Raw genomic sequence first — 144,179 nt, 5'->3', positions numbered from 1 at the left:
TTTCTTTCTTCTTTCTTTCTTCTTTCTTTCTTTCTTCTTTCTCTTTCCTTTCTTTTTCTTCTTTTTCTTTCTTTCTCTTTTTCTTTCTTTTCTTTTCTTTCTCTTCTTTTCCCTATAGACTTACCGATACAGTTAAAAAAAAAAAAAACTACCTAGAATAATTTCAGATTTGAAAGATCGTTTCTTTTCTTTTCCTTTTTCTTTTCTTTTCTCTTTCTTTTCTTCTCTTCCTTTCTCTCCCTTTCTTTTTCTTTCCTTTTCTTCCCTTCTCTTTATTCTCACCTTTTCAACCAAACTTCTCTTGTGAGGAGTAGTAGAGCTATAGAATGAGAGGAGGATTTATTTGAGCAGTAAAGAACATTAATTGCTTAGGGTAAAAGACTTATATGAATAGTCCAGGCAATTTCTCATGTGAAGCAGAGCTCCCAGGGGTGAGGGCCAATTTAACTTCCTTCCTATCTCAGACAATTGACATAGGGCATGTTATAAGAGAAGGCACTGAACAAATATCATATTGTTCTCTAGGGTAGTCCCAACTGGTAGTCCTGTAAAATCATAGTGTTTGCTGAAAACTGACTTTTCACAATACCAGAGCTCTTTATGAAATTCAAAAGGTAACTGAGTTGCATCATTGACCCTCTTCATTCTTAAACGTTTACTTTTATTAGATTCATTTAAAAAACAGTAATGTACCATATTATGCTTTGCATGGAGGAATGGAAGTTGAAGCTAGCATTTCAAATATTAAGGCCTACAGAGAATAAATACTTGGAGGAGGAGAGAGGAGGGTCATATTAGGCTCATTTAACAGTATTCATTCAAGCATGTTCTACTTTACCTCAGGGCATGCTTGTAAAGATGGTCCCTGCTGAGTTTAGGTCTACACATCACTTGTTATATCTAGAGGGAGAGACAGTTAATGATTTTACATACCCCTTGCTGTGCACAGAATCATATGTCTTCTCAATCAAATGATACAGATAATTAGTAATTCTAATAAAGACTTAAGCTTGACAAATTTTACAGAATTGATTTTAATTTGTTTGCAGCATGTTTAAAATTCTTAAAGATCTATGGCAAACTTTATCAATACAAAGTCTAATGAAGAACACACTTGACCTTGCTGTTGTAAAATAGATATTAATAAATTAATCCAGGAGCTACTCCCTCTCATCTTTGGAATCAGATTTTAGATCTTTAACAGAGTTTAACTTTTTGTTTTCTAGTTTTCTTATCTATGATATAGAAGTATTTTGTCAGTAGAATAAAGATTAGTAATTAATATAGCAAAAATATTTAAAAAATTAAAAATATAAGAAATTTGTAGCTATTTTATTATATTCTAAAAATCTCATTGTTTTATTTTATAAAGTGGGATAAATGACAACTATGTGGAATCAAGTTTAATTAGTTTTTATTAATGTAAAATTTGGGAAAAAGAGTACAGATATAACTTTATTGAAGATAGTCCTTAAATCACTTAGAATGTAGGATAACATTAAAGATACGGCATACGAATTAAAATTCGTCAGGCTAGCATTCTAGTATTTAATGAACTCTAAGAGTGTTTTCTGCTTTATTTTATTTTGTTTTCCAATGGATTTCTAAACAAATGAATTACAGAAACATAAAGCATTGCCTTGGATAATTCAGTAACAATAAAGATTTTAAGCATCTAAGTATGAATCCTTGTAACATTATACATGGGTTTACCTTTGTTTAAATCAGAATTTCCAAAACTTGTTTCAGTATAGTATATATTTATTTATTTAAATTATGTACAATACTCCTTTAGCAGGACGTAGACTGGCAAACAGAGAGAAAAATATCATTGCTTCTTTGATTTATTTTAAAGAGAATACTATGGTGATTATTATTGAAAACTTTTACTTTCTTTTATCATGAAGGGAGAAAATGGAAGCATAATTGTTGTAGATATTTGACCACGTTTTTTAACACAAGAAAGATTTGCTTCATTATTTTCCATGTACTTTATGGATTACTTTTGATTCTTATTTCTGTTTAGTTTCATTCTTACTTATGATATTTTTCAAAACACAACACGATAAAAATTTAAAGCACAATATAAAATCACTATACCACTGCCACCACTAAATTTGTATTAATAATTTAAAGTCACTGTCAGTGACTGTATCTTGGTTCCTTATATGGCTAATTTTTAATTATTTTGGATTTATGAAAAGAAATCAAACATAGAATGAATAGTGGGGCAAGCACATAATTTATATGATGTGTTTCAGCCTATGCTATTTCTATATTATCCTGGATTATTCCTCTGGAAATTCACATCTTTTATTTTGCATATGTCATTTAGCCATTGTATGTACTGAATTCTCAAAATAAGTTTTGTTAGATTTTTCTTTCATTGCTGATTTGTTGATAGACTATGAAGAAGCTGTCCAAACTATTCTAGAGGAAGAAAAATAGATCATAAAGGAATGAACATATTTATCCTTTCTTCCAAAGAAATAGAACAGGATATTTTCAAATGCATACTAAACATATTGGTGATGCTAAAGCCTAGGGTTTCATTCTATGATCATTAACTCTTCTGGTCATATGCCCATTATACATGATTTTTAAAAAGCAGATTTAGGGCTTTTGATGATAAGGGATAGTGAAACATGTATAGAAATCAAAAGTAAAAGTGGTTGGGAGTGGAAGTTGACCCTAAATCTAGGACTTTCCCATAGCAGTTCAGCAGTCTGGAAAAGGCCAATTTACCATAAGAAAGAATCCATGAGGTGGCATTTTATAAATTGAGTGTAGACAATGACTTCTTAAGAACAGTGGTAACAGAAATGATCGCCTGACTGTAGTTCTTGCACTCAGATGTCCTCAGTACTCCAGGACATTCATATCATTGACTCCTTACTGGAATGTGGAGAAACTTTTATCTCTAATTTGATGTCATCCTATGGCATATTTGTGCATCCTGAGCTAAACAGATAACACATTGAACACACTTATCATTTGATATTTTCAAGTTTTAAAGCTCAGCTCCACACATTTTTAGATTGATGTAATCTTATTAATGTGTAAAATAAATTATAATTCATGCATGCTTTGTTTCTCTTTGATATTTTAATTTTGTACTCCTTTGTTTAAATTACTTTATTATGACCTTTTCTGAATGACAAGGTCAAAAGTTCAGAGAATCGTTTGTGCTCTAAAGAGAAGTAGATAACACAAGTGTAACTATTTCAGATTGTTGACATTTTAATAATTCAGAACTGAATTTTAAATTAAAAATAAACAAGAGTTGTCAGATTCAGCCAGTTATGCTGGGGCATATAGATCTATGGAAGCATCCAGCTACAAATCCATACTCTTGATTTCTAATAAAATGAACAGATATTTAGACACTTTTCTAGATTTCCTGGCTAAAGATAATTTTGAATTAAAATAAGAGGAAATAGGGGCAGCCCCGGTGGCTGAAGCGCAGCCTTCAGCCCAGGGTGTGATGCTGGAGACTCAGGATCGAGTCCCACATCAGGCTCCCAGCATGGAGCCTGCTTCTCTCTCTGTATCTCTAATAAATATAAAGTATTAAATAATAAAATAATAAATAAATAAATAAATGGAAATAAAGAAAGGCAAAATCATGTAATGCCATGAACAATAAAAGAAATGACAAAGGGTGGTTTTAGTAACAACTCGAAATGTAAATCAGCGTTGAGTAGCAAACAGGAACTACGGTAAATGCTGAGAAACAGCATAGTGTACTAGAAAAACAAGGAATAGATCTTAGTGATAATCACAGAAAAACAAAATGTTTACTACACCAAGATATACTGAAAAGGGTAAAATAGAATGAAAGGGAAATAATCCAGTGAAGCGAAGAAAGGAAATTATTCTTTAATTATTCCGATTATTTTAAAACTCGCATCTGATCACTATTGCTTCAGAACTTTCTCATCAAAATGCTCTATAGCATTTCTCTATCTTATGAATAGAAATATATTTAACCCATTTGGTTATATTAAAATTGTCTGCTTTTATAAACAATGATGCAATCAACATATTGTATGAGCATGTCATATAGTTATTAAGCTCTTTGTTTGGGATGAATTCCTAGAACTAGAATTGTCAATGCTTAGGCATTCTTTATATAACTTTACGCGTATTTACCAAGTGCCTTCCAAAAATTTTATGCCACATTCTCTCTTTCAGCTCGCTGGTTACCTTTTTCTTAATCACCTCAACAGTGGAAGTATATATATATATATATATATATAATCTGTCATTTTTCATGATTTTTTCTCAAGGTTTTATAAGAATTCTGTATATGATAGACATGAATCCTCTCTTTACCACTTATATTGCAAATATTTTTTTCTTATATTTCTGCTTTTGTTTTGTTTTTGTTTTCTATCCTTTCGTTTCAATGAATTTTTTATTGTGTTCAGAAGCTGTTTAGGTTTTACATCATTACATTATTAGTCAATTCTTTTATTATAATTGTTTTGGTATTATGCTTAGGATGGCTTTCCTGAATTCCTAAATTAGATACACAATCAGAAGCCATAAAGACTTATATTAAACAAAACACTTATTTACATAACACAAGATAACATGAACAAAGAAAATGTGATAGAGAGGGATATTTTTAGCAGTATGTATAAGAAATGATGAGTAACTATAAGATTTTAAAAATCTTTGAAAACACAAGTATTAAAAACATTTTTCTAAAAATAGTAGATTATTGTCAGATAAACTGCATACGAAAAACAAATGGTTGATATATGATATATGATATATGATATATGATATATGATATACATATCTATATGTATAGATATATATACATATGCACGTATGTATATGTATATACATGTAGAGATATAGATATATATACATATGCGCACGGTAGGCTGTGCTAGCCATTACTAATCTCTCATTTATTCATCACATCATGAAAATAAAAAAATTGGTTACATTCAGTGTTGGCAAAAAAGCATTTGAAAAGGAATTTGCTTTTATTTGATGTAAGGTTAAATTAAAAGAAAAAAAGAATGGAACAATTTGATTGTACTTATCAAAATTGAAACTATAAATTTGACTCAAATAAGCAACTTCTAACTATTTTTTTCACAAATAAAAATACGCAAGTGTACAATTATATGGACACATGCATTCAATTTTGTATTGATATGATAATAAATTATATATACAGAGAGAGAGCTCTCAATACTTACTGATTTTGGTAGCAATGATACAACATAATTCAAATAAAACTAAGAAAAAAAGAATATATCCTACATGCAATATAAATATCCAGAGATAGATCTGGTTGTAGTCAAAGAGAGGATCCAGGGAGTCCAGCAACATACTCAAGTCACAGTGTCATTTTCTGTGTTTTGAATAACTTATTATTTGTGTTGCTTCTAGGCTGGCTTTCACTAATTAGTGGCAACATAGCTGCCATTAACTTCAGGCTGTACTCAATCCAGCAGAAATATATATCTTTCCACTAATAATATAAGAAAACTCTTCAATTCGTGTTACACTGTACAAATCAGATCAATTGCCTATCCCTAAACCAGACACTGTGCCCAGGAAGATTCCATAACCTATTTACTCAGGCTTGAGTCAAGTGACTACACCTGGGTCTAGGGCTGGAGTTGGTACACCCAATCCACTTGGACTGAGGTGATGGCTTAGAAACATGAGTTCTGCTAAAAGAATGGGAGAAATGAATGCTGGAAGCCAGCCCAATGATAAAATGATTGTAAATGTAACGGATAAATGTATTGTTAGGGGAGAACAACACAATTCATAGGATGATATAAATTACATACTTTTTTATAAAACATAAATAGTAAGCAAAGATTTCCTTAAAACCTACACATGTAAAAGCAGATATAAAAAGTACTTAGGTGGCTAATGGTTTATCTATCTTATTAATTCTTTCAAAGAACCAACTCCTGGTTTTGTTGATCTGTTCCACAGTTCTTCTGGTCTCGATTTCGTTGAGTTCTGCTCGAATCTTTATTAACTCCCTTCTTCTCTTGGGTGTAGGATCTATTTGCTGTTTTTTCTAGACCACTCTCTTTCACCATACACAAAGATAAACTCAAAATGGATGAAAGATCTAAATGTGAGACAAGATTCCATCAAAATCCTAGAGAAGAACACAGGCAACACCCTTTTTGAACTCGGCCATAGTAACTTCTTCAAGATACATCCACGAAGGCAAAAGAAACAAAAGCAAAAATGAACTATTGGGACTTCATCAAGATAGGAAGCTTTTGCACAGCAAAGGATACAGTCAACAAAACTCAAAGACAACCTACAGAATGGGAGAAGATATTTGCAAATGACATATCAGATAAAGGGCTAGGTTCCAAGAACTATAAAGAACTTATCAAACTCAACACCAAAGAAACAAACAATCCAATCATGAAATGGGCAAAAGACATGAACAGAAATCTCACAGAGGAAGACACAGACATGGCCAACATGCACATGAGAAAATGTTCTGCATCACTTGCCATCAGGGAAATACAAATCAAAACCACAATGAGATACCACCTCACACCAGTGAGAATGGGGAAAATTAACAAGGCAGGAAACCACAAATGTTGGAGAGGATGCAGAGAAAAGGGAACCCTCATACACTGTTGGTGGGAATGTGAACTGGTGCAGCCACTCTGGAAAACTGCGTGGAGGTTCCTCAAACAGTTAAAAATAGACCTGCCCTACGACCCAGAAATTGCACTGTTGGGGATTTACCCCAAAGATACAAATGCAATGAAACGCCGGGACACCTGCACCCCGATGTTTATAGCAGCAATGGCCACGATAGCCAAACTGTGGAAGGAGCCTCGGTGTCCATCCAAAGATGAATGGATAAAGAAGATGTGGTTTATGTATACAATGGAATATTACTCAGCTATTAGAAATGACAAATACCCACCATTTGCTTCAACGTGGATGGAACTGGAGGGTATCATGCTGAGTGAAGTAAGTCAGTCGGAGAAGGACAAACATTATATGTTCTCATTCATTTGGGGAATATAAATAATAGTGAAAGGGAATATAAGGGAAGGGGGAAGAAATGTGTGGGAAATATCAGAAAGGGAGACAGAACGTAAAGACTGCTAACTCTGGGAAACGAACTAGGGGTGTTGGAAGGGGAGGAGGCCGGGGGGTGGGAGTGAATGGGTGACGGGCACTGGGGGTTATTCTGTATGTTAGTAAATTGAACACCAATAAAAAATAAATTAAAAAAAAAAGTACTTAGGTGTATATACAATTGTCAATTGCTAGCTATAACAAAGGGCTGGAATTTGAATGAGGTCTTTTTTATTACTTAACATATTTCTGAATGTATAAAATTTTACAATACTGGTTAATAGGTAATGTTTATTGAGATTTTACTATATTTCAAACTCTGTTAACTTATGTTACATGTATAATTTCATTTAATTATAACAAACATTTCAAGAGGCAAATGTTATTTTGATAATGATTTCCAGATGAGAAAAATGAATAACAGAGACTTAGTAATTGCTCAAAATGTCACTCCAGAGTCTTTATTTTTTAACTATGTGTGTAACTATGTGTGTATATACATAAATATGTCTATAGTTATATGCATATATTTATATGCATATTCACATATGTATACATATAAGTAATCATATATTGATACATATATGAAAATCAGCATATTATTTTGAATCGCATTGCTATGTATTATGCTATATTATTATGAATTATATACATATATACAAAAATAATAAAATATATTTTGTTCATAGTCTCATTTGATATTAAAAACATTATCTTTTCCCTATTTATGTATTAAAATAGTGACCTATGTATCTTCAAGGACTTCTAACACTTGCAGCGTTTCATTTAAAATTTTAATCCACATAGAAATGTTGTATAAAATATTAATATAGCCTTACTATTTTCTTTTTTTTTAAATTTTTTATTTTTATTTATGATAGTCACACAGAGAGAGAGAGAGAGAGGCAGAGACACAGGCAGAGGGAGAAGCAGGCTCCATGCACTGGGAGCCCAACGTGGGACTCGATCCCAGGTCTCCAGGATCACGCCCTGGGCCAAAGGCAGGCACCAAACCGCTGCGCCACCCAGGGATCCCGCCTTACTATTTTCTAAATTGTTAGTAAGTTGTCCCACAAAGTTTGTTCAATAATTCCATTTTACCATTAATATAAGTACTTTATTGTTATAATAAACAACTTAAATATAAGAATCTGTGAAATACATATTCTGCACCATTAGTCTATCCATTATGAACCCAGAACTACTTACATTTTTAAAAAGTCTTTCTAGAATCAATTTTATATAAATCCATGTGATAGAAGAAATTATGTAAAGCCTAAAACTTCTCAAACCCATCAATACTGTATTTTGATATATTTATACATTTTAAGATTTTTTTAAATATTGACTGCTTACGTAAATGAAAATGGTCTCTCTCTCTTTTTAAAATAGCTCCTTATATCTTTCAATTAGTTTCAAAATTTTCTTCACACAGTATTTTTCATCACAGTATTAATATCCCAAGACATTTTATATATTTTAAAGCTATTGTGTATCCAACAAAATTTACACTACCCATTTCTAAGTGGTTATTATTGAAATATAGGATAGCTAGTGATTTTTAATTCTTTTTGTAATATTAATTCACTGAGTTATTATATTTTTAAGTGTTATTGAAATATACTTCATTTACCATAGTTACCTCAACCTAAAGTGATTTTTAGTTTATTCACATGTATAACTATCACCATCATCTAATTATATGTGTCTGGCTTCTTTTGCTTAAAATGTTTTCAAGGTTCAGGGGTGCCTGGGTGCCTCATCAGATTTAGCTAAGGTCATGATCTCACGGTTGTAAGATGGAGCCCAGCCTCCGGTTCCTTGCTGGGTATGGAACCTGCCTGTTTTTCTCCTTACCATCTCCTTCCTCTCCCACCTCCTCACCCCCCGCACGCCCCAACCCTCACTTCTGGTCCTTCTTTCTCTCTTTAAGATAGATAGATAGATAGATAGATAGATAGATAGATAGATAGATTGATATAGATCAATCGATCGATCTTTAGAAAAATGTTTTCAAAGTCCATCCACGTCGTAACATGGATCATTAATTACTTCGTTATTTTTATTGCTGAATAATATATCATTGTATGGATGTACAACATTTGTTTATCCACTCTTAGGAGATGAACATTTGAATTGTTTCTACTTTTTGATTATTATGAAGTTAAAGAGACTGGATCTGGGTATTGTATTAACTATGTATTTTATTTTCTATAGTTCCAAGTTTTGATATTTGGGGCTTTGCTGACCCTAGAGGGCCTGCCTTTTCCAGTGTTACCCAATTTCTAGAGACAGTGAACAATTTTAAAATGAGCATGCTTTTCAAAGAAAAAGTAAGGGTCTAATACCTAGTCACCTATTTTCACAGTCTAGTTATTTCACTACAGCATTCCAAAAAAATATATTTTGCAAAAATTTATACATCTTCATGTTCAAAAATTTAATTATAGTTGACATGGGATAATTTTTTTGTTATGTAAACCAATTTCTCCCTTGACCTAATATTAGATGAAAAAATCAAACTCTAATGATTTGTTTTTGTTCAAATAATGTTTACAAATATTGGGACAAGGAGGTGGACTTCAAAAATTTTTAAATAACATTTGGATGTATAAATTTTAGGACTAGATGGGGCATAAATATAATTGAGTTTTTCCTCTCCCTAAAATGGTTCTATGAATAATGAGATTGGTATTTGTGGTTTTCTCATGGCCAGGGGGTTATAAAAATGGGCCATAGTGATTCAGATAGATTTAATCTTTTGACCAGGCTCAATTAGGCCACACACATATGAATATTTCCAATGTTAGAAGCTATTGACATTCTTATGAATTACTGTGTTGACTACCCATTAATGTGATAGCTATAATAGGCTATTCTAAAACACCCGTTGAACTTTAATTTAGTCTGATTGAAATTGAGATTATAGTTAAGATCTGTTGACTTGTTCTCAGTACAACAAGTCTATTTCAATGGTTTCCTTTAATATATCAAAGCAAAATCTTAATGCGATTCTTGTGTAATAAAGAATTTGGCTGGGTAGCTCAGTGATTGAATGTCTGCCTTGGGTTTAGGGAATGATCCCAGGGTACTGGGATCGAGTCCCTCATCAGGCTCCCCATGGAAAGCCTGCTTCTCTTTCTGCTTATGTCTCTGCCCCTCTCTCTCTCTCTGTGTGTCTCTCATGAATAAATAAATAAAATCTTAAAAAAAAAAAAAGAATTTGGCTGGTCTTTGTCCCCACTTCCTGGGATGGAACCTCTAAAGCCTAGGCATTGACCCATTTTGGGGGACTGTATTTATTATTCCTCATGGTCCCTCCAAGACCACACCTGAGATTATGCTAATGAGGTGACTTAGATGGACACTAATTGCTTTAGGTTGGGGGCTAGTCATAACCAGAAAAGCCAGCCATATGATTAGAGGATGGTTTTTGTGTCACAAACATCAGATCAATCCTGTGGGATCAAGTGAGGGCTAGAGGTTCAGTTCAATCACATAATTCAATCAATTATGCCTACTTAATAAACCCAATAAAAATTGTTGACACTCAAAGCTTGGGTACACTTCCAGGTCAGTTATACACTTAATATGCCAACAGGTTGACTCATCCTGATTCCAAAGAGAATGGACTTAGAAAGTTATCATTTGGGATCCTCTCAGACCTTGTCCTATAGGTCTTTTGGTTTGCCCTGATTTTTAGTTTTTCGACAGAACCATAGTCATAGGTATAGTACTTTCCTAAGTTCTGGGAGTTGTTTCGGTGAATTATCAACCCTGAAGGAATAGTTAGAACACCAAATTTGTAGTCAGTTGGTCAGAAGTGTGTGTGGCCTGGAAATTTGCAGCTAGTGTCTAATTTTAGGGCATTTTGTTGTACCTTAACCTGGGAAGTTTTACCTAACTCCTAGTATTTAGCAAATCACAATTGGATTACAATAATGTAAAAATATTTTGATTATAATATGAACTACTTAATGAGAATAGGTTACTTAAAGTTTATTTTTTTCTTTGTTTTTGTTTTTGTATATTTTTTATTGAAGTTCGATTTGCCAGCATATAGTATAACACCCAGTGCTCATCCCGTCAAGTGCCCCCCTCAGTGCCCATCGCCCAGTCACCCCATCCCCTAAAGTTTCTGTAGCCACAAGAAAAAATACTGAATAATCCATAACAGGATGAATATTTTTTAAGATATAATAGCTCAGTGATAAAGACATTATGAACAATACATTTTTTCAAACTGAGTAGCATTCTGAATAAACTAAAATATTAAGAGATGCCATATTTGAAATAGGCATAAAGAACATTCCAAGCATCACACAATTTTTGAATAAAGTTAGTCAAAGCGAGAAAGTATACTGGAAATCTCTGAGGAAAATCAGGTAAGAGAATATGGCAACAAATAGCTGGGTAGAGTAGTAATAAAATACACAGAACTCTATTGAGCCATGATGTCTGATATATTGGTATATATGGGTATATATGTAGTAATAGATTTTCCTCTGTGTATGTGTGCATTTGTGCATTAATTGCCTGAGAAATTGTACAGATAAAATATATAGACAGAAGTGTAAATTATAGTATTCAAAAGATTGAGAAATTACTCAAGTTCATATTATATCTCAAAGCTATCATGTGGGTCTGAGTTACTGGAGTGAATACTGTCTTTCCTTGACACTAGCAGCAGTGGCGAAAAGTTGATTGATCTAGTGAATCAAACCAAACTTACCTATGTGCTCTGGTGTTAAGAAGGTAAAACTTGGGGATCCCTGGGTGGCTCAGCGGTTTAGCGCCTGCCTTCGGCTCAGAGCGTGATCCTGGAGTCCTGGGATCAAGTCCCACGTCAGGCTCCCTGCATGGAGCCTGTTTCTCTCTCTGCCTGTGTCTCTGCCTCTTTCTCCCTCTCTCTGTGTCTCTCATGAATAAATACATAAAATCTTAAAAAAAAAAAGGTAAAACTCATAGGCAAAACAGTGTTAGTGATGTCATTCTGCAGTCAATTTCATAATGCCCCCATGTGCCTTATTATTGGAAATATAAGGTATAGTTTCTGAACAAAAATAACTAAAGAACAATAAACATAAGAAACACAAAGAATGCTTTCCTCAGGCTAGTGTAGTCTAATTGGCTATATCTTTCAAGGACATGTGTTTTTTCTCCTAGTTGCTTTGATAAATATATACCATGCCTCTTGAATTGGGAAGTAAATTTTTCATTGCCTCTTTTCTCATACATGTATCATGGTTCACATAAATAGATGAACATATTTGGAAAAAAGAGGGCTAATGGATATAAGCATATCTGACAACTTTTTTCAATTTATTTTTTAACTTATTTTTTCAGTAAAACTTTTTTAGACAATATGTTTCAGGAACTTTGTAAAATGCAGAAATATGCCTTCAAGGAAATTTCTCAGGGCTAGAGATAGAAGTGCAAAAATAAAATAAAATAAAATAAAATTGGCAAGTAGTACCCCCAAGACCCCAAGATAGATTGGTATAGAAAAAAGAAATTTTGTTTTAGTTTCAAGCAAATATTTGTCTCAGTTTTCACTATATTTGGAAAAGAGATAAATTAACGACTTAAGACGGCCATGAGTGTCTTTGTGAATGTATGTAAGAAAATATAACTTTCAGATTGTTTTATATATATATATATATATATATATATATATATATAATTTTTTTCAGATTGAGAAACTGTATGTCAATTTTGCAGCTCAAGTTTTTTTAAGGTTTTATTTACTTATTCATGAGAGACACAGAGAGAGAGAGAGAGAGAGAGAGAGAGAAAGAGAGAGAGAGAGAGAGAGAGAGAGAGGCAGAGACACAGGCAGAAGGAGAAGCAGAGGGAGAAGCAGGCTCCATGCATGGAGCCTGATGTGGGACTCGATTCTGGGTCTCCAGGATCAGGCCCTGGGCTGAAGGTGGCGCTAAACCACTGAGCCACCCTGCTGCCCAACAACTTCAAGTTTTTAAAGTAAATCTTATCTATTATTATTTTTGCTTTGAATTTCTCTAGAAACATACATCAGAGTATATTCAGAGCGTACTCAAGGAAAATTATGGTGTGATAGTAATATTTAGGTTGAGTTTTAGTGATTTGTAAATTCTTCTTTGGAGAATATGTGGTTGGCATTTAAAGCAGAGCAAAGGAGGGGTAGTACTTAAGCCATAGGTAAAGATGGAACAATATGATTTCAATATAAGTGTTCATTGTGTTTAGGGGAATGGTGTGGTTAAAGGATAGTACATATAAATAGATTGGATATGGGTTTCAAGACAAGGATAACATCTCTTACAGGTCCTCAAAGATAGTATAACTGTAGCATTCGCATCAGTTTTTTACATCACTAAACCACTGAGCCACCCGGGCTGTCCTGAAACTGTACTTTTCTACTTGAATTGATTTTTCTTGAAAATAGGAGGAAAGAGATGCCAATGTCCATCTTGATATGTTTCTCACTTCTGAATTCAATCATCTGACTGGTTCAACTTGAGAAACTAGAACAATATTTTATTTTTTATGTAAATGTAATGGAAAGAAATTGGAATCTGCTTAGGTATTAAGTTCACTGGACAAAGTATGATGAAAGCCCAGGATTTTAAAATTTGGCAGGATAATTTGAAAGGCCCTTGGGGAGAAAAACCGTAAGAGACTAGCTTTGACAACTGACACCAACAAAAAGGAATAAAGAAGGAAAAAAAAAAAAAAACGGAAGGAAGGAAGGAAGGAGGAAAGGAAATAAGAAAGAATAAAAGGGAAGAAAAATGGATAGAAGACAGAGTTTTCTGTATAAAAATTGTAAAGATACATATATTTGTTTAGGTATCATCATTTGTATAAAACTTAATACATATTTTAATGAAGTCAGTACATAAATGCTAATGTATTTGCTTAGTATATGAAATATATGGCATCTTAAAATATGGCGAATAAAGCTCATAAAATGTACTTTTGGAAAAATGGTATTTTCTTAAATAATAAGGTTATATCCCTATATCCCTACTTTTACTGAGAATGATTCCAAATAGATTAAACATTAAAATATAGAAAATAAAACTGGAGTGAGGACCTTATACACAACACTGACATAATCATGCATATGCACTCTCTCTTCCTCTCTCTCACAGACACACACACACACACACACACACACATCATAAAGCAAATAATCCACTATATTCAAATAAACATTTTTGAGTGACAGTGTTATATGAAAAAAACAAAAGCTGAAAATATACTTTAAAATGATAGTTCAATAAAAGAAAGAGATGCACTCCCTACCTTACTAATAAGTAAATTCACATTTTAACTATTATATTGATAAATTTTTAAATAATTAAATCTAGTCATGCCAAAGTTATAATGGCACAGAAACTCTCATTGATTTTACTTTGTAATGCCAAAAATGCAAAAAAAACTTTTTTGAAGAGCAATATTTCTTTATTATTTGCCTTAAAAATGTGTGTACATTTTAACCAACACTTAAAATTTAAGAATTTAGTGCATACAAGAAGCATATAAAATTTTGCAAATGATTCACGTGTACATAAAGACTCACTGTACCATTCTGTCTTATTCAAATACAGGAACGTTACAAAATATTATGTATATACTGTGTGATTTACACATAAATTGACCTAATAATAAAGACTCATATGCATTAATATTGAAAGATATCATTGATATGTTAATAAGTAAATGAATAGTTTCTAAAACAATATGTATAACAAACTCATTTACTCACATATGACTCTAGTATAAAGATCAGAAGACTAAAACATCAAAAAAAAGTATATGTACAATAATTTGTTTATGGATGCACAAAATAAAAAGATATAAGGTGTGACATAAAAAACATAAAATGTAGGAAGAGAGAATAAAAATACAGACCTATTGAATGTGATCAAATTGTTATCAGCTGAAAATAGACTATTTTAAGGTGTTTTAAGAAAACCTCATGTCATTACAAAACAAAAACCTCAAGTAGATATACAATAGACAAATAGAAACAAATTAAAGCAGAAAATCATAAAATCACATATAGAGAGTCATGAAGAGAAGAAAAAAGCAGCCAAAAACTTACAAATCTTTATCTGTAGTCTCTCAGATTTGAAAATTGTGTCTTTAAATGTGGTTTTCCTCTGGATAGCTTCCAGAAACAGAGGAAAATATATTCTCACCCTACATATATTGTACAGTCTAGAAGTTTAAATGACAAAGAGATAAATCTACAGTTAATTTTATTTAGAATACTTAAGAGGTAGTTGCAATGAATTTGTGATAGTTTTTTAATCACTACTCATAAACATACATTCATTTTACTTGTTCTTATTCTGGCCAAAACACAAGTGTATCAGTGAAATTACTTGCAAAGTAAAGATAATTCATCTCAAATTATAGTGAAGATCCAAAAGGAAAATATGGGAGAAAAGTTTCTGGCTCAATGAAAACAGGGGTACCAGAACAAACTTGGAAAATATCAAAGTTGACAGAGAAGGCAGGGTTTGTTGAAGGAAGGAAATCGGTGTTGAGATATTCTTAAAAAAGAATATGAATATTAACTTTCAAAGCATTACAATAAGTTATGAAAAATGTATAGGCCAAAGATTAATGTACTCATCAAAACTGCTAATAAACTCATTTCAGTTTTTTTCTTGAATTTCTCTTATTTACTCCTTTCAATGACTATATTTGTCCAGCACATGTATTTGTACTTTTTCTCTATTATTCACAGACTTACCTTCTCTATACTCTTGTGGTTACATTACATAGATTTGACAGTCCATCAGATTGTGTAGTTAGCAAAAAAAAAATCCACTATTTTCTGTGCCAGGTATATTGTAACTTAGAAAATTACATATATATATGTAATTATAAATTTATATTACAAATTCATATATATATGAAATTATAAATTTAGTGAAGTCAGCCTTAAAAGACATCAAAAAAATGTGTTGTTGACTTTGAAATGAGAATAAATTATGGTTTGATATTTTGGATTTTAGTATTACAGCCACTATCTCTTAATGCCCTTTGATTTTTGAAATTACTATTTGGGGCACCTGGGGGCTCACTTGGTTAAGCATCTGACTTTGGATCATATCATGAACTCACGGTTTTGGGACCTAGCCCCCAGTCAGGCTTCCCACTCAGCGGGGAGTCTGCTTGTCCCTTTCCCTCTTCCTCCACCAAACCCCCTGCTTGGGCTCTGTCTCTCGCTCAAATAAATAAAAAAAATCTTTTAAAAAATAAAATTACTTATTTTACTTTGTTTTTCAATCTAAATAGCTTCTCTTCTGAATTCAGCAACACACTCTTTAGCTCACAAAATGTTAAAGTGGAAATGATTCACTTATTTTACTTGCTTCAGACTATTTAGACATAACTCATGGAGAATGATTGTGTTAGAGAGAAATGAAAGACTTTTAGTTAATCACAGCCAAGTCTGATTAATCCAAGTGTAATTTATCTGTTTCTCAGGGTGGTTGCAGAAAATGAGCTGTGATCAACCTAGAAGGAGCAACTAGTGAGCTAACAATTCTATTGATATTATCTCAGGAAGAATTTCAAATTAATTAGCATGTCCACAGATCACCACTCAATCTTCTTTCTCATACTATGTCTACTATGAAGGTTCAGATGACCTGAAAGTGTTAATGCCTTTTTGTGTTTCTGTTTCCCTATGAAGTTTGAAGTACTGAAGATGTACCAACAGTTAATTCTATCTTTTCCTATAACACTCATTTTATGTGGAAATGCTTTGTACACTGTAAATATCAAGGTATTAGAATAATAACAGTGAAATCAGTCTACAAAGCAAAACAATCAGAGAATATAGATTTCCAATAATTAGTACAAATAGCAAATTGAATTTTAAAGCTTATTTGCCTCAAAAATAGTTTAGGCCAGCAGATATCACAGCCTAGGAATTTAAATTCATAATGATTTGAATTAATGTTATTCAAAATAATTTAAATATCAATATTGTGATTTTCTTGTTTTACTATGTTTTGCTCACCTCCTGTAAATGTTTTCAAATCTAGACAAAATTTGATATTTTCAATGAATATTCACATATAATTTACCTATATATATTTTTAAGTGTCATTTTTTTTGTCACATATGCTTTAGCTCTCTCTGGTTTTGCTATACTGTTTTTTTAAGATTTCATTTATCTATTAATGAGAGACACACACACACACACAGAAGCAGAGACATAGGCAGAGGGAGAAGCAGGGTCCATGCAGGGACCCCGATGTGGGACTCGATCCCAGAACTCCAGGATCACGCCCTGTGGCAAAGGCAGGCACTCAACTGCTGAGCCACCCAGGAGTCCCTTGCTATACTATTTTAAAGTAAGTTGATGAGTTCATGCTAATTTCTCCCTAAATATTTCAGCAGAAATCTTGTATTTTTTCTTAAATTTACATAATTAAAATAATGTGAATCTCATTTACTTAGGAGAGGTTGAGACAAAGTTTGTGTAATTGATATATATACCATAGTAAAATGTCAGAATTATATTTTGAATTGAGAAATAATTTCTCTTCAAATCTGTTCCCTGATATGTCAGTTCTGCTCTAAATCCTGTGATCCTTTGAAAATAAAGCTTCTTGTCTGAAACTTGGGCCAGTTGAAGAGACTTCTATTGTTAGTATTTTGGGTCACCTGATTAATTTGTCAATATACCTAAACATGTCATATAATACTTCTCAAATACAAAAGGATATCCTCCATTTTGGAGGAGCTATCCCAAAATGTACAGGACTCTCTTTTTCCTTAGATGTTTACTGAGGGACAAACTTCTGCATATTATAGGATATACCTCTCACCCTTGAAGGAATATTGGTTATCTATAATTTCTAATTTTGTTTTATCAATATAATATATTTAATTTATAGGTCAATATGAAGGTTTATGAAATGAGAAGATGATTAAAATCTTTACAGTCCAAATTATGGCACAGGATTTAAGAATTTACTTAATCTGAAGGAAAAAAATGGGAAATATGTACTAATATCTCGGACAGATGAAAACTATTTCTATAATCATTTTTATTTAATGAGGCAGGGAAAATAAGGGCCTTTCTTGAGCAACAGCTGGACACCAGGTGCCTTTACCACTCCAGATCTGGTACCAATATATAGTATTCTGAGTTCTCCTAGTTGCAAACAATAAAAACTGATTATTATTTAGTTAAATGGAAATTAAATGTATTTGCCATGAAAATACTGGGATGACTGAAGAACTGGGCTGTAGAAACAGACAGAAACATAAGAAGGCTATTTGTGTATCCAGACTCATAGTAAAAATCTCACCATGGGATTGTTCTATTTAGAATACTATTGCAGCAACCAGTAAACACCAGATACAACAATTTGCTATAAAAATACCACTCTTTTATGTAGTTCTGCCATAAAAGACCAATGGATGCTGCCTCTGCTATCACTGTACTTCTTTTTATAGAGGATAGGTAACGCTTTCTTCACTTCTGCCAACACAAGTGTGACTTGGTATCTTCAGCTTCCAATTCAAAATCCACAGTAGATAGGTCTAACATCTCAGATGTAAGTTGCTACTGTGTTTTCACTGCATGGAAAATGTAAGGTATGAATATCAGATCTTTTTGCCTTTAATAGTGGGAGACAACTTCTGCTGTCCCTGAGATTCAGAGGTTTCTGATGTTGAACCAAAAAGTAAATAACAAGATGTCTACCACAAGTAGGTAAAGTTTTTAGAAATGATAAATAAGGGGACGCCTGGGTGGCTCAGTGGTTGAGTGTCTGCCTTCGGTCCAGGCATGATCCTGGAGTCCTGGGATAAGTCCCACATTGGGCTTCCTGCATGGAGCCTGCTTCTCTCTCTGCCTGTGTCTCTGCCTCTCTCACTGTGTCTCTCATGAATAAATAAATAAAATCTTTAAAAAAATGATAAATAGGGAGAAGGGTTTCCAGGGAGAGAGAAGAGAAAGTAAATAAATTTAGAGACATGAGTGAAACACAGATTTGAGACATCTCATAGAACACTTTAGATGTTTCTTGTGCTTATATTGAGTATATTTGACTATTAATACTGAGTATATGATGCTTATTGAGAAATAAGGCAAGAATAATTCTTTGGAACCAAATTTAGGCTGGTACTGAGTGATGAGAAATTTTTTAAAAAATTTGTTTTTTTCATGATTTTTTTAAAGATTTCATTTATTTATTCATCAGATAGAAAGAGAGAGAGAGAGAGAGGCAGAGGCAGAGACGCAGGCAGAAGGAGAAGCAGGCTCCATGCATGGAGCCAGATGCGAGACTCAATGGGCTGAAGGCGGCGCTAAACGCTGAGCCACCCAGACTGCCCCATTTTTTCATGGTTTTTCTAATCTTGTTTGGAAGTACAAAGCTCAGCCGTCCAGGAAACAGTAGTAATGGCCCAAGTTTTATGAACAACGGAACAGACTAATACAAACAGGCAAGTATCAAAATTCTGTTGATAATGGGATTCATAGAAACCTATTTAGTACTATGGTTCTGTATATAATGTAACATAAGTATTTAAACTGTAGGCCAATTTTGTGACACTTCTTATGTCATGATTCAGTTCTTACTTTGAAGACCAAGAAAAAGTACACAGTCTCTAGAACCTGGGCAGTGATAAAATAAAAGTTACAATACTTTCCACTCTTTTTTTTTTTTTTTTTTTAGTATGTGCTAAGTAACATTCTAGTTACAATCCTGAACTTAAAGGTTTTATTTTGATTTATTTGAGAAAATGCCACCATTCTGTAGAGAAACAGATCTAATATAGAAAAATAATGTAACATCTTAAATGACAATACAATTAAACATTTATGAAAACATAGACTTTTGATGATTACTGCTTAAAATGAAATAAATATTATTATTGATTAAATTCACAATGTGGCATATGACAGATTAGTTTGTTTCTTTTATAACCTTAATTGAGCAATACAAGGAAAATTATATCCTCATTCTAATAAGTATAGAGTTGAAAGTAATGACATCATGAAGATCAGAAATTTTCTTGAAATTAGAATGTTATTGGATAGGTTGCATTTCACAGTGACTTTTACAGTGTGCATTGCCAAAGCTTAGAGTCTGTACAGCTCAGTTTCTCTTAAGGTAAATGGATTTTTAAATAGGAAGTTAGAATTAGAAAACATATTCAAATATATTAATTTTGTGATACTGGTCCATGGGCATCAAAAAAATATGTTTGGTAATCATAGTAAGCTCCCAATAAGAAATACAATAAAAGTAATTCCTATACTTTATAATTACTTAAATGACTACTACACAAAATATTGTATATATAAAATACATAAATATATAGGTTTATATTTATATTTATGAAGGAATTGCCTTCCAACAAAAACTTTTTATCTGAAAATCATTAACCTTGCAAATTGGAATATCTTGCAGAAATATATTAAATATCAGCCTCCTTTTGAAGAATTTAAAGATCAGGAAAAATGAATCCAAATACTCACACATATAAAAAGTCAATTAAAACACAGAAGTGGAGGGAAAATGTCCCCTCCTATACGCAGTACATTCTCTTTGTCACATTCCCAGCCATACCTCCCTCCATTCAAACACCAAACCTAGGGATTAATGGCCATTTACTGTTTGCCCCACATTGCTTTGCCACAACCCCACCTGCCTGGCCCTGTAGGCACAGGTGTCTTTGATCCACACAATACTGGATAAGGGGGCAGTAAGTACCATGCCCTCCTCCAATCTCCCCGAGGTGGCAAGGTGCACTAGCTCTGGCTGAGAAGAATTTATTCCTATCAGAAAGTATTTTCGGGACAAGACATGAGAGTCTGCCAGAAAGAGAGATTTAAGCTTTTGGAACTAAGTAAAGAAAAAGTACAATCCCTGATGTTCTGGTGAAGAAAGAAGCTGAATGCTTCTAAGGTACTCCAAGCTGTGCATGAAAGGTTCCAAGTGACCTGGAGGATGGTATTGTTAAGGTGTTGTGAATGAGAGCCCTCCAGAATCTTCCTTATCAATTTCCCTTTAAACACTTCCTTCTTTCTTGCCTCAGTATGAAGTGTCAATTCTGGTATTTTTAGAATTTTTTTCTTCCCTTGAATGGTTACCCCAACAGGCTCTCTTGAAAAAAAAAATAGCACATTTAAAAGTTTTATGTAATTACAACCTGAGGTCCACTAGCACTGAGAGGAGCTTTATAGTTAGAATGACTTGCTGTTTGCACAGAAAAACCCTGTGGCTCACTGCTTGTCTGATACTTCAATTATTTAGCTGTAATCACATACTAAAGCAGATATTGATTTCCTAGGTATTCAAATTACACCCCTAACTGCAAGCGCCAGTAAAAGGGTATTTTATCATTTTAAATGATATACAATTTGGTGTAATGGGCTTGTTCTCATGTAAGGGTGTATATTCATGTATTTTAAAGCTATATTATAAAAGCCTATCTTAGGGATAACTTTTAAGACATATTTAGACTTTTTCATGTGGGAGGTGTTCTTTTCATGGCTATATAAAAGGAAAGGTACATTATGATTATAAGATTGGGACATTCATGAAAGTAAATAGTTATTATTTTCTGCTCTTATGATATAAGCAGTCCATATATATTTATTTTTATTTCTGTAATTTATAAAAGGTATGTGATTATAGAATCTTCAGGCAAATAAAAAATATAAAAATAATGAGTATTAGCAAATGAATAGAAGTTTGCCTTTCCAATTTTGTTATTGAATTTTTTTCTTTTTCAATGCACCATGGACGTTTCAGGGAAAGATACATAATTCTGTGCTTATTTAAAAATGATCGATTATTTTACTTTGATTTCATAGCTAGTGTTTGAATACTCCTATAAATAATCCATCCCTAGCAATAAACAAAAATCTGACTAGTCATTCACAAAGTCAGCCCTGATTTTTTCCATCTAAGAAACTATATTACTTTCCTATATGCTTGAAAAGCTGAGGGACAGAAATCATGCATATAAAGGAAACATTTTCTAGTTCTACAGGTTGGGGTCTGATCTGAATTGTAACACACAAGTTACACCACAGAATAATGGGACTAGTGCATCCCAATATGTTCAAGCCAACAAGTCAGAACATCTTAAAATGGGCCATTTGTCTCAACTGGGAAGAGTCTTGGTTGAATCTGGCACATTTATGTTACTGTCTTGCCCAGAAATAACAGTCTCTTATCTTTTTGCTCTCCTCCAAGTAAATGAAACACTCACTGTAAGTAACCAGCGATTAGTGATTAAAAATTTGCCTTACTTTTTTGATTGGCTATAGTCTTAAAAGATAAGACCATTACAGAGTTGAATATTTAATAATCATATCTGTGTCAGTTTTTTTAAGGATTTGCTCAATCCATTAGAACTATTTATAGATGCAATCACCATCTTCATCTTGATATGCCTTCTCATATTTCCATTGATATATTTTTTAAATATTTTATTTATTTATTCATGAGAGGCAGAGACATAGGCAGAGGGAGAAGCAGATTCTTCACAGGGAGCCTGATGCGGGACTTGATCCCACGACCCTGGGATCATGCCCTGAGAAAAGACAGATGCTCAACAGCTGAGCCCCCCAGGTGTCCCATATTTCCATTTATTAAGCAATAATAAAAATCAGGGTTATATTTTTATTCCTTTTATGAGTCTTCCATTAAATATTTCATACATAATCGATTTAAATAATAGTTTACACTATAAGGATACTGAATATCAAATTGAATACATTGTCTTGACTTTACAAAAAAAAATACTTGAAATTTATCATCCCAAAAGAAATTTATTGACTACCATATAGCTTGACAGGTAGAAATAATCTTGTTGGTATCTGTTATCTTAACATTTTCTAATTATATGAAGCAATGATATGCATTTATAGAAAATGTTAATTCTAAGGAGTAATTATTGAAAAATAATTCTATGATTATATTTTGTTCATTTTTTAAATCCACTGAAAACATCAAGAAAATTAAACCACTTACACATCTGCTTACAGCATGGGCCTTTGAACAATGATAAACACTGAGTATACAATATAGCAGTATCTTACTGACCAAGCCGAATTATAACTCAATCTCTCTCTTTCTTTAATTAGTTTGTAAATTTTTATTTTGAAAATGTTCTAAACAATAATAACTACACAGAATTTGGCAGCAGAACTATGAACTGTGATAGAATCCAGTTCCAATTTACCTATGGTATTACTCTTAATGAATACACAACTTTTTGAATAGCTGAGTTTCATTTTCAATAAAATTGGTAATCATTAAGTACACAGCCTAGTAGTTTTCAACATTTGTTTACTGACATGAGAGAGCTCCCACCAGTATAACCTTTAGTGTCTTTCATTTTATAACCTTAAGAATTTTAAATTATCTTCAAAACAGTACCTGGTATGGTGACTAGACTATTAAAAGGTACTCAGTAAATATTTGTGTAAAGACCAAAATAATGTTTTAAAATAATCATTGTATTGTGGTTAATTCTGTCCTTTCCTTCCCTCTCCAAAAACAAAAACAAAAACAAAAACAAAAACAACACACACACACACACACACACACAAAAAAAACATGATCAAGCTGTAACCCCCTAGTATCTGTGAATGTCGACCTTATTTAGAAATAGGGTTTTGCTGATATAATCAAGTTAAGATGAAGTCATATCAGGTTGTGTGTGTATTGGAGTTTAAATCAAATATGACTAGTGTCATGTTTGTAAAGGGAGTGCACAGAAACACAGGAGAGACACACAGAAAGAATACCACCTGAAGACAGAGACAGAGATTGGATTCATCAGTCTTATAAGCAAAAGAACACTAAGAACTGCCAGCAACAAATAGAAACAAGGGAGAGGCAAGAAAAGGTCTCCTAGAGCTTTCAAAGAGAGTATGATCTTATTGACATCCTGATTTTGGACTTCTAGTCTCCAAAACACTAACAGAATAAATTTCTATTATTGTATGCCATCTGGTTTATGGTACTTTGTTAGGTTAGCCCTACCAAACAAATATAATTTGACATACTTCATTTCAATAAGTTATTTTAAACTCATAAAATAAAAAAAAATATTGCTTATATTGTGCCAGGTGTCATTCAGGTAGATATAATTTTCTTTGGTAATTTACTTATGAATATATAATTATTTATCTTATATATGTTAGTATTGACATTATAATTTATGTAAAATTTCACACATTAACTCACTTAAATCTCAGAAACTATGAAATATATACATATTTCTATTTTTAAAGATTTATTTATTTTAGAGAAAGAGAATGAGCAAGGGCTTGAGTGGAGGGAGGGGCAGAGAGAGATGGAGAGAGAATCCTCAAGCAGACTCCCTGCTGAGCATGGAGCCCAATATGGAGCTTGATCCTAAGACTAAGAGAGCATGACTTGAGCCAAAACCAAGAGTTGGCCTCTTAACTAACTGAGCCACCCAGGCACCCCTGTACATATCTCTATTTTACAGTTGAATTAACTGAGGCACCAAAAGGTTAAGTAATTTGTATACAGCCTTAGAACCAAAATACCAGGGCACAGGGTAGCATCCGCTTATAAAATTTAAGAAGAAAAAAAAGAAGTTGTTATTACTGTCTCAACAAGGGATGCAAACATACTAGAGTCATACTGAAATAGTTATACTGGATCTCTTTAATTGTTCAGAAGTTAAATTGTACTTTAAGCCTCCTTGACCTATGTTTTATTTGTGTATATTCCCCCCAGGAATACAGTTTCACAATCCTCTATCCTTCGGCATTTCCTCTTCAATAGGTAAGAAAACCATATGATAACATGAGAGCTGATATTATTAGTCAGGCCATCCATTACTATCCAAGCTGAAGAAGCTGCACATAATCCTGTAAAGTACACTCGCTGTCATGACTCACTTAATTTTATTTAATTTGGCAAACACAGTAATACCAAAAAAAATAAGTATAGTTAAGTCATAGCCAGCAGGGCCTAGGGTGGTATCTGTGCTAAAGAAACCTACATTTCCTATTTCTTTCCTTAGGATTATTTTCCAAATGTTTGTTTTTGTTTATTTGTTATTTAGATTTACTAGGGTATATTTTAATAAAGAAAATAGAAGTACTAACAATCTTTTGTCTCTGTGTATCTGATATATACAATCTATATATGGAGAGGACATGTCAAATCTTCCACATGTGGATGCTAATTTCATCAATATCCTTGGCAGTGAGATATGCGGAGCAACCAGAAACATCTGGGAATTGTTAGGGCTAGTAGAGTTCTTCATTCCACATGAGCATTCAATTACATTGTAATTATCATTATTTGTACAGTGCTTAGTACAGTGCCTGGAACATACCTGGCACTTGGTACTCTTTTGTCAAGTGACTGAAGAGATTTGACAAGTGGAAATATGCTACAAATCTATAAGAAGTAAGATGTTTAATGAGATTCCTGAGAGTTAGAACAACTGCAAATTAGAGGAATGCATCTCATTCCTCTTACTTGGTCATTCTCACCTGTCCATCTTCATAATACTCACTAATTACTATGATATTGGTTGTGCTGATGCTAGGAGAAACAAATGGAAAAGGAAAGGAAAAATGGAAACTATGGAAAAGGCTTATCTAATATTTTTCTATATATTTTAACAAATATTTCTGTGTTAAATCCATTAAATATGAGTTGTCACATCACCTATTTTAATTCTAGGTTGCTCCTATTAAAAGAAATGTTAAGAATCTGTGTATTCCTTTGTCTTCTTCAGGTTAATACAAAAACTCTATAAGTTATGACTAGTGGAGTGGCGATATGGTGGAACAACAGCATACTTTCTCAAAAGATTTCCTTTGGTAGAGAATTGTTTGTTGAGACTTGAAAGTTTTTTTAGTTCAATTAAAAAAACGATTTTTCTGATTATGCCATGGTACTAAACCTGCCTGTGACTAATATCAAGAGTTTATTTTATTGCTTAATAAGACTAGCAAAGCAGATGTGTCTTCAGAGCTTACTGGATTTAGCAATGAATAATTGACATTTCAGTTCTGATACATAATGAGGGTGACTGCTACTTTCAGCTGCACGGAAGCAGTTAAGATGTGTAGTACACAGAGCAGTAAAGAGTTTCTAAAACTGATTAGATGTCAAAGATAAACATTAGTTTTGTCAGTTAATCAAACTTAAATGATATTTATTGCAAATATATTATAAGGCACCTGAGATCATTGCTCAACTAATACAATATGTAGGAGTAAAATTTAGGAGAGTTGGGCCATACAGCTCTAAATGGGAACTGCCATGGCTCATACATGGAAGTTATTCCTGAATGAGTATAAGCTGATCCATAAAGCCATGAAAGTCCAAAATCAGTTACATGCCAGAGATACAAAACTTTACTTATTACTTGTGTTCTGCTGTTCATTTTATTTTGTCACTAAGAGAAATCAAATTGCAACTTGTTCTTAAGTGAAGTCTTAGATGCTTAATAAATCACTAGTGAGTTTGAATAACTACCCAATCATTAAATAGCAAATATTTGAAAATATTTTTTAAAAACTTTAAATGCAAGTTTTATTTCCACATACCTCTGACTTGTTTAATGTGATCTAAGGAAGCAGGATTTTTAAAAATATTGTGTGATTATTATTATTATTATTACTTAAATTTAAAACAAAACAAAATACTATAATGAACTGATCAGAAGGATTCACAACAGAATCTAATAATGGATGTACTTGTACTCTGGAGTTTAGGATAATTATTTTCTACTCTTCGCCTGCCAATCCCCACCAACCTTTTCTAGAGGAACATCATATATATTTGTGTTAAGTGAATAATGCTTTACTCTGGGCTAAACTAGGAAGCAATATATTCTCTCTTCCATAATATATAGTATTATTCCCTATTTACTTCTCAGTAATACAAAAGTAAAATAGTTTTATATTAATTTTCATCAATATTTTAAGTAAATATTTTTGTTTCTCATATAGAAACAACCTAAAAAAAAAAACTTTAAACCTTTATTTATAATCCCAGATATACTATATTATGGCTTCAAATCACCCATAAGACAACTATTTTTAATAAACATTTTATATTTGCATAGTTTTACATTTATAGAAAGTTGCAAAGATGGTATCAAGAGTTCACACACACAAGAATTCACACAGCCAGCACCAAGTTTCTTCGATTATTAAGCCTTGCATTATTGTGGTATACCTGTTTTGTGTAAGGAAATATACCAAATGCACTGACTACCAGATAATTCTCTTTAAGAATCAAAATTCCTACATTGTGGAAAAATACATTCTTGAATTTTTAAGATATGCTGTCTTTTATGGCTAGATGCTTTTCAGTTAAAAAAAATAAAAAGTACTCCAAGTTAAATTACTAATATGTTACTCATTGGAATATGACAAATATAATAGGAAAGCCCACATTTTGGGAAATAGCAAGGCCGGCATCCAAAATGTAAAGTTATGGCATCCCTAGCATCGTCTAGATGAACTATTTGATGTCAGTAATCAAAAACAAACCAGATTACCCGTTTAAAAGAGAAATATCTGTAACAGAGAACATAAGCAGTCTAGACTTAGAAATTCAATTAGGCAGACCATCAACTTGTTATCATCTTAAGTTGTCTGTGCCCGGAAATGGAGCCCTGGTTCCCTACATGGAGTTCTGAGCCCTGACTTTGTAAAGGTATCGATTCACTTTTACAAAATTATGTAGAATGACTTTCTGCTTTTGGAAATGTTGGACATAAAAGATATGATTGGATGAAATTTAGACTGTCATATTGTAAACATAATAATGAAAACATTCTAAAGCATAAAACAAAATGAGCAAAACTTGACCTAATTAACCTTATTTTCTAATGCTATTATCTTTCAGACCAATATATCTCTCTATTTTACATTGTAAAAGTTCTAGCATAATAGGCTTAAGGAAATTTTTATATATTTCATTCCAAAGTTTTGCATTTATTTCAAGTTTATTTTTATACCATTCCAAAATATTTAATTCCCTCTGGTGTTCATTTAGTGATTTATGTAGAAGGCATGCTGTGCAGACAAAGCAAGTTGTATTACAATTTTCATTTCTCTCCAATTAATTTTAAAACCTGAGACAGCAGCAAATTCATCAATCATGATGTTGGAATCATTTATCGGGTTTACATAGGCACATAAGGATATCATTATGGAGGTTTGAATCATTTCTGTTCAATAAAAACAAATAAAACAAACAAACAGGGGCGCTGGATATCTCTGTCCCTTAAGCATCTGCTTTCAGCTCAGGTCATGATCTCCAGTCCTGGGATGGAGCCCTGGATGAAGCTCCCTGGTCAGTAGGGAGCCTTCTTCTCCTTCTCCCTCGGCCCCTCCTAGCACATGATCTCTCTTGCTCTCTCTCAAATAAATAAACAAAACCCTTTAAAAAACTAATACAAATGGTGGTTTGCCATACTTTCAGATAGAGTTAGACAAGGACCAAAGTATCAAAAGTTAGAAATGTTTACTTCTATTTTTGTCTGCTTTAAAAATTCTTATTTTTTATTATATTCCTTTACTAGGTAAACTAGATTCAAATTAATTAATACATTAATGATACATACACCTAATAGATGAGAGGGGGTGTGAGTGTTTATTGGTGTTACCCTTGGAGAAAAGTAGAAGTTTAATTCTTGGGGAGATTCCTGGCACACAATACCTTCTTTATAAAGAATCGTAACCCCATTTTTATGCCATTATCTAATGTTCTCCTCCAACTCTTGCTGAATTGCTCTCAGAGTGTGGGACAGGAAGTTTCTATTCTGACTGAATAAGAAATATACAATCCACTAGACTTATCAATTTCTTTCATTCATAAAATTTTCAGGTAATGTAATCTATAATGGAATTTTCATCTTAAAGCTATGGAGAACTACGCTTGAGATGCAAAGAGTTAAGAGTGAAATCAATCCAAAGACAGTGCAGAGACAAGTAGAGGCAAAAGTATGTTCTCAGGTAAAGTGAACTGGACTGATTTCTTTCTTTTTTTATTTTTATTTTTTATTTTTGGACTGATTTCTTAATTGCTTTGAAAGCTTTAGATTTTCTTACTGTGTCTGTGTTCTGTGAGATGGCTTTATCACCTTCCAATTCATTTATTTTTTACTTAAAAATATTTAAGTATTTTTATAAGAAAGTAAACCCTGTATAAATATGAATTATTCTAATTAAATAATTATTGACCAATTAATTAAGATCCTGTCAGATATTTCTGCTCAATTTTTTTTTGTCTTATAAAATAAGGTGGTTTAGGATTACAGGGATCTTTCTTTGCTAACATTTCAAAGGGATGCAGAAATTATTCTTTGGTCATGGAATCACATTAAAAGTAGAGCATGAAGATACAGACCTGTAGTTACCTATTGCTAAGATCAATAGAGTCATCTCATTTTAATCTGCCTATGACTCAGATACATAGTTTTACATAGATTTTTTAAAGCATATGCCATTAATATCATACTCCCATTTTCTTTTATCTAAATTATTTTGTGGAATTTTTGTTTCTTCCAGCCAGACGTAACCTAAGACAAAAGACTAAGAAGTGTTGATTCTATTTTCTCTCATCCTTTTGTGATATTAAGAAAACTCTAAATTTTAAAAACATTTATTTATTTATTTATTTATTTATTTATTTATTTATTTATTAATGTGAGACACAGAGAGAAAGGTAGATACATAGGCAGAAGGAGAAGCAGGCTCCCTCTAAGGAGCCCGATGTGGGACTCAATCCCAAATCCTGGGATCACATCCTGAACTGAAGGCAGATGCTCAACTGCTAAACCACCCAGGCGTTCCTCTAAAATTTATTTTTTTTTTAATTTTTTTTAGAGATTTTATTTATTCATTCATGAGAAACACACAAAGAGAGACAGAGACAGACAGAGACAGAGACACAGGCAGAGGGAGAAGTAGGCTCCATGCAAGGAGCCCGATGGGGGACTATTTTCCGGGACTCCAGGATCACACCCCAGGCCGAAGGCCGGTGCTAAACCACTGAGCCACTGATTTTTGGATTACCTTGATTCCTGGATCATTTCTAATATGTTTTCCACTCTCCATATGGACAGCATGATGTCATGGACAGACCACAAGTTTAAGGAATTAGAAACAATAAGAATTCCACAACTGTTTCTACAAAGAGTTAACTGACAACTGAAAGACTAGTCCATTGCTCAGTTTCATTTTCTTCATGTGTAAAAAAAAAAAAAAATCACTGATATCATCTACACTGTGGTTTTGATGTGAGAATGAAAGTACATAATCTACATGAAATACTTGGCATCTTACTAGACATAGATTGAGCGACTGACATGTGTTCATTCTATTTAACTCTGTTTCTTCCTGTGGGGTTCAGTAACTGTTGCTCAGATCCTATCTTACCTGACCCTCTGTCTGCCTTGACAATCCTCTCCCTAAATCACTTTCCTCCTTGGCTTTAATGAATTTCAATCTGCTTTAATCTTTTCTTTCTTCTTCTTCAGAAATAACTCTAGAATTTCTCTGCATATTTTCTTTAAGCAGTCTAGGCCAGTCCAGCATATTAAACTATTATATACTACAATATTTTCATATTGTAGTAGAAATAATAGTGGTCCTCCAAAGATGCCTGTTTCCTAGAACTTGTAAATGTGTTACCTTACATAGAAAAGAGATTTTGTAGATATGATTAAGTGAAAGATTTGGAGATGGGAAAATTATCCTGAATTATCTAGGTGGGCCCAATATAATCACAAGAACTGGAGGGTCATAGACTGAGAAAATACTACAACAGAAACAGAGACTGGAAAAGTGCACTTAAAGATGGAAGAAAGAACCATGGGTCAATGAATTCGGGCAGCCTCTAGAAGATAGAAAAGGCAAGGAAATGGACTTCCTCTTCAGAGCCTCTAGAAGGAACACAGCTCTGTCAACACTGATCATAGCCTGTAAAATGCATTTTGGATTTCTGTCATCTTGAACTGTAAAATAACAAATTTTAGTAAGTCAGTAAGTTCATATTGTTTTTTTTATACCAGTATTGGGAAATTAGCATACAGACTCCAACAAATACCAAACTATTCTGAATTTATTACCTTTATTTATCTTGCCTGTTCTATTAAAAATTAAATAAAATTGTTTTATTTGAAGAGTTCATCTACTAGAATGTATTGTCCCAATTTCATCATGAAGCCCCATCAAAATGTCAGTTGCACTGCCACTAGTTTACCAAAGCATTTGTATTGTGATTGATCTTTTTTTTCCCAGAGCAATATTTTTGTAAGAGTTGTATACATGCAAATGATTAAAATTAAGAAATGTTAGTTTTTTTCAGATGATTATCTTATTTTTTTCCTAATTCTGCATTTATTTAATTAGAAAATATAACAAAATAATCATATTTGTGCTATAGACTGAACGTCTGTTTCCCTCTAAAATTTATATATGGATATCAAATCTCTAGTTGATAGTATTTAGAGGTAAGCCCTTTAGGAGGGATAAATTACAAGGCTAGAGGCCTCATGAATGGGATTAGTGTCCTTATAAAATATATTCCAGAGTCTTTCTTCACCCTTTCTATTATGTAACAGAGAGGACAACCGTCTATACAGCAGGAAATGGGCTCTCATCAAACAAGTCAGCTGTCATCTTGATCTTGAACTTCCCAGCCTCCGATGATAAGAGAAATAAATATTGTTTAAGGCACCTAGTTTATGGTATTTTTGTTAAAGCAACCTAAAAAGGAACTAAGACATCTATGATTTCACAGATTTTTTTATAGGAAATGGAGTCTAAAAAATAATGTTAATATTAAATTAAGAACAGAACAACGATACTCAAGTAAAGCTAAATTGCAAGCAACTTACGCAAACGTTACAGGTTTGGAAAGTATTAGAATGAAAAGTTAAATTCAAATTGCTTCTCAGGAGCTGAATACATAAGGCAACGTAATGTTACAAATGAGAAGCATTCCTCTTAAATTTTAAAGACTTTGACTTTTAGAAATGATAAGTCTTTCATGATTGACTAAACCATCAGTAATTGTTGATAATTCTGACAAAGGATATAATTACCCAAAATTAAAGAACCTCTAAAATACAAACTTCCTATAATAAGACTTGTAGTGGCTTTAGGATTTTTATAGTTTTAAATTTTAATACATAAATAGTCATTGCTAATTATTCTCATTTAGTACAAAGAAAATCCCTATCAGTACAGGTTTGTAGACCCTACACCAGGCCTACTGAAGGTGAAGATTGAGGGTACTTCCTTATTTGTAACAAGTTCACCAGATAAATTTTTATGATCAGAGAAGTGTGAGATACTCAATTGTAGGGACAATCACAAAAAGATCTATTATTTTTCTATAAAGTATACTTGCTAAGGGACGCCTGGGTGGCTCAGTGTTTGAGCATCTGCCTTTGGCTCAGGGCATGATCCCTGGGTCCCGCATCCCACTCTCTGTGTGGAGCTTGCTTCTCCATCTGCCTGTGTCTCTGCCTCTCTGTATCTCTCATGAATAAATAAAACATTTTAAAAAGTATACTTGCTAAGTAGTTTCTATCTCAATAAAAGCACTGTACTTTCCTTAACAGTCATACATATATTGAAGATGCATGTAAGATTTTCCAAATTTAAGATTTTTAAAATAAATAACAGCAGGAAAAATTAGTATTTATATATTGATTTCTATTCCCCAATTTGAAAACAAATTTATAATTACTCTCTCTCTCTTAAAGCCAAATGAAGTAGTGAAATACTTTACAGGTTGCAGGGCAAAGGAGATCTTAACTAAGAAATAGTCAATGATTGTGAAAATTTTTGAAAACAGCATCATGCTTTTTTATCTTAAGAAATAAAAATATTGCCGAACATAACAATCCAAATGAATTGTATTTCAATACTTGCAACTTTCTTTTATATTTTTAAAAATAAAGCATCAATCTTTCTCTTTCCTATCTATAAAAATAAAACTATAAGTCAGTGTATTACTTAGAACTAGGAATTCATTTTCAATATAAATAATTTTAAGCAGACTATGTTTCTAAAGTTTCTTCAGACTACTCCATAAATGATTATGGATCTTATATCATTGATAAGACTTCCAATGTAAAAAATTTTTTAAAAAAGTTAAATAACAAATTTAAACTGAAATTGTGACTATAAACTAGATTTTTACCTTTGTCTTGAATGCTGGTATCTAAAACATAAATTTTAATTAGAAAAGAATGAGAAGATGAAGATATCAAAAGAGGACTTATGGGCATTTTCAATGGCTTTAGAAGTTGGTGGTTTGGATACTTTATATGCCTAATTTCATTTCTAGACATATATTTGCTTTTTCTTTATGCAGCATTTCTCATATTAAAAAAAAAAGATTTTATCTATTTATTCATGAGAGACACACAGAGAGAGGCAGAGACACAGGCAGAGGGAAAAGGAGGCACACTGCGGAGAGCCCAATGTGGGGCTCAATTCCAGGACCCTGGGATCATGACCTGAGCTAAAGGCTCAAGGGACACCAGACAGTGTGGTCCATGCTGTCTCCTCCTTTCGTGGAACACTGGGTAGTGTCAACAGTGCAGTCCCCTCTTCTCCCAGGATACCAGGCAGTGTTGGGCAGGCTGTCCCCTCCTCTCCTGGAGCCCCAGGCAGTGCTGGGCAGGCTGTCCCCTCCTCTCTAGGGACACCAGTCATTGTCAGATGTGCTGTGCCCTCCTTTCCCGGGACACCGGACACTGTCGGGTGCGCTGTCACCTCCTGTCACAGGACACTGTATAGTGTCAGCCGCGCTGTCCCCTCATCTCCCAGAACCCCGAGCAGTGTAGAGATGCTGTTACCTCCCCTCCCAGGACACCTGCCACCATCTCCCTGGACCCCGGGCAGTGTCGGCTGCACTGTACCCTCCTCTCTGGGGACACTGGTCAGTGTCTGACACTGTCTCCTCCTCTCCAAGGACAGCGGTCAGTGTCACCCTCGCTGTCCCCTCCTGTCCCGGGACACCGGGCAGCATTGGCCGCTCTGTCCCCTCCACTCAGGTGTCCCTCTCATATATTTTTCAAGAAATAATAAATGATGAGAAAGAGATAAGGAAGACCACTAGTCCCCATGGTAACTATATTGAAAGGAAAACCAAGGATACATTATTTTTTGTTAGCTTTTTAGCAATCTTTAACATCTTTTTTTTTTCACAATTTTTAGATTTTATTTATATTCAAGTTAGTTAACAAATAGTGTATTAGTAGTAAGGATAGATTTTAGTGATTATTCAGTTGCATATAACATGCTCATCATATCCAGTGTTTTCCTCAATGCCCATCACCTAATAACCCTTTCCCCCCACCAACCTCCCCACCAATAACCCTCCTATGTTCCCTACAGTTAAGAGTCACTTATAGTTTGCCTTCCCCTCCATTTTTATCTTATTTTATTTTTTCTTTCCCTTCTACTATACTCATCAATTTTGTTTCTTAAATTCCATATATTAATGAAATCATATGCTATTTGCCTTTATCTGACTGACTAATTTCACTTCAATAATACTTTTCAGACCCATTTATGTTATTGCAAATGGCAAGATTTCATTCTTTTTGATGGCTGAGTAATATTCCAGTGTGTGTGTGTGTGTGTGTGTGTGTGTGTGTGTGTATGTGTACACATACACACATCTTCTTCATTCATTCGTCAGTTGATGGACATCTGCTTTCCTTCCATAGTTTGGACTTGGCTGCTATAAACATTGGGGTGCATGTGCCCTTCTGAATCACTATTTTGGTATCCTTAGGATAAATACTTAGTAGTACAATTGTTGGGTTGTAGGGTAGCCCTATTTTTAACTTTTTGAGGAACCTCAATATCATGTTCTATAGTGTATTCAGCAGTTTGTATTCCCATCAGAAGAATAAGAGGGTTCCCCTTTCTCCCCATCCTCACCAACATCTGTTATTTTCTGTATTTAGTCATTCTGACCAGTGTGAAGTGGTATCTCATTGTGGTTTTGATTTGTATTTCCCTGGTAATGAGTGATTGAGCATTTTTTCATATATCTGTTAGCCATTTGTATGTCTTCTTTGGAGAAATGTCTACTCATATCTTCTGCCCATTTCTTGACTGGCTTTTTTGTTTGGGGGTATTGAGTGGAAGATTCATTTTAAAAATTGTACTAGAATTACCCTATATTCATAGTGTAAGCTATTCCTATTTTTAAAAAAGGAACAAAACTGATTTTCCCTAATCTGTGTTCTCCCTCCCTCCCTCCCTCCCTCCCTCCTTTCTTCTCTCTCTCTCTCTCTTTCTTTTTTTGTGATTTTTGCTTTTTCTAGCATAATAAAAAATAAATGTGGATTTATTAAATAAACAGAAAAGGGTACTGGTGTTCACTAACAGTAAAATTTTGAGAAGGAGACATCTTCTCAGAATCAGCTCTTCTAGGGCACCTCGGTGGTTCAGCTGGTTAAGTATCTGCCTTCAGTTCAGGTCATGATCCCAGGGGCCTGAGATCAAGTCCCACATCAGGCTCCTAGCTCAGCAGGGAGCCTGATTCCCTTTTCCCTGCTTGTGTGCTGTCAAATAAATAAATATATTTTTTAAATCAGCTATTCTCTATGTTTTAAATGAGGAAATAATATCTGTCCCTTTAATTATTGCAAAGATTGAGAAAATGCTCTATTTCTTTTGCCACAAAGAATCTTCGCAATAAGTTTAGTACTTATGAATAGCCTTTTCTTGTTTCTACTTCGGGAATAATCTTTGCTTTCTCCTTGTAGTATTTCTGCATGCCAAACTAAAATTAGCCACTTTTCACAAAGGTTCTTATGAATATTGAAATTTGGATACTGTGGAAAACCAGGAAATGCCCTAAGAATCTGATTTTATTGTAAGAAATTGATTTTCAAACACTGCTTCCCTAGAGGACTGTAGATTAAAAAAAAAAGAAAAGAAAGAAAGAAAGAAGGAGATTCTTGGAAAACCTCTATGCTTATTTGTAAATGCACACACTTCACAGTTTTTTTTAAATCACTGTGACATATAAGCATACTAACATATGAAATACTCCTTTTGGCTATCTTTCATTGGTGGACACTGTGTCCAGTGATGCAAGAATTGTCATTATTACTTCCTCCTATACACCCCTTCAGGGAAGGAGTGATGCCCACTCTGGGATTATAGAAATGGCCAGAAACATGATATCTGACATTGGATAGATAAGATACACAGAGGTTTATGAGTCACATACACTCACAGCTCAGGAAAGGAGGACACTGCACTCCAGGCAGGACCACACAAGTGTGGCAATCTGGAACATAATGAAGAACCAGGGGCTGTGGGAAGCAGACTCACAAGAGGGTAAGGTGTCTCCTGATTCCCAAAGGAGGATGTGTTGGACTTGTTTAAACTATTCTGTGGGTCGGCATGGAACTGAAGCTTGCTACTTAATTATAAGCAGAGATTTTAGCTGGTCTATTTGATGATGAAGTGGTTATTGTTGTTTGGTCTAGGGGATATTATACACAGGAGCAGAGAGAAGACATTAAGCTTTTGGTTAGGTCATTTGAGGAACAATTTCACCAGTCAAGACTGTACATAATATTGGACCTTAATTTCAGACATTACACCTAATCTGAGAGAAAGAAAGTCTAGGGATTAATATGGTAAATCTCCATTAAGCCAAAAGTCTAAAACAGAATTGTGTAATTCAAATAATCAGAACAGGCTCCTCTAATGCACATAAAAATGAAGGGGAGTTATTTCCTAAGATTTAAAACAGAAATCTATATTCCTGATGGTATTTGCTAGATTCAAGACACTTCAATTAATTTTGAGTGTTTTTTAATTTTTAAAATATTGGAAATTCATTATCCTTTTGTTAAAGGATTTTACACTCGACAAAGTTATACTTTTCTAAGTCATTCTCATATACCCTAAACAAGTAGTCTTTCTAGTTTAAAAAGAATATTGTAACAAATTTGTCATTTTGTCCACTTGTTCTTTCTATTGCCAGAAAATTAACGACTTTTAGTAAGTTTCTATCAATAAAATTAGCTTTTTTAAAATATTTTTTTAAACAAAAAGGTTCATTTTCTGTCGTCTCAAAAATAATTTAGATGTACTGTTAGTGATTTGGGGTTAGTTTCAACCTCTTTGTACTTTCTCTTTCCAAGCACATATGCTAATAAGTTCCTAGCAATATTGTAAAGATAAACTGAAAGCACTTTGCATAAATGAAATGGTATATAAATGCAAATTAATAGCACTAATGTATGTTATAATTATATATAGAATCTTCCAATATGAAGCACTGTCTTAGTTAGGATACATTCCCTGGGGTAAGATAAGGATGAAAGAGTTCACAAAAGGACACGTAAGATGATTAAAGTAGAATGAAACTTACACATATACAAAAGGAAAAGTGGGGAAGTTAAGATTATTTAGCCTGGAAATGTGAAGAGATAGAGTGAATATAATTGAGTTAAGATTTTGAAGTGTATAGCAAAATTGATAAGATCCTTTTTTATATTCTATTCCATAATATAAGAAGGAGAGATCATTCAAAAACTAATGGAAGGTTAATTTAAAAGGAAGTAAAGGAAATGCTTAATCTTCAAGTAGTGTAAAGCCAAACCACGTAATTCAATACTTTAGGAGATTATGGATTAAAACACAGAGGCTACACTTTAAAAATAGAAAAAAATGGACATATTTTAGCCAAAGCAATTTTCTATATTAAATGGAGAAAAATCAAAATGTATGTCCAATGTAATTAAATGATGACCATCATATTAGTAATATGGTTATTCCAACCCACAATTTAGGAATGAAATTAGCAATGGACAAAACAGAATGCTGAATTTTTATCACTCTTGAATCATTTGTAATTTTATTTTCAAGGAAGAAATCATTGAACTTGTCAATGTCTCTACACCTCATCATGGCCACACTTCATCTTCATTGCACCTTCTTTTTTTCCCCCTGGTAATGACCTAGATTCCTTTTATTAATTTACAGTATTATCAATGCACATGATATAAGTAACAGATAAATTATTGGAATCACTGCCACAGAATCAAATGTTATATATTAAAGTTTGCATTTTGTAAAGATTTTATATTATATTGAAAGTTATAGAAATGAATCCAGTAAGCAGATATACTGATTTTATCATTTTCAATATTTTATACTGTTTTAATTATACGCACCAATACTTTATATACATTTCAACATGGATATTTGGAAAAGGAGGAAATATTTTAAGCTTCCATGCACTTTTATGGAAGGCAAATTTGTAAGAAATTGTTTTTTTTTTAAATGTTAGAGCCTATTATTAAAAAATGAGGAAATCAAAGTAAATATATGAAGTTGAATGTAAAAAGATATTTTTAGGTACAAGTAAGGATATATATTTATTTTCTTCGATATAAGAAGTTTAAAATAGATAAACTTAACATACAAAATCTGATAAATGTGATATTAACAACTGTTTACTGTTAATGTCATTTTTATTACGAAATATAGCTTCTAAAATGTTTTGAATATAAAAGGCAGTTATATTTTTATGGGAAGAAAGACTATAATTTTACTAGAACAAACATTTGCTTTGGAAAAAAACCAATAAACAGTCACATTGACTCGTCTTTCCTACCGGAGACTGACAGCACAAGGATTTTTATTTGGTTTCCAGCTTCTTTTCTGGGAAGTCTCCTGATGTTGGAGAATTATAGGATCCAGGAACAATCCAATAGACCCTGCTTTAGTTGAAAGTTGATTTTATTTTAAAGGCTCAATATTTAGTGACTAAGGATTTTGCCTAAATGGGAATTTGAATAAATTTTCTATTGGGCAGATATTTTAGGATTTCCACACACAGTGTATGGTAGTATATGATAGCTGTGACTTATCATATATTCCAATAAGTAAAGCCAAAAGAATGAGAAACTTTGAGAATAAACTGGATGCGAATATTGAGCCCTACTTATGAAAAATGTGGGGGGAAGTTAGAAGATAAGTGAATTGGTATATATTAAGAAAGGAAGAGTATGGGCAGCCCTGATGGCCCAGCGGTTGGTGCCTGCCTTCAGCCCAGGGTATGATTCTGGAGACCTGTTATCGAGTCCCACAGTCAGGCTCCCTGCATGGAGCCTGCTTCTCCCTCTGCCTGTGTCTCTGCCTCTCTCTCTCTCTCTGTATGTGTCTGTCATGAATAAATAAATAAAATCTTTTAAAAAAAAGGAAGAGTAAAAGTTGTTTTGCTTTTTTTGTTAAGTTTTTGCATGCCTGTTAAGTGCATGTTTTAATTATTTTTACATACTGGAGGTATTTTTTTTTTCAAGTTAGGAAAAAGATCATTCTCATGAGGAAAATTTGTAAAAGTATGGCTATATAACCCATTTTCAAAGATTAAACCATTTTTATAGTAGATCAAGGAAGCCCTAAGCTGTGAATATGTGCTTCAACTATATTGCTAAATGTTAATATAATGAGGTTATAAAAGAAATTTAAATTTCCCAGAGCACTTCTTTACATACTGAAACTTAATTGCTCCCCCATAATATGATTAATGCCATCATATTATGATTTATATGCCAACTTATGGTTGCTTTTGTCTTATAATGATCTGAATGTTATTCAAATACATTGATGATACCCTTAGAATTTATACTAAGAAAGAAATTATATTAATTCAAGTAATTTTAATTCTAATTATTTCCTTTCTGTTAGGAATATTATGATCAGGTCTATAAAAAATGAAAATGATAAATGATTTAATTGATAATGCTTTAAAAGTAGGGCATGATGAATACATATCCCTTTGATACAATGAATCAACTTTATATATTTTTTGAATAGCCACGACTTTTTAATAAGATATTCTTATTATATTTTTAAAATAACATATAAAGTGTTTATGATATAAATCACCTCAATCTTCAACCTTTGAAAGAGCATTTACACAGTGGTTATACCAATTTACATCCCCAACAAGAGTGCATGAAGTTTCCTTTTTCTCTAGATCTTTGCCAACATTTGTTGTTCCTTCTTTTTGATTCTAGTCATTTTGACAAAGGTAAAATGATAACTCATTGTGGCTTTGATTTGCATTTCTCTGATTAGTGATGCTGAGCATCTTTTCATGTATCTGTTGGCCTTCTGTATGTCTTCTTTGGAAAAATGTCAATTCAGGTCTTCTGCCCATTTTTAATTAGATAATTTGCCTTTTGTTTTGTTGTGATTTGGTGTTGAGTTGAATAAGTTCTTTTATATTTTGGATATTAATGCTTTATTGGACACATCATTTGTAAATATCTTCTCTCATTTAATAGGTTGGCACTTTGTTTTGTTGATGGTTTCATTCATGGAAAACAGTATGGAGGTTCCTCAAAAATAAAAATAGAAATACTATAGGATTCAATAATTCTGATGCTCAGTATTTACCCAAAGAAAATAAAAACAAAAATTCAAAAGATATATGCACTCCTATGTTAATAGCAGCATTATATATATTAGCCAAGATATGGAAGCAACCTAAGTGTCCATTGATAGATGAATAGATAAGGAAGATGTGAGAAATATATATAGAATAATATAGTAATAATAATATGGAATATTACATACCCATAAAAACACAAAAGGATGCGATCATGCCACGTACAATAACATGGATGGACCTAGAGAGTATTATGCTAAGTGAAATAAGTCAGACAAGGAAAGACAAATAGCATATAATTTCATTTATATGTGGAATCTAACAACAAATGAATAAACTACAAAAAGCAGAATCAGACCTATAAATACAGAGAACAAACTGATGGTTGCCAGAGGGGAGGGTGATAGGGGGATGGGCAAAGGTGAGTGGGTGATACAGGTTTCCAGTTATGGAATGAATAAGTCATGGGAATAAAAGACACAAAATAGGGAATATAGCCAATGCTATTGTAATAGGGTTGCATGATGACAGATAATATATTTGTGGTGAGCATAGTATACTGTATAGAGTTATTGAATTACTTTTTTGTATACCTGAAACTAATGTAACATTGTGGATCAACTATTCTCTCTGTCTCTCTTTCTATATATGATTTTTTTTAAAAAGAGAACATTTGTAGATCAGAAAACTGAGGCTTAGAGAATAATAATAATTATACACTTTTCCAAAAAAGCACAAATTATCTCACCATTTTTATATCTTACATACCCGTTTGAAGTAGGAAGTAATGATAATATAAATGTCAAACATCGAAAGAGGCTATTGGTAGAGATTATTATGACACACGAAAACTACAGAGATAAGTTAAAATGATACATCAATACCAACTGTTATCTGTAATGAGAGATTCATTAGTGATTATAAGTCTAATTAGACAGCAACTGAGTAGCTAGATATCGTACAATACAACATATTGATTTATTTTTATTTTTTTATATTTTAAGGTTTTCTTGGTAATGTACATTTTCTTGTAACATAAAGAAGTAAATACTAATGTCAAAAAATTGCATTACACAGAATTAAAAAGGTAAGGGAGACTTTATTCAAGACTGTTGTAATAAGGGACAGGGTTTGAGCTCAATTCCCCAAAACAAGAAGCAGTAAGGATAAGCTAGTAGAAAAGTTCTAGAGGATATATTCAGGAGGAGATTTATAGGTATAAGATTAGGTAGGTTATCTATTTGCCAATCGATACTTGTCAAAGCAAGGTTCTATCTTCTCCCAGAGACTGGGAGGTAAAGAAGCTTTCTTCCTTTATGATTATATTTCAAATGGATGGCTCCCAGGTCCTTGAGAAAGACATGTGTGGACTGTAAAACTACAAAGAGGCTTAGAGAGAAATACATCTCAAAGGGGCAGAGAAAGAATTTACAATTGCAATTTTTCTAAAGTAAATGTTCTAGGAAAAGGGAAGTTGAAAATTATAGAAAGAAAAAAAACTCTCTAAAGATTACTCAAGCTGAGGAAAATGTAAAGGCCATCTTGGTCACTACTAAATCACTCTATTAGTTTTCCATATTTCACTAAATAAAGGAGAAGATTTGATATATATATATATATATTCTTAGATAGGATAACATATATGTTTATGTGTGTGTGGTGTGTGTGTGTGTGTATGATCTCCCAAATATAGGAGAATATATATAGGATTATAGAAAAATAGCTGTTGTAATTATAGTATCACAATGGCACATACAATAGTGGCAGGCTTGGAAAGTTTGAATCCACATTCCCTAGGTTCCCTGGGCCAGAAGTCATCTTGGAGAATCTTGGAGAATTAGCATATCCAATTCTCACATTTAAACAGAACTTAAGTTTATGCAGAGAAAAAAGACACATTCTCCTGCAGAATCAAAATTATGATATGAAGAATCCACTGTTATGCCTTTAACATATATAAAATATTATTGATATCATTTTGTATTTACTATCTTGCTATTTTTGGTAGTGATGTTGTTGCTCACATTAAAGGTTCACTCATGTTATTGGTCTTCTTAAATTAATTTTACTTCAGGCATTATATTTCTCAGCCAAGTTCTCTACCGATTGTATAAAACAAGCTAAACATCAAAGTTGTGAGAGACTAGTATATTTCTAATTTATGTTAATTTATCTATTTATTGATCTCTTATGTTAATGGTGTAATATTTTAAACTTATAATAAACTTTACCAAAATGATTCACTAGCATATTATTTAGTTTTCAAAAATTACTCATCTCCCTTTTAGAACTACAGTGTATCCCAAAGTTTTGTACAGTGACCATCTGCATTAGAATCACCGGAGATATTTGCAAAACTCCATTTCTTTTAGGATTTCTGCAGACCTACTATATCAGAATCTCTTAGATATACCTCAGGGATTTGTAGAACTCCCTGGACTGATATTTGAGGAATCATGAAAAGAAATGGAGAGAGGGAGATGAAAGAAAAAGAAAAAGGGAAAGAAAGGAAATACATAAAATATAGATATAAAGTAAAAAAGTGAACAAGAAAAAATATGTGGGATGGGAAATTTGCATTGTAATTAAAGTACTACAAGAGTACATGTACATAATGAAAATAGAGTGTGTTTATATGATTATATGTATATATACAAACTGGAGTGCCATATTATAGTATTAAAAATAGTTTTTATTTTTTATTTATTTTTTTTAGACAAATTATTATTTTTTTAATTTTTTAATGTATTTATTTATGATAGTCACAGAGAGAGAGAGAGAGAGAGGCAGAGACACAGGCCGAGGGAGAAGCAGGCTCCATGCACCGGGAGCCCGATGTGGGATTCGATCCCGGGTCTCCAGGATCGCGCCCTGGGCCAAAGGCAGGCGCTAAACCGCTGCGCCACCCAGGGATCCCTAAAAATAGTTTTTAAAGATATATAGATTGATTGGTTTTAAGAGAGAGAGAAAGCCTGTGTGAATGGAGGGAGAGGTAGAAGGAAAGGGAGAAAGGGCCTAAAGCAAACTCCCTGCTGAGTGTAGAGCCGGAATGCAGAGCTCAGTCTCACAACCCTGAAATCATAACCTCAACCAAAGTCAATAATTGGATGCTCAACTGATTGAGCCATTCAGGCACCCCAGCATTACAAATATTTTTATTATGTTTTTAAAATTTGAATTTATTTTAGAATTCAGTTCAGCAAATGTATCTTCCATGTCTATTACAACTTAGCAATATGCTATATCCCAATAATACAAAGAATAAGAGAAATAGTTATAATTCTTTTCATCAAAAGATAAATATGGTTCATAAAATATAAGGCTATGATATTTATATGCAAATATTACTGATAAAATAGTAAGGCTAGGATATGTATGTCCCCAGGGATCATTTTAACAAAATGTATAGACTTATACTCTATTTGGTACTGATGTAATACAATAAGATGAAAGTAATTAGAAGGTGGTGATAAAAATTCTATGAATTCTTTCCATTTACAATTGTTTTGGTTAGTATTCCTTACATTACGTGAGATACTTTTACATGAAAAATCATGAGCATTTTGATATACTTACTACTTACTTAGGTGTACTCATCAGAATATAAAAGTTATAATTTCATGGATATTTTTGCTTAGGAAGAGACTCCTGTAGGAATGTTTTAAAATTCCCACTTGTTCTTATGACCTGAATTATAGAACTGGTGGTTAGGTATGTCTATGAGAGCTTCAAAACTGTTTCAACTTAATCTTCCCACATAACTATTCAGATGCTGGGCTTACAGAAATGAGGGAAGCTCAATTACATTCTTGTCTCTGAATTTCTATGCATACAGTTGTAATCTTCTGGATCACATGTAGAAATAAGATATTAGTGATAAATAGATATGGCAAAAACCATGATGAGCAATAATTTGATAAACACTGCATTCAACATCTGGTAGAGTCCACCATAAGTAATGTGGTCAGAGTATTTTCAATAATAAAATCTAGGAAACACTGTAGTATTTTTAAGTCTTATATATTATTTAACTAATTTATTTAACAAGAGATTCAAATCATCAAGAATTAATATTATCCAATATCACTGAACGACAATTAAAAATGTAGACAAGTTCAAAAAATGGAAATATACAAAGTAATTGTTCTTCACATAGAATTTTCTAATTGAGAACAAATAGACTGAAGGTAGAGGTATTATTTAAAAGCAAATGGGATTTTAAAATATCAAAAATATTTTTATCACTAAAGCCCTGAAAGAGCAAAAGTAGAATTTTAAAAATAATGTCTTAAGCAATTAAAAATTATTAATGAATGGGGGATCCCTGGGTGGCCCAGTGGTTTGGTGCCTGCCTTCAGCCCAGGGCGTGGTCCTGGAGTCTCCGGATCGAGTTCCACATCTGGCTCCCTGCATGGAGCCTGCTTCTCTCTCTGCCTATGTCTCTGCCTCTCTCTCTCTCTCTCTCTCTCTCTCTCTCTCTCTCTGTGTCTCGTGAATAAATGAATAAAATCTTTAAAAAAATATTAATGAAATAATTTGCTAATCTTAGTGAAAACCAGGCACAGAAATTCTGACAAGTAAAAGCAACTCTGATAGAGGTGAATTGTCGATGAATGTGAAATGAGGAAGCAAAAACAAAACAAAACAAACTTTAAGAGTTTTTATACAGTATTTTGCTGTGTATTTTAGGATCTTACACAGGAATTTGGGATGAAATGCAGGAAAACTAAGCCTCTTCGAAAGGTTAGAGACAGACATTCCATGCTCAGGGGTTGGAAGAATAAATATTGTTAAATGTCTATCTACAGATTTAATGCAATCCCTATCAAAATACCAACAGCATTTTTCACAGAACAAACAATCTTAAAATGTGTCTGGAACCAAAAAACAGATGCTGAATAGCCAAAAACAGTCTAGAAACAAACAAACAAACAAACAACAATAACTGGAGGAATCATAATCCCAGGCTTCAAGTTCTATTACAAAGCTGTAGTAATCAAAACAGTATGGCACTGACGCTGCTATCAAAATAGACACATAGATCAAGAGAACACCCAAAAATAAATGCACAATTATATGGTCAATTAATCTTCCACAAAGGAGGAAAGAAGACAATCTCTTCAACACATGGTGCTGGGAAAACGGGCCCACTACATGAAAAAGAATGAAACTGGATTAAAAACATAAATGTGAGACCTGGAACCATGAAAGTCTTAGGAAAGAGCACAGGCAGTAATGTCTCTGACCTCAACGATAGCAGCATTTTTCTAGATGTGTTTCCTCCAGCAAGGGAAATAAAAGCAAAAAATAAAGTATTGGGATGACATAAAAATAAAAAGCTTCTGCCAGCAAAGAAAGCAGTCAACAAAACTAAAAGGCAACCTGAATGGGAGAAATTATTTGCAAATGGCATATCTGATAAAAGGTTAGTGTACAAAATATATAAATAATTTATACAACTCAACACCAAAAAACCTCACAAATAACCCAATTAAAAGATAAACAAAAGACATGAACAGACATTTCTCCAAATAAGACATATACAGCCAACAGACACATGAAAAGATGTAGGCAAATGTATATCAAAACCACAATGAGATATTAACTTATGCCTGTCAGAATGGCTAAAATCAAAAGAACAAGAACAAACAAGTGTTGGTGAGGATGTAGAGAAAAAGGAACCCTTGTACACTGTTGGTGGGAATGAAAACTGGTGCAGTCACTGTAGAAAACAGCATAGAGGTCCTCAAAAAGTTGTAAGTAGAACTACCCAACTCCAGTAATTGCACTACTAGGTATTTATCAAAAAATACCAGAACACTAATTCAAAGGGGTACCTGCAGCCATATGTTTATTGCAGGATTATTTATAATAGTCAAATTATGGAAGCAGCTCAAGTGTCCATTAGTAGATGAATAGATAATGAGGTGGCATAAATAGAGGAATATCTTTCAGTCATAAAATAGAATGAAATCTACATTTGCAATGACACGGATGGAGCTAGAAAGCATAATGCTGAGCAAAATAAGTCAGTCAGAGAAAGACCAAATACCATATGATTTCACTCATATGTGGAATTTAAGAAACAAAACAAAGAAGGAAAAGAAAAGAAAAGAAGAAAAGGAGAAAAAAGAAAAGAAAGAAAAGAAAAGAAAAGAAAAAGAAAAAAAGAAGAAAAAAGAAAAGAGACAAAATAAGAAACAGATTCAACTATAGAGAACAAACTGATAATAGAGGGGGGGTGGGTGAAATAGGTGATGGGGATTAAGGAGTACACTTATCATGATGAATACTGAGTAATGTACAGGACTGCTGAATCACTATATTGTACACCTGAAACTAAAATAACACTGTATGCTAACTATACTGAAATTAAAACTTAAAAATGTAAAAAAAATCCCTCACCTAAAAAAGGTTTATGGACAGGCTTAAATAATTAGTGGACTAAATTAAATTAAGTTAAATCAATATAAAAAAGTATTATAGTATTAATGCCATGGAACTTATTTATAAGAAACCTACAAAGAAAAAGTATTGCAACATGTAATTTTTCCTTGCTTATAAATATTTTACTTTTGTGAAAGAGGGTCTTAAAAACAAATATTTTAAAGTAATTTTGCAAAACTGAACAAGTAATCATTTTACTTGTACCAGTAATTAAAACTTAATTGTGCTGTTTATGTCTATAAAAGTAATTCTGTGAATGCAATATAAAAATTGTAAGTAATTATTTTATTTTACACCAATAATTCTTCAAGTGCTGAAGCATGAGATATGAATGCTTTTCTATTAGTTTGCATAACTATAAAATGATAGTGGGTTATAAAACTTACCAGCAAATTTAAGTGTACCTTTTTAAAAATACACTATTGCATTTAGCTGTGTGCTCACTTATAGCTGTTTACTTTCACATTATAGCTGTATATGCAATTTAACAGCTCTAAAATTATTGATAATTTTTAAAATTAGGAGTAAAGAAACTTACATTTTATTACATTTAATTATTGATTGAATTCATGTGGACAATAGCAATTAGCTTTTGAAATATAGTCTTCCAACCCATAGTCTCCTATTTGTAGAATATGATCCAATTACAAGCAACTAGGACATTTTCTATATATAGATTATGCTTTGAGATGCATATACACATATAGTTCTTAAGTACAACACATAGTTTGTAATATTTTTTTATTTCACAACCAGTATATTTTCAATATTATTAGCTAGAAGTCAATGAATGATGCATTTAAGTGCAAAAAGCCTAAAGAAAAACTCTTTATCATTGTCATTATTAAAAGAGAAATAAAAAGTTTAAATGTGTATATAAGTATTATATTTATATTTGCATACAAACTCAAATCCAGTACTTGTATGCATATTTGGATTATCAGGATTAATCTAGTAATGTCTTCATTTTTTATTTTTATTTTTATTTTTTTTTCTAGTAATGTTTTTAATAACATGTTTTAAATCAATGCACTTGGGATGCCTGGGTGGCTCAGTGGTTGAGGGTCTGCCTTCGGCTCAGGGCATGATCTTGGGGTCCTGGGGTCAAGTCCCATATCAGGCTTCCTGCGAGATCCTGTTTCTCCTTCTGCCTATATCTCTGCCTTCTCTCTCTCTCATGAATAAATAAATAAAATCTTAAAAAAGTAATAAATAAATAAATATATGCTGTTTATGCTTGCCTTCCAATCACTGTATGTGAAGACCAAATGCAAGTTTTCCTGAACAAGTTTCCCTTGCATTTCTTAAGAGATCATATAACAATTAAAAGAAAAAAAACCTCAAAACCTCAAAAGTAAAATAGATATATAACTTCTATATTTTAGAAAATAAGTGTGCACTGTTCAAAGATATTATCATCTATGCTATAAGACAATCATTATATTATAATTAAATATATTTATTATTAATAGTAAGATAAATATTATTTTTTTAAGAAAAGAGAGATCATGTACCTTATTACATAGTTTGTGGCAAAGATATGCTTTGAAAGAAGAAACCAAATCCACAAGTTAGGCCGCATTATTTTCACTAGACAGTGTTTTATAAAGGAAAGCCAGAGTTAAAATAAAATTTTAAAAATAAAATACCAAACATTGACATAGAAGCTCACCTACTTGAACTTTCATTCATTAACAGTAGGAATGCAAAATGGTATGGTCTCTCTAGAAAAAAGCTTGGCAATTTCCTATAAAGTTAAACTGATGTCGACTGTATTATTAAAAATAAAATTTTGTTCATATAAAACCCTGTATGAAAATGTTTATCGTAGCTTTATTTATAATTGCTGAAAATTAAAAAAAAAATTGTCTAACTGGTGATTGGGTAACAAACTGTGATACATCCAGATAGTGGACTACACAAGCATAAGTCACAATTAAATTTCCTTTTCTTTTTTACAAGGAATGAGAAGTTATCCCAAATAAAAACATGTAGTTATTAGTACTTCAAAGAGCAAGCTCTAATAATCTTCTCAATATGGATAAAAAATAACCTATTAAAATTTTATTGATATAATACACATGTGATATCTACTACATGTGATATTTAAATACCCATATAGACTCACATGGATTGTTATCTTGGTGCAACAATCTGTCAACTAACCTGAAATCTTAATTTTTATAGCAAAATAACTGCTTATTGAGCCTTTTGATTGTATTTTGTATCTACTATAATTTTATCATTTTTAATTTCTTTTGCCAAAAATGTTTTATATCAAAAGAACAGGAAAAATTACTTTTGTTAAAGTCACTGAAGTGATAGAAAATGTATATCTACCAATTACTTATCATTTGTCTGTAAAAGTAACTCTCCAAATGGCATTTATATCATTGTAAGCTGATACAAAACCTTCCCTTCTTTAAAAATTTATTCCTTTTACTTTGAAAATATTAGCACAAACTTTTTTTTTTTTTAAGGATTTGATTTATATATTTTGACAGCGTGAGAAAGGGCAAGAAGAGGGCAGGGAGAGGGCCAGGTAGAGGGAGAGGGAGAAGCAGGCTCCCTGTGGAGTCAGATGCCAGGCTCAATCCCAGGACCCTGGGATCATAATCTAAGCCGAAGGCAGATGTTTAAAATATAAAATATAACACATTAATTACGCTAAAATCAATGTTTCATTAGTCACAATCATCCCTTCTAAAGGACAACCACAAGCAATGTCCAGTTATTCTGTGACATTCAGTCTTTTATTTATTTATTTATTTAAATATTTTATGTATTTATTCATGAGAGACACACACACAGAGAGGCAGGCAGAGGGAAAAGCAGGCTCTCTGCAGGGAGTCTGATGTGTGACTTAATCCCAGATCTCTGGGATCATGACTTGAGCCAAAGGCAGATGCTCAACCACTGAGCCACCCAGGTGCCCCAAGTCCAGTCTTTTATATCTGGTGTTTGGTAATCCTTGATATCAGATACAATTGTGGGTCTTCATATTTGTAACACAGAAACTAAAATTCCATTTTCCTGCCCATAAGATACTAGTTACATAATGGGAAATGAGAATAACTTAAAAAACTCTGAGTTAGTAAATTGGAAAATGAAGATTGCACAGCATTCACTACTTCAGACAAGTAATAAATTTTGCTTTTACAGAAATAGAGAGAACTGATGCCCACTTGGTGGTTTTCGTTTAGTAAGTATGAATGGCACATAATTCACACTTAAAGATAAGTGGATTTGTCATAAAACTCATGTCCAATCAATACATATTTGAAGAATGAATAAGTGAATGAGTAAGTAGGAAGGCATTTTTGGTTGGCTTGTTTTTGGTTGGACAGGAGAAGAAAAGTTTAGATTTCAATTGTATACTGCATAAAATTGGGTTTTAAAATAAAAAGCAGGCTTGTGGCAATTTAATATTTACTATTAAGTGACAATTTATAGCACATTTAGCAATTGGTAAATTAGTTTTAGACTTTTCATCTGAGATGATTTCTCTGATAATGTAAATGAAATCTTTTATGAAATAGTTTGGGACACAAAAAGCTGAAATCAAATACATTGAACAATCATTTGTGTTATATTTAAAAAGCATACATATATTCTTCATAACTGTTAGTACTATGACTCCTTTGATTCAAATAGTTACAAACTATTGTAAATATTTTTACACTCAGAGCAATAAACGTTTTTTTCTTTGGTGGAGAAAGTCAATAATCCACTAGTCATAAGTATGAATTCCACCTACCATATTTCTCTCATATAATTGCTGTGTAGTATGAACTCTAGCTTACTGTATACACTCTTAATATATATCTTTTGATAGTCTCCCCATAATGTTCTTAATATCTTTGAACATCCTTATATATTTTCATCTTTGGGTCTCTCACTCCACTCTCCCAAACTTATCAAGTAGAAAAGGAAATGAAGATATACAGACATTGTTTGCACTTTCACAAGTTGACGAATATTGCCTATTAAATAATCTATGGTTTCTTAACAGTGGAAAATTAAGTGATACATTAGATATGAAGAGCAAAGTTTCTAATTTGGTTAATTTTCTGGATAGCATTCATATCCCTAATCTTCTTTGCTGGTCATTACAGGTAGGTATTGTTTTTATTTTACTCAGCTACTTTTCTCTCCCCTTTCTATAGTTGATATCAGGAAAAATACCCATATTTCACATATATGTTGTGGTTATAGATATGTTTGTATATTAATGTGTGTCTATGTGTGTGTGTGTATTCACAAGAAAGGGAGAGACAGAGAGACCTTCCAATTTCAGCATAATTTTATATTCCTTTAGTGTGTGTTTTCTAAAACTTCACCTTTGCAAATATTTGCTAAAATTGCTTAACATTTCACCATAAGCAAATAATAAACAAAAATGCCAAATGATCATTGAAATATTATTTATTCTAGAGTAAACAACTAATATTTATCAATTATATTGGCTTTTTTTTTTTGCTGTGGGTAATCTGATTCCACAGCTTCTCTAAATGCAGTTAAAGTATGATGGATTATATATTGTTTTAAAGAAAAACGTATTTGTAAGTTCTTGAGTGCTTTAAATATAATCAGCAGACAGTCTTGTCATGTGTTATTTATAATGAATAAATCCCATAGCAGTCAGGATGAACATATCTTGTAAATATAATTTCTCAAAGCAAGAATCACTCTAATGGCATTCTTTTAAAAAATTTCAAGTTATAAAAGTGGCTCAAATTTAAGCAGGAGAACTGACAACAAAAATGAAATATTCTTCTTTAATCCACAAATTCAACCTCCAAAATGTTGATAAATATAAAAATAAGAAATGGGTTTAAAGTTCCCTTATTTAGAATTACTAGAAAACATGTTAATCTGTTATTATTTAGAATTTAATATCTTCGGAATTATTCAGGTTTTAAAAATAGCTTGGAAGATGAACAATTTGCACAAATGGCCAGAACGCAGACTGATATGATCAGCAGTATCTCTCACAAATATGGAAAATAAGATAAAATAAAATAAATGTGATATGAAATAGCTTACATGCAAATATTTACTCCACACATATTTCCTTCAATGCTTTGTAGGATAATATTATGAATCAACCAATTTACAGAACCACCATGTTTATATTTTAAACACCAGACCCTGAGGATATTGAGGATTGATATTCCAACTCCAGAGAATAGTCAAGTGCTTGGAGTTTTGTAAGCATTTGCTGAGGGTTAGAGTTCTTTATTGATGAATGTTCAGTGACAGAATGTCATTTTTAAACAAAAATTTCTCATTCCTTGTGTATAGTTGTGTTTCTCATTTTAAGGTTAAGACACCACTAGCATGTTATTAATATTTTGTTTTCCAGGACACACTTGTTGGTTTCTTTAGACAATGCTTCTCAAATATAGTTACAAGAACTATCATTATGTTGGTCCACTCTCTATATGGTTGTTTGTCAATATTTATTGCCAATATTGTCACCTAAAACAAAGTATCATATTTTAGATGTTGGGGATTTTCATAGAGGAAATCACCTCGAGTATCAATGGGATAGAAATAATAATGTTTATGATTGAGACACTCTACTATTTCACTTATCTGAGAGTCACTTATTTGGAAACCTCAAATATTCACAGGAGAGACAAAAAACAGGGTGTCTCTCCAGGCTTGTCAGGGCAGCCGGGAATCCTGGCAGTCAGTTAGAGCACATGGTGTAGGCCAGGCCTTGGCAGAGTCTTATCCCAAGACATTTGGATTTAAGAATGTAGGGATGGACCAAACACAAGTCAAGTACAGGTTGGCCAGCTGAATGTATTAGAATGAACACAGAGAAGGAGGAGCATTAAGGGTGATTCTTTATGAGCTGCTATTGCTGCTTTGTTCAATCTTAAAATAATTCTCTGAATTTAAGGAAAGACAAACAGTGTTTCTAATCCTTGAAAAGAGCAGACTTAAAGGGATCTTGTTGTATTAAAGTGGAGTTGAATTCTATTCCTGAAAGACAGTATGTTTAGTTGTGTAGGCATCCATTCCTATATTTTTATGCTATTAGCTTATGCCCAGAAATCAGCATAGATTTCAAAATGTAACATGTATCTTTATGTTCTTTGATAGTGTAAATATGAGAAAATGTTAAATCATCTAATACTTCACTGAAGAGACAATAATCTGTTTCAAACTAGAAGAAAAATTTAGGTGGGATGGATTTTTTTGTGGGATGGTATATAAAAATGCAATACATGAATTCATAAAGTATTTTTTAAGATTTTGTTTATTAATCAGAAAGAGAGAGAGAGAGAGAGAGAGAGGGAGCACAAGCAGGGGGAGTAACAAGCAGAGAGAGAAATGGGCTCCTCGCTAAGCTAGGAGCCTAATGTGGGATTCAATCCCAGGACCCTTGGATCATGACCTGAGCCAAAGTCAGATGCCTAACCAACTGAGCCACCCAGTCACCCTGATAAAGTATTTTCAAGAATAATTTTTTTATATGAGATTTTCTTTAACACTGAATTAAGAATAGAACTCCCATCTTTAATTCTACTACTATAGAATATTCAAGGAGCATAAACACACATCTAAATTGATGAATATTCAAGTTTGAAATTATGGCTTTTTTCTGTGTCTCTGAATGAAACTCAGGAGGAAAAAAGTACAGAAGATAAATATCTTTCTTATCAAAAAGACTGACTAGAACTTCTTAGTGGCCTTAGAGATTTAGCCTAGATTTTGACAGTATCCTCATCATTGATAGAGGATTATATAAACAACCACAGATTAGTCAAAATAAAAGTTACATAGTTTTGATAATATGTGTTGAATTCTTAAATAATCTATAATTAATTTAATTAGATAATTTGTTTACTTATTTATTTCTTCATTCCAATAACTTCCAGTGTTGATGAATATGTAATATGTATCATGCACAGTTCTTGACATTTTGAGAACTACAAGGAATCAGATAGCTAAATCACTTCCTTTAAGGATTCTTAACATTTTATTTTAGGAAGTAAGACAACAAACTCAACATAACCAAAGACAAATAAATAAAAAACAGTTTCAGATAAGAGTAAAATACTTGAACAAAATAAGGAGTTAGAATCTACGATCCAAGGAGGTAAATCTGGAATTTACACGAGACATGAGTGGTAACTCAACATCATGATTATTTGACCCATTAAGATAGCAAATTATAAAGTGAAATGATGGAGGGGCCTATTGTCTAACAGGGATAAGAGAAATATTCAGAGCCATATTTCCTCTAATTTCCACTGGGTGATTTATTGCTTTTACTACATACAAAGTAAAAGGGAAAAGGAAAGCTAATACATTTGGTTATCTCAGGTTTCCCCGCCCCCTTTCTTTTCTTCTAGTACCGCTGACAATTTCCCACTATAAACAGACCCATATTAGAATCATTAGCATCCTATGCTAAAAAAACACATTATATTATCTAATATTGGAGAAAGCCACATTATATAAATAATACAAATAACCAAATAAAATAAAATAATAAAATATAATCTACAAAATAAACAAGATAAAAAAAGAGTAACTAGAAAATCTGTGCTCTTTTTCCAGAAAAAAAGTATGGTGAAAAATCATAACTTTAAATGATTCCAAGTTAATTCTTTCAAAATGCAATGTTTTGGTTGGAGACTGTCTTCAGATTACCTTTTCTTAATTCGAGCTCAAAGATAAGTAGCCTTTATATTTTTGGTGACCACATATGAAGAAAAATAACTAACAAATCATCAATGTATTGATAAATATACAAAAACTTGAAATTTATTTGTCATTAATGAAGAGAAATACAAAAATTTCTAAAACCAATAATTTTTGGACAGTTTCTAAAATGCTATTGGATTTGGAGAGAGAGAGAGAGAGAGAGAGGTAAGAGAGTGCAGTAGGGGGAGTGGCAAAGGGATAGGGTGATACATTCTCAAGCTGACTTCCTGCTGAATTCAGAGCCTATCCTGGGGCTTGATCTCAGAACACTGAGATTGTGACCTGAGCAGAAATCAAGAGTCTGATGCTTAACTGATTGAGCCACCCAGGTGCTCCAATTCAGTTTCTTTTAAAAGAAACTTGATATTACAATGAGATATATTTGGAATATATTAAGAAAACACGAAGTTTGTACCCCTATAGCTTTGTTTCATGACTGGGTTTCTTCCACTTTTCTATGAATGTTTCTAACTTTTACCTGAAGCATCATAATCTGTCATCATGGAAATAGTAACATATGCCAGCATCCCACTGCTTGTGTTCAATTTGCAAACAGTATGTGAAAGTTTGTCAAATTCATGTGTTTCCAGCATGCTACTTTGTCACCGTCTAACAGGTTAAAATGCTACCACATCTACTGCTGCAGTTTTCCCAGCAGAAAACAGGTGTGTATTGATTACATCGTCAGCAGGGAAACAACAGTTTTGTCTCTCCTGTACCATGTCATTATAATGTAAAGTAGCAGGTAAATTATGGCAACAAGCTGATATGTAGTGAACTGTAGGTAAAGTTTCCAGGTGTTTGAGAAGTTCTCAATGTGAATGGGCATAGAGGCTTGATTTTCCTCATTTAATGATAGCATTTTGGTTATTGCCTCTTTTAGGAGTGTCTACATTTTTAAAAAATATATATATTATACAGAAAAGCAGTAAAATATATTAGCAGTGGTTGGGACATGGGAATGGGATTACAGCTAATCGTTTCCCCTTTATTCATTTTTATAATACTATTTCTTCACTAAACGTATTTGAGTTGTAATTATGAGAAGGATATTAACAGCAACATAGGCTTTTTAAACATGGACACTTAGGATGCATGCTAAAGCTAACAGGAATATGTCTGTAGAATAACATACTATTTCAAAATAATTTTCTATTATTTCCTTTCCTTATGATGTGTGATGGACTTTAAGTGTATTACATATCTTACCAATTGAAAATATTATTGTACTGTGTGGTTTATTATACATAAAATGATTCCCTATTATCAGTTGTCAAGAAAATGATTTTCTGACGAAAGATTAATTTGTAAAAAAATAAATTAGAAATCTACTACATTGAGAAACATTAGATATTGGAACAATTTAAATATTTTGTATAAAACAAAATAAATTAAAACACTTATTAACCTCCATATATCAAAATTGGGAGGAATAATTAAAAGTATAAGGTGCATTAAAATTGGACAGCAACAAGCAAAAGTATGAAACTGGACCACTTTCTTATACCGTGCACAAAAAAAATTCCAAAATGGATTCAAGACCTAAATGTGAGACATGAAATCATCAAAATCCTAGAGATCACAGGCAGGAACTTCTTTGACATTGGCCATAGCAACTTCTTTCTATATATGTCTCTGGAGGCAAGGGAAACAAAAGCAAAAATAAACTACTGGGACCTCACCAAAATAAAACAATTCTGTACTGTCAAGCAAACAATCAACAAAACTGAAAGGCAACCAATGGAATGGGAGAAGATATCTACAAATGACATATCTGATAAAGGGTTAGTATCCAAAATATATAAGTAACTTATAAAACTTGACACCCCTCGGGATCCCTGGGTGGCGCAGCGGTTTGGCGCCTGCCTTTGGCCCAGGGCGCGATCCTGGAGACCCGGGATCGAATCCCACATCGGGCTCCCGGTGCATGGAGCCTGCTTCTCCCTCTGCCTGTGTCTCTGCCTCTCTCTCTCTCTCTCTGTGACTATCATAAATAAAAAAAAAAAAAAACTTGACACCCCTCAAAATGAATAATCCAATAAAAAATAAGCAGAAGACATAAATAGATATTTTTTCTTAAGAAGACATACAGATGACTAGCAGAGACACATGAAAAGATCCTCAACATCACTGATCATTAGGGAAATACAAATCAGAAATACAATGAAATATCACCTCACACCTCTCAGAATGGCTAAAATCAACAACATGGAAATAACAGATGTTGTAAGGATGTGGAAAAATGGGAACCCTCTTGCACTGTTGGTGGGAATGGAAACTGGTACAGTCACTCTGGAAAACAGTATGGAGGTTCCAAAATTTAAAGGTAGAACTATCCTATGATCCAGCAATTGCAAGACTAGGGTATTTAACTAAAGGATGCAAAAATACTAGTTCAAAGGGACACAAGCATCTGGATATTTACAGCAACATTATCTACAATAGCCAAATTATGGAAACAGCCCAGGATCCATCACCTGATGAATGGATGAAGAAAAAGGGGTATGTTTATGTGTATGCGTTATGCTAATATTATGCTAATATGCTAACATTATGCTAAGTGAAATAAGTCAAAGAAAGACAAATACCATAAGATTTCACTCTAAGAATCTAAGAAACAAAACAAATGAGCAAAGGGGAAAAATAATAAAAAGAAGGAGGTATACCAAGAACACACTCTTAACTATAGAGAACAAACTGGTGGATACCAGCAGGAAGGTGGTGGTAAGGGATGGGTGAAATAGATGATGGGGATTAAGAAGTGCACTTGTGATGAGCACTGGGTATTGTATGGAAGTACTGAATCACTATATTGTATGACTGAAACTGATATTATACTTATGTTAACTAGAATTTAAATAAAAACTTAAGAGATTTTTAAGAACATAGAAATTTATATCTCAAAGTCCTTAGTGTATGCAAATTTAAAAATAAGTCATTTTAGGTAGTTAGGGATCCAGGATGGAATCCAGACTAAACAAAGATTACAATTGTGTTATAAATGCACAAAATAACCTCACTGATGTAGTTAAGAGAAAGAATATTCACCTACACAGTTTTGAAAATGTCTAAAACCATTAAATGAAAGGCAAAAAAGTTGGATGTGAGCATTGTACTTTAGTTGATAAAATTGTCTCTCATGGTGTACAGGTAAACAATTCTGAAAACCACTCTACATGTATACTGACTTGAACAATTAAGTAAATAGGTAATGGATGATGGGTGCCAGGTTTCTTACAGTTGGACTGAGAAATTATAGATATGCAAGAGAAAGAGGCTATAATTATCTATATGGTAATGGATTATCATTGGAGACATTAATATGAACTCATATTTAGCTTAGCAGAGACATAGATGGTTATATGCAGACATATTAATAATAGGTATATACACATGAGTTCATATACACACAAGTATCTCCTTTCTCTATCAGCTGAGATGGCCCAGAATGAGCACCTCAGTAGGAATAAACATACCTGCATCCAGATCTTGGTTTTTACTACAAAACTCCTTAAGTGAACGGGGCCAAGTTTCCTTGGAAAAATGGCAGATTATAGGAGTGAGGCAGGAAATGCAATCTAGTAATTCTCCTACTCGGTATTTAGTCAATAAAAATAATGTAATAAAAAGATAATAATATAATAACAAATGGCCAAATAATAATCTGCACATAAATGTTTATAGCAGATTAACTTAGAATTGCAAAAACTTGGAAATTAACTGTTCATCTTATAATTAGATGAACAACCTTTGTTACATCTACTCATATAATAGAATGCTATTTAGCAATAAAAGGAAATGAATGAATGATACATTCAAAAAGATAGATGACATATAGAAGCATTGTCTTACATTAAATAATTACATACTGATTGAATTTACTTGTATGACTTTCTTGAAGTTGTAACAGGAAACAGATCAGTGACTGCTAGTGGTTAGAGATGGGGGTGGGGATTGATTACAAGGGCACATGAGTGAACTTTTGATAAAAAGGATACAACTCAGAACAGCTAAATGGAAGAAATTCATAGAGAAAATTATGAGACATGGGGTGCTCTCTCACTCTTTCTTTTAGGGTTTTTTAATGGAGGTTCCATTACATAGACAAAATTGATTAAATCAGTGACCATTAATGACCGAATTCAGTGTCTCTCCTCCTTGGAAGTCTGATGATGAGGCTGAAAGTTTCAACCCTGAAAATAACATGGTTGGTTCCTCTGGTGACCAGCTCCCATCCTGAAGTTATCTGGGGGCCCACTAAGAATCATCTCATTAGCATAAAATCAGGTTTTGTTGACAGGGGCTTTTATGGATAGCAAAAGATGCTCCTTTCACCTCTACCAGGAAATCACAAGGGTTTTAGGAGCTGTGTAATAGTTAATGAGACAAATAAAATATGTATTTATCAGATCACAATACTTTAATATTATACAAAATAAGCATTAGTATAATTATTAATATCTTATACCTTGGATAAAATATTAATATTTTGGGAAAATGTTAGTGGGGATATTTGATTTTCTACTAGAGTATGATGTGAAATCTCTTTGAGCTTCAATTTCCAATCCAAGTTATTACATATATATATTTGTGTAACAATCAAGAAGTGATGCTTATATATACAGGCAGAAAGTACCTGGGTCACAGTGACTCCAACACATGATATATATTGTTGCTGTCTCAGCTACTGCTACTATTACTGCTGCTAAGTCTGCCATGAAAATTTATATAGATCAGTATACTTGATTAAGCATCATAGTAGATATAAGGCTTAAAGGCTTTTGGAATACAAAAAGTGAACAAAAATTGATTGATACACAAAATATAAGCTGGCTTAAGGAATTGGGGAGATGCTGGTTAGGAATGGGTTACAGGAGTGGGCAAGACAAAAACCCTGGGGTAATTTCCAAAATAATCCTCCAGATGTACTTCCATATTATTTTATATTTACCTACATTATGACACTTATTATTCCTTTTTGGAAATATTTGCTTCTATGTTTAACCCCAAGCTTACCACTTAGTAGGTACTCAAGAAGTATGAGAAGAATAAGCACATTTTTTTAAAAAGCAAATAAAAATCCATGTGCAAGATTTTTTTCCTGGTATATGGCTGTTATAACACATTGTGGCTATACTCTTATGACAGTGTGAGTATTTTAAAAAAGCATATTTGATCTCCTAAAAATAATGCTATAAATCATATTTGATCTTCCTTAAAAATAACACTAAAAACTACAATAATACTACACATCACTAAAAATATGATCTAATAAATAATACTACAAACCAGAACTTCAGTGTAATCATTTATGGGTCAAAATACCCAACGTTCTTTTTTTTTTTTAACTTTGTACAAGTTTTTATTTAAATGCCAGCGAGTGAAGATTTTTATTTTAATGAAGCCCTGATAGTTATTTTGCTTTTGTTTCCCTTGCCTCCAGAGACATATGTAGAAAGAAGTTGCTATGGCCAATGTCAAAGAGATTACTGCCTGTGTTCTCCTCTAGGATTTTTATGGTTTCGTGTCTCATATTTAAGTCTTCAATCCATTTTGAATTTATTTTTGTATATGGTGTAAGAAAGTGGTTCAGATTCATTCTTTTGCATATGTTGTTGTCCAGTTTTCCCAACATCATTTGTTGAAGAGACTGTCTTTTCCCCAATGGATATCTTTTCTGCTTTGTTGAAGATTAATTGACCATATAGTTGTGGGATAATTTCTGTATTTTCTGTTCTGTTCTATTGATTTATGTGTCTATTTTTGTACTTGTACCAATGCTGTTTTGACAATTACAGCTTTCTTATATAACTTAAAATCCAGAATTGTGATGCCTTCAGCTTTCTTTTATTTTTCGGGATTGCTTTGGCTACTTGGAATCTTTTTGTGGTTCCATACAAATTTTAAGACTGTTTTAGTTCTGTGAAAAATGCTAGTGGTATTTTGATAGGGATTGCCTTAAGTGTGTAGATTGCTTTGGGTAATATAGACAATCTAATAATATTTGTTCTTCTAACCCATGAGCATGGAATATATTTATATTTCTTTGTGTCATCTGTAATTTCTTTCACAAGTGTTTTATAGTTTAAAGGAAAAAAGAGTAAAGATGTTTCACCTCTTTAGTTAGGTTTTATTTTATTTATTTATTTATTTATTTTTAGTTAGGTTTTATTCCTAGGTATCTTACAGTTTTTTGTGCAATTGTAAATGGAGATTTATTACTTAATTTCTCTTTCTGCTGCTTCATTATTGGTGTATCATAATGCAACAGATTTCTGTGCATTGATTTTGTGTCCTGTGACTTTACTGAATCTGCGTATTAGTTCTAGCAATTTTTTGGTAGAGTCTTTAGGTTTTCTATATAGAACATCATATCACCCACAAATAGTGAAAGTTTGACTTCTTCCTTATTGATTTGGATGTCTTTTATTTATTTTTGTTGTCTGACTGGTGTGGCTAGGACTTCCAGTACTATGTTAAATAACAGTGGTGAGAGTGGACATCCCTCTTTTGTTCCTGATTATAGAGGAAAAGCTCTCAGTTCTTCTCCATTGAGGATGATATTAGCTGTGGAATTTTCATATATGGCCTTTATAATGTTGAGGTATGTTCCCTGTAAACCTAGTTTGTTGAGGGCTTTTATTATTAATGGATGTTGTATTTTGTTGAAAAATTTTTCCACATCTATTGAAATGATCATATGGTTCTTATTCTTTTTTTTTTTATTAATGTTGTGATCATGTTGATTGATTTGCAAATATTGAACCACATTTGTGACCCAGGAATAAACTCCACTTGATGATGGTGAATGGTCTTTTTAAATGCATTGTTGAATTTAGTTTGCTCGTATTTTATTGAGAAGTTTTGCATCCATGTTCACCAGGGATATTGGCCTGTAGTTCTCTTTTAAATTGGAGTCCTTATCTGATTTTGGCATCAGTGTAATGCTGACATCATAGAATGAATTCTATGGATTTTGACAAGGTTTCATATATTTATCATTATAGTATCTTAAAAAGCTTGATTTAGCCTAAAATATCCTCCATGAATCAACTATTCAACTTTTCCAGCCCTCCCTGAATCCATGTCAAACACTGATGTGTTCAATCTCTATTAGTTTGCCATTCCAGAAAAATGAAATGCAACTTTCCAACTGGCCTTTTAAATCTTTCAATAAGCACTTAGAATTTATACATACCTTTGCATGATTTTATAGCATATTCCTATTTATTGCTGAATGGTATTTATTATACAAATGTACTATATTTTGCCATTCACCTAGACATCTTGATTGCTTTCAGGTTTTGGTACCTATGGATAAAACTGTTACATATATCTCTGTGCAGGTTTCAGTGCTGACATAAATGTCCAAATCAATTGGGTAAACAGCTTCCTAAGATTATGATAGGCATTGCTTTGAATCTATAGGTTAAGTTGGGAAGAATTAACATCTTAAACATATTGAGTCTTCTAACTCATAATCACAGAATATTTCTGCATTTATTTACATCTTGTTTTATTGCTTTCAACAGTGCTTTTTAATTATCTGTACACAGATCCAGGGCATATTTGCATATTTTGTTATATTTATACCAAATAATTTCTGTGTGTATGTGTGTGTATGTGTGTGTGTCGGGGTGGGGGAGTTTACAATCATAAAGGGCATTGTTTTGAATTTCAAATTCCAATTATTTGTTGTAGAAATATAGGAAAATAACTGACTTTTACATATTAATCTTGTATCCTGATAATTGGCACTATATTTTTCTATTAGTTCTAGTACTTATTATATAGATTCCTTCATATTTTTATGTAGATAGTTATGAAGACTTCCCTTGAATTGGTCCATTCGCCTATGTTATCAAATTTGTGGACATATATTTGTTTGTAGACTTCATTATTATCCTTTAAATGTTCATTTCAACAGTGATGATGAAAAATTATCTTTCATTTATAATATTGGCAATTTATGTTTTCTTTTTATAAATTTTGTTTAGCCTGTCTAAAGGTTTATCAATTTTATTGCTCTTTAAAAAAAATCTTTTGGTTTAATTGATTTAAAAAAAAAACATGTTGGACTATTTCTTTTAAAGATTTTATTTATTCATGAAAGACAGAGAGAGAGAGGGAGAGACATAGACAGAGGGAGAACAGGCTCCTTGCAGGAAGCCTGATGTGGGACTCGATTCTTGGACCAGGATCACACCCTGAGCCAAAGGCAGACGCTCAACTGCTGAGCCATCCAGGGATCCTATGGATTATTTTAAATTTTATTGATTTCTATCTTCATTTTACATCTTTTCTTTTCCTTGTATTAGGTAAAAAAATACTCTTCTAGTTTACAAGCATGAAAGTTTGGTGTGGAGGAGCGTGAGTGCTCTATAGTCTTAAGATAATGTATTAGTCTTTTAGTAGGTCTGTGTTTCTGGACTGTGATCTTTTCCACTGTTTCTCCAGTAGTAAAGCTTTACCTCTGCCCTTTCATATCTTCCCTGGTTGCAGCACCCAGAATCTGTTTCCTAAAATCCCTCACCCATTTTAATTATGCTTGCTCTCCTTCCCTAAGGTGAGGAAGAAATGCTAGAGAGGACTAAAATGGGAAAAATGATCTTCCCCTGACTATGACAAGCCTCAAACAAAAGTGCTCTTCCTTGGAAAGTAGGACTTTTCTCATGGAGATGTCTCTAGAAATGTAACTGGAAAATAATTAGTTTTCTCTTTACCCTGTTACAGCCATGAAGACATCTTTCTCAGATCTTCATTTTGAGAAATACAATGGTGTTCTTAAAGGTAAAGACCACAAAATGTGCAGCTTCTATAAAAACGTGACCCCAGGTGTTCCTCATTGTCATCCTTTTCCACAATGAATGTCCAACTATTCAACAAAATTTTGATTTAAGTGTTCTTATCAGTTTATGGCTACAAGAGTTTCTGCTCCTGGAAAGCACACTCTGCTCTTAGCTATGACTCTAAGGATGTGTTCATCTTTACACATTTCTAGCTGGTGGGTTCCCTGCAACATTAATTGTCTTAAGCATCCAAGAAAATTTATTCATTTTCAGTTTGTCCAGATTATTTATTTTTAAAGATTTTATAAGATTTTATTTTTATTTATTTATGACAGACACAGAGACAGAGAGGCAGAGACACAAGCAGAGGGATGATCAGGCTCCATGCAGGGTGCCTGATGTGGGACTCGATCCCAGCACCCCGGGATCACAACCTGAGATGAAGTCAGATGCTCAACCACTGAGCCACTCAGGTGTCCCTTCCTTTTTTTAAATAACTATTTTATTTCTTTATTTATTAGAGACAGAAAAAGAGAATCCAAAGCAGACACCAACTGAATGTAGAGCTTGATGCAAGGGCTTGATATCACAATCACGAGATCATGACCTGAGCCAATACTAGGAGTCAGACACCTAACCGACTGAGCCACTCAGGCGTCTCTGAATTTTTCCATTTATAAGAATGGGAGTGATCATTTCCAAGATCCTTACAAGTCAGAACTGAAACTGAAAACCCTATCCCATTGCCTTCCTCACCTTCCCCACCATTTAGTATGTCTCACTTCGAGTAGTGAGTTTTCTCAGCGTGCACAAGATTTTTATTACATATATTTTCAAATACTTTCTTAGATATTATAGCACTATTCTCTAACTGCTTTTTTCAGAGCTTTTTTTTTAAATTTATTTATTTATGATAGTCACAGAGAGAGAGAGAGAGGCAGAGACACAGGCAGAGGGAGAAGCAGGCTCCATGCACCGGGAGCCCGACGTGGGATTCGATCCCGGGTCTCCAGGATCGCGCCCTGGGCCAAAGGCAGGCGCCAAACCGCTGCGCCACCCAGGGATCCCTTTTCAGAGCTTTTAAAAAATAAAATTCAAGGTTTGTTTTTGTTTTGTTTTGGTGTCATATCCAAGGACACTTTATCAAATTCCTAGATATGAATATTTTCTTCTATGATTCTTTTGAAAGGCCTTATCATTTTACTCTTTAAATTTCTGACCCATCTAAAGTTCATTTTCACATGGTGTTAAGAATGGAACAAGGTTCATTTCTGCATATTATTAACTTTTCGGATACACTTTGTCTCCTTCTATAGATCCAAATTTCTTTCTATCACTCCCTTTCTTCTTGAAGAATTTTATTCAGCAATTCCTTTAGTGTGCTTCTAAGCTCTTTCAATTTTCACACATCTGAAAAATTATTTGTCCTTTCTCTGACATATATTTTCACTTGATATGGGATTCTGAGAAGCATTTTTTTTTCCTTTTAGTATACTAAAAGACACTGTTTTATTCCTCAGTGTTTTCAATGGGGGATCTACTGTTGGTATGATTTTTTTTTTCTATGTGTGTAATGTCTTTTTTTCCTGTCTGCTTTTTAGATTTTTCATTTAGCACTAGTTTTGAATGATTTGATTACAATGTGTTTTGGTGTCATTTTCTTGAGAATTTTTTAACTTAAATTTCACTGAAAATCTTGGATCTGTGGATTTAGAGTACCTTCATAGTTGGAAATTTTTCAGTCATTATTTCTTTACATATTTTTGTAAAGATATGTAAAAAGATATGGCCTTCCTCCTTTGACAATTTCAGTTACATATATATTAAGACTCATGATATTGTCCCATAGTTCATTGTTTCTCTTTTCATTATTTTTGTTGTTATTTTAATAGCTTCTGTTTTAAAGAAAATTGAATTTTGAAAAGTGTCACCTACTATGTTTTCATGTTTTCTAATCATTTCTTCCTGCAATTTTTAACTAATGTATATTTTATCCCAAATACTGTAATTATCTCTAGATATTATATTTGGGTATTTTCCTATTTCTTTGTTTCCACAGAAAGCTTTGAACAGGTGGAATATTGTTCTAATGTCCATTTTTCTAACTTCTGTGTCAGTCCTGGGTAGTTTTGATTAACTTATTTTTTTTCCCCAATCATGGATATTCTTTATCCACTTCTTTGCATGCCTGGTAATTTTTATTGGTTATCATACATTGTGTATTCTATAGTTTTACATACTATTTCTGTATTCTCTAATGCAGTTAATTTACTCAGAAGTACTTTAATTCTTTCATATCTTGCTTTTCAGGTTTATTAGGATTGAAGTAGTATTGAGCTTAAACATTCCCTACCATTAACTTTAAGATCTTTTGTGTACTTCACTCATTACTCCATGGATTATGAGATTTTCCACCATTTGCCTGATGTGGAACAGGCCCTATTTGCAACTATTTGCAAGTTCAGGCTCTACTGTCTCTGATTTTTCAAATGGTTATTTCTGTAGCCTTCAGTAATTTCGTAACATACACTCACTGATTGGTATCTTATGATCATGCAAGGAGGTCCCTTTGTAGATCTCTGGGGTTCTTTCTCACAAAGTTATGTCTTACTTTGTCTGTGCATTCACTCATCTGTTTGCCCTCTTTGAGTTCTCTGAACTACCTGAAATATGAGTTATTGTCTTTCATTATTTTTGGAAAATTCTCAGCCATTTCTTCAAATATTTCTCCTAAAACATTCTTTTCTTTTTTTAAAAGATTTTATTTTTTATTTATTCATGAGAGACACAGAGTGAGAGAGAGAGAGGCAGAGACACAAGCAGAGGGAGAAGCAGGCCCCATGCAGGGAGCCCGATGTGGGACTTGATCCCGGGTCTCCAGGATCACACCCCGGGCTGCAGGCGGCACTAAACTGCTGTGCCACCGGGCCTACCCCTCCTGAAACATTCTATTCACTTCTCTTTCTAGGTTCCAATTACATACTGGCATACTTCAGAGATATTGTGCATTTGGATCCAGGCCATCACAATATGGCATTTATCATACTAAAGTGAGTAAAATGAGTTTTTGGGTTCTCAATGCATATAAAAGTTATATTTAACTATACTGTTGTCTATTAAGTATGCAATAATATATCTAAAATATCAATGTACATACATTATTTAAGATGCTTCATTGCTAAAATACACCAATCATTGTCTGAGCTTTCAGCAAGTCATAATCTTTTACCTAGTGGAGGATTTCGCTTTGATGTCAATGGCCATTGACTGATTAGGGTGATGACTGCTGAAGGATGTTGTGGCTGCAGCAATTTCTTAAAATAAGACAACAATGAAGTTTGCCACATTGGTTGACTCTTCCTTTCACAAATGATTTCTGTAGCATGTGATGCTGTTCGATAGCATTTTATCCACAATAGAACTTCTTTCAAAATTGGAATCAATCCTGTAAAACCCTAAAATTGATTTATCAGTGAAGCTTATGTAATATGCAATACACTTCAACAATCTTCACAGCATCTTCACCAGGAGTAGGTTCCATCTCAAGAAACTGCTTTCTTTGAAAAAAAAAAAAAGAAAGAAGAAAGAAGAAAGAAAGAAAGAAGAAAGAAGAAAGAAAGAAAGAAAGAAAGAAAGAAAGAAAGAAAGAAAGAACTTAAGAAGAAGCAACTTAAATATTCACATTTGATCATGCTATTGCAGTAATTCAGTTACATCTCTAAGCTCCACTTCTATTTTTAGTTCTCCTGCTATTTCCACTCCATCTGTAGTTAATTCCTCCACTGAGGACTTCAACCAATGAAAGTCATTCATCAGGGTTGGAATCAACTTCTTCAAATCTCCTGTTAATCAGTTGACCTCTCCCCATGAATCACAAATGCATTTAATGGCATCTAGAATGGTAAATCCTTTCCATATGGCTTTCAGTTTACCTTGGCCAGATAAATCAGAGGAATCACTATAAATGGCAGATGGGCCTTAGAAAATGCATTTCTTAAATAATAAGACTTGAAAATCAAAATTACTCCTTGATCCATGGGCTGCTGAATAAATATATGTTACCAGGCATGAAAACAACATTATCTCCTTCAGAGCTCTTGGGTGACTAAATGCATTGTCAATAAGCAGTAATATTTTAAAATGTATCTTTTATTTCAGCAGTAGGTCTCAATAGTGGGCTTAAAGTATTCAGTAAACCATGCTATCAACAGATGTGCTGTTATCCAGGTTTTGTTGTTCCATATAGAGCACAGACAGAGTAGATACAGCATAATTCTTAAGGGCTCTAGGATTTTCAGAATAGTAAACAAATATTGGCTTCAACTTAAAGTCACTAGCTGCATTAACTAAGAGTATCAGCTAATCTTTTGAAGCTTTGAAAACAGACACTGACTTCTCCTCTCCAGCTATCAAAGTCCTAGATGGTATCTTCTTCCAGTAGAAGGCTGTTTTGTCTCTTTTGAAAGTCTGTTGTTTAGTATAACTACTCTATTTAATTATCTGAGCTAGATTTTCTGGATAACTTGCTACAGCTTCTACATCAGCACTTGCTGTGTTACCTTGCATTTTTAACGTGGTTTCTTAAACTTCATGAACCAACTTTTGCTATCTTCAAAAATTTCTTATGCAATTTCTTTTCTTTTTTTATTTATTTTTTATTGGTGTTCAATTTACCAACATACAGAATAACCCCCAGTGCCCGTCACCCATTCACTCCCACCCCCCGCCCTCCTCCCCTTCTACCACCCCTAGTTCGTTTCCCAGAGTTAGCAGTCTTTACGTTCTGTCTCCCTTTCTGATATTTCCCACACATTTCTTCTCCCTTCCCTTAAATTCCCTTTCACTATTATTTATATTCCCCACATGAATGAGAACATATAATGTTTGTCCTTCTCCGACTGACTTACTTCACTCAGCATAATACCCTCCAGTTCCATCCACGTTGAAGCAAATGGTGGGTATTTCTTCACCTCTCTCAGCCTTCATAGAATTTAAGAGTTGGAGCCTTGCTTTGTAATAAGCTTTGATTTAAGGAAATATTGTGACTGATCTGATTTATATATAGACCACTAAAACTTTCTCCATATTAGCAATAAGACTTTGCTTTCTTATCATTTGTATATTCAGTCAGTGTAATAGCACTTTTAGTGTCCTTTCAAGAACGTTCCCTTTGCATTCACAACTGTTTGGTGCAAGAGATTTAGTTAATATTTGGCCTATCTTGGCTTTTGATATGCCTTCCTTATTAAGCTTAATCATTTCTAAATTTGATTCAAAGACAGATGTGCAACTCTTCTTTTTTACTTGAAGCTTAGAGGCTATGTAGGGTTATTAATTGGCCTAATTTCAATATTCTTGTGTCTCAAAGAATAGGGGAGCCTGAGGAGAGAGAGTAGGGAGTAGCCACTTGGTGGAGCAGTTGGAATACACACATTTATCAATTAAATTTGTCTGTCTTAAATGGACGCAATTCATAACATAACAAAACAATAATGATAGCAACATCAAAGATCACTGATCACAGATCACCACATCAAATATATTATGATATAAACTGAAGAAGTTTTTGCAATATTGCAAAAATCACCAAAATGCAACACAGAGACACAAACTGGACAAATGTTATTGAAAAATGGTGCTGATTGTCTACGGCCATACCACGCTGAATGCGCCCGATCTCGTCTGATCTCGGAAGCTAAGCAGGGTCGGGCCTGGTTAGTACTTGGATGGGAAAAATGGTGCTGATAGACTTGCTCAATGCAGGGTTGCCATAAATTTTCCGTTTGTGAAAAATAAAAATATCTGCAAAGCGCAATAAAGCAAAACACAATAAAACAATATATGTCAGTATATATTAGACTGTTTAATATTGTTCCATGCCTTCTGCACGATTATAGTTATGAAGATAATTATAGATGATTTTTACTTTTTTTCCTTTGTAGGTCTCATTTTGAATAATAATCGTGGAACTATCTTCAAATTCACTGATTCATTCTTCAGCTACATACTTACTGTTGTAACCTGTCAAAGGAATTCCTTACACACATCTTGTAATCATGTTTGTTTTTTGTTGTTGTTTTGTTTTGCTTAATTCTCTTAACATTTGTGTCATTCATATTATATATTCTAAAAAGTATGATCTATTCAGTGTTTCTGGTACAAATGACATGAAAAACTGTAATTTTTTCAAATGTATAGAAACTCCTTATTCTAATATTACCCTGTTAAATAAAATTTCTGCAACACTGAAATGTGTAGTTTGGTGGCCACTTGCCACTTGTACCTTGATAACATGTAAATGGAACCAGCACAAATGAGGAACTGAATTTTAAATTTTACTTAGTTTCATGTTATTATTTTTTAAAGATATATTTATTCATTTTAGAATGAGAGATAGAGTGAGGGGAGAGGCAGAGGAAGAGGGAGAGGGAGAGAGAATCTCAAGCAGACTCAATGCTGAGTGTGGAGGGCACTCTCATGACCCTGTGATCATGATCTGAGCCAAACCCAGAAGTCAGATGCTCAACCAACTGTGCCACCCAGATGCCCTAAATTGTACTTAGTTTTAATTAAATTTAAGTAGTCACACCAATCTGGTGGCTACCATATTAACACAACTATAGAATTTATTAACTCTAAACATAGTCTTACTATTTTCAGTTAAAGAAATAGAATTAAGCACAAATTGTTCCACTATACAGTGGTATATCTACAAATAAAATACTGTAAATCTGTTAAGGATTAGGTGAAGGGTCAATTCAGATATATTCACAGCCAAAATTTTATCAAGCATGGCCAAAAATCTTTCTTATGCCATTCTATATGCATTATATATATTATGCTTCTCTCTCTCTCTATATATATATATCCATGACTCCATGACTGCTGACAGTATTTTTTCTTAATCAAAAGGATAGATTGTATGGAGTTCAAACAATAAAAGACTTTAGTTTTCTACATTATCCCTGGAATTAGGGATCCCCAGAATACCTGGGGGATTATGGATCTTATTCTTCTCCATAATAAAGTATGTATAAATTTTAAAAAGTATGATTACTTGAAATAAAAGGATAAACATTTTATCACTGTGTTCAGTTTTGACATATTTGAAATGACGTGATGATGTAATACAGTGAGATCAAAACTGAGGATTAGAATAGTCATTTTGGCTTATTGTATACCTGTCTTAAGCATCAATTCTTCGAGCTTCATTTTCCTTTTGTGTAAATTGGAGACATAGTTGGTGAGAATGCAGAGGAGCTATATGTTTTCAAGAATTATTACATTTCTTGCTTTTCTCAGAACAATCCCCAGGATTATGACATTACAACTCAATATAAACACTAATATCATCGAATGTTTACTTTTATTTGTATATATTATGTGCATAGGACAAAATAGTATGCATTTTAATTACAAAAACTCACATCTACATGACATTACAGTTCCCAGTACATAGTCAAATCTCATTTAGATGCTTTCCTTTTTAATCATTTATCCTCAGAAAATGTAGGATATGTGATAGTGAGGTATAATTCAGATGTCCATGAACTGAATTTATCAGTTTGCAGGTTGGTCCCATTCACCCCCTACTGTTTTCCTGCATTATTTCAACTAGATGAGGTAGTGTACACACTACTGGTAATTTAGCGAGCTGATAATAGATGCATACCATTTTAACATTACAGCAGGGAGTCCTTGTCTTGCCTTTTCGGTTCACAGCATTGTTACTCAATGTAACACCAATTAACACTTAAGTGATAGAGTTTTAGTTTCTAGGTAAAAACTAGGAATCTTTCTTTTGTGCCTCTGTATTGGAGTCTGTGTAGTTATGATATTTAATCAGCTGAAAGCCCAGGGCATGCACTTGTACTTATGTTATTATTTATAATTGAATGCAGCACTGCCGCTGTGGCATACCTTACTGGCATCATTTATATAAGGTTTAATGGTTTCTGGTACTGCTCCTAGCTCCTTACTCACCAGGCTATTCTGCTAAAATGTGGCAGAGTACTTTAAAAGGCTTATTTGTGACTGAAGTCAATGGGGGGCAGGTAAAGGGGTATAAACAGTGAAAGCTACAATGGAATAATTAATTTTCAAAAATAAACATGATTCTTCTCCAATATTAGCCAATTTTCAAATTCACAAACATGATATAAACAACTCAGAAGAAAATAAATAGTAAGGCTCAGAAGAGACTAAATAGCAATAAATAAAGTATCCATTTTGAAATTTAGAGAGACTTTAGCATCTGGTCTAATTACACACACACACACACACACACACTACAAATAAAGAAGTAAGATTTCATAATCATATTCTAGAGACCTAGTTTTCTGAGCACTAATGCGAGAAAGCTTGGCTATCTTCACAACAGGACCACTGGACTACTGCTAGCATGGAAATTGACATCACTTTTATTATAATGTACGTTTTATACAATGACACTAGTATTGTAATACAATAGCATCTGAAATAAGCCTGCACACTTTCTCTTATTAAATGTACATTAAATCCTTAGGGTACCATATATTTATGGGAACACAGAGAAAGAAAGTTTATTAGACAAAAATATAGGTTACTAGTTTAGTTAAATTCACAATTATAATAACTTTATGTGCTTTTTGACTTCTTTAAATAATCTTTCCTATGACTTTCCTTTGAGTCCTAATTTTGTTATCCAAATGTGGATGTGATTATGACTTTAACAACACAAAATTTGTGGAATAGCTACTATATGCTAAACTGTAGCCACTATTTTGGGGATGCAACTTTGAACAAGATAAATTCAAATTTGTCCAAGCACATTCCACAGTTATAAGCTTCTGACTTCATGTAGTTTATATTCTATTATAAATATCCTTGTGAGGCATGCTATCATTCTACCTCGCAACAAAGAATCATTAAACTAAACCAGGGCGATTGGCATATATTTTATTTTATTTTATTTTATTTATTTTATTTTATTTTATTTTTTTTGGCATATATTTTATACATAAATGTCCTTGATCCTGAAAAGCTATGGCCAAATGACAACCTAACCTCTGTCCTTTTTGCTCACTAAATTCTTCCCAAGTTTTTAGACTGATAGCTATTGTAAGAGACCATGGGTTTTGCTACTGCAATACTTTTTCAATGAAGGAATCTACTTTACGGGCAGCCGCTGCTCACACATTGGAACAGTAATTTGGAAATAATAAATGTTTGTTCCCTTTATTTTTAAATATCACATAAACCACAACAGCAACAATCTCAATAGTATAGTTGTGAAGATTAAGCAAATTTGCATATGGAAGATACTTTTAAATATTAAATTTGTTTCCTATATTATTACTTCTACCGGCCAGAGAATACTTTATGTGGTGGCTTACATTTCTTTATCATACCTATGATCTAGAAATTAATGGCATAGGAAAGGAGAAAAAAGGTATATTAGAAAAATCACTGGATGATGATTTAAAAGATATGAGATTAAAATTCAGATATGCTACAATTAGCAAACTTTGTTTCCATAATTCTCAAGGGTCGAGAGTAGATGAGCTAATAATTGAAGGATTATTTTATAATTTTAGAAAGAATTAATTGCAAAGTCGTTTAGTCTTCTTAGAGTACTAAGAATTATGTGATACAAATATTAGCTTTTCATTTATTTAAGTGATTAAACATATTTCCCTGTGAATTAATATGATATTAAATCTAATCTAAGATGTTTATAATTATATGCAATGTGTCTCATCCCCATCTTCATCATGAATGATGAATTAAGAAAAAGCTAACTTTGTTTTAACTAACTTGGAATTTTAGGATGGGAGTAAAAGATAAACTCTGTTAGAAATGATGAACTAAATAATCATGATAACTAACTGATGAAATCTGTTATTTATCATTAAACATGAGATAGACCAATTCTTACTATCATTGTCTTTAAATAGGAAACCAATTATAGAGCATCAATTTTAAAACAGAAAAGAAAAAGAAGTTGCTTCTGCACATATTTTATTGGGTAAACAGTAAACTTAACTTCAAAGGGGCAGAGAAATGCTACCTTATCTCAGGAAGCAGAAAACTGGAAATGCTTAATATAGCATTAATAACGGCCATTTTATAATATCAAAAAATGTGTTCACTGGATTTTTAACACTTAACACTGAGTTTATTTTTATAATAATTTCCTAATGTAAATAATAATTATTTAACATCATTCCTATAAATATCTATAGAATTTTTTAGCTTTGGTTTACTTTACTATTATTAAAACTCTTCAGAATATTTTATTTTATTTAATATAATAATATTTTGCCTTTTATGTTATCTGCATTTTGGTAATTTGTATATTGTTTAACAAATTATTTAAACAAATAATCATCTTAAGTATATTCCATAGTTTCAAACCTTTAAGAACTATTCTTATCTGTTTGTAAGGATTAAAGATTTTCCATGGTCTGATATAATCTTATCACACAAACTTTACTAACCATTATTTACTTTTCAAATGTTACCAACATCAGTCAATACATCCATTTTCCCAATTGTTTTATTTAATCATTTTGTGTTATATGAGTCAAGATTCTACTCCAATGGCTATAATGAAGAGAAGGAAAATAATACAGAACTGTCAGATGGTTTATGGCAGTGGTTCTCAGGTAGAGGGCATGTGTAGGGAGAAGGGGGAAGGAAAGTAGATTTTGTCCTCCAAGTAACATTTGACAGTTAGAGACATTTTTTATTATCCTTACTGGGGAGGGGTGCTACTTGCACCCAAAAATGATGCTAAACATCCTACAATGCATAGGATTGTTCTGAACAAAAAAAGGACTATCCAGTCTAAAATGTCTATTGTGTCATATGGGAAATGCCGAGATATCCAGAGGATAGCTACAGAAACCTACAGTTACCAATTCCAGGGCCTCAGGGAAAAAGGAAGGAAATGGTTACTGGTACTCAGTGAATGCTAGAATATTGGATATATGGGCCAGCTTGTGGAAGTTATTGCCACAGAGGAATGGAATGACTACCAGGAGGGAGTGGGGAACAAATAGTTTAGTTTCTGTCTCCTCCTTTAAGCCTCCTCATACTACCATTATACAAATCCAACTAAAGCTAGATATCAAGGGGATCTGGAAGATAGAGTGTCCAGAGGCCAGCCTCTTGGACTGAGAGAAACATAGAAGAGGAGAATAGAGCTGGGATAAGGGCAGATGGAGAATAAATAGCATGCCTACTAGACTTCAATGTTTTGTTTTGTTTTTTGTTTTGTTTTTTAATTTTAGTATGCTGTACATGTTAACTTGCTCTCCTAAAATAACATACAAAAATTAAAGTTGGATAAAGCTATCTCTTTTCTTTATTTCTAAAATAGTTTGTTCCCACTGATATATTTTTTACAAAATGAGCAATTTGAGAAATTCTATACTTATATTAGAACACTCTTTTTTCTTTTCATAAGAGAAAAACATTTAACATGAAGTTCCACAGTTTAAGATATTTGAAACAGTTGCTTTCCATTCACATTTTTGTTTAATATATATTTCTCAAGAAAATGTTCTCAACTAATGGCTTATGGCAATTAAACCTGTGTGGGATCATAAGTTTTGAGAAACTTACACAATGTTATTACCTTATAATCTAACTATATTAAAAATCTGGATTGCTCATAGAGAGCTGATTTCAGTGTTTCTTTTTTGCTCTTAAAACAGGACCCCTAACTGAGGATTAAATTAAAATAAGTCTTTTCATAGATGTCTCCCACTGGAATGTAAATTACAATTCTAAGATTGCTGGTTCTCATGGCCTGTCTTTGCTATTTTTCTATTACAGTTTCTAATTTTAGTAAACATTATTACTGTATTTTAGATCTAATGAGAAAAGGATGGCCAGAAAGGATGAAGATTAAAAGGTAAATCACATGGGTTGGATCAGTTTATGTCTAGAGGCTTATTGGATAAACTCTTCATCATAGACATGTGTGGAGCTTGTCTTTTACTATTCAGAGACTACACAAATGAAATATGTTGGGGTAGTTTTTTGTTTGTCTGTTTTCCAGGTAGACTTTCAGCTTAGAAAATAAACAAATAAATGAATACAAAACAAGAAGTATTGAAGTTGGGAACAAATCTAGTTCTTTTTTATATTCTGATTAACTGTTTTGTTTTTGCTTAATTTCACCATGATATCTCAATAGTCTTAAATGTGGACTAAAGCAATGGTCTATGAAGTGTGGACCATAAAACAGCAACATTAGCATTACTTGGAGGCCTATCACAAAGGCAAAGTTAGGCCCTATCTTGGACACATTGGATCAGAATCTCTGGGGTTACCTAATAGGAATCAACATTTTAACAGACCTTCCAGATGATTTTGATTCAGGTTGAGTCTGAAAAGTACTATACTAGATGATTTATTTAAAATCAGAGAGCTTCTTTAATATGTTTTTAAAATTATAATTCTTAAAGGGATTAGAGATCTATAATTATCTTTATTTTGTTTTCTAAAGTCAAATATACTATGAACAATATAAGAAAATTGTTGGTTAGTTATGTTTAATTTTGTTATGTTTTCTGTCACTAGAAATGTTATAAGAATTCTCTGCTACTGCAAACTCTGTTCGTGAATTGCCTCTTCTCTGAAAAAAATGCAGGCTGATCACAACTTGAAAATAATAATGTAATTTAAAAATTACTTTGGAAATAAATGTTTTAAGAAATTATTCCTCAAATTCTTCTAATCAGTTTAATAAGAAGTTATTAAAAATCAAAACTTTACTTGAGGCAAGTTCTGGTAGGAATTATCAGCCTCCATTAAAAATGTTTTATTGGTATACAATTTCAACTTGCATGCAATTCCCATACAGGGAAATAGAAAAATAATCTGTTCATATGGATAAAATTAAGTAGTAAGAACGCTACATGTGATATTATATTGAGATAATTACCCAAGTCATAAATAGTGCCAGAAAATAAGTATTTTGGGAGTAGATAAGAAAAATGTAATTTTAATGTATATTTGTATTTTGCCTTCAAAAAGAAGAAGATACAGTACTTGTTCTTATAGAGCATTTCAGAAATTTAAAATATAGACACAATAGAGTACTAGATATTACTAGACCAGGCTATAAGCCTATAGGCCTTAAATTTGTTTTTATCCTCACTCTCCAAGCTATAAAAATTTGGACAAGTTACTAAGTGACTCAGACTTTAATTTTTTCATCTGTTAAACTGGAAAAATAACAGTGCTTAATTTACAGAGTTATTGTGAATATTAATCTACTTAGTATAGGTAAAACATGTAAGAATATGTCTGGTACAAAAATAAATATTAACCATCATTAGCTAAAATTTCGGGAAATGAGTACATCCGTACTTTTAGTTATTTCTTTCCCAACTCTTTTAGTCTTTTTTTTTTTTTTTTTAGATTTTATTTATTTATTCATGGGAGACACACAGAGAGAGGCAGAGATGTAGGCTGAGGGAGAAGCAGGCTCCATGCAGGGAGCCTGATGTGGGACGCCATCCTCATACCCTGAGCCAAAGGCAGACGCTTAATAACGCTGAGGCACCCAGGTGTCCCTATTTTAGTCTTTCATTCAATATTTGTATTATGTTTCTTTTAGTCTGCATCTGAATAAGCTCACTTACTTGGTACCAATCAAATGGCACTTCACAGATGACCATGCAAAAAACATTTAGAAAAATAATTTTTCATGAAAAATATTTGCAGAACACTTAGATTAACGAGCCATCCTAGATTCCTAAATTTGCTCTTCCTCAGCCTATTTATCCTTTCACATCACTAGTCCTTTTAATCCTTTTCTAAATATTTTGAACCCTTTCTCTATCTCCACTCCCATCACCATCAAACAATTGCTTTTTCCTTCATTTTAGTACCTTCTTGATATCTAATCTCCTTTTACCATTATATTGCAGTGATCTTTTATTTTAAAAGACTTTATCTACTTATTCATGAGAGACAGACAGAGAGAGAGAGAGAGAGGCAGAGACACAGGCAGAGGGAGAAGCAGGCTCCATGCAGGGAGCCAGAGGTGGGACTCGATCCCGGGACTCCAGGAGCATGCCCAGGGCCAAAGGCAGGCACTAAACGGCTGAGCCACCCAGAGATTCTCTGAAGTGATCTTTCTTAAACAGAAAGTTCAGTACCCCAGTAGAAAACAATTTAGGGAAGGAAATAGGCATTGTAGGCAGTATCACTAAAAAGAGAAATGTGAAAGATATTAAGAGACTCATACCAACAAAATTTATTTTGGGAACAATAGTGGCCCTAGCCATGTCATAGCTACTATTAATGACTATCAAGTTCAACTTGACCCTCCTCACTTTTTGTTTACTGAATGAAGGAATGAGTGAGTAGATATCACATATCACATTATTTGCCTTTTTTTCCCCCCAAACAAGAAGTCTCATATTAGCCATTGATGAAAGGGAAGAAAAGAGGCAGTTTTTAGGTTAGTATATCTTAGCTAGATATCAAGAAAGTCCCATAATCACCTGTACCTACATTCATTGGGAACTAGAATTGACAATATAATGAAGAAAAATAAAAGCATTCAAAACTGGCAAGATTTTTAATTTCCATGGTCCCAAGCAAAGGTTGACTACTAATTGCTATTGAGAGCTAACAGTTTTGTTTTAATGCAATTCATGTCAAAATTCTATTTACTACTCCATCCTCAACATCTAACAAAATTCTAAGAGCAGGGGCTCATTCAGGTGGCTAAATAAATGGTCTGCATAAGTGTATAGATATGTGTTTAAAGGCAAGCAAACCAATCATTAGGCCAAAGAGTGATTTTAGTAGCATTCCTTACCTAGGACAATTTTTTCACTGAGGGGTTGTACTAGGCTGCATTATCAGAGTTGCTTGAAGGCATAAGGACAAGTCACTTGAAACCTATGGAAAAAGGTATTTACCAAGTGAGCAAAGGTGACTTTTTCAACACAAGCACTGAATAGACACATACTTATTATCTTCTAATATATATATATGTATATATATATATATTATTTATTTATTTATTTATTTATTTACTTATTTATTATTTATGAAAGAGAGAGGAGCGGGGGAGGGATGAGGGGTGGGGAGAGAGATAAGCAGACTCTGAGCTGAGTGTAGCCTCCGGGGGCTCAATCCCTAGGTTCCTGAGATCATGACCGGAGCCAAAATCAAGAGTCAGATGCTGAACCGACTGAGGCACCCAGGCACCCCAGACATATGATCTTAAAATTTAAAACATATAACATAAAGTGTCTCCATATATAAGACCAACTTGGAAAAGCCTGGCTTTCATAGGACAAAATATCTACCACTGAAAATTCATGGAGGCTTTTCATAGAAATTATAATCAAATAGAGCTTTGTTGGATCCTAAATTTGACTAGAAAGTCAAAATATAGACACCATGAAATATATTTTCAAATGAGGATGTAATTATGCATGTAGGGAGATGTGGATAAGGATAAAACTTTTTAAAACAAGTTTTCTGTCTGTGCTTTCATCTGAAACAACAGAGTATAATTTTGCCATCGTTGCAATATCCCAAAGTCCTGTATCTCTTGACTTGCTCAAACTTCAAGGTATTCCTAGAATCCTTTGGAAATTCAGACTATTTCTGCAATTTTCTTCCTTAAGGAGTTGCTTTGGACATATCTGAGACTGGGGAAATGCTATTTACAAACATGCTGTTTGTAACTTTAATTTTTTCTATGTTCCTTTGTGTGCCAGCTTCCTGCTCTGCTCACGGTCAATGATAGTTCTGCCCTCTCTGGGCTTGCCCAATCTGTCAATCTCTGTACTCTTTTCTGTCCTTACTTCCCGCCAGCATGGAAACTCTTTTCTGTCTCCTCATAGTTAACTTTTTCAGAAAAGTTATCCATAGCAGAGCCAATAATGGTATACTTATTTCATTTATACTGTTGTTTAAAAAGGAGTCAGATCAAAGAACAGTTGGACATAGATGCACATTACAAGTAATATTAGTAATTTTACATTCATGCCCTGTCTTCCTTTATGGCTCAAAGAGTTATATTACTTCATTAGTATGACTTTTCCCTCATAATTTCAGTGATCTCTGCCTATTTCCAGGTCATGGGACATAGAGTTTATCAAATAGACTATTCTAATTAAAATAGTAGATCAAAATTAACACCTCTCCCAATTAAAATCAAAGGGCATCACTATATATGTCTCAAAATCCCCAACATTCCGACACTATTGATATAGACCCCAAATTTTCTGCCACTCATGAGAGTAGGCTTCAGAGAACCATACAGGAATTATTCCATATTTTTTCAAAATAAATGTAGACACATTCTGACCCAGTCAACATATTGTCATAAATAAGCCTTTTATGAAAATTGGAATTTTGAGCACTGATATAAAAATAATTAGATTTGATACTATAAGGTAAGAAGGAGATAGTCACAGTCATTTGATATTAAAAGAAAAACATCAATGAACTTTTAAATCAAAGAGGAAGGATAAAAATTGAACTATATGAAAAGTTTTCATAGATAAAAATTGTTGAAAACTGACAATTTAGTGATATTTCTGTTGAATTCTATCACAGGAAATAATTCTGAGACTATGGTTTTGTTCTTTTAGTATGCCATACTTAATTTAGGTATTTACAGTCCAACAAATCAGTATATTGACATTAAAGGCAAAATTCAACTTGCCAAGGCATTAGGACAACACTGTCCAATTATGATACAAGTCATATATGTAATTTTAAATTTTCCGTTATCCACATAAAAAGGTAAAAAAAGTAATTGATTTTAATATTTTTCAATATATCCAAAATACTATCATTTCATCATGCAATTGATAAAAAATCATGATTTTTTTTACTTATTTTTATACCAAGTCATTAAAATCCAGTATATATTTTCCACTTACAAACATCTCAATTTGTACTAATAACATTTCAAATGCTCAATAGTCATATATGGTTACTGGATATTCTACTGGGGGTGCAACACTGGATTTTACAATTTTAAAAATTGGTGAATATTTTTCTATTTTAATCTCTCTCAAAAGTCAGAGTATCAGTTTTTTATGAAAAACTAAGTCATACACCATATATATTTCCACAATACAGCTGACCCTTAAATAACATGGGTTAAAATTGTATGGGCTCATTTACATGTGGGTTTTTTCAATAAATACAGTAGAGTTCCTTAAATGTATTTTCTTTATATTTTTTAAAATATTTTCTATAGTTTACTACAAGAATATAGTATGTAGTACATATAACATTCGAAATATGTGTTAAGTGACTGTTTATGTTATTGGTAAGGCTCCCAGTCAACAGTAAGCTATTAGTAGTTAAGTTTTTGAGGAGTCAAGTGTTATATGTAGATTTTTGACTAAACAGGGTAGATGCCCTAAATTCTGCATTGTTCAAGGGTAAACTTACATGAAAAAGAGTATCAGTGCGATGTTAGTGGCAGTATACTTTCAATTTATTTTGAAGAGAATAAATATCCTTTAGATAAACTTTCTTATGCTTTTGTGAAAAATGCATATATTTTTGGAAAAAAAAGTTTTTAAAAGATTTTATTTATTTATTCATGAGAGACACAGAGAGAGAGGCAGAGACATAGGCAGAGGGAGAAGCAGGCTCCATGCAGGAAGCTCTATGTGGGACTTGATTTTGGAACTCCGGGATCACACCCTGAGCCAAAGGCAGATGCTCAACTGCTGAGCCACCCAGGAATCTTGAAAAAAAAAAAAATATATATATATTAAACAGACAAAATAGATTAGTGTTCTAGAATTATGAAACAATAAACATGATGAAAACTATCACATAAATAAAAACATAATTATAAAATAAATGAAAAATCCTATTAATAAATTCTGGGGGGGGGATATTAATAGAGAAAAAATACCTACTTTCAATATCAAGTGGCTTAACTTTAATATGAAGAAATTTCTCATCAGTTAACTGCTTGAGTGGGAGAAGCCCTTACATTTCACATAATGCACAGGTCTCACTTGTTTGTAGTGTCCAGTCAACTTTCCTTCCCATTAATCTCTGAGAGGGTCATCAATTTTGGTAGCAATGGAGGAGCATTGGACACTCCTGAGGGCTCCACTACCACAATCTTCAGAAGAATGAAAAATTTCTTCTCCTTAGTTATTTGTTTAGGAGCCCAAAATTAGTGTCCCACCCATGACAAAATGTCTTAATTTTACATTAACAAAGCCCAGATTAGCTTTGTCCTCACATATGGGAAATAATCTTGGTGGTTTTCTTGGTGTGACTATGTGTTATTGATTTTTTTTTAATTTCTGCCGGATTAGATCTAAATTCTGCAGTCATGAAGTCTCTTGAATCCTTTATGGTTTTTTCTAGAGTCACCAGTAGCTTTATAATAGTGCTTCTGAATTGGCTTTCTGACATTGAATTGTAATCCAAATTTTGTAACTGTGTGGGAGAGAGGACTGTTTCTGATTCTTTCTTTATTTTTTTTTTAAGATTTTATTTATTTATTCATGATAGCCACACAGAGAGAGACAGAGAGGCAGAGACACAGGCAGAGGGAGAAGCAGGCTCCATGCAGGGAGCCCGATGTGGGATTCGATCCCGGGTCTCCAGGATCGCGCCCCGGGCCAAAGGCAGGCGCCAAACCGCTGTGCCACCCAGGGATCCCTGATTCTTTCTTTAGAGGTGAGTTTTTCCTTCTAGTCATTTTGCTCAGTGCAGAGTGGCCAAAGATTTTATTCACTTATTCATGAGAGAGAGAGAGAGAGAGGCGCAGAGACACAGGCAGAGGGAGAAGCAGGCTCCATGCAAGGAGCCTGATGTGGGACTCGATCTTGGGACTCCAGGATCACGCCGTGGGCCAAAGGCAGGCGCTAAACCACTGAGCCACCCAGAGATCCCTTTTATTATTAAAATATTTTCTAGTATTAGTTTATTCTGCAATATGATGAACACCAAACATAAAATAATAATCATATGCTAAAAACAGAATTATTTGTGGGTGGGGGTAAAAGTAAAGTGAATTTTGCTTATAAAGAGAGAACAAAATGACAATGCAGCTAGAGAAACAACCTAATTTAAGTTTACTTGGTCATGGGTTTGAATTACACTATTATAAAAGTCACAGTTGTGTTGTTATGTTTAATCTAGCCATGCATAAGAATTATTGGAAGGTTTTAGAAATACTAATGCTGAGATTCTGATCAACATAGTGAACTTGAAGACTTTAAATTTCTCATTTGATAAAATTCAGACAAGTTTCTTCATGAATATAGGCACAGACACCTGTTTTTAGAACATTTACTTTAGAAACTTATAAATTACTTCTCTGCTCCTTTGTAAGTCTTCTGTAAACCAGGAGTATACTCCTCAAAGACATTGAAGCCATTACTTTGAATGAAATCATCAAGAGAGCTCACCCCAGTGTTTATACTACCTTTTATTGAAGAAGACTAGATTTCAATCTCTTCCCTATTCAAATAATTTTAAATAAAGTCTTACTGCTTAGTGGAATTTTTCTTTGATATTAGTTACCTGCACTTACATACACTCCCTCCCTTTTATCCCTTTATCTCATCAAAATGACCATGAACATATACCAAAAGAGATAGACTCAAAATGGCACTGTGAATAGTTAGAGTGGTCATGGGTGACTCCAAAACTTAAAAGAATTTCTAGAAGACAACAATGGACCAATAATACACCAAAGTATAGAAAACCATAGGTGAACATTTTGGAGAAGGTGGATGTTGGATGGGAATCCTTTCCTAATTATTTTTAATGAAGACTCTTTGGAAAGAGGCTTTTTTGTTTTGTTTTGTTTTTAATATTTATTTATTTATTTATTTATTTATTTATTTAGTTAGTTAGTTAGTTAGTTAGTTAGTTAGTTAGTTATGAGAGACACAGAGAGAGAGAGACAGAGACATAGATGGAGGGAGAAGCAGACTCCTGGCAGGGAGCCCACTGTGGGACTCGATCCCAGGACTGGGATCACACCCTGAGCCAAAGGCAGATGCTCAACTGCTTAGCCACCCAGGCATCCCGGAGAGAGTTTTTAAGGTAGGAGTCTATATATATTAGAAGCAAGGGGGAGAAATATAACTATAATCAGAGTAATTAGTTAGCAGTCTACATAGGAACAACCAGGTCAGTTCTCTTGCTCATATACAATTTGTGACTGCAGTCCTGGTTTCTGTGCTAACTTCAGAGATCTTTTTTCCTAGAAACTACAGAATAATCTGCCCATCAATATGATCTTGGATGTAAATGCAAACAATTTCAAGTATATGTAGTTTATAGAATATGAATGCTTATCATTTTTGAATGTTTATCTTAAATAACAAGAAGTCTAGAAGCAGGAATAGTTATAGTTTAGCCCTTAACTCTCTTCACCTTCCTTAGTTCATTGTATGGTCTTTAAAGCTATACTGTCATTATCACCAAATGGATAGGCAGACACATGAACACTGAAATAAAAATATATCTATTTTTATTGGCAGTTTTTAAAATGGAAAAAAAAATTTCTATCATATTTTTTTTCTTAGTATCAAGTTGGGTAATGTCAAAATGTAAAAGTATAAAAGCCTGTTTGTGTGTATATGTATGTGTGTGAGATGAAAATGCATGCATGTATAACTGCTGAAGCTAAATACCACAGTGATCAATGTTTATCAGAAATTTTTATCATCCATCCTATGAAGAAATTATTATGCATTTTTTCAGAGAAAGTTTTCTTAGAAGAAAAAGTTATTTTTTAAACATTTTCTTTTAACTCTACTTTTATCATTATAATTATATATTTGAATAATATATTTTAATGTGCTACCTCCATGTGCATTACAGCTTTTAAACTTCAAATTTTTATTTCAAAGAGTAATCTAATTAGCTAAAACACTTTTGACCTAAACCAAGGAGGATCTTGTTCATTTATGTTCTTAATTGTATCAATTTAGGTGTTATATAATCATAACAGTTTAGATGTTATATATCCTGTTTTTATTAAATTAACACTAAGTACAACATGAAAAATATTTTTAAAAAATACTTTAGATATTGACATTCATTCTTCATTCATTTGACCATTTTTCACACATTCTTTCTCTAGAGTGTCTACTTTGCATCAGGGGCTATATTTGCCACTATGTAATTGACTATGCAAATTAGAAGACTACGTAAATATAATTATATGCTATATAATTATAGGTAATCTATACTACATATTACAGTTATATGCTATATGATTGTTATATTAGTTATAATTATATAATATACTATAATTATATATTATATGTATTCTATATGTATATAGAATAGACTATATGATTGTTATATTTGTTATAATTATATATTATATATTATGTTTATATATTATATATTATATATTATAATTTTATATATATATATATATATAGACTGACAGAGCTAACATGAAAGTATAGTCAATATTAAAGAGTGATGTCTTTGTAGGTGAGCTGGTATTTGACGTGACTCTTACAAGATGAAAGTATGTAAGCCAAGTAACTTAGGGGGTGGACATTCTAGTCACTTAACAAGAGAAAGACACAAGGAAAATTTACATTATATTTGTTAAGAGCTCAGCTGAAGAGACCTGAGCTGCCAGGTATTGGGGTAGTTGATTAAGACAGAAAACCAAGATGAAAGTAACAGTCAAATCTTTGATCACTTTATGTAAAAGTCAGTATAAACAAGGTAGCAAAAAGGAAAAAGTGTCAGCTTTCCCCATGGAACAACACTGGATGGAGATCTGGTTGTTCAACGAAAAGGTGAGGGATTCTCAGTACAGAGGGAGGCTTGAACAAAAAGCTTTATAGTTTTTTGTAGAACGAGGGGCCAGGGACTAAGGGTCAAGGGAAGGGAAGGGATGATGTAGAACTGGAAAAGTACTAAATATTGAGTGTCTCAGAGTAGAGATAATATGTTTTCAAGGTCCCCAATAAGGAGACCTCCAAATGGAGGCATGTGGGCTACAAATGCAGATATGTTGAAAGCATGGCCACTGCGTGGACCTGAATTCTTGACTACAACTCTCTTCACAGCTCGCAACCCATTGGCTGTGCACCAGTCTGGTCTGGGGAGAGCAGCTTTCCTCTGTAAGGCCTGCCAGGTAAATCTTCACTAATTGCCTATGGTTGGACCTAAAAAATTACACATATGTTTTTGGCTTAGGCCTGAACTCCTCAATAGGAAATACTCATTCAGAATGATTTGGCATCAGATGGCATGATGGCATCATCTGATTTGGCATCAGATTTGCCATCAGATGGGCATGATGGAAGATAAAGCTAAATTTATGGATGGCTATGGAAGGTTTTTGAATGTCATGTTATGGAATTTTCCCTTAAATGCAGAGATTCTAAAGGATTTTTGCCTTGATCTTAGAAAGATCTTGTAGTCTTAACCATATATATATATTGAAGGTTTTAGCAAGTAGCTGAACCAATAATATTTGCAATTTAGAACTGTGATACCATCACAAAATATTACTAGGGATAGAAAGAAACGTTTCATAATAATTAAATAATGTAATTTATCAGGGAGATATAACATTGCTAATTTTGTATACTTTTAGTAATACAGTTCCTAAAATATAAGGCAAAAATGTACAAAAATGAGAGAAATTCCAAAATCAATGGGGAATATTAACACTGCTCTTGTAGAAACTGATGAAACAACAAAGAATTAGTAAGGATATCAAAAATTTGCAGGATCCATAGATACAAGGATTCAAAACATATTAGCAAACTGACTAGGGCATATGAAGAGATAATGCATTTTAATCAAATTTTATTTTTCAGAATTATGAGTTTGGTTTAACATTTTTAAAAATTAATCAGTATAATTCTCTTTAACAGAAGAAGACAATATAGATGATTAGATCAATAGATTTTCTTAAAAAATTGTTATGATAAAACTTTAGCAAACTAGAGAGAACACTCATTAATCAATCTGGAAGGGTATAAATAGATGAATAGATGACATTTATATACAAAAATATACAAATATAAAAAATCAACTGTACATTTATTGTTTTTTATTTTCATTCTAGTATAATTAACAAATAGTATTGTTTTAGTACAGGCATACAAAATAGAGATTCAACAATTCTATTCAACAATTCTATTCTAATGAGTTCTCACTAAGAATATGAGCTTAGTGCTCATAATGATAAATATTTTCTTTAATCCCCATCATCTATTTCACCCATCCCCCACCTGCCTCCACTCTGGGAACCATCAGCTTGTTCCCTATAGTTAAGTCTGTTTCTTGGTTTGTCTCTCTCTCTCTCTCTCTCTCACTCTCTCCCTCTCTCTTTCTCTTTTTCCCCTTCCTTTGTTGTTTCTTAAATTCTACACGAGTGAAATCAAATGGTATTTGTCTTTCTCTGACTTATTTTGCTTACCATTAAACTCTCAGGTTCTATCCATGTCATTGCACTTGGCAAGATTTCATTCTTGTTTAAAGCTGAATAATATTTAATTGTATATATATATGTATATACCACTTCTTTATCTGTTCATCTGTTGATGGACAATTAGGACTGCTTCCATAATTTGGCTATTGTAAATAATGCTGAAATAAACACAGGAGTGCATACATCCTTTTGTGTGAGTGTTTTCGTATTTTTGAGTAAATACTCAGTAGTGCCATTACTGATTATAGGGTAGTTCTTTTTTAACTTTTTGAGGAATCTCCATACTGTTTTCTACAGTGGCTACACAAGTTTGCACTCGCACCACAGAGAAACACCAGGGCTCCTTTTTCTCCACATTCTCACACTTATTTTTTTCTTGTGTTTTTTATTCGAGTCATTCCAACAGGTGTGAGGTGGTCTTCCCTTGTGGTTCTTATTTGCATTTTCCTGGTGATTAGTAATGTTGAACATCTTTTCGTGACTCTGTTGGCCTTTATCATCTTTGGAGAAATATCTGTTCATGTCTTCTGCCCATTTGTAATTGGATTACTTGTAGGGGTTTTTGATGTTGAGTTGTGGAATTTCTTTATATATTTTGGATATTAACCCATTATTAGATATGTCTTGTAAATATTTTCTCCCATCTTGTAAATTACCTTTTAGTTTTGTTGATTGTTTTCTTTGGTGTGCAGAAGCTTTTTATTTTGATATACTCCCAATAGTTTGGGTTTGCTTTTATTTCCTTTACTGCAGGAGACATATCTAGAAAAATGTTGCGATGGTCCATGTCAAATAAGTTACTGCTGCTCTTTCTTCTGAAATTTTTATGGTTTCGGGTCTCACATTTAGGCCTTTAGTCCATTTTGAGTTTATATTTGGGTATGGTGTGAGAAAGTGGTCCAGTTTAATCCCTTTTCATGCAGCTGTTCAGTATTCCCAGTATCATTTCTTGAAGGCACTTTTTCCTATTGCATATTCTTGACTCTTTTGTCAAAGATTAAACAACCATATAATTGTGGGTTTGCTTCTGGGTTTTCTACACTGTACTGTTGATCTATGTGTCTATTTTTGTGCCAGTACATACTGTTTTGATTACCAAAGTTTTGCAGTACTTCTTGAAATCTGGGATTGTGATATCCCCTGTTTTGGCTTTTTTTCTCAATACATATATTTTTTTCTATTTGGTGTCCTATGTGGTTCAATACAAATTTTAGATTATTTGTTCCAGCTCTGTAAAAAATGCTTCTCATATCTTGAAAGGGACTGTATTACATCTGTATTGCTTTGGTATGGATATTTTAACAATATTTGTTCTTCCAATTCATGAGCATAGAATATTTTTCCATTCCTTTGTGTCATCTTCAATTTCTTTCATCAATGTTTTACAAGTTTTCAGAGTAGAGGTCTTTTACCTCTTTGGTTAAATTTATTCAGGTATTTTATTATTTTAATGCAACTGTAAATGGGATTGCTTTATTAATATCTTTTATTGTTGCTTCATTATTACTGTATAAAATACAATGGATTCCTATACACTGATTTTGTAACCTGCAATCTTACTGAATTCTTTTATCGGTCCTAGTACGTTTTGGTAGAGACTTTAAGGTTTTCTAAATAGAGAATCATGTCATTTGCAAATAGAGAAAGTTACTTCTTCCTTGCCAGTTTTGATGCCTTTTCTTAATTTTTCTTATGTAATTGCTGTGGCTAGGAGTACCAGCACTATGTTGAGTAAAAGTTTCTTTTTTTAATTTTTTATTTATTTATGATAGTCACAAAGAGAGAGAGCGAGAGAGCGAGAGAGAGAGAGAGAGAGAGGCAGAGACACAGGCAGAGGGAAAAGCAGGCTCCATGCACCGGGAGCCCAACGTGGGATTCGATCCTGGGTCTCCAGGATCGCGCCCTGGGCCAAAGGCAGGCGCTAAACCGCTGCACCACCCAGGGATCCCAAGTAAAAATTTTGACACTGATTGTCCTTATCTTGCTGCTGATCTTAGGGGAACAGTTCTTACTATTTTGCCATTGAATATGATGTTACCAGTGTTTTTTTTTTCACATATATGACCTTAATTATGTTATGTTCTCCGTACACCTACATTGTTAAAGGTTTTTATCATGAATCACTGTTGTATTTTGTCAAATGATTTTATGTATTAGATTAAATGATCATATTGTTTTAATCTTTCTCTTATTGATGGGATGTATCAAATAATTGATTGTAAATGTTAAACCACTTTTGCATCTCAGGAATAAATCTCACTTGATCATGGTGAATGATTTTTTAAAAATGTGTTGTTGGGTTCAGTTTACTAGTACTTTGTTAAGGATCTTTGCAACTATGTGTGTTTTTTTTTTAAGATTTTATTTATTTGAGAGAAAGAAAGAGTTCACAGAGAACATGAGAGAGCACAAGTGATGGGGGAGGGGGAAAGGGAGGAGAAGCAGATTCCCTACTGAGCAGGAATCCTGATGCAGGGCTCTGTCTCAGGACCCTGGGATCATGACTTGGGCTGAAGGAAGACGCTTAACTGACTGAGCCACCCAGATGCCCCATATGTTTCATCATAGATACTGGCCTATAGTTCTCTTTTTATTATAGTATCTTTATTTAGTTTTTGTATCAGGACATGCACGTCTCATATAATGAATTTATTTTTTTCTTTTTTTTTTTTAAATTTTTTATTGGTGTTCAATTTACTAACATACAGAATAACCCCCAGTGCCCATCACCCATTCATTCCCCACCCCCCGCCCTACCCCCTTCTACCACCCCTAGTTCGTTTCCCAGAGTTAGCAGTCTTTACGTTCTGTCTCCCTTTCTGATATTTCCCACACATTTCTTCTCCCTTCCCTTATATTCCCTTTCACTATTATTTATATTCCCCAAATGAATGAGAACATATAATGTTTGTCCTTCTCCGACTGACTTACTTCACTCAGCATAATACCCTCCAGTTCCATCCACGTTGAAGCAAATGGTGGGTATTTGTCATTTCTAATAGCTAAGGAATATTCCATTGTATACATAAACCACATCTTCTTTATCCATCATCTTTCGATGGACACCGAGGCTCCTTCCACAGTTTGGCTATCGTGGCCATTGCTGCTATAAACATCGGGGTGCAGGTGTCCCGGCGTTTCACTGCATCTGTATCTTTGGGGTAAATCCCCAACAGTGCAATTGCTGGGTCGCAGGGCAGGTCTATTTTTAACTCTTTGAGGAACCTCCACACAGTTTTCCAGAGTGGCTGCACCAGTTCACATTCCCACCAACAGTGTATGAGGGTTCCCTTTTCTCCGCATCCTCTCCAACATTTGTTGTTTCCTGCCTTGTTAATTTGCCCCATTCTCCCTGGTGTGAGGTGGTATCTCATTGTGGTTTTGATTTGTATTTCCCTGATGGTAAGTGATGCAGAGCATTTTCTCATATGCATGTTGGCCATGTCTATGTCTTCCTCTGTGAGATTTCTCTTCATGTCTTTTGCCCATTTCATGATTGGATTGTTTGTTTCTTTGGTGTTGAGTTTAATAAGTTCTTTATAGATCTTGGAAACTAGCCCTTTATCTGATATGTCATTTGCAAATATCTTCTCCCATTCTGTAGGTTGTCTTTGAGTTTTGTTGACTGTATCCTTTGCTGTGCAAAAGCTTCTTATCTTGATGAAGTCCCAATAGTTCATTTTTGCTTTTGTTTCTTTTGCCTTCGTGGATGTATCTTGCAAGAAGTTACTGTGGCCGAGTTCAAAAAGGGTGTTGACTGTGTTCTCCTCTAGGATTTTGATGGAATCTTGTCTCACATTTAGATCTTTCATCCATTTTGAGTTTATCTTTGAGTATGGTGAAAGAGAGTGGTCTAGTTTCATTCTTCTGCATGTGGATGTCCAATTTTCCCAGCACCATTTATTGAAGAGACTGTCTTTCTTCCAATGGATAGTCTTTCCTCCTTTATCGAATATTAGTTGCCCATAAAGTTCAGGGTCCACTTCTGGATTCTCTATTCTGTTCCACTGATCTATGTGTCTGTTTTTGTGCCAGTACCACACTGTCTTGATGACCACAGCTTTGTAGTACAACCTGAAATCTGGCATTGTGATGCCCCCAGATATGGTTTTCTTTTTTAAAATTCCCCTGGCTATTCGGGGTCTTTTCTGATTCCACACAAATCTTAAAATAATTTGTTCTAACTCTCTGAAGAAAGTCCATGGTATTTTGATAGGGATTGCATTAAACGTGTATATTGCCCTGGGTAACATTGACATTTTCACAATATTAATTCTGCCAATCCATGAGCATGGAATATTTTTCCATCTCTTTGTGTCTTCCTCAATTTCTTTGAGAAGTGTTCTATAGTTTTGAGGGTATAGATCCTTTACATCTTCGGTTAGGTTTATTCCTAGGTATCTTATGCTTTTGGGTGCAATTGTAAATGGGATTGACTCCTTAATTTCTCTTTCTTCAGTCTCATTGTTAGTGTATAGAAATGCCACTGACTTCTGGGCATTGATTTTGTATCCTGCCACGCTACCGAATTGCTGTATGAGTTCTAGCAATCTTGGGGTGGAGACTTTTGGGTTTTCTATGTAGAGTATCATGTCATCGGCGAAGAGGGAGAGTTTGACTTCTTCTTTGCCAATTTGAATGCCTTTAATGTCTTTTTGTTGTCTGATTGCTGAGGCTAGGACTTCCAGTACTATGTTGAACAGCAGTGGTGAGAGTGGACATCCCTGTCTTGTTCCTGATCTTAGGGGAAAGGCTCCCAGTGCTTCCCCATTGAGAATGATATTTGCTGTGGGCTTTTCATAGATGGCTTTTAAGATGTCGAGGAATGTTCCCTCTATCCCTACACTCTGAAGAGTTTTGATCAGGAATGGATGCTGTATTTTGTCAAATGCTTTCTCTGCATCTAATGAGAGGATCATATGGTTCTTGGTTTTTCTCTTGCTGATATGATGAATCACATTGATTGTTTTACGGGTGTTGACCAGCCTTGTGTCCCAGGGATAAATCCTACTTGGTCATGGTGAATAATTTTTTTAATGTACTGTTGGATCCTATTGGCCAGTATCTTGTTGAGAATTTTTGCATCCATGTTCATCAGGGATATTGGTCTGTAATTCTCCTTTTTGGTGGGGTCTTTGTCTGGTTTTGGAATTAAGGTGATGCTGGCCTCATAGAACGAATTTGGAAGTACTCCATCTCTTTCTATCTTTCCAAACAGCTTTAGGAGAATAGGTATGATTTCTTCTTTAAATGTTTGATAGAATTCCCCTGGGAAGCCATCTGGCCCTGGACTCTTGTGTCTTGGGAGGTTTTTGATGACTGCTTCAATTTCCTCCCTGGTTATTGGCCTGTTCAGGTTTTCTATTTCTTCCTGTTCCAGTTTTGGTAGTTTGTGGCTTTCCAGGAATGCGTCCATTTCTTCTAGATTGCCTAATTTATTGGCGTATAGCTGTTCATAATATGTTTTTAAAATCGTTTGTATTTCCTTGGTGTTGGTAGTGATCTCTCCTTTCTCATTCATGATTTTATTAATTTGAGTCTTCTCTCTCTTCTTTTTAATAAGGCTGGCTAATGGTTTATCTATCTTGTTAATTCTTTCAAAGAACCAACTCCTGGTTTTGTTGATCTGTTCCACAGTTCTTCTGGTCTCGATTTCGTTGAGTTCTGCTCGAATCTTTATTAACTCCCTTCTTCTCTTGGGTGTAGGATCTATTTGCTGTTTTTTCTCTAGCTCCTTTATGTGTAAGGTTAGCTTTTGTATTTGAGTTCTTTCCAGTTTTTGAATGGATGCTTGTATTGCGATGTATTTCCCCCTTAGGACTGCTTTTGCTGCATCCCAAAGATTTTGAACGGTTGTATCTTCATTCTCATTAGTTTCCATGAATCTTTTTAATTCTTCCTTAATTTCCTGGTTGACCCTTTTATCTTTTAGCAGGATGGTCCTTAACCTCCACGTGTTTGAGGTCCTTCCAAACTTCTTGTTGTGATTTAGTTCTAATTTCAAGGCATTATGGTCTGAGAATATGCAGGGGACAATCCCAATCTTTTGGTATCAGTTCAGACCCGATTTGTGACCCAATATGTGGTCTATTCTGGAGAAAGTTCCATGTGCGCTTGAGAAGAATGTGTATTCAGTTGAGTTTGGATGTAAAGTTCTATAGATATCTGTGAAATCCATCTGGTCCAGTGTATCATTTAAAGCCCTCGTTTCTTTGGAGATGTTGTGCTTAGAAGACCTATCGAGTATAGAAAGAGCTAGATTGAAGTCACCAAGTATAAGTGTATTATTATCTAAGTATTTCTTCACTTTGGTTAATAATTGATTTATATATTTGGCAGCTCCCACATTCGGGGCATATATATTGAGGATTGTTAAGTCCTCTTGTTGAATAGATCCTTTAAGTATGATATAGTGTCCCTCTTCATCTCTCACTACAGTCTTTGGGGTAAATTTTAGTTTATCTGATATAAGGATGGCTACCCCTGCTTTCTTTTGAGGACCATTCGAATGGTAAATGGTTCTCCAACCTTTTATTTTCAGGCTGTAGGTGTCCTTCTGTCTAAAATGAGTCTCTTGTAGACAGCAAATAGATGGGTCCTGCTTTTTTATCCAGTCTGAAACCCTGCGCCTTTTGATGGGGTCATTAAGCCCGTTCACATTCAGAGTTACTATTGAGAGATATGAGTTTAGTGTCATCATGTTATCTATTCAGTCCTTGTTTTTGTGGACTGTTCCACTGAACTTCTTCTTAAAGGGGAATTTTAAGAGTCCCCCTTAAAATTTCTTGCAGAGCTGGTTTGGAGGTCACATATTCTTTTAGTTGCTGCCTGTCTTGGAAGCTCTTTATCTCTCCTTCCATTTTGAATGAGAGCCTTGCTGGATAAAGTATTCTTGGTTGCATGTTCTTTTCATTTAGGACCCTGAATATATCCTGCCAGCCCTTTCTGGCCTGCCAGGTCTCTGTGGAGAGGTCTGCTGTTACCTTAATACTCCTCCCCATAAAAGTCAGGGATTTCTTGTCTCTTGCTGCTCTAAGGATCTTCTCCTTATCTTTGGAATTTGCAAGCTTCACTATTAAATGTCGAGGTGTTGAACGGTTTTTATTGATTTTAGGGGGGATCTCTCTATTTCCTGGATCTGAATGCCTGTTTCCCTTCCCAGATTAGGAAAGTTTTCAGCTAGAATTTGTTCAAATACATATTCTGGCCCTCTGTCCCTTTCAGCACCCTCGGGAACACCAATTAAACGTAGGTTTTTCTTCCTCAGGCTGTCGTTTATTTCCCTTAATCTATCTTCATGGTCTTTTAATTGTTTGTCTCTTTTTTCCTCAGTTTCCCTCTTTGCTATCAACTTGTCTTCTAGGTCACTCACTCGTTCTTCCACCTCGTTAACCCTCGTCGTTAGGACTTCTAGTTTGGATTGCATCTCATTCAATTGATTTTTAATTTCTGCCTGATTAGCTCTAAATTCTGCAGTCATGAAGTCTCTTGAGTCCTTTATACTTTTTTCTAGAGCCACCAGTAGGTGTATAATAGTGCTTCTGAATTGGCTTTCTGACATTGAATTGTAATCCAGATTTTGTAACTCTGTGGGAGAGAGGACTGTTTCTGATTCTTTCTTTTGAGGTGAGGTTTTCCTTCTAGTCATTTTGCTCAGTGCAGAGTGGCCAAAAGCAAGTTGTATTGGGAAAAAGAGAAAAAGAGAGGAGAGAAAGAAGGAAAGAAAAGAGAAAGAGAAAAAATAGGGGGAAAAAAAAAACGAAAGAAAAAAGAAAAAGAGAAAGAAAAAGAAAGGAGAAAAAAGGGGTGGGGGAAGGAAACAAATCAAAAAGCAAAACAAACAAAAAAAAAGAACCACGGGGGAGTATCTTCTGATCCTGTGTACTTTAAGTCCCTTGGCTTCTCCTGGAACTTGTCCATCTAGCTGGTCTTCTGGGGGAGGGGCCTGTTGTGCTGATTTTCAGGTGTTAGCAGTTGGGGGAGCTGCTCTGCCCCTGCCTGGTGCAGGGCTCAGTGGGGGTTGTTTACCCCGTGAGGCCGCAGGAGGAACAGCCCCAGTGCCGGGCCAGCTCTGGAAACCTGGATTCAGCCCCCGCAGGAACTCCGGAGCTCTCCGTCTGCAGGGCCTGGAGGCTCCGGGGCGGGGCCGCTGATCTGCTCAGCTGGGGCAGGAGCGTCCTCGCTGTCCTGGGCCCTCCCGGCCTCTGCCTGTCCCGGGGGAGGCGGGATCCTGGGCTGTGTCCCGGCGCCCTGTGCTCCGGAGCCTGCGCTGGTGGATTCGCGCTCCCGCCCCGCAGCCCCCTCCGCGGAGCCGCCCCCGAGCCCCCCACGAGCTGCTCCTGGAACCGCGCAGCCCCCTCCGCACGGAGCCTCTTCCTCTGCCTGAGCCCCCCCGAGCTGCTCCCGGGGCCGCGCAGCCCCCTCCGCGGAGCCTCTTCCTCTGCCCTCCCCCCTCCGAGCTGCTCCGGGTCCCGCCGTGCGCGCTGCAGCCCTTAGGGAGCTCGGCGCACTCTCCTGGGCGCGCAGTTGCTGTTACTGTCCCCGGGAGCCCGAGGGCATCCCCGCCCTCCTGGGTCCTGCTCCACCTCCCCGCGAGCCCCTTTCCGCCCGGGAAGGTCGGTGCAGCTTCTGCGTCTCCGGGACGGGGCTCTCCTGTCCTGGGGACACTCGCCCCGGCCTCAGCCCGGCTCCTCGCGGGCCCCTCCCCCTTGGAGGCCTTTGTTTCTTTATTTCTTTTTCCCCGTCTTCCTACCTGATAGAAGCGCGAACTCTTCTCACTGTAGCATTCCAGGTGGTCTCTCTTTAATTCTCAGGCCGAATTCATAGATTTTCAGGATGATTGGAAGGTTTTCTAGGTAATTTGGTGGAGACAGGTGATTTGGGGACCCTACTCTTCCGCCGTCTTGCCCCTCCTCTTCCATATAATGAATTTAGAAGTCTTCCTTCCTCTTATATTTTTTGGAATCTTGAGAGGAATTCCACTGTACTTCTGTAATAGGTAGCCAATAATTAGAAAAGCTAAAAAACTAAAAAAATAAAATTTGAAGATGTAATATTTTGAGCTAAATGTAATGAAAGATGTACAGAAAATCTTCAAGTAAAATTTAAGCATTGGCAACAACATAATGAAGACATAAAAGTGGAGGACTATGTTATATTCATGAGAGTTGTCTTAATGTTTTAATGATATGTATATTCCCCAACATACTCAACAGAAATGTCATATGTGGGCACCTGGGTGGCTCAATCAGTTAAGTATCTGACTTTGGCTCAGGTCATGGTCTCAGGGTTCTGGGATCAGGTCCAGCATTGGCTCCCTGCTTAGCAGGAAGTCTGCTTGTCCCTCTCCACAGCCCCTACCCCTACTCATGCAGGCATGAGTGCTCTCTCCCCACCCCTTGCTCTTTCAAATAAATAAATAAATAAATAAATAAATAAATAAATAAATCTTAAAAAAAAAAACAAAAAACATATGCTTTGTGGTGGCAGTGGAAATGAAAATTCCAAAATGTATCTAGCAATGCAAAGGATCAAAGATGCTTCATATATACCTTAAGAGGTAGAGCAAAGTGGGAAGAAATTCTTAAACAGATATCAAGATTCATATTAAAGTAGTACTAATTAGGAGAGAGTAGAAAATGATCAAACATGGAAACCAGAAGTAACATCCTGCACTGGTTTATTTCCTGCTTAAGATAGTGTAGTTTTTATTTGTTTGTTTGTTTTTGTCTTTGTTTTTGATTGAAAGAGATCAGAGAGTTGGGGCAGAAGGAGAGAGAGTTTCTTAAGACGACTGCAAGGCCGGCACAGAGCCTGATGCAGGGCTTGATCTAATCACCCAAGCGGACCTAAACAGACCTCATGACCTAAGTGGAAATCAAGAGTTGGACACTTAACCAACTGAGCCACTCAGGCACCCCAAATTATAGTATTTTTAATAATTTGTGCTAGGTCAACTGAATATATATCTATATGGACAAATAAAAAGTAGTAATAAGTAAACAATTCTTACAATATACCCTACATAGAAAATAATTCTAGGCAACTTGTGGAAATAACAAAACAATAGAACTTCTAGAAGGGTACATAAAAGTGTAACTTAATAACATTCAAACAAACAATGATTTCTTAAAAATCATCATTAAAGAATTAAAAGCTGCTCAACTACACTACATTAATTTTTTTTTAAAGTTGTCTATTAAATGACATTGTAAGATAGTGGAGGGAAGCTATGGAGTTAGAGAAAATATCTAAGACACAAAATTCACATTAGAATTATATAAAGAAAAATAATTCAGTGAGAAATTACAGACAAGGAAAAGAAAAATAAGCACAATATTTGAACAAGTACTATACAAGAAGATTATCCAAATGGCCAAAATACTTTTTAAAAGCATATTGATTATAAGGTGATACCTAGCTGTATGTTTAAATTTAAGATTGACAATCCCAAGTGGTAAGGATAGGAATGAAAATTAGAAAAAAGTCAAAAGTCTTTGCAAAGGGGTTTATCTAAAACTCATGTAATGGTTTATGAATGCAGCAATAAAGAAAGCACTGGAGAGGAAGATACAATATCATAAAAAATTATTATGACTTGTGTGTGCATATGCGTGTTGTGGGAGACTTAGAAAGGGAGAGAGACAAGACAATATGACTGGTAATACAAACATAATGATATTTAAAAAACAATGAGAAAAGTAAGTTGATAAAAATTGGTATTTCTGTTGAAATAATAAAATCGATATAGAAATAAAACATAGAAATATTTATTTTCTTCTTTATTGCATATATTTTAAAATATTATAAGATGAGAATATTTTGTATGGTTATACTTTTTATATTAAAAACAAAAAAAAATAATGAATAGGGAAATATAATTTTTTAATTATCATTTCATCTCATTTCATATGAGAATACTGCTACTAGCCTTTTCTCTTACCCCTGTGACACCCTCTGCCAGATCATACACACACACACACACACACACACACACACACACACACACTCATTCCACATTCTCCCAAAGAAACAGCAAATTATTTGATTGGGGCTTTAAGAAAAGAGACTGCAAATTGTTGCTCAGCTCTTCACCTTCCTCTCCCTCTTTTGTTATCTTTTGTCTTCTATGTCTGAGTCCTATGTGGCCACAGCCATGCCATGAGCTCAAAGGAGCAGGCACTGCCCTATGCTGGGCACTAGGCTTGCAAGTTTTAGCTCTGTCAATGTCCATGTGAATAAAAGAGCTTTATTCTTGGGTAAAATATGGATAAGTCACTGTAACCATCACAGATCTAAGCAAATTATTTCATTACTAGTCAGTAATAAAACTCAAATACCCATCTCCATCTCTCTGTCTCCTCTATGTTTTCATTTGATCTCAAGTTGAGCAGCAAATATAGTGTTATTTGTTGGACTGCCTACAATACCAAGAAAAAAAAAAAACAACAATAGAATAAATGACATCATGCCCATCTTTTTAGCCTTTTTATTTCCTTTAAGATATTAATCTCTTTGGACTTTTAATATGTATTGAAAGTTGCATCATATAATATATGTTTACTATATTGCCTCAGTTGTCCAGTTACCCTGAAGATGGCAGAGTAAAATATTTCTGTGTCTAGGATTGGTTTGCAAAGAAGCAAAATAACAGTTACCCTCATTTAGGCAAAAATTAAAGTTGTAGAAGACAAGAGGAAAGAGATGAATTGGAACCCAGGGAATGGAAAATCACAAAGAACATTTCTAAAATGTAATCCTTCTTCATGATAATGTCCAATGTAATATCTCTGCATTAATCTGTGGCTCATTTAATTTAAATTAATGAGATTTGGAGATTGGTATTTCAAAGAATAGGCACTAGAATTAAATTCTTTGGGTTGAAATCCCAGATCTAGTGCTTACTGGATCTGTACTTAATTCTTTTATGGCTGAGTTTTACAGTCTGTGGAATAGGATAATGACTAAATCTACATCATAGAGTTGTATGGAATATGTGACAAAAATGTATATAAAGCATTTTGTACAATATCTGTATGATGACCCCATAAATGTGAGATATATTAAAGTTGCTGTTTATATTGTTAGCATTACCAGGCTAACATGGAACATTTGTCATTTGTATTTTAAAGACAAAATTACTTAATATTCAATTTTAGCCAACCATAAAACTCACTTTTTTATTAAAAACGTTCTTCGGTTTGCAGCTTCTTCGGAATTCTCTTCTGTGCAAAAACCCTCCCAAGAGCCACTGAAAAGTAGAAAAGAATCACTTGGATTTATTATTTTGATCTTACACGAATCCACATCATCTTCTTCTTGTTTAGTAGACTGAAAATTTGTGGTAGAAATGAGTTAACGCACTAGTAGTCCAACACTATTAAACTTTCCGGTAGCTTAAGATAAAGTGACTTTGCTTTTTTCCACAGCTTTGCCACTAACAGGCCCCAAAGCCCCACTTGATAGTCAAGCTATCAGACCACTGTGGAGAGCCACAATAAATGTATTCAAATCTCTTTCTTTCTGCCATTATTTCCATGGTCTATAAGTCAATAAGAATATGCCAAATGCCTTTAGAGCATTGTTACTTGGTACTTTGAGGGGTGGGCTCAGATGATCATTCATATTCTTTATTATAAACTCAAAAAAGACTCACTAACAATGCCTTCAGTAGCTTTAGAACAGTGTCTAATTCCAAATGCTACATATTAAATCAGTTATGCTATGGAAGACACCTTTCCTAAATAGTGTTGGCAATTCCTGGCTGCTTTACAAATTTCATTCCTTCCTTCCTACCTTTTTTCCTCCTTCTCCCCCTCCCTTCTGGCTTCTCCTCTCCTCTCTTTCTGTCTTTACCTCTTTTTGGCTTTCTTGCTGCTCTTACTCCCTTTCCCCTCCCCCTCTTCCTTCTCCCCTCATCCTTCATTCTCTCTCTCTCTGTTTCTCTTCCTTTTATCCTCAATCCTCTCTCAGTTTCTTTTTCTTTTTTCCTTTAGAAATGACTGTAAGATCTCAAATGCAATTAGTTTTATTACATTCTGTCTACAAATATTTCTTCTTTTAAAAAAGGTTTTATTTATTTATTCATGAGCGAGGCAGACATAGACAGAGGAAGCAGCTGACTCCTCACCAGAAGCCTGATGCAGGACTCAATACCAGGACCTCAGAATCACGACCTGAGCCAAAGGCAGATACTGAACTACTGAGCCACCCAAGATATATAAAGATTTCTTAATGTAATAAATATTTTCAAGTCAGAGGTATATTTTTAAAACATTCACTTTGGAATAATTAGTTAAGTGTCTTAAAAATACACAAATGTGATTGATTCAGTGGTTATATCTGGGAAATGAATGCTAAAGCTTTGTTCAATAGGTTGATCTGTATGTTTTACAAATTTTTGTTCAAAGAACTACCACTGTATAACAAAAAAGGAAATAAAGCTGCAAAACAAAATATTATATATAAAAGTACTTGGTAAATTTTTAAAACGTTATATAAATGTAAGGGAGTATTATAATTTATATATCCCATCAGAGAATATTCAAATTACATCTTCCAAATCATATTTCATTTCAGAAATAAGAATATTTTCTGTTTACACAAAACACTTTGAAGTGCCTTTCAAACACTATTCTATCAACATTCACCACATTTCTTTGACGTTATTAGTATTTTTTAACTTCATAACAGAAAATAAATGTAGTTATGTTGATTATCTAAGGTCATAAAATAGCTCTACAAAGTAGGTCAGGTGCTCACCCTTAATTTCTTACTTAAATATTATTACCTTCAAAATGCTATTTGGGAAAAAAAAATGCTATTTGGGGAGGAAATGGATTTTTACAATACTGAGAAAGTTCTCATATAATCATTCACATACCAAATAAATATATATACATGCCAAGATTTAAAAGATAAATTTAAAAAGAACAAATTTACACAAGTTGATAAAATTAATTTCGTTTTCTTAAATGCACAGAGAGATTACATTTTTAGAGTACACTAAAGAATAAATAGAAAAACAAATACAATATACATACAGTAAGACTACAAGTAAGAATCACATAAAGCAGTGTATCAATGCATAGAGGTATAAACAAATTCTGTAAGTGTATACATATATCCTCTTCTTGAAACCAGTTTCTTAGAATATCTGAAATTAACAGGAAAAAGATTCCTTAACCATCGGGATAAAATTTGAGAACAGAATTATATTTAGGGAAAAACAAAACATGAAAATATGTGGATGAACATACAGCTTTTGGTGTCATATTAACAAAACAAATGGGCAAACTATTATAGCATAATATTTGAGAAATCACTTAATCAAATATAGAAATCAATATTTATCCCATTAACTTGGGGAAACACCAGCCACAAAGTGCTATAATTTCCTTTCCTTCTTCACAGTGTAGATTTTAAATTCTGGATAATGCAACTGCCCTAAAAGACGTTCACTTACTTTAAAGGTTCACAGGTAAAGCATGTTTATTGTTGGTCACACAGATAATGTCTGCTACGACTTAAATTGTTCTTCCCCAGTGAAGTGAAACAGATAAGTTGCAGTGAGATTGTAGAAAAAATCCATTAAAAGGATAAATAAGCATTATTAAAATAAATAACATGTCTCTCAATTGAGTACCTACAATAGGTAATATTTGCATCCATCTCTCTTTGGTGAGACCCAAGTAAAAGATGGAGGTGTCTCTCTTCATGAAAGGAAAAATTACTACTTCATCTTATGATTCATGTTTTTTCATTGTACTGATTTCTACCATTTGGTCATGCAAAATGCTAGTTATTCTTTATGTAACTACACTGGCATATATATCAGTGCTTTTCTAAAATATATGCTTAAAGTAGAATTCTTAGATTCGGTAGAATTTCTAAGTAGGCCTTAAAATATGTGCCTTATAAATTGCATTAGATACTGTCAAATTGTATTCCAAATTGGTTATAATAATTTGTACTCTCATAGCAATATATACATTTAATTTTCCATAAGCTTTAAACAACTCATTTGTTTAATGTTTGCAAGTGGGATTTTTAATCATATCTAAATTTTTGATTTTTCTCTAGCTGCATATACCATTATTTCCCCTTACTAATTTGTTTTTTTTTGCACTTTATATTTTGTTTGAGAAATATAATATGCAAAAGTCATAAAATTATTTGCCTTTAATTATTTTAAAGTTTTGGCTTATTTATATTTAAATATTTAATCTACTTGCAATTAATTTTTTTATCATGAAGCATATGAAATAAACATTAAAAGTCAATGAATTTTCCTAATACCCTTTATCAGTTAGATTGTTTTGCTGATTATCGCTCTTTAATAATAAAATAGCTTTTAGAGTATAATTCCATTTTTATAAAGAGTGGCAAATTAAATATACATATGTATATATATTTGCATTGATGACAGGATCAAGTTTATATTTATATTTAAAATTAAATATATGTTACATATGCATTTATAAATGCAATTAGTAATAATTTTCTCAACTACTTTTCCTGACATTTTATATATAACCATAAATAAAAACAAAATAAAAAAATAAAAAAAACTGATTATACACAGGGATTTTTAAATAATAGTTATAAAAATAATGATTAACACTGGAAGAGAAATATATAATTATTTATAACAAAATAGTATCATAATATATATCAAAATGGATATATTGTATTTAAAATCGTTGAAGGATAAATTTTCTTTCTATTAAGCAAGAGACCATATGAATCAAGTTTTTTGACTTTTTACTCTGATAATTTCATTCCTAGACACCAATCTTAATAAATAATCAATACCCACTACTAACACTTTGCATCATATTCCTCATTGTCACTGTTTATACAATAAAAATTAGAAATGCTCTTAATTTCAAAGCTTTAATAATCAAAGATCATCAATGAAGATAAAACTATATAGCCCATCAAAATCAAGTTTCTAAATATATCACTCATATGAGGAAATAATAAATATTAACACTCTATATGAGAAAATAACTTTGAACAAAATGACACTCTTGCAAGCTATAGAGTAATGTGTACAATATGGTATTATAAGGAGAAATTCCTGACTAGTATTTATTTGTGCATTCTTGCATTGATTTATAAAAACAGAAGTACATGTGGAAAAGTTAACAGTGAATGCTAGTTTTTCTTTTTTTCCATGGAGCTTCTATTAAAGAGAAGGGGAAATGGTAAGCAGAGGTGGCTCAATAGGTTAAGCATCCAACTCTTGGGTTCAACTCTGGTTATGATCTCAAGGTCATGGGATTCAGCCTTGGGTTAGGCTTTGCACTCCGTATAGTGTCTGGCTGGAGATTATCTCTCTCTCCTTCTCTCTCCCTCCCTGCTCCACCTACCCCTGGCACACACACTTTCTCTCTCTAAAATAAATAAATAGGGGACACGTGGGTGGCTCAGTGGTTGAGCTTGATTATCTGTCCTCAGCTCAGGGTGTGATCCTGGTCTGTGGATGAAGTCTTGCATATGACTCCCTTCAAGGAGCTTGCTCCTCCCTCTGTTTATGTCTCTGCCTCTCTCTCTGTGTGTCTCCAATAAAAAAAATAATAATAATAATAAATAAATAAATTAATTAATTAATTAAATAAATACATCTTTAAAAAGAGAGAAAAGGGGGAATTATTAACTTTTATTATTTCATTATATTATTTATTTGTTACAAGTATGTGTTAAGGAAAACAAATATGTATAGTGTTATGCCAATCTTTAAAACTATAAAAAATGTATACACAAACATACATCAGTAGAAAACATGGAACAATTTGCCACAAAAATATTAATAATCATTCCTTAGTTTTCTTTATTTTCAAATTTTCACTAGTTTCCCAATTATTATGTATTTTTCATAAAAATATGCTAATTTACCAAAATGATTCCAAAAAGATTTTAATTTATTTACACATCCATTTGCAACTTCCAGGATAAAAGACTAAGAAATAACACTTAATATTTAAAGTTGTTATTTTATGTCAAGGATACAGATAATTTATATACATTTTCTATAAGAAATTTTTTTATACACTTAGCCATTATTAATTTTATAAGCAGAATTCAATTTATTTTCATTTTAAAAGTAACTGATTATGGATAAAACAGAAACGCAGTTATGAATACCTAAAAGTGTAACACTTAGTTGTACTTTTCAAGAGCAAAAGGGGCGAGAGATCTATCATAAAGCACATGTTGCTCCTTTTGCCTGAAAAACCAGTATACAAATTTACAACAATAAGCAAATGTCACTCATGCCACAACCAGATCAAAGTTGACAGACAAGCCCTAGAGCAGGTGGATTGCTTCAATTATTTGCCAGCTATGATGAATACAAAATAAGTTCCAAAAGCTTTCTGGAGATCTGTAGGATGCTGGCGATAGCTCAGAGCAATATGACATTGATGATGAAGCTTGGGAAAGATAAAAGTTTCAAAAAAATAAATAAATAAAAGACAAGGCATTGTTTTTCGTGGCCTTTACTTTGGCAATAATTTAACTATAAATGCAACAGCTGGCCACTGAAAGGATGGTATCAGGACTGGTTGAAGGGTGCTGAGATATCATGCTATTGGCAGGTCTCCTATGTATTTGAGATGAAATAAGCCTAGCAACTGGAGGTTTTAGCAGCTGGCCAGACAAAAGATATTGTTCAGATATTTAACAGCTGATAATTGAGCACTCTAGCAATATTGTCGAAAAAGAGGTGGTTACCAAGTGGGCTGGCAAATGTTTGGAGACAATCAATATTCTAAATTTGATAGAAGTATTTATGGGAAGATAAGCCAAGAAGCATGAGATTGTCATTATTTCAACTCATTTAGGAAGACTTTCAGAAAGATTAGACTAGAGATTCCATCGTATAAATGAAATGGGGATCATGTTTAACCTCCAACATTGTATAGTCATTTTATATACTTTGACTTTCTCTTCATTGCAAACCAATCATTTTGCCATAATATAATCTATTTCTTCTTTATTGCAACCTCACTTTTTCCTACACTGATAATACTATATAATATACCTCTTTAAACATTCCTTCTGTAATCATAAATGAAAAGTATGTCTATTTCTTATTAACTAATATATTTAACGATTTAATAAGTCTACTTAGTGAAAAACATATGAAATACTTGAAAGGCCATTCATTCAGAATAAAACAAAAACATTATACATTTTATTGGCAGTAAAGATGAAGTTATTTAAACATAGAACAAAGATGTGGCAGTTTAAAATATTTCTGCAATTTTAATTTTCAAAACTTAAATTATACCTTATAATTTTTACATAATTTAGAAAGTTTTGGTATGATACAATGAATATTTACTTTCAAATTAAGAATTCTCATTATATATATTTGCAGTGGGTTATAAAGCCAAGGGTTATATAAAATAACATTAAATTTAGATTCTCCTGCATTTGTTTTTATATACCAAGTTATCAAATATTCCCTAATTGCAAAACCACTTTTGACTTAAACTGAGTACTTTAAAGTTGTCCTCTAACATCCATCAATGTACTTTTCTTCACAGAAATGTTCTATAAAAGTGTAATTGTTTAAAGAATAGGGTAAAATTTGATTACAGCAATTTTCACTGATTTAACTTGAAGAAACTTCTGGCTTCTCTCTGAACTGAATCCTTATTGATCTCCTCAGACATGATGCCAAATGAAATATACTATATAAAGTTAAAAGGCAAATAAAGAAACATCTCATCTTATCTCACTTTATCTGTTATATGCATCATACTGAAAACAAGGATCAGAACGTGAGGGAAGAATTATCTATTACTCTAAAAGGACATATGAGCAAAACAATGAATGTAAAGACATTAACCAGAAAAGGAGTTCAAATCCACAAAATGGTGACTTGAGCTCTTTAGGGTTTAATGAGCATTGGAAAGAGTTTATAAGCTTTGCTCAAGTGGGGTCATGTTTCAGTATAAAATTCATACTGGTCAACAAAAGAAGGAAACAAAAAACCTTTCTTGCCTTAAGAAAATCCATTAACCTTAAAATACCTCAATATTTGTGAGAAATGGAAAGTTTTCAAAGATAAAGGTTCTGTTTTCAATACTCTTCTCAAAATCATAGAACTTAGAATAAATTTCCAAACATCTTAAAGATAAACCCTTAATAGTTTTCTCCATTTTACAGAAACCATATAGATTATATTAAAACACACACACAATAAGAATGTGTGTTTTTGTGCTTGAATACTTAGCCATATGTAAATCTATGTATATCTGCATATGTATGTATTTATATACTTGCCTTTCTGCTTTCAGAATGGTTTGATTTGGTTAGGCATTCAGTATTCTTAAGATGTCCAACCATTATGTGTTTTATAAAAATTGTTAGAAATTTATCATTCTTTAATCTTTTAAATATTTTCTTGATATTAATATAAATAATGATTAGTAAAGGCAAAATTTATGAAGAGTTGTTTTTTATCATCTCTTTCCATTATTGTATTTTGATATCCTCAGAACACAAGCTAGTGTAACAACTTCAGCGTAATCATTATTTTACCACTTCCTCTTGTTTGTTTTTATAAAGATTTTATTTATTTATTCATGAGAGACACTGAGAGAGAGGCAGAGACACAGACAGGGAGAAGCAGACTCCTCTTAGGGAGCCTGATGTGGGACTCCATCCCTGAATCTGAGATCACGCACCCAGCCCAAGGCAGAGGCTCAATCATTGAGCCAACCAGGCTTCCCCCTCTTGGTTTTTATTTTTATTTTTTATTTTTTTTAATTTTTTCCCCCTCTTGGTTTTTAAAACAACTGTCCTATAACCTTACAAATGGTATTCTCATTCTCCAAGTGACTCCTGTGTGTAAAATATGATACTATTTATGGTTAACTTGGAAAAATAAATATTGAACAGCTATCCTACTTCTTCAAAGAAAATATATTTTTGCTTTACAGTTTATGAGTGCATATTTTATTATTTTGTCTTCATGGTTATAGGCATTAATACTATTATCCCTATTCACTAATGAGAAAAATTTGGGAAAATAACATTTAAGAAATTAATTGACTAATCCAACGAAATGTGTGCTTGAGTGAATATGCAAGTTCAAATGTTCTTTCTACTAAGACAGAAAAGATTATAATAATGAGCTCATATTTATTTCATAGAATTTACAAGTTATAAAATAGAAAATATTTTGTTATATGTAACTAATCAAATACAAATTTAATAACAGAATTTTGCAGTAGAATATAAATTAATAAAATCAGAAGATTCTTTATATTAAAATATGAAAATCAGCACCTGAAAAAGTAAGTAACTTGTTAGAATTCTATAGTTAGTGTCAGAGGCAGGAAAAACATTATAATCTTTCATGAAGTCATACTAGGCTCTTTCAGCTAAGTATATATGGCAGTATAATATACAGTATATTAAGAACAGTATAAAATGTATCCCCAAATTTTAGTTTCCTTCCTTCTCTTCTTTCTTTCTTTCTTTCTTTCTTTCTTTCTTTCTTTCTTTCTTTCTTTTGACAGAGAAAGAGTGGGGGAGAGGAAGAACAAGCAGGGGGAGCAGCAGACAGAGGAGAATAAGAAGTAGGCTCCCCATAGAGCAGGGAGCTCAGTGCAGGGCTTGGACTTGGGATCATGACTAGAGCCAAAGGCAGACACTTACCTTACTGAGCCACTCAGGCACCCTAGTTTCCATTATTTCTGCGCTTCAGATGCCCAGAGGAAAATGTGGTGAACAAAACTCAAAGTTTCAGAAACAGATATGTAGTATATATTCCTCAATATAATTGACCTATAACTCTTATAAATTTTCAGTCCAAGCATCAGAAATTTGAAACATAGTCACTTTTAACTGTTCCCCACTCTCATTCTGGACCATCCATCTGCACTTCTGTTTTGGGAAAAAAGTAGAAAAAAATTAATGTAACTATGAACCAAAGGATAAATATGAAAGGAACAGAGTACCATCCCAATGGCTGTTGTCCTGACTTTTTGTGTGAAAGAAGAAAAATATAATAATTGAGTTTTATTTCTTACTTTATTCCCATTTAACTTCAAAACTATCTTTGACATAGAAAAAGATACAGGAATCTCTAAACATCTTACAGTAAAGGGAAAATATTCTTGAAATCTACATGGCAAATTTTATACACATCTAATCATATTACTATAAATCACTTTTATATTAGAATTGTGCCAGTGTTATTGAATCCATAAATTATGACAATGAATTTTTAAGTTGAAAAGAAGCTATTGTGGTTTATATGTAAAGTTATTTTGAAACTAGGATCCAGTGTTCAATATCTGAGAAATTTTGTATCTGTGACAAAGTCTGACTTTCAATCTTTTAATATAAAAGAAAATGCTTTATTTACCTCTATCACTCAAAACACATTAGAATTGAAGCAATATCTAACCTCTCAACATTTTGTCTTATATCCTTTATAGGATTGGACTAAATTGTTTTCCAGTTTACTCTGTAGAGCCTATTTTTCCCATCTCAAACTTTCCTTCTTTTGTTCCTAGCCTATAGGACTTTTACTTTTTTCCCTAACAAGCCCCTCTTTAGCTCCTTTACATGTAAATTAAATATGTGTTTTTCATCCTCCTTTTGGCATTTATTATAGAAGTAGAGGCCAAAGAATGGATAGCAAAAATACTGTTTTGTATGGTTACAAGATGACAATCAATATTATGCAATGGTGGGACACCTGGGTGGCTCAGCAGTTGAGCATCTGCCTTCAGTTTAGGGCATAATCCTGGGGCTGGGATTGAGTCCCACATCGGGCTCCAGGCAGGGAACCTGTTTCTCCCTCTGCCTATGTCTCTGCCTCTCTCTCTCTGTGTGTCTTTCATGAATAAGTAAATAAAATCTTTAAAAAGTACATTATGCAATGGTAAAAAAGGTAAAAGTGTCACATGAATATCTGGAAGCAGATAAAGCCAAAATAAAACTGTAGGCATGAAACAATGCTATTGCTGGCTGTTTGCACTGATCTCTCTTGGATAAGAAAGAGAAGAGCTCAGAAAAAATCTGCCAGTTTGCAAGCAAGATCGCAAGGTGTTAGAAAGATTCAAGAAATTCATAATTTTGTAATGTTGGAAGTCAACCAATTTTAGACTACAAATAGTGATAAAAGAAAAGGAGACATTTTTTGAGAAGAAAAAAAAATGACTTACTTATGGGCATGATATCATACCCAAAAATGAATAGAAGTGGTTCAAAGAGCAATTAAGGAACAACCAAATGTTTTTATTTAGACAAAATGACTCAGAAAAGAAACAAAACAAAACAAAACAGAATATTGGCTGTCTCATCACAGTTAGATAAGCCCAAGGCCCAAGGTATATGCAAACACAACTAAGTGAAAATGGAACCAAGATGGGATACAAAAGTAAGGGAATGTACTGCCTCTGGAAATTAAATCTCAAAAAGAACACTGGGCTTGTTATTTCACAGATGGGTCTCACTAAGTTTTCATGAGAGATGTAATAATAAATAAACGAATTATTACATGGCTGAAAAAAGTTTACTAATTATGACTTAAAATTATCTCTAAACCTCTAATAAACTAGAATCAGGGAATAAACTAAAAATGTTGCTTCTCCACCCATTTCGTGATGGTCCCCTCAGGTACAGCAAAGTCAATGCAAACAAATGAGCAACTCTAAGAATGCAGTGCCATGTCAAAGCTGACTTAATGCAATGAATTACAAACATATTTTGGAGGAAATAGCTTAAACTTTTATTTCAAATCTATAATGTGAGATTTTTATACTGCTTTGAATAGATTTAATAATGTTTCAACTCAGTGAAGTTGAAATCAGAATTGTTTTTAGTTTTCTCCAATCACTGTCTTAAAAAGTCTCTCAATACAATTTATGTTTATGCTCCATGGGGGCAGAAATTTTGTCTGTGCCATTGTTTACAGATGTATCCTCAACAACTAGAGCAATATCAGCAATTTGGTAGATGCTCAATATTCATTTATTAAATGAATCAATAAATGCTCTTTTAAATTTTTTGTTGTCTATCCCAATTCTATTGTGCACAAATCCAATAAATGTCTAGTCACTTTATATTATTAAATTCAATGTACAGCTTCAATGTGAATGTGTATTTATTTTAAGGGCCCCTGGATGGCTCAGTCAGTTAAGCAAGCACCTCTTGATTTCAGCTCACCTCACGATATCAGGGTCCTGAGATCTAGCCCTGGGGCAGGCTCCATACTCAACAGGCAGTCTGCTTAAGATTCTTTCCCTCTCCCTTTGCTCCTCCTCCTACTTGCACTCACTTTCTCTCTCTCTCTCTCTCTCTCTCTCTCCTCCTCCTCCTCCTCTCTCTCATATAAATAAATAAATCTTTTTTTTTTTAAAGTGTATTTTAAGCTTCATCATCTCTCATACCCTCAGGGATGAGTTGAGCTAGGATCCAGGACTACAGGTTATAAAGGAGAGGCATGGTCTGGCTCTGAGATATCTGTCCTCTTTTCTTGTGTATGGGGCTGGAGAGAGAGAGAGAGAGAGAGAGAGAGAGAGAGAGTGAGTTGGCTAAGCCCTGTAAAAGTACCAGAGTGTGGTTGTAACTCTCCTTTTTTTTTTTTAAGATTTTATTTATTTATTCATGAGAGACACAGAGAGAGGCAGAGTCACAGGCAGAGGGAGAAGCAGGCTCCACGCAGGAAGCTCAATGTAGGACTCCATCCCGGGACTCCAGGATCACGTCCTGAGCTGAAGGCAGACGCTCAACCACTGAGCCACCCAAGCTCAGTTGTAACTTTCTCGAAGCTTCTCCGGACAACACTAAAGAACAAAGATGCTGTTGTAGGCTAAGAGTTCAAAGCTGGTTCTCTCGTGGGTAAATATTATGAGTTTTTCAGTGTCCCCTTCATTCACTTCCTGCCTTACAGTTTTCTGACACCCTTTGTGACACATCCTTTAAAGCCCAATGTTCTCTTCCCTTCAGCTGGATGCAGGCATCTTTCACTGTGCACTTGCTGGGCAACTTGATCAGAATTAGGTATATATTAGTAACTGTGTGCAAAATACTCGGTAGTAATATATATTTAAAATATTTCATATATATCTTATGTCCAATGGTTAAAATTAGGTTTCTAAGAGCCATAGACATTTCCAAACACTCATAATCTAAGACATTGTATGGCATATTAAATAAACCCTTGAACAAATTCTCTTTATGTCATTGGCAATGCATTATAAAGATCTTTTAGGTGATCTCTGACTCTCAATTTTGATGGAATGTATAAGTAGAAGGAGCTCTGTCTTTCACAGTCAACTCCAACTTCACTCAACTTGAGGACTATTACATATCTGTGAATTAAAAGGCTCTGTGGGAAATGAAATACCAGTAACACACACACACACACACACACACACACAACTACACTGCTCTAATGTATGTAATTGATGTGAAAAATTGCTACTTCTTCCCCCAAATAAAATGAAGTATCCTAGAACTTTGGAATGGTAACTTTCCTTCAAAAAAACTCAAGACGCTTTTCATTTATTGCTTTTGAACTAATGCATAAGGAAGACACTGAAATGAAAGGGAATTCTAGGGCAGCCCTGGTGGTGCAGCGGTTTAGCGCCGCCTGCAGCCCACGGCGTGATCCTGGAGACTCTGGATCGAGTCCCATGTCAGGCTCTCTGCATGGTGCCTGCTTCTTCCTTCTGCCTGTGTCTCTGCCTCTCTCTCTCTCTCTCTCTCTCTCTGCATCTCTGTGAATAAATAAATAAAATCCTTAAAAAAAATTAAAAAAAAGAGAACTCTACAGCAGTGACAAGAGAAAATGGCCTTGATTTTTCACAGGCTATCTGGGAAGGCTCTCCTTAAACGTGCTTAAAGTGTACTGAAAAAAATATATACCAGAGACATATCAAAACCATAAAATGTTGATTAGTACCTAAAGTTAAGACCTTTTGGTTTGGAGCAATTATTTTTTTTTATTATTTAATTTTTAAAATTTTTTTTGTTTGTTTGGAGCAATTCTAAGATCATGAAGCTGGAATGGTATTTGAGTTCAATCATAAATAAGACACAGGACAACAAAACAATGGAAATTAGTTGTCATGGAAAAGGGGGCACTAATTAACTTCAAAGCCTAGACCACCCCAGTCTCTCCTGCAAATTATAAGGCAAAAAAAAAAAGGAGTATGTTCATTCTAAAATGGATACTTATTTTTCTAAAGATTTTTATTTATTTAATCATGAGAGACATACAGAGATAGAGAGAGAGAGAGAGAGAGAGAGAGAGAGAGGCAGAGACACAGGTAGAGGGAGGAGCAGGCTCCATGCAGGAAGCCTGATGTGGGACTCGATCCCGAGGTCTCCAGGATCATGCCCTGGGCTGAAGGAGCCGCTAACCCACTGAGCCACCAGGGCTGCCCTAAATTGGATACTTATAAAACCATGCTCAAGGAGGAGATATAACTATGCTCAGGCTTACATTCATTCTAACATCCTTCTGGCATCAAATGAGACAAGAAGAGTAGAAAATGTTTCTTTAAATAGTCAAAAATATATTTTACTGTGGCATTTCCTGTTTTCTAAATAGAGTAGTATAACTTTTCTTTGTAATAGATACATTTTTATAAATCTTTTCATATCCTAAATCCAAGGAAAAGACAGGGGAGGAGTATGTAATAGGACACAGATTTTGTTTCTGTGGTCTTAGGTTGATAACCTAATGGATATACTTTTTTTTTTCCTTTTTGTTTTTTCAGAGTAACTTAATGTATTTTTACATATGCGACAACTCAAGCCCAGAGGTGAAAATCCAAATTTATTTCCCAAAACCTTGAAAATAATTGAGTTTGGAAGGTAGTCCTAAAAGAAATTGTTTCACCAAGTCTGAGAAACAGAGGCTACTCACAAATGCCTCTCACAGCATTTGTCTTTTCTTGAAATATATATTTCATTTGGTGTGATGGTTGGTTAATTTTACGTGTCAATTTGACTGGGTTAACAGATGCTTAGACAGTTGGTTAAGCAATATTTCTGGGTTTGTCTGAAAAGGTGCTTCTGGAATATACTAGCATTTGAATCAGTAGAATAAGTAAAGAAAATCTTCTCTCAACAATGTGGGTACTCATCATCCAATCTACTGAGGACCCAACTAGATCATAAAAGTAGAGGAAGAAAAAAATTCTCTCTCTTCAAGGGCTGGGGCATTCAATTTCTACTAATATCAGACATCAGAGGTCCTTATATTCATTTATACATATCCTACTGGTTCTGTTTTTCTGGAGAACCCTTACTAATACTTTGGTTTCTTAAGTACTACACTTCACTGGTTTACCTCTTACCTCACTGGTTGTTTCTTTTTTAACTTCAATTTCTAGATTGTTCTCTTTACACAAGACTCTGAACATTATTTTTTTTCAATAATTAATTTCTTACCTATGCTTACCTCTTGATTTTGTATAATTTGGTCACTTTCAGTATAATTGATAAGCTATGACTTTCAAAATAAACATATCCAGCTTAGACCACTACTTTGAGATTCAAACTCCTATACCTAATTGTCTATTCAGTGTTTCCACATGGATACCTAAATGGTATCTCACTCTTTACATTATAATACTATTTTTTCTCCCTCCCAAACCTACTACTTCCTTATTCTTTCTCCCCTCATCAAACGGTACCATCATTAATCCAGTTGCTCTTGTAAAAATCTAGAAAATCATCTTTTATTCCTCTTATTTTACAAGGAAAAACCTAATTTGCCCCCCCATTATTTTTCATAGCTGTTATTCCACCTAAACCTATTGTACTTCAAATTTCACCATAGTGCCTGTATATTGGGGGACCTGGACTGACAGACTTTCAATGCCCTATAAAACCATCAAGATCTGGCAGCAATGTACTTAAATGTCTTATCTAATTATATACCATTTTCATATTCTTATCTCTTTAAACACACTACACACACACACACAGACACACAACACAAGTTCTTTTCATTTACTTTGGCTTTCTCATTAGTGGCATAGTCAGAGCTCAGCTCACACTAAAAAAGTTAGAGAGAAACTGCTGAGGGCAGTTGTGTCCATCTTTATAAAAACAGAGATGGTTATGTTAAATTACAATTTGTTTCTAGGTTTCAAGCTAGTCCTTCACTTCCTCACCAATAATTTCTATATTCTTAATTATAAGCTTGTCTTGTATGAATGATGAATTTGAGAAATCAAGAATAATGAACCATTTCCTTATTTAGATTATGAAAATCCAGATATAAGATAAGCTACAGGAAGTGAAAATTGAGAATTCTTTTCGGTCTCCACTTGGGAAAATGTGGATCTCGTCCTCTTAGTTTCTGGTTTGACATACTACAGTGTGGGGGAAGAAACAGAAACCAAACAAACATGAGCCTTTGGCAACGCTGATCTAGCACAAAATGAAATCAAACCCTGAAAAGGCTTTTTAGGAGTCCTATAAAATGTTAAACTTACCATAAATTTCTTATTGCACCACAAAGCATAAACCTAATAAATCAAATCATTTTGGAGAGCCCCAGGTCTAACTTTTAGAATTGATAGTAAATGTGAGTTTTGACATTCATAAAAAGAAGTGTAGATAAATAGTGATGTTAGATATTGTTCAGAATGTTTAGTTCTTAGAGTTTACAGCATTTGGATAAAGCATCTGGTTTCCTGTGCCTAATGACTCATAAGTCTGGGTCCCTGTATTGTTCTATAAATAATTCATTTGATTTAACCACACTCAATGAATGGTTTAGCGGCTAGTATTATTGAATATCTACTCTGGAGAATCCTGAGTACATTGATGATTCCTAGGAATTCTACAAATATAAGTCATGTCTCAGCCTAAATGCACTAAGCATATTGTCTATGCCTCTGTTGTCCAATAGAGTGGGCATAGGATCACACGGGACATGGGACGATAGGAATCATGTGGCTATAGTGCCCTTGAAATGTATTGCACTTGAACTGAGATATGCTGGAAAACATATACTATGTTTTGAGCCTTTGCATTAAAGACAAAACAAAAATACCAACTCATTAACAATTTCTATATTGAATGAATGTTGAAATACTATACATTGATGTATTAAACAAAATACTTAAAATTAATTAACCTATTTCTTTTTATTCTTTTAAATGTGGCCACTAGAAAATATATAATTGCACATGTGTCTTGCCCTACATTTCATTTGGACATGTGTAGCCTGTATATCTTTTTAAAACATCATTTCATTAGATGGAGAGAGAGTACATCATACAATAGACTTTATTAATGGCTTCCAAGATAAAGTGTTCTTAGTCTCATCTACAAAATATGAAAAGAAACAAGAATAGGATGCAGGCATAATGATTCCATTACTGATCAATGTAATGCTCTATGATCTTGTGTAATATTTTGTCAAGAAAATCGGAAGACTGTAGTATTATTGACCTTTTCTGATCTTTGAATATATTCATAGAAACATATAATTCTAAGTTGTGAATATACTACTGGTTCTCAGCTATTAATGTTCATTTAAATATTTATTTTGTTTTTCCTATTTCATTATGAACATTAGCAAACATACATAAAAATGAAAGAGACTTCCAGTGAACACCCACATACCCAATCACTTAAATTCTACCATTAGCAATTATTTTGTCATTAAATGTTTATTGAATGTTTATTATGTACTGTTTCAGGGCTAAAGTAGTGAAGCAGCAAGAGTTTTTGAACTATTTGGAGGACATGGCAAAGAAGGCAGATAAACCTTCTTGAACCTTGACATAGACAGGTTGAATCTTGTGGTGGGTTCTAAGAGATAAAATAAAACGGCAGAGTGGAATGAACATAAATTGCAATGAACGAATAGATAACAATGTATCGATAGTAGGGGACTTTAACCCGTTTTACACCAGTGGACAAATCATCTAAACAGAAAATCAACAAGGAAACAATGGCTTTGAATGACACAGGACCAAATGAATTTAACAGATATATTCAGAATATTCCATCCTCAAACAGCAGAATACACATTCTTTTCAAGTGTACATGGAATGTTCTCCAGAATAGATCACATATTAGGGCACAAAACAAGTCTCAATAAATTGAAGAAGATCCAAGTCATACCATGTATCTTTTCTGACAGCAACACTATGAAACTGGAAGTCAACCACAGGAAAAAAATACAGAAAGACCACAAATACCTGGACTGAAAGAATAAATGTTAAAATGTTTATACTACCCAAAGCAATCAAAACGTTAATGCAACCCATATCAAAATACCAACAGCATTTTTCACATAGCTAGAATAAACAATCCTAAAGTTTGTATAGAACCACAAAAGATCCTAAATAGCCAAAGCAATCTTAAAAAAATGTAAAGCTGGGGGCATTAGGATTCCAGATTTCAAGTTACATTACAAAGCTGTAGTGATCAAAACAGTAATGGTACTGTCACAAAAGCAGACACATAAATCAGGGGAACAGAATAGTAAGCCCAGACATGAACATACAACTATATGGTCAATTAATCTTCAACAAAGCAGTAAACAATATCCAATGAGACGAGAGAATCTTGGGACACCTGGGTGGCTCAGTGGTTGAGTGTCTGCCTTTGGCTCAGGGCGTGATCCTGGAGTCCTAGGATCGAGTCCCACATCAGGCTTCTGGCATGAAGCCTGCTTCGGCCTATGTCTCTGCCTCTCTCTGTGTATCTCTCATGAATAATAAATAAATAAAATCTTAAAAAAAAAAGTCTCTTCAACAATTGGTGTTGGAAAAACAGACAGCAAAATGCAAAAGAAAAAAACTGGACCTCTTTTTACACCATATTAAAAAGTAAATAGATTAAGGACAACAATGTGAGACTTGATACCATAAAAACCCCAGAAAAGTACACAGGCAGAACTTTTTTTTTTTTTTTTTTTTTACATTAGCCATAGCAACTTTTTTTCTAGATAGATCTCTGGAAAATAAAAGCAAAAACTATTGGGACTATGTCAAAATAAAAAGCTTCTGTACAGCAAAGGAAACAACTGATAAAACTAAAATGTAACCAACTTATGGAATGGGAGAAGCTACTTGTAAATGACATCTGATAAAAGGTTAGTATCCAAAATATATAAAGAGCTTACAAAATTCAATACCAAAAGATCTAAAAATGATCTAATTAAAAATGACAGAACACACGAATAAACATTTCTCCAAAGAAGACATGAGACCAAGAGATACATGAAAAAAATGTTCATTATCACTAATCATCACAGAAATGCAAATCAAAACCATGAAGTAATGCCACCTCACACCTGACAAATAGCTTAAATCAAAAATACAAGAAAAAACAAGTGGTGGTAGGACGTGGAGATAAAGGAACCTGGTACAGTGTGGTGGGAGTGCCAACTTGTGTAGCCACTATGTCAAATACTATGGAAGTTCTTCAAAAGGTCAAAAACAGAATTACCCTACAATCCAGTAATGGAACTACTGGGTATTTACTAAAAAATACAAAAACACTAATTTAAAAGGATGTATGCACTTCTATGTTGATTGCAGCATTATTTACAATAGCCAAATGATGGAAGCTGCCTAACTGTCCATCAACAGATGAATGGATAAAGAAGTGGCATATATATATATATATATATATATACAAGTGAATATTATTCAGCTATAAAAAGGAATGAAATCTTACCATGTGCAATGACATAGCCAGAGCTAGAGAGAATTATGTTAAGCAAAATAAGTCAGTCAGGGAAAGACAAATACCATATGATTTCACTCATATGTGGAATCTGAGAAATAAAACAAGCAATGGGGAAGAAAGGGAGGGAAGGAATAAGGGAGGGAGGAAGAGAGAATGAGAGGAATGAGAGAAAGAGAGAGAGAAAGAGAGATCAAGACACAGACTTTAATCATAGAGAAAAAACTGATGGTTACTGGAGGGGAAGTGGATGGGGGGGGATCAGTTAAATAGGTGATGGAGATTAAGGAGTGCACTTGTCCTGTTGAGCATGGGATGATGTATGGAACTGTTGTATCAGTATATTGTACACCTGAAACTAATATAACACTGTATGTTTAACTGGATTAAGATAAAAACTTAAAACACACACAAAAAAGAAAGACCTTTCTCAAACTTCAAAAAAAAAAATCCTGAACACTTGGGATTTTATGAAACTTTGAATCTAATTTAAATTAAGTTGTATTTAAATTATGTACTTTTGGAGGTCTCATCTGATACTGTGCCAGCAGGGAAAGGGGAATATTATCTCATTACTGCTAAATAGGGTGAAAGTCCACATTCTACTCATCGTCTGTCCATACCCTAGGAGTTATGAGGCATTTCTCTGCCATTGGCCAGGGTGTAGTGAGGCTTCACTAGGCCTGTCTGTTAGGTCAGAGGGGCCTCATTATCACTTTACATGACCCTCTTCACCCATAGTTGGAGATATGGCTCATTATCTCTGGACTGTGGGGAAAGATCTGACTCTTTAGTAGGCCACTTCTGACATCAATCTAACAGACTCTAAGGTGAGGGTACAGGTGTATGATCCCGATGTGGTCTCCATTGTTACCAGAGGGGTGAGAGGGAGGCAGAAGTTCTCATTATCACCCAGTGATATCATCATTCAGCCTTCTGGCCTGATACAACTCAGGCGTGCCTCATTATAGCAGAGGGTAGAAGTCTATTAGGTGGCCCCTATTCAAAACTTTGCTTGCAAAAGTTACATTATGGTGGGTCCATAATTTATTCTATGATGCTTGGACAAGAATAGGTCAATTATCACCTAAATGTTTTCTGTCTTTACTAGGCTATCCTTTCCAGGTTCTTCAGCTAGAGAAAGGTTTTATTGGGGTTTTCTTCTCTTTGCCTGCTGGTATTTTGGGGGTGGCAAACTTCTCTACCACCAAATTAAGGATATATGAGATGAAAAGTAAATTCAAGGAGTGAACTGCCATGCTATTCCTTGGTCCAAATGTCCCTGGACAATCTGCCTTCTTCTCTCCTCATTTCAGAGTATTCTTATCTGTGTGTTATGTTTGTGTTACGGTTTTTACCCATACTTGATGGGAAGAACAGAAAAAAGTGCGTCTACTCTGTCTTATTGACAATACTGATTTTTAACACTATTTTGAAAATCAGAGACTAAATAATTTCCTCACACATATGCAAGATATGAATTTCTATATATTTATATCCCTTCATGTAACTTATATCTTTTTGTTTTAGAGATTTTATTTATTTATTCATGAGAGACACAGAGAGAGAGGCAGAGACATAGGGAACTCCCCCACAGAAAGCCTGATGCAGGACTCGATCCCAGGACCCTGTCTGGGATCACAACCTGAGCTAAAGGCAGATGCTCAATCACTGAGGCAGTCAGGTGTCCCCATGTAACTTATATCTTAATTACTAGCAACTGTTCTCTATCTGAATTGTGTTCCATTTTTTCATAATATGTAAAAAGACAAAGCCCCCATAAATATTGATTACTTAGTTTTGTTTTCACAAGGATTTTTTTTACCAAAAAAAAATGAAATGAATAATTCCAAAAAAAATTATCTACTTTTCCAACATTTAAATGGATCATATCCAATAATGATATTCAGAAAATTATTTTTGGGCAATTCTCAAGGTATAGATTTTCAATAACTATATCATTGTAATTTTGATAATATATTGGTAAAAATTACAGCTTTATTTTTTTCTCTCTATAATGGATGACTTTAATATCTGCTTTGAAATGTTCAAGTTTACTTCAACTAGGCTGTGCAATTTGTAATTTTAGGAACTTTAATTCTATTTCTTATTTTATTAGGTTTGTATTCTTATAAGCTATCACAAAGGTCTTTGTGGACAAATGGAGATTGTCTCAGGTTTGATTTTTATGTGAGGTAGTTCAAGTAAACACTGAAAAAAGAATAAAAGTATGATATGGAAAAAATCAACCAAGGAAATATTTATATGTAAGTTGTTTGTACTTTGTGAAACTGGGGCCAAATTAATGGACTTCTTAGAGGCTATAAGAAGGAAATGGATACATTTATTCATTGATTCCTATCTCCTATCTGCTACTGATTGTGAGCTGAACTTGGGGTATTAACTCCTTGGAATCTCCTGTGACGGGAGTTTCAAATATTTCAGAAGAAAACCACCATTGTGTAAAAGAATGGAAAGTAAGAAAGTTATACGTGCAGGCTGCTGATTGTATGTGCTACTCTGGAGTGAGTGTAGGTAAATATATATATATATATATATATATAGTTATATATATATACATATATATAACTATATATATACAAATATATATATATAAATAAATAAATAATATATAACTATGCTCCTATATTTTGAGTAGTCAGAACTCCTTTATTTAGAAGTCTTCTACCTTTGGGACACATGGGTGGATCATTGGGTCATGTCTGACTCTTGGTTTTGGCTGAGGTCATGATCTCAGGGCTGTGAGACTGAGATCTCACAGGCTCTGCTTCAGGTTCCCAGTTCAGCACAGAGCCAAGCTCAACGTGGAGTCAGTTTAAGATTATCTCTCACCCTCTCCTTCCTCTTTTGCCCGCCCCCACTCAAATGCACTCTAGATAGATGATAGATAGATAGATGATAGATGATGATAGATAGATAGATATAGATAGATAGATAGATAGATGATAGATAGATAGATAGATAGATAGATAGATAGATAGATATAGATAGATAGATAGATAAAATCTTAAGGAAGAGAAGTATACTTTTGCTTACAGAAACTCCAACTTAGGACACAGGGCTCAATTTTTGGTTCAGGCTCAATTTTTGGTTCAGGCAGATTTATTTTTTAGGTTTCTCAATTTTATTTTTTTATTATTTTTTAAAGATTTTATTTATTTATTCATGAGAGACACACACACACAGAGACAGAGAGAGAGAGAGAGAGAGAGAGAGAGAGAGGCAGAGACACAGGCAGAGGGAGAAGCAGGCTCCATGCAGGGAGCCTGAGGCGGGACTCCATCATCCCAGGACTCCAGGATCACACCCTGGGCCGAAGGCAGGCGCTAAACCGCTGAGCCACCCAGGGATTTCCAGGTCTCTCAATTTTAACAAAATGAGGTTCATCTCACTGCTTATGACTTAAAGAAATTTCCTCATTTTAGGTTTCTCCTGGCTCTTTTTCACGAGACTGCTATTTATAAGTCTCCACATTATGGGTTTGTTACCTCAGAATTTTGGTTATTTTTTACACATCTAAGGATTAAAGAGTATGGGAAACAAATGATACTTTCCAATATACTTCAGGATTTAAACAACTTGCAGATACAATATTTTCCTCAAAGACTTAAATGATCTATCTCACCTTTTCCAGAAAAGAAAGTAAAAAATGTTTTCTGTATTTCTGTTTTATATGGAGTATAACAATGCAGGATAATATGTTTTCCTTTTTATTCATTTATCTAATAATGGCATGAAATGGCACCTTCAATTTCTGTTTTTCAGTAATTCTTGCCTCTTTGTAACTCTCATTAGAATTGAAATACAAATATTTTAAGTTTCTTATCAATATGCACCTATACAAACATGTACACACACAGGCACGTACATCTGCACATCTTTAAAAAATGCCCCCTCACCACAAGAAAGTGCATTTGCGTATGCACTGTATCTGCTCATACAGTGTTTAATAAACTCTGGCATTGCTGTTTAGGTTACTGCCTACATATTTTGCCCTTTATTCTCTTTCACTTTTACCCAGAGGAGTCTATCAAGAGACCATGTACAGAAATATCAAGTAAAATATATCATAAAAAAGGAACTCTGAGAACCTAGTGACCTGAAAAAAATGTTACTTATAAAACTAATGACCTAAGAATGCCTTTAAATCAGAAAGCATCTAGTACGGCAAAGAGACCTTCAAAACAGACTGGTAAGCACTGATCCAGATAGAAGATTAAATAGCACGATATATTAAAAAGCATAAGGTAAAATAGGAAAAGTTGGAATTTTTCATTTCACACAAGCATTTCACTCTGCTACTGAGGCCAGCTTCTTTTCTTTTCTCTTTTTCTCTTTGTCTCTTTCTCTTTCTTTCTTTTTCTTTCTTTCTTTCTTTCTTTCTTTCTTTCTTTCTTTCTTTCTTTCTTTCTTTTCTTTTCTTTCTTCTTTCTCTTTCATAGTTTCCTATTTTGGTGTCCATCTAATTTACACTTTTCCTAAATTCAGGGAAACTAATAAGAAATTTATGTAGCAAGTCAAATATTGATACATTATAAATAGGATTTTCATGAGCTAATTAGTGCGATTAATCTAAAGAATAAATATAAATTATATTCAGAGGCTTGTACACATGTAGTTTTCTACAGATTTTTTTTTTATATCTTAAGAATTTCTAACAACAAAGTTTTAGAGTGATTGTTAGTATATTCATTTATTCATATGTCTGGTTCTGTGGATACATGAAGTCTTTATGTTGGCCATAGTGAATAAAACCATTGATTTTCTGTTCTCTAATCAATATTTTATTGATAGGCTTATAGTCAAGTGGCAAAACCAAAAGGAGACGTTCACAACATTTAGCTAAAGATTAAATCAATAGATGAAGTTCTTATTAATGTTCAAAATGACACTTTTATTTTGACAGGAGAAAACATAGTTACTTACGTCCTTTTCATTTACAATAGTGGGGCAGAGGTCAAATATGCATAATGAAATTGAATTTGCAATTTCTTTAGATCAAAAACCCCTGGAAGCTCAGAAATTCATTTTTAAACAGATATATTATCCCTAGTGTACAGTTCAGTAGACTTCATTAGAAATTATGGATGAGCATTTATAATCCTGAAAGGGACTACAGGTCTTTTTATACACAATCCTCAATAAACCCATAATATTGCATAAAGTACATTTTCTGTTTACATAATCAGCTGGTTATTTTTCTTTCTACTTTCTGCCATAATTAAATAAATATGTTATTTTTATGCATTTGTGCTTCTTAAGCAATCTTCATAAAGATTCACATAAAGTCTCAAAATTAAACCTAATTATAAATAAATTTATTTCAGATTTGTTTTCTAATTCAGGAACTCTAGTAGAAGTAAATGACATATCTTTTTTATTCCATTTCTGATTTTTTATTTTCATTTAATAGATGCAAATAAATGTTTTTAGGCTTGGTAATGTTCTTCCTCCAATATATTTTTGTACATTTTTATTCATTTTCATAATTTGGCACCATTAGCAGGATACTAACTCATATTGAGTGGGAAATAAGCTGATTGACAGACAAAATTTTACCCATAATTCTATGTTCCTGAGTAAAATATTTTTGATGATTTGCATAAAGACACATACCATAATTATCGTATATCCTGCTTTTGGGCTTCCTTTTTTAAAAAAAATTATTTATTTATTCATGAGAGATACAGAGAGAGAGAGAGGCAGAGACACAGGCAGAGGCAGAAGCAGGCTCCATGCAGGGAGCCCAATGGGGACTCCATCTGGGAACTCCGGGATCACGCCCTGAGCTGAAGGTAGAGGCTCAACTGCTGACCACCCAGGTGCCCCTTGGGCTTTCTTTCTAAACTTGTTTTCTCCAGTCACAAAATAATACTCTACATCTTGACTTTGAACAGTTGTATGAATGCCATTTATCTATGTAATTTCATATTTGAGGAAACTTTGTTTCTTATTTTGTGTCATTGCAGATTATATTGTGATAAATAACTTTACAAATAATTTGGTTTTCTATTCTATTTTATAATTATAAATTTCTATACAATGATTTTCTCTTTTACAGGGTATATGTTATTCTTAGAATTTTTCCTTCCCATTTCTACCTTGGTTTCCAGATGCTTGTATCTTTTTATAATACCACCAGCAGTGTTACATCATATTTACTTGCCTGCTCCCTTACACTGGCAAATATATGAATAAATAGCCCCATGAATAGTTAAAACTAAATCCTTCCAGTTTAGTAGGCAGATTATAGTATTTAATACTATTTAATTTTATATTTTCACTGCAAGTGAGTTTAAACTTCATGTTTTTACTAGGCACTGATAATTTTTCTTGTGTTAAATGCTTATTTATATTCTTTACCAAATTATTTTTTCAGGAGGTTTTTCCTCATTGTTTTTGTCATTTTCTGTCTATTTGTATTTTGTCGATGCTAACAATATAATGTGTCCCCCATATGTAATATACCAATTTTCCTACTTGTCCTTAAACTTTTAATTTCTTAATTTTTATTAAGATGTAAAAAATTATGCCTTATACTTTTCTTCCTTTTTTATTTTATTTTATTTTATTTTTTTAAAAAGATTTTATGTATTTATTCATGATAGACATAGAGAGAGAGAGAGAGGCAGAGACACAGGCAGAGGGAGAAGCAGGCTCCATGCCAGGAGCCCCACGCGGGACTCGATCCCGGGACTTGAGGATTGCACTCTGGGCCAGAGGCAGGCGCTAAACAGCTTAGCCACCCAGGGATCCCCTTTTTGCTTCCTTTTTTAAAATGTACTTCAGGTGTGTATTCTTACATTCTTAAAGAGTTATATTTTGAATCTATAGCAGAAGGCCAAAGAAGGTTCAAAGAAAAAAATACCAATTTTACTATTTGGTTCTTACTCAGTTCCAAAGGTTAACATGGGTTTCCTAAGGTCTGCTTTAAATCTTAATCAGAGATGATAATTGAGAATGAATTCTGTTTTCTTTTCAGAGTAAGAGGAGTGCTGAACAAGCATGAAAAATCTCAGAGATAATTCATTTTGGGGATAATAAATAGCTGAAGATAGTATTTACCAATTAATTAAAAGAAATTCAATTTATTCCTATATTTTAACATTCTAGAAGTATATGATGTAGTTATTGCCAAGAAATACCATTGATGAAAATCATTATTTTCTGCAATTGATGTTAAAAGAATCAAGGAATTGACACTTAACAGTGAAATAATATGATTTCTTAAATTGTCTGGGTCAAACAGGAGAATTAATACAGAAAAAGGAATTGAATCAATTTTGGAACAAGACAGATACATCCATTTCCTTTAATAAATTCTGGCTAAAACATCTCCCAATCATTTTATTGCAAATGGAGAAGTGAAACTACATACAATCAAATTAGAGTTGCTTTATATTGTGAATAAAGGTCAATTTGTCTTACAGATCACTACAATAAGAGTAACCACAATGAACAAATATTACGTGCTTAACATATATCCAGCTCTGCATTTAGTATATTACATGAATTTCTTTAATTATTCCCTTTTTTTATTTTTTGCAGTTTCAAGTTTTTATTTAAATTCTAGGTAGTTAATATGTAGTGTAATATTAGTTTCAGGAGTAGAATTTAATGATTCCTAATTTACATAAACATCCAGTACTCATCACAGGTACCCTCCATAATATATATCACCCATTTAAACTATTCTGCCACTCACCTTCTTTCCAGCTGCCCTTAGTTTTCTCTGGTTGAGTCTGTTTTATGGTTGTCTCGCTCTCACTCTTTTTGTCACTATTTCATATGTTTTGTTTCTTAAATTCCACAAATTAGGGCTCCCTGGATGGCTCAGCAGTTTAGCGCCTGCCTTCAGCCTAGGGCGTGATCCTGGAGTCCCGGAATCAAGTCCCGCATCGGGTTCCCTCCACGGAGCCTGATTCGCCTCTGCCTGTGTCTCTGCCTCTCTCTCTCTCTCTCTCTCTCTCTGTGTCTCTCATGAATAAATAAATAAAATCTTAAAAAAAAGTTCCACAAACTAGTGAAATCATATGGTATTTGTCTTTTTCTAACTCAATTATTTCGCTTAGCATAATACACTCTAGCTCCATCCATGTCATTTTTTCGATGGTTGCGTAATGTTCTATTATAGTTATATTACATTTATAATACCATATAATAATGTTCTATTATATATAATATCACTTTTTATATAAGTGATGGGCATTTGAACTCCTCCAATAATTTGGATACTGTTGATAATGCTGCTATAAACATTGGGGTGTAGGTACTCTTAGAATCAGAATTTTTATATGCTTTGGGTAAATACCTAGTGATATCATAGCTGGAACATAGGGTAGTTTTATTTCTAACTTTTTGAGGAACCTCCATACTGTTTTCCACAGTGGCTGCATTAGTTTGAATCACTACCAACAGTGTTAGAAGGTTCCTCTTTCTCTATATCCTCAAATACTGTTGTTTCCTGAGTTCTTTATTTTAGCCATTTCAACAGGTGTGTGGTTACATCTCATTGTGGTTTTGTTTGTGTTTCCCTGATGATGAATGAAGTTGAGCACATTTTCATGTGTCTGTTAGCCATCTGTATGTCTTCTTTGGAAAAATGTATAGTCATGTGTTATGACCGTTTCTGAACCATTTTGGGGGGGTTTGGATTTTATAAGTTCTTTATATATTATGGTAGCTAATCCTTTTATCAGATACGTTATTTGCAAATATCTTCTATTCCACAAGTTACCCTTTAGTTTTGTTGATTGTTTCCTTTGCTATACAGAAGCTTTTAATCTTGAAGTCCCAACAGTTAATATTTTCTTTTGTTTCTCTTGCCTCCAGAGACATATCAAGAATTCGCCATGGCTGATTCAAAGATATTGCTTGTGTTTTGCTTGAGGATTTTTATGGTTTCATGTCTCACATTTAGGTCTTCCATCCATTTTGCATGCCACTATCCAGTTTTACCAACACCATTTGTTGAAAGACTGTTTTGTTTTGTTATTTTCCATTGGATATTCTTTTCTGCTTTGTCATAGATTAGTTGGCCATAAAGTTGTGGATTCATTTCTGGGTTTTCTACTCCCTTCCATTTATCTAAGTGTCTGTTTTTATGTCAGTCCCATACTGTTTTGATCACTACAGTTTTGTCATATAATTAGATGTCTTTAATCCTGAGGTCTCCAGATTTGCTTTTCTTTTCCAAGACTGCTTTGGCTATTCAGGATATTTTGTGGTTCCATACAGATTGTAAGATTGTTTATTATAGCTGTGTGAAAAATGCTGGTGGTATTTTGATTGCTTTGGGGAGTATAGACATTTTAACAAGCTTTGTTCTTCCAATCCATGAACGTGGATTTTTTTCTTTTCTTTGTGTCATCTTCAATTTCTTGCATAAATCTTTTATAGTTTTCAGAGTCAGACTTTTTATCTCTTTGGTTAGGTTTATTCCTAGATATGTTAGAATTTTTGGTGCAATTATAAATCAGATTGATTCCTTGATTTCTCTTTCTGCAGCCTCATTATTTATGTATACAAATGCACAGTTTCTGTACATTGATTTTATACCCTGCAATTTTACTGAACTCGTGTATTAGTTATAGCAATTTTTTCGTGGATTCTTTTGGGTTTCCTACATAGAATATCTTGTCTGCAAATAGTGAAAGTTTTGACTCCTTCATTGTTGATTTGCATGTGTTTTTTTTTTTTTTTCCTTTCTGTTGGCTGATTGCTGAGCATAGGACTTCCAGTATGTGTTAAATAACAGTGGTGAGAATGGACATCCCTGTCTTGTTCCTGACTACAGAGGAAAAGCTCTCAGTTTTTCCCGATTGTGGATGATATAGCTCTGGATTTTCATATATGGTCTTTTTGATGTTGAGGTATGTTCCCTGTAAGCCTATTTTGTTGAGAGTTTTTATCATGAATGTATGCTGTACTTTGTCAAATACTTCTGCATCTATTTAGAGGAACATATGGTTTCTTTCCTTTCTTTTATTAATGTGGTGTATCATCATGATTGATTTGTGAATATTGAACCATCCTTATAGTCCAGGAATAAATTCCACTTGATCATGGTGAATAATTTTTTAATGTACTTTTGGATTCAGTTTGCTAGTATCTTGTTGAGAATTTCTGCATCCATTTTGATCAGGGATATTGGCCTGTAATTCTCCTTTTTAATGAGATATTTGTCTGGTTTTGGAATCAAGGTCATGCTAGCCTTATAGAATGAGTTTGAGAGTTTTCCTTCCATTTTTATTTTTTGGAATAGTTTGAGAATAGATATTAACTCTTCATTAAATGTTTGGCTTCCCCCTGGGAAGCCATCTTGCCCTGGACTTTTGTTTATTGGAAGACTTTTTATTCCATTTTTTTGCTGGTTATCCATCTGTTCAAGTTTTCTATGTATTCCTGTTTCAGTTTTGGTAGGTTGCCTTCTAGGAATTTATCCATTTATTCCAGGTTGTCCAATTTATTGGCATATACTTTTCCATAATATATCCATTTATTCCAGGTTGTCCAATTTATTGGCGTATAATTTTTCATAATATTCTCTAATAATTATTTGTATTTCTATGGTGTTAGTTGTGATTTTTTCTCTCCCATTTGTGATTTTATTTATTTTGATCGCTTCTCCTTTCTTTTTGATAAGTCTAGCTAGGCTTTTATCAATTTCATTATTTTTTCAAAGAACCAGCTCCGGTTTCATTAATCTATTCTATTGGTTTTGTTTGTTTTTGTTTCTATATCATTTATTTGTACTCTAATCTTTATTATTTCCCTTCCTCTGCTGACTTAATCTTTATTTGTTGTCCTTTTTATAGATCCTTTAGGTGTAAAATTAGGTTGAATATTTAACATTTTTTTGGCTTCTTGTAGGCCTGCATTGCTACTGATTTCCCTCTTATGACCACTTGTACTGCATTCCAAAGGATTTGGACCATGGTATTTTCATTTTCATTTGTTTCCATATATTTCTTTTATTTATTTCTTGTTTAATTTCCTGGTTAGCCCATTCATTCTTTAGTAGGATGTTCTTTAACGTCCATGTATTTGTCATCTTTCCAATTTTTTGCTTGTGGTTGACTTCAAATTTCCTATTGTTAGGGTTGGCAAATATACATGGTATAATATGACCTCAGTCTTTTTGTACTTGTTTAGCCTTGATTTGTTACCTAGTATGTAATCTGTTCTAGAGAATGTCCCATGTACACTTGAAAAGAATGTTGTTTTAGGATGGAATGATCTGAATGTATCTGTTAAGTCCATCTGGTCCACTGTGTCATTTAAAACCATTTTTTCCTAGTTGGTTTTCTCCTTAGATGATCTGTTAATTGATTTAAATGGGGTGTTCATGTTTGTTTTTGTACCATGTATTTGGGTGCTCCCACATTGTAGGTATAAATATAAAGATATTCTTTTTGTAGGTATAAATATAAAGATATTCTTTTTGTAGGTATAAATATAAAGATATTCTTTTTTAATAATAAATTTATTTTTTACTGGTGTTCAATTTGCCAACATACAGAATAACACCCAGTGCTCATCCTGTCAAGTGCCCCCCTCAGTGCCCGTCACCCATTCATACCCACCCCCCACCCTCCTCCCCTTCCACCACCCCTAGTTCTTTTCCCAGAGTTAGGTATCCTTATTGGATAGATCCTTTCATTATTATAGTGTCCTTTTCCATTTTGTTACATACAGTATTTGCTTTAAAATCTAGTTTGTCTGATAGAATTATGAGTACTCTGGCTTTCTTCTTTTTTTTTTTTTTTCTTTCTTTTGATGTCTATTTGTATGATGAATGATTCTCTATCCCTCACTTTCAATCTACAGGTTTTTTTAAGTCTCAAATGAATCTCTTATCGGTCGCATATAGATGGATCTTGTTTTTTTATCCATTCTGACACCCTGTGTCTTTTGATTGGAGCATTTAGTCTATTTACATTCAGAGTAATTATTGATTGATATGAGTTTAGTGCCAATTTATTGCTTGTTTTGTCATTTCTGGAGATTCTTCTCTGTTCCTTTCTAGTCTTTGTCACTTTTGTGGTTTTTCTTTCCCACTCAAAGAGTCTCCTTTAATATGTTTGGAGGGGCTGGTTTAGTCAGAAACTCCTCTAGCTTTCATTTGTCTGGGAAAGTCTTTATTTCCCCTTCTATTCTGAATGACATCCATGCTGGGTAAAGTGTTCTTGGCTGCGTATTTTACCCATTCAGCACATTGAATATACTATGCCACTCTTCTCTGGTCTGCCAAATTTCTGCAGCAGATCTGCTGCTAACCTTATTTGTCTTTGCTTCTGAATTCAGGACCTTTTTGTCTTGCCACTTTTAGGATTTTATCCTTTAACTCTATACTTTGCAAATTTAGCTACGATATGTCTTGGTGTTGGCTGGCTTTTGTTGATTTTGATGGGAGTTCTCTGTGCCTCCTGGATTTGGATGTCCATATGCTTCCTCAGATTAGGAAAGTTTTCAGCTATAATTTCCTCAAATAAATCTTCTGCCCCCTTTCCTGTCTCTTCTTTTTCTGAGACTCCTATGATATGAATGTTATTATGCTTTATGGAATCACTGAGTTCCCTAAGTCTACAATTGTGATCTAGTATTTTTCATTCCCTCTTCCTTTCAGCTTCATTACTTTCCATAATTTTGTCTTCTATATCACTTATTTATTACTCTTTTTCTTCCATCCATGTGGTCATTACCCCCAGTGGGTTTCAAATCTTGTTTATTACATTTTCCATTCCAGCCTCACTGGTTTTTAGGTCATTTATCTCTGTGGCAAGGGACTCTCTAGTGTCTTTTATGCTTTTCTCAAGCTCAGCTAGCATCCTTATGATTGTTGCCTTAAATTCTGATATTCTTATATTCGTTTTGATTAGATCCCTGGCTGTGGCCTCTTCTTGTTTTTTTTTCTTTTAGGATGAATTCCTCTTTCTGACATTTTGCCTAGGTCTCTGTCTTCTTCTGTCTTTTAGGAAAATCTTTTATGTTTCCTGCTCCTGGTAGTAATATTTTTTATGAAGAAGAGGCCATATACTGTCTAAGGTCTGGCAATTCAGGAAGTGGCTCTGGTGTGTTGTGTACACTCTGCTACTGTGTTTTGGCTGCTCTTTCCCTCAGGCCAGTCCTCTGCAGAGGTTCTTCTTGCCTGTAGTGGGGGGTATTTGGACCTTTGCCAGAATTTGGTGAGTTTTAAAGAGCTGTGCTCTGGTCTGCTTGCTAAAAGAGACCAGACACTATTTCCATTAAAACTGAAGCTTTGCAGAACCTGATAATCAGGAGGCATGGTGCATGCAGGGGTTTGTCCTGGGCTTCAGGGGGAGGGGTCTATTGCACTGGTACTCAGGCACACTTATCCAAAGAAAGCAGCAGGAACAGAGCATATGGTGTGGGGCTGGGTATAAGGGATTTAGGCCATAAGTGTTGGCAGTGGGCTGCTTACTGAAGTTAGTTTACACTAAGGGACAGGAGAGGGAAATGGTGCCAGTCCCCTCCTTCATACCTGCTGAGGGAGATTTGCACCCACCACTTTCCTGGAAGGCCTTCAGAAGAGTGAAAAATCTCCCCTGGTGTGTGTCAGGTGTCTCTCAGTTTGATGACTTCCCCCTGTCTGTCTGTCCAGGACATCTACCTGCCTGGCAGCATAGGGTATCTTGGAGTCTATGCCATACAGGCCTGCTGAATTTTAAAACTCTAATTTGGCAGGGATCCATGCTGGTATTCTGGGGGAGGGTCTCACTGTACTGGGACTGATACAGGTTTGTCCCAGAAAGACATTCACATCAAAACACAGGCACATGGAGTTTGGAAGCACAGAAAAGAGCCAGTGTCCAGGTTAGTCACCCTCAGGAGGTGTCTCTGCCTATATTGAGGGGTGGGGAAGGGAAATGGTACCCATTGGCTGTCTTGTTCTGAGAGAGGCAATGCCACCTCTACCAGATGCACTCCAAGAAGTGTAAACTGTCTGTCACAGTGAGTCCAAACAGATTCTCAGATTGTACTGTCTTCTCCAGGCTATCTGCTCTCTTTCTCCACAGGAGCATTGCAGTGCCTGCTAGGCTCCACAGCAGCAATGCTGTGGACATCCAGAAACTCCAGTTTTGAGCTCTGCTGGTTTTAAAAACTCACAAAAATCAGCCTCTCTAATTTTCTCTATCAATAATTTTGAGGAAGTATTTTCCTTGTGCAATCCCCTGTGTTCTTCTCTCTCCTCCCACATCTTCCCTCTGTGAAGAGGGCTTCCTCTCCTTCACAGGATGTATGATCCTTTTCTCCAACTCTAGGGTTTGTTTGTTTGTTTGTTTGTTTTAAGGAGCCTGATGCCGAACTTGATCCCAGGACCCCAGGAATAGGACCTGAGCCAAAGGCAGATGCTCAACCACTGAGCCACCAAGGTGCCCTCTCTCCAATTCTAGCTTTATATGCATTTTACAGATGAGAAAACTGGGGCTAGAGAAGAGAAATAAAATAAATTAATGGATGAATGAATTAATTAATTAATTAATTGAATAATAGGTAAATAAAATCTTTGTGATCTGAGAATCAGTTATCTCAGACATGCTGATTCCTTCCAAATATTTACAAGTATGCTATAATTTAAAAATATTTTCTTATTGATTCTCTCTTTTTAAAGATTTCTCTGAGACATTATAATTTTTAAATCATTTTTTCCCCTTAGATTGTCTTTCATTCCACTTGGTCTGTATATACTAATTTGACTCCATATTCCTCAGGTGAAAAATTGGGTTGTTAACATTAATACCTCTGTTACAACCCTGCAACAGGGTTGTAATTGATCTACAAAGATCAATCATGATGATGGCTTTTAAAGTAATTTCATTTCATTTTAAATCACCATTCAAATATCAGCTATTATTATATCAGTTTCTTACTCCTCTGATGGTTAGTTTTATATGATAACTTGGCTGGCCTATAGTCCCTAGTTATTTAATAAAACATGAATCTAGGGGTCACTGTAAAAGTATTTTGTACATATGGCTAATATACAAAATCAGTTGACTTAGAGTAAAGGAGAATTTTCCCCCATAATGTGGATGGGTCTCATCCAATCACATGAAAGTCCTTTAGAACAAAACTGAGATTTTCTGGAGACAGAAGAAATTCTGCTCTAAGACTATAGCATAAGCTCCTGACTGACAGTTACAACCTTCCAGCCTACCCTACAGACTTCAAAATTGCCAGCCTTCACAATTGCAGAAGCCAATTCTTTGAAATGTTTTCTCCTCTGTCTCTATCATCTATCTATCTATCTATCTATCTATCTATCTATCTATCTATCATCTATCTATCATCTATCTATCATCTATCAACCTGTCATCTATCTCTTATTGTTTTTATTTCTCTGGACAACTACAACTGATAACTCTTTTTACCACTTTAAATGTTCCTTATGATGATAAGCTCATGTGGTAATTTTCTCCCAATTGATCCCTAGTCAAGGAGTGAACTTTAGGTTCTCAATAAGTATATGCTAAATAAATAAAATTTCATGACATTTTTACTAGATAGGGAGAATAAAGCTCTCACAATAGCTTAAGGAAGAAGTTGGAAGGAAGAAGAAAATATATATCAAGATAAAAATATTTTATTCCATCTACACTATAGAAATCAACTCCAAAGAGATGCCTGTTCAAACTAATTTCCAAATTTTTTTATCTATATTTTCCTTGTTTTCCTCACTTTTGTGGTGAAATTTTTTTTTTTTTTTTTTTTTTTTTTTAATTTTTTTTTATTTATTTATGATAGTCACAGAGAGAGAGAGAGAGGCAGAGACATAGGCAGAGGGAGAAGCAGGCTCCATGCACCGGGAGCCTGATGTGGGATTCGATCCTGGGTCTCCAGGATCGCGCCCTGGGCCAAAGGCAGGCGCCAAACCGCTGCGCCACCCAGGGATCCCTGTGGTGAAATTTTTAATATATTTATTTTTCAAATAATCTAGATTTTGCAAATAATATATGGTCAGGTTCTTTTTGCTACCTGCATACCTTAATCAAGCAAAGTATGACATATGTAAGTTTTTCAAAATAATCTCTTTATGTGTTCTCCAAGTATTGGTAATTAATGGAAGATATTTTTATCATACTAAAAATTAAAAAATATGTAAAAGATAAGGTGCACATGCATGTATATGTTTGCATGTGTGTATATATATATCTTTATATGTACTTAAATGAATAATCTTGCCTTGCATCTACTAAAATTCAGGACTAGTTAAATGGAAATAATGCACAGCAGCATTGTAAGATTCATTTGTTTCTTATAAATATACTTTTTAATTTTTCATTTCTGACATTCTGCTTTAAGTCAAAAGTACTTATGTGAAAGCAATTGTTTTTTCTTTCTTTTTTACCCATCTCTTTTGAAATTGTGTAGGAGGAAGTGAATCACTACCACACAATCCCTGACATTAATTCAACAGACACATATTTTGATTTCAGAAGAATTATGGAAACATTCTTTCAGAAGAGAACAATGAAAGATAGCATTCTGTGCTTAGCACATTTCCCTTTTCCAAGTGGCAATGGAGTGTTGTAACAGCAAAGTAAATTGCTTCCTATTTCTATCTGCTGTATAAAAGTGTGACACTGACTGAACTGAATCATTGAAAACACATCTGTACACAGCCATATGAAAAGTTTTATGTGATTGTAGAACTAGGCAGAATTATTTTGTCTTTGATGTTTTGATAATTAACATGCTTAGGTCATTGATTTGCACACAGTAGGGTAATATTCACAGTGCTGTTAAGAAACTCAGTTTTTAATCTAACACATTTTTATGAGAGAATTTTTACACAGATTTGACCCGAATTAAGGGATACAGCAAGGTATGGTTGTGCACTGGAGCACTAGTGACAGGTTTCCTGGTTGGGAATGATGTTATGGAAGCCTCACAGAGAGTCTGAGGTCATAGAAGCAGAGCTGCCCAACAAGAGTACCAATAACAGAATACTGACATTGCTTATATTGGGCAAAATTAGACAGAGGTTATTAGGATTGATAAATACCTTCAATGTTCTCTCCAGCCCTCTGATTTCCTGTAATACAATTGAACAAACTCAATCAAAGGCCAGAAATCAAGAGGGCCTGGGTGATGCCATGTGTAGGAGTAAGCATCCTTGAGCACAAAACAGGGCTGGGAATTTTTAAGTTTTAAGGAGAGTGGTAAACTCAATTAGTAGGTAAAATACATATACATACATATATATGCATATATACAAGCTTAGTGGCAGAAACTTTACCAAGTCTAGGCTGTTTAACAGTATATCAGGTACAAAGTTCACATTTCTGAGTCATGTGGATACATTCTAGACATGAAATTATAAGCAGAATGAGTTGATGAATACAGGATTATTATTATAACAATATCAATGCTTTTCAATATTGGATGATCACTAATTCCTACTAGGTACTATATTATGTGCTTAGTATATATTTTCTCTAATTCTCAGAATTAGTCTGCAAAATAGATGTTATTAGATTCACTGTACATACAGTGGAACTGGGTTTCAGTAAGTTGCTCAACTTTAGCCAAGTAATTAGTAAAAGCAGGATTCTTCACTAGGTTCTGAAGATTCAAAATCAACATTCTTTATGTAATTGCATATTGGCTTCTAGGTGTATACATACTTACCAAAAAAAGAAAGAAAGAATATTAGATTGAGGGCCCAGAGTAATGTTCAAAATTCATGACAGTGATTTTAGTGACTATTAATCATTTTTAATTGAACTTTTTTTTTCTGCAACTTCTGTAATAAGCTATGGAAATTTACTGAAAAGCTCATCTTGGGCAAATGCTCATAATAAACAATTCACAAAACGTCATGTAATTTTAGGCAGTTTACAGAAATTAAAAGTCCATCCATAAATCATTTCCAGGTAGAATGCATAGACTACAGAGAAATACCAAGAACTTATTCTAATGACTTAGTAAAGCAGATCCATCCAGCCTCTCAGGTCTCGGTGCCAAATAAGACCATGAAAGCATAGTTACTCCCCAAACTGTTGCTGTCCACAGATTTTTAAGATGAAATGCCTTATATGTATTCTTGGCAAGTTCCTCTTTCTATCAAAAATATTTAGCACACCTTATTCTGTTCATGCTGATGAAACAAATTGCCATAAACTGAATGGCTTAAACAACAAACATTTATTTCTCATAGCGTTGGAGGCTGGTAAGTCTAAGACAAAGGTGCCTGTAGATTTAGTTTTGGTGAGGGCCCAAAACTGGTTTCCAGAGAGCCTTCTTTATGTATCCTCACATGACAGAGAGCAGAGAGAGAGAGAAACCATCTTTCTCTTGTTTTTTTCTTACAAAGTCATTAATCCCATGAATGAGAGCTGTACCCTCATGACCTAATTACCTTCTAAAGGCCCCACCTCCAAATACCACTGCACTAGCTTTAGGCTTCAACATATGAATTTTAGGGTAACACAAACATTCATCCCATAGCATAGTGAAAGACTGAAAGGGAAAGGTAAATAAGACAGATACAGTCTCTGAGATTCAAGTAAATTTATAACGGCCATGTTGGAAGATAAATAAAAAGAATGTTGAAATAGAAAATATGAACAGAGGCTCTGATTAGGTAAAGTGATCAGGTAAGTCAAGGTGGAGACAGTTTTTAAGTTGGAATGGAAAAATTAGAGCAGACAAGCAAATAGCTAGGAATAAACATTCCCAAAAGAGGAAACAGTAAAACCCTTAAGAAGAAAGACAGTAGACATATTTTATATATTTTATTTTATTTTTTTAAGATTTTATTTATTTATTCATGAGATACAGAGAGAGAGAGAGAGAGGCAGAGACACAGGCCGAGGGAGAAGCAGGCTTCACGCAGGGAGCCCGACATGGGACTCGGTCCCGGGTCTCCAGGATCACACCCTGGGCTGAAGGCGGCACTAAACTGCTGAGCCACCCGGGCTGCCTGACAGTAGGCATATTTTAAGTGGTGGAAGGTCAAAGTAGAATGGAACAAGGTAAATGAAGGATGATTGGCCTAAGATTAGAGTGGAAAGAAGGAAGAGCTTAGTTAGAATCAAAGGGTCTTGGTCATCAAGAACCCACCCAGGAGAATGATATGATCGGTTCTTTTCATTTTATTTTGCAGGGCTCCATCCCAGGACCTCAGGATCATGACCTGAGCCAAAGACAGATGCTTAACCAACTGAGCCACCCAGGAGCCCCGGTTCTTTTCATTTTAAAGATCACTCTTGTTCCTATATTTTAAGTAGATTTTAGAGGGGAAAGAAAGGACACAGGAGGATCATCTAAGACGTCACTGAGACAACTGCATTAAAAAAATGATGGTGGCTTTAAAAAGGATGCAGTGGAAACGAAGAAAAGTAAAGGGGTATCAGATATACTTTAGAGACAGAATGAAAAGGATTTACCAAGGTTGGGATTGGAAAGTAAGGCAAAAGAATAAGTGGAGTATGACCCCCAAATCTCTGGCTTTAGCAACTTGGTGGACAGTTATGTCATTTACTAAATGAGTAATAGGTTTTGGAAAAAAGAGAATCCAGACTTATGTTTTGCACACAATAAGTTTGAGATGATTAAGTGGAAATGTCAAGTAGAAATTTGAATATACCAATCTGAGGTTCAGAAAAATTGTTTTGGCTGGAGATATGTTTTGAAAGTAATCACCAAACAGATGGTCATAAAATTTGGTAAGCAGTGAATATAAAGTGAAAAGATAATGACCCACAACATAATTTGAAGGGACTCTAATGTTTAGAGATCTGATATACCTTACGAAATCAATGAGAATATTGAAGAGTGGCCAATAAATTAGGGAGAAAACCAGGACTGTATTGTTTGTTGTGAAAGGTAATGTGAAAAGTTGAGAAGGGATTTATAAAAGGTGAGATGATAATGTACAGAGAGGTACTGAGAAATCAAAAGAGAGTAGGATAGAAACTTTTTTGTTTGTTTGGAAATATATAAGTCTTTGGTGGCTTTGACTGGACATTTTTTGTGGATTGTGGTGGAGATTAGCAATGTTAGCAGAGGAAGTACAAACAAATGAGTTGTCTAGACAAATTATTCTTAGCCTTTACTGTAAAAATGAGACCAGAGTAATGAGTTCTTAGCTATAGAGAAATTTTAATGAAGTTTTTTTTTTTTTTTAAGTTGAAACAACATGGAATTACAAAGACAAGAATGCTCCAGACAGAATCTCAGGACAACATAAAAAAAGTGATGATATGAAGGAGAAAGAGAATAGGCAAAAGAAAAATGTTCTTGAGAAAAATAAGAATAGACTCTACTAGTCTTGACTAAAATACATTTAAAAGTCCTCCATTGTTTTCTGACCATATAATTCAATATTCATATCAAGAATCAAAAATAATTCACAGGATTATATGAAGGAGCAGAGAGAAAAAACAAATTCTCAATCAAGATACAAATTCAGAGCCTTTATTTTATCCTCACTATTGCACTGAGTTTTAGAAACTTCCACTTTCATAAAGTTCACATGATGAATACAAATCATCACTAAAATGTTTCTCCTTACATGAAGAAATACTACATTGAAGCAGAATAATATAATTTCTTTAAAAAACTAACAGAGGTTTTAGAACTATAAATAAAAACAATAACAACAATGATAAAAACTCATTAAGAATTCTGATAAGCTCTCCAGGCAGGGATAGATATTTGGGAAGGGATTTTGTAATCTGTTTCTTAGTACTCCAGACTTGTAAATTCAACTTCATACTTGACATTTAGAGTTAGATACATAATAAACGTAAAAAAACTAACACATCAAAAGCAAACACTTGATTTTCCCCCTTCCTTACTCTAAATCTATTTCTCCCTCTTAACTTGTCATCTCTGTAAATGGTAATAATGATCCACCTAGTTAAGCAAGCCAAAACGTCAGGAGCTATCATTGCCCCCTGATCTCTTTTCGACTTTTCCCACTTGAAATCTCCATCAGTTTGTACTGTCTCCAAACTGGGCATACATGTAGAATCTGTCAGATTCTATTCTTACTGTTTATACCCTACTCTAAGCCATGAAAAGCTTTGCCTAAAATAATGAAATAACACCTATCTGCTTCTACTTTTCTCTCTTTGTTATCCATCCTCTCCAAAGTAATCACAGTGACCTTTTAAAAACAGAATTCAGTTTATGGCAGCTCCCTGCTGTAAACTTTCTTAATGTTTTCCCATCACCCTGGCATAGAAGGCCTCCATATACCTCTCATTTCCTACTCTTTTGCCCCTCACTTACGCTGCCATACATTGTCCTTTTGCTCTTTTGAGTCAGCCAGACTTACCCTCTGCTTGAAGGGGTCTTCCTCCAGGACTCTGACCCTCAGTCTTCTTCTTGTTATAATGGTCTGAATAGAAAAATAGAAAAATCAAGTTACCAAATAACCCAAGAAAGATATAGCACTATGAAATAGCAGTAAGTCAAATGTGTTCAAATAGTGAAAAAAAGTTTTCTACCAATTAAGTGTTGCTGTCATAAATATAAGCAATGGGTAATTTAGGAAAGTGATGCTAGAGATATGTGATTTTTTTATTTTTAAAATTTATTTTATTTATTTTTGGTATGTGATTTTTTAAAGTGGTATAAGAAAATAAGACTAGTATAATGCATGATTTTCAGATGAAGTAGGATCTTAGTAGTCCACAAAATTTAACTATGTTATTCATATTATTTCATAAGATTTCTTACAGCCAATGAGTATAATAGTGAGCTTTATTATGTATGAGAGTATACTGTTTTAGTGTCATTTTTTTTTTACTTTATTTTTTTTTATTGGTGTTCAATTTACTAACATACAGAATAACACCCAGTGCCCGTCACCCATTCACTCCCACCCCCCGCCCTCCTCCCCTTCTACCACCCCTAGTTCCTTTCCCAGAGTTAGCAGTCTTTACGTTCTGTCTCCCTTTCTGATATTTCCCACACATTTCTTCTCCCTTCCCTTATTTTCCCTTTCACTATTATTTATATTCCCCAAATGAATGAGAACATATAATGTTTGTCCTTCTCCGACTGACTTACTTCACTCAGCATGATACCCTCCAGTTCCATCCACGTTGAAGCAAATGGTGGGTATTTGTCATTTCTAATAGCTGAGTAATATTCCATTGTATACATAAACCACATCTTCTTTATCCATTCATCTTTCGTTGGACACCGAGGCTCCTTCCACAGTTTGGCTATCGTGGCCATTGCTGCTATAAACATCGGGGTGCAGGTGTCCCGGCGTTTCATTGCATTTGTATCTTTGGGGTAAATCCCCAACAGTGCAATTGCTGGGTCGTAGGGCAGGTATATTTTTAACTGTTTGAGGAACCTCCACACAGTTTTCCAGAGTGGCTGCACCAGTTCACATTCCCACCAACAGTGTAAGAGGGTTCCCTTTTCTCCGCATCCTCTCCAACATTTGTTGTTTCCTGCCTTGTTAATTTTCCCCATTCTCACTGGTGTGAGGTGGTATCTCATTGTAGTTTTGATTTGTATTTCCCTGATGGCAAGTGATGCAGAGCATTTTCTCATATGTATGTTGGCCATGTCTATGTCTTCCTCTGTGAGATTTCTGTTCATGTCTTTTGCCCATTTCATGATTGGATTGTTTGTTTCTTTGGTGTTGAGTTTAATAAGTTCTTTATAGATCTTGGAAACTAGCCCTTTATCTGATATGTCATTTGCAAATATCTTCTCCCATTCTGTAGGTTGTCTTTGAGTTTTGTTGACTGTATAATAGTGTATAATAGTGAGCTTTATTATGTATGAGAGTATACTGTTTTAGTGTCATTTTAATGTTATTTTTAAGCTGTAACTTTGACATTTCAAATGAAATATTTGATAATATTTGATTATCACCATGCAAAGTTTTAGCATTTAATAATAGCTTAAAATCTCAATTAATTTTGTTGGGTTTTATTAATATATGGGCAATTAGAAAACTGAAAGAAAGAGAGAAATAATGTACAATTAGATTGTGAAGGTTTAGCAAGACTCCAAAATCAGTTTTCTAACATATTTCACCACTGAATTTATTTTGAATGCCTTCCACAGTAACCACATGAATTAGTCTTTTAAGCTACTCTCAATCATCTAAAAGAAATGACAAACTACTTTTGTACTAAAACATACTTTGCTTCTGGTTATTTCCAACCTTTGGTCAAGATTCTATCAGTTTCTTATAATAATTTCAAAGACTAATTTGACATCAAATATTTGAATACAATTGCTACTTATGTAACACATTTATTTTTCATTTACTATGTATCAGACATTGTGCTCTAGATCTAAGACACAGAAATGAACAAGATAATCCTGGTGCCTGTTATTATGAAGATGACATTACTCAGCATAATTCTCTATCCCCTTACAAAGCTGGTTTCCGATTTTGCTTTTGTAGGTGCAAACAAATCATAGAAAACAAAAAATAAGAAAACAAAAATTAATATGATTCAACGAGGGTAGAAGGATCGCATTCCCTTTATCCTTAAATGATGGCCCACTTAACAAAGAAGCTTAATGCTATTTCTTAAATTGTTACACAATAGTTTGCATTTAAATTATATTTCACTTTCCATACAGCATAAAGAAATATGTATAACCCTTTAGATAGTTCTATTATTCAAGCATCTAATTAATAGGTTATGCCTTCCTATTAATATATTCCAATTATGGGGGTCTCATTCTACCATCGTCAATGACATTTTCATAGTGAAATTTATATTATATTGTATTTGAGACTCAAGTATATATTGCACTTAAAATACTGTTTTTCTACTGTTTTAGGATTAGAAAATAGACATGTGAACCTATTTCAAGCATATATTTTTTGTCATAAAGTACTAGTAGTATTTTTTCTCCTTTACTCAATAAACACTGACTATACATTATTCTTTATAAGAGTTTTCCAAATTCATTTAATGTTTTTTCCCTTTTCTTTTCCTCCTCCATATTATTTTAAAATCCTCTGCGTTTAGTCATCTGATGTTTATGATTATCTATCTATCGATCTATCTAATAATCAGTCCTAAATTGTTTTTTCTATGATCATGAGGTATATTTTTTTCATGAGGTATATTTTGAAATTCAAACTATACATATACATAAAAGTTCACTTTCTTTTTAGCTATTTTCATTTCACCTAAAACCCATGATATTTATCAGATACAACAATGCAGAAAAAGTGTCACACTATGTTATCTAAATTCCTGCTGAAAATCACAGATATTTCAAAGTTGCTTTCTGGGTTCCTCTCATGTCATTTACTCTTTGTCTCTCTGTTTCTCCTTTTCTGTCTTTCCATCATGTTTGAGGCATTTGATAAGCATCACTTTACTCTGAGAATATTTCATGATCATGCTTTACAGAAACCAGCATGCATTCTAACGGAACGTGTCAGATACCACCATAACCATAAATGGTGAGGCAACAACCACTAAAAAGAATACCTTATTTCCATAACCAGCATACATGTTCTCATTCTTCAATACTTCTTCTTCAGAGATTATGGGTTTATAGCATATTAGATATTATTATTATCATGTATATTTTCTGATAAAACAGAATTTCTTCTTTTCTTCTCCCATGCTATATATATGCCCCCTACAGTTTCTGTTTGTAAATTTTTATAAATCTGTTTGGAAAATTATGAACCTTATCTGATGTGCAAAATTTTATAGATAATATTTTCCTTTTGACATTATACATCCTAAGCATATCCATGGACACTATCCAGGACTTTTTACTTTCTCCTATGTAAGCGACAACTTTGTCTCATTTACCAAACATATACTTGGCTCCAGCAGAAGATTTAATATTGTATCTTTTGGCTGTTAAAACTGTTCTCGGCTTCCATATCTATTGGTTAGATTTGAAAAATCACATAAAAGTACATTTTTTTGTGGCTTCCTTTTATAATACTTTCAGTTTACTCCCTTAGCAAATTGCCACCAAACTGATGAATTCCCTTTTTATTATTGGGTACTGATAACATCAAATCCTGAGAATTTGCTTTTAGCTATTTAATCATCTCACAATTTCCTATTATCCTAGCAGAAGAGAACTTTTTCCTTTGTCCACTGTCAAAAAAATCACCTCTAAATAGCATGAGCATTTTCTTTTCTAACACCCATCAGATTACAATACGTTCCTCAAATAAAGAACAGACCTCTAAGCTTTGGCAGTTTTAAAAGACCTACTCTTAGAATAGAAAATCTAGAGAGCTTTAAATGATTCTCTTTCTTTGATGTTTTAATCTCTGAATTGTGAATAGTTCTCTGATTTGTTTTAATTCATAGAGTACCATCAATAAAGGCATACCTAAATTTACATGGAACCTGAACTGCATCTCTATAGGGAACCCTACAAAATTAACATATATTGCTTTGGCTTTAATATACGTGTATTATTATAGAATTTGCATTATATTATTATATAATGTCTCATATCTCATCACATCTGAAACTTGCAGAAAAAATTGAACCACACATTTAACTAGTCATCTGAAAAGGGTATGTGCTCCATGACAGCAAAACTTTGGGCAAGACAATTACCAATAACTTATGCCACTGAAGGATATATTCAAAGACCGTTTGACTGTTAGCCAGTTTTATCAGAATTTATAAATCTCGGGCAGCCCGGGTGACTCAGCGGTTTAGCGCCGCCTTCAGTCCAGGGCCTGATCTTGGAGTCCTGGGATCGAGTCCCACGTGGGGCTTCCTGCATGGAGCCTGCTTCTCCCTCTGCCTGTGTCTCTGCCTCTCTCTCTCTCTCTCGAATAAATACAATCTTAAAAACAATTATAAATATCTATATATAAACCTACATTTCTAAAAATTATTTTATGTATATAAGCTTACTTAGAAGTACTAGAATGAACGTATATAAAATACCCTTGTGCTTATTTAAATAATAACAGATTTTCCTAGGTTGAAGAGTAGTACATTCAGTTTTAAATAAAAGCACACTCTGACTCTGTGAGTTGCAGAAACCTAAACTCCAGTACCATTTATAAACCTGTGCCTCAGTGTCTAAGCCTGAGGCAGAGCCAGGATTTCATTGAATGGAGAAACAGAGAAGTGGTAGAGCCAGGTTTATTTGCCCTATGAACTTGAGGGGAAACAAATACTGGCTTAGAAAGTAAAACTTTCTATTCTGCACACAGTCTTCTTTGGACATAAATTTAACTATGAATAGATTTAAAAATATACTGTTTGTTTGTTTGTTTGTTTGTTTTTACCCCAAATGTTGTTCTTATTCTTGGCATCTCAGAGTTTTGAGAGTAAGTTCAGCCATAGTCATGGCCTCTTTAGATGATACTTCTGGTTAGCTAGAAATTGAAATTAAGTTATCAAGTCCAGTTAATTTTGTTGGATTTGGGATAATAAGGAACCTGTTCTTTTCCATTGTATGTCTTTCACAACAGGCCTAGTGATTGCATCTGTTTCTGAGTGAAAGCAGAACAATGAACACCCAGTCACTAATAGAGTTCGAGTTGTT

The 144,179-nt window shown here is 33.8% G+C and overlaps 2 long non-coding RNA genes and 1 pseudogene across 2 annotated transcripts; all 3 read left to right on the top strand.

Moving 5' to 3' along the window:
• The first annotated feature begins 36,272 nt into the window (after positions 1 to 36,272).
• Positions 36,273 to 69,672, top strand: LOC112658726 (uncharacterized). Its single transcript, XR_003135920.3, has 4 exons — positions 36,273 to 36,475; positions 63,456 to 63,512; positions 66,480 to 66,561; positions 69,454 to 69,672. It is a non-coding gene; the product is annotated as an uncharacterized LOC112658726 (long non-coding RNA).
• On the top strand, positions 69,156 to 69,262 carry LOC112658740 (5S ribosomal RNA; annotated as a pseudogene).
• A 12,387-nt stretch (positions 69,673 to 82,059) lies between the features above and the next one.
• On the top strand, positions 82,060 to 137,689 carry LOC125752262 (uncharacterized). Its single transcript, XR_007401309.1, has 3 exons — positions 82,060 to 82,198; positions 85,573 to 85,640; positions 136,801 to 137,689. It is a non-coding gene; the product is annotated as an uncharacterized LOC125752262 (long non-coding RNA).
• Positions 137,690 to 144,179: the final 6,490 nt, after the last annotated feature.

Source organism: Canis lupus, chromosome 12 (genome assembly GCF_003254725.2).
Source record: "Canis lupus dingo isolate Sandy chromosome 12, ASM325472v2, whole genome shotgun sequence".
Taxonomy (NCBI): Eukaryota; Metazoa; Chordata; class Mammalia; order Carnivora; family Canidae; genus Canis; species Canis lupus.
The sequence above is the reverse complement of the archived record's forward strand: the minus strand, read 5'-3'. Positions and strand labels throughout refer to the sequence as shown.